The following is a 107,856-nucleotide window of genomic DNA, read 5'->3' as shown; positions in this document are numbered from 1 at the left end:
ATTATTCGTTATTTATGGCTTAGGGTTGGGGGTGGGGGGTGGGGGGTTTGATTTTCAACCAATTAAGGCATAACCTAATAACCTCTCCCCGAAAGTGGGTATTTTTAAAAAAATCCCCCCCCCCCCCGGTTTATATTGACAGGCCTTCCCCTGCGAAATTGCGTACAGCCTAGCCGCGTGCAAAATAAACCAAAATCCAGTGCAAGGTCATTTGTGACCATTTGTGATCGTACCGGTATGGAGGCACTCGGCAAGGAAAGCGGTTTTGCAGCGCCGGTATTATTGTAGGTCCAGAGAAGATCCGATTAAAGCAAGAAATCAGTTTGACGTAGTCTCTCCATATCCGCCTGACTCCTATATGTGACGTTGGCAAGCTGGAACAATCTCTAGTTTTGCTGTTTGAGGATTTCTATATACGTACGCACTACAATACTGTATTAAAACTACAACTGACCCCAGCAAATTACAATGCTACTCAGCGTCATGTTTTCTTGGCTTTTCAAACTAATGCATCAGTCAATTGAAACCCCGGCCCCCCGACCCCCAGGACTTAGCAGGGAATTTAACATTTACCAAGTGTTAAAAACGGCTGATTACCCCGTCCCCGGGGCCAAGACATCTGTTCAAAGCCCCACATAGCGGGGGCATCCGAACCGAATGAAGAAAAACCTCAAGACTTAGAGCACAGGTAACCAAAGCGTATTAGTTAACCTTTATTTTAACACGGTAAAATCATCAGGACTTAAAATACAAAATACTTTTTTTAATGAGAGATTGAGAGATTGTATGGATGTACTATAAGAGCTTGTATAGATTTAAAAAAAAAATAAGAAAAATATCTCTTTTTACCGTTGAAAAGTTATAATAAAACTTAAAACCTTACCTGGTGTCATTTTTTTTGTCTTTCTAGTGCTTTTATAGAAAGTTATACGTGCGGTTTTCGTCTTAACCGCCTGTTGCGTACTACGGTTAAGACGAAAACCGCACGTATGGCTTTCTGAAGCACTAAAAAGACAAAAAAAAGTGACACCAGGTAAGGTTTTAAGTTTTATTATAACTTTTCAACGATAAAAAGAGATATTTTTTTCAACTTTTTCTCAAATCCATACAAACTCTGATAGTACGCTTTGGTTACCGTATACTTAGAGCGACTTTCAGGAAAATATCTCGATTTCGTTGCAGAAGTGGAAAATCGATTTATTTCATTTATTGTCTATATATGGTAATAACTGATGTTGGAAAGAAACCTGATGTAGTTTGTTTCCTCCGAAAGCCCGTTTCTTTTGAGAAATTTGCAAAGTTAACTATTACGAACACACCTGTCGGAAGACCCATAATATCGGGGTGTGTTGGCCCTACAGAACGTATTTCAGCTTTTGTCAACCATCTACTTTAGCCGATAACACAAAAACAAACTTCGTACAAACAGACTTTATTAGCTTCACTGAGAAGATTTAACTTCCTAAAAAAGCCTTCCTTCAAGGTAACCCTCCCGCATGCGTATCTATCAGATTTTTAAGAGAAATGCTTAGTCTTATCCTTTACGAAAACTCGTTCCATTTCAATGGAAAATATTATCTTCAAACCCATCAAATTGCCACGGGCACGAAAATGGCCGTAGCTTCTGCATACATCGTCATGGCCAAAATAGAAAACGAAATACTTAGACAAAATAGCAATAAACCCATCTTTTATTGACGACATCTTTTCCGTGCTGTTTCTAAAAGAGTAACCTGAGATCATGTCCTCCCTACCTCTTTTATCCCTCTAGCTTTCGAAAAAAGAACGCCTGATTGCAGGTTACAACCTAAGAGGCGTTTCAATACACAAATTTCTATTCGTGTCACCTACCAGGCATCGCGAAAAGCTCTATCAAGGCCTTCATCATGAAATCCCGGCTGTCCTCCCCGCCTTAGGTGGTCGCGTTCGGTTAAATCACCTCTCTACGGCCCCGGTCTTCTGACAATTTGTTAAATCCACCGCCCACCGGGGCTAACGTGCCGTTAAAAGTATGTTTAATCCCGGCTTTGGACGCGTTAGATCCCCGCTAAGTACCGGGGGCCGGGGGGCCGGGGTTTCAATTGACTAATGCATAAGATCAAGTTCCCTGAAAATAGAATTCTCGAAACAGAGATCAACTTTTAAAATATGGCTGCAAAACGACTACACAACTGTTGAGACTGTTGAAATAACAGTTTCTAAAAGTTTACCCCCTTATGTCTACTGTACTTTAAAAAAACGCCCCCCTTTTTTCATTGATTTCGAAAATTTTACCCCCCCCCCCCCCCCCCACTCTAAAAACCGGCCCTCCTTAGGAATAAATAGCGAACAGTCTCTAAGTGACACCGCTTTGAATTGCAGACGCCAGTTTTCCGCGAAAGAAAAATGAGACGGCTACACGCAGACTACACACTTCAACGCATAATCAAAGCAAATTCCTTTCAGACTACTGAGACTTGTGTACAACTAACAAGTCGAGCTCAATCGATCCCGAAAACCAGAAGCGTTTGCCTTTGAGAAAGTCTTCTTTCACAGAGAATCAGTGGTGAGAAATGAAAAGCTGTTATCTAATTCTATTTGTATAAGAAGAGGCAATAATGTAGCTAAAAAGCGAAGTCGTGAAGTTCAGCACACACGTATCCAGGTCATGAACAGTTAATATTCTCTGGATATTAACAGTATCGCTATTCTTTTATAGTGTTCCTTACGAAAATACTTGAAATGTAGGACTGAGCACGTAGCGGGAGACATTTGTTTTTAAACAAGATCACGAGCCGAGTATGATTGCCGACATAATTGGACGACACGAAGTGATGCGTGAAGTCAGGTTTTTGAATACCTGCATGCAGTTAATTATGTAATAAACTACAAAATTCGAGGGCTAAAATTAGACAAAGCGAAGCTTGTTTAAGATTCATATTTTGCCAGTTCATTATTTTATCCAAGATTTCAAACAAGCACAATTAATATCGGGCAAAGCGGCAAACTCAATCGAAACTCAACCTCAGAAGCCAAATTTGACCTTTGTTCAAAATTAAAATGATAATGACATTTTCTCTCTTTAGCGTGACGCTTGTCTTTTGTTAATGCGTTATCCGTTCTCTTTGTCACGCGATGGTTAAGAAAGAAAACAAAGAAGAAATTAAAGAAGAGAGAGAAGGATGCGAAATTATACCACGACAGCAGCGGAGCCATAGACAATTTGTTATCATTTCAAGATAACGTTTCCTTTTTTTTTCCGTATAAATTAACTTGGTTCCCATTTTCTTCTTAATTTTCTTTATTTTTTTTTTAATTCATTCGTATTTTTAGGCGTTTTTTGAGCAGTTTTTATTAATTTTTTTCTAATGTACCTTATTTCATGAAATTTTCGCGACACTTTAATTTCGCGAATTTCGCGATTGCAAAAAAATCGCGAAATTAAAGTGACGTGAACAATAAGTGTCGCGAACAAGACATGACGCGAAAATTAAATGACTCACATTATGTTAGTAATCAAGAAAAAAATAAGTTTAGTTCCACTGAAGGAAAGAATTTTCAATGTGAATGGATGTTGTCGTCAATTGACTAAAGAACAATAACTTATGCACGTACAAGCACGACCAACTTGTAGACATTGCGAGAACTGCTCTGTTGATGCTATTGCCGATAACTATAGTCCCGGCCTTGTGTTTTTGTTAATTTTGACGCTTTTATTTTTTTTGATGAAGTCGTTTTTATTTAATTCAATGGCATGTTTGGTAATATTGCCAAGGAAATTTGAATTTCGCCTTACTCAAAAACGCGAAATTAAAGTGATTCAAAACACAAAATTTTCGCAAAATCGCGAAATTTAAGTGTCGCGAAATATGCGCACCTCAAAATCGCGAAATAAACGTGTCGCGAAAATTTCATGTAATAAGGTAGTCATAATTTACGCAGGGCGCCTGTTGATAGCAGTCAAGTGCTGATTGGGCAACCCTGGCTTAATAAAGTCGACTTAACTTGACTTGAAGAAAAAGCCATTGGAACAAAAAAATGAACCAACAACAAAATTAACCCACTCGCGAGTCACATAACACAGCCGAGTCTGGAATTCGAACCTGGGCCACATTAATTTTGTAGGTGACAAGTGCCCTCGCCTCTGCACCGCCCCAGGTCCCCTGCTTGAATTTCATTATTGTACCTGTCATCGCGTTCTAGCGAATAATTATTCAACGTTTAATATCTTACTTGGTTCTTAGATTCATAAAGACACAGAAGCAAACAAAACTGAAGTAGTTTGAAGAGCAATGATTTTGCCAGGGATCTTTTTGTCGTGGTTGATTGTATTTGTCTCTAGTGAAACAGGTAAGTATCGCTAGTACTGTACATTGTTACCGTGGAATGCAGGAAGGTTTGAAGTTGCATAAGTAGCAAAAACCTAAACGAAAAATACAGATGCCAGTTATCCAAAGGGTGGTACCGCACTTCTAGCGATTTTACGAGTGACACTTTAAGAAGACAATTTGGTATTTTTCTTTTTTAGGGTGTACGGTAATATATTAGATAAGTATACCAAGAGTAAAATTGAACCAAAACAAGACAAAGATCTAGACAAGACAAATCAAAATATTGAAATTAAAATTTACGCTAATCTGGATAAGCTTGTCATGCTTGAGCAGCCCGGTCGAGATCTACATATATTGAATGAATATCAACAGTATTATTTATATTGCCATTAATTATTACTACGTTTTTTTTATTCAGAAATTCTTGTCAATGAGCCACTTGACGAGGGATTGTGGCACTGGAACATCAAAACATACTCACAAGGAGCAGGGGTGAGTGTTCTTGGATGAAGTGTGTCAGTAGTCACCTGGTATCATTTGAGCTTGCACGTGATACCTTAACACCAAGCAACTGGGAATATTACAACTCCTCCTGGGCGTATATAATCTGTCTTCTAGTTGGAGAGAGGCACTGCGAGGGTTGTGTCTTGGCCAAGAGCAAGACACAATCCAGATCGCTCGATAGGAGTCCAACCTAACTACCTACTAGAAGATGGTTTTCCATGTTCTATAAGGAATTAATATGCAATCTTCGTTCACTGTCCAAAATCCACGCGCGCCATTGGTTAAAATCGATCACGTGATTTTGCTTTACCTGTCGTCAGCAAACTCCAACAGTGCGTTATTGACGATATTGCACAAAAATCGTGCATTATTGAAAATGTCTTCAGCTTCAAGGCTTGCAGAAGTGGAAGAAAAAGATATTCCTCAAATTATCAACGATTCAATACCAAAAAATGCCGATAAGAAAACAACCTGGAGTGTTTCCATTTTCAAAGGTAAACTGAAGCTGAACAATTACACTTTTGTATGCGATTGAATTGCTGGCTTGTAAAAGCGATCGACGCGCGCTGAACAAGCTTCTCGCTGATTGTATTTCATGAACGACTCCAACTAAAGAACAATTTAATGGACCATTTTAAGCTCTATTAATTTACAGCTTATTTTGGATTTCTATATTATTGATCTTAGCCTGTATAATTATGTACTTCTCGAATTCTTGTTCATTAAAAGTCTAGTTCAAAGCTCGTTAAATCGTGTTTTGCTTGCAGTGTACTCAGATTGTATATTAAAAGGGTTAGAGACTGTAAGTTCGTGTTTTGTTTACAAATACACACCCTTGCTGGCCGCACAATGAACTCGAAATTTTCAATACTGCACTCGGCTCCGCCTCGTGCAGTATTGAAAACTTCTTGTTCATTGTGCGGCCAGCGCGTGCGTGTATTTGTAAACAAAACACTCACAACAGTCTCTAACCCATAAATAATGCACGCTTGAGGTCTAGAAAAACTGCTAGTGGATGCCCAAGCCGTTAGGCGAGGGCATTTAGCTGCTTTTCTAGACCTCAAAAGTGCATTATTTTGTTATAGGACAAATGAAAACAATCTTCTAGTTGGTTTAGAATATAGCATTAAAAGAGCAGAGAACATACAAGACTCGCGGCCGCTTACGGTAGTTACAAATGCACGCAGCATCGGTGAAGTGAAAGTTTAGTTTATTATTTTCATTGGTGACTTCTTCATAAATTATCGAAGATACCATTTCATTCAGATTTCCAATTCATGACCCTTTCTCCGACTAACAAAAGATCCTGAAAAGCTGACAATGCCGCCGATCTAGCCAAAATATTTACGCATTCAAGTTTGGTCAGATTATTTCAATTTCACTCAAAACGTTTATGCGTTTCGTTTCGCAAGTTTTTCGGTAACAAAGATAATTTAAACGACAAAACAAGAGAATAGAGGCGAAGTCGCGTTCAGCGAAAAACAATTCGCACATCCGGGGTACCGGGCTTTTATAGTTTTTACTTATGTTCTATTTAACAAATAGATTCCATTTTGCCGTGCGTCTGTTCAGTTATAGATCACAGATAACGTCAAAATGTGGTATGAACAGAAAAGTGGCCCACGAGCCGCTAGGCGAGTGGGTCACTGATGTTCATACCACATTTTGACGTCTTCTGTGATCTATAACTGAACAGACCCACCGCAAAATGGAATCTATTTGTTTAATATAATAACACAAGACTTCAGCACACTTCAGTGTGAGCAATGCCGCTACCGGTGAGCTTAGTTGTTTTCATTTTACTATAAAGTTTTCGCAAACACGAAGCACTGTTAATTTGATTAAATAAACAGAAAAATGGCAAATTAAAGTCAATGAAAAAACTAACCTTTATTCCGATTTTGAAAGTTGTTCAAATCTGTAAGCATTAACTCTTTCAGTGCTAAAGTCGACTTTTGTCGACATTTGGAGGAGCAGTCAATAAACCACTTGTGACGTCATCAATTTGAAAGTCAGCAGATTTTGGTGCATTGTGGCAAAGTGCACTTTAAGCAAAGTTAAGGGAAATTCAGGATCGTAGCACCAAAAATTCAGTTTAACGGTAAAAAACCCCGTGTTGTTTGAGAAATTTAGAACTGAAAGGGTTAACCTAAGCGTTCAACCGCCATTTATTTGTTTCCCGCGGTGTCGTCCAACTGTATAACATCGGTCAAACACTTTCATACATATTTCGACAATTTCTCGAATAATTCACTGTGTTCTTCAAGCTTGTTTAGCCCAGTTAAATGCTTCAAAAGGTGAACGATGCTTGGCGTATTATTTCTCACTGTAGATTTGTAATTAAGCTGAACTTTTTTGCTTTGTAGTGGCCCCGCAAGTTTGAAAAACTTTGCCGACAACTCTGATTTGGACTATGAACTCTGATCACGCGCGCGAGTCACAACACCGCGTGACGTCATCTATGTGTCTGTACTCTAATAGATCATAAGTAAGAACCAATCAAAATGCGCGTAGAATTCAGGTTATTATATAAAAAATATATATACATATGAAATAACTCAGATACTACTTGGTCAAACCTGTCAAAAAACGTATGTACTATTGTACGGGTAAACTCCCGCTTCCCGACATGGTCGTAATATGCTCAACCACGTATAAGGACGAAGAATTAACGTTAGTTTAATGTCTTCTTTTGGCCTATCTGACTCGAAAAGCCTATGTCACTCGAAAAGCTTGTAAATCACTCACCTTATACACCATTTTAATAAGACGAGACACCATTTTGAATATTTAACTTTCCGCGAATGACGTTGTTAATGAAATATTCATCTGCGCCTCGACGTATTAAAATGAAGTATCTACCATTGTAATCAGCCGAGGTGTCATTTTGAATATTTTATTAATGACGTCATTCGCGGAAAAATAATACTTCAAAATGGCCCCTCGACTTGTTAAAATGGTGTATAAGTCGTTATTTACGGGCTTTTTTCGTGTTCTCCCAACATCCCGCGTGGTTTCATTACGCCAGTAAAGCCCTAGAAAGTGCGGTCTATTGCTTAAATAAACCCCGCTAGGATTCCATCTGGATAACACAGAGATTATTTTCTAAAATGAAATGTGACGCTCATGCAGTGACCTTGTTTAAAATGAACATGAAGCTCCAATAGTGGTGCATAAAATTCGGGCGTGCTTTGTCCGTTGAAAGTAATATTTACAGAAAAGATGTCATTCTGCTAAAAGCTATTATTCTACACTTCGCTTTTTTGTTGTATTTTTTCCCTTCTACCTTTTAAAGAGAATGAAATTATTTAAGCACCTCGTACTCGAATAAAAGGCACGGGAATGATGTCATTCTGCGATCCTTTTCAAAAATACATGTTAGCGTTTTCAAGAAATTTCTTATCTTATTTGCCGTGTGAGGAGAATTCAATAGCACACTTGCACGATGTCGTCATTTCACTATGAAACTACAGTGCGATTCAAACAACAATGGCCCTAATATATAATTAGCAGGAAAAAAAGAACTGTATGATTCGGGTAGCTGCAGTTAAATGACGCCATCATACAAATAACCTACCATTTTGTGTAACTCTTTAAAGTGAGAGGCGCGGTGACCTAGGCAATAGTTAGTGCGCCGGACTCTGGATCGAAGGGTCCGGGCTCGAGCCTTGGCCGGCGTCACTGTGTTGTGTTCTTGGGCGATGTATTTTACTCTCATAGTGCCTCTCTCCGCCCAGGTGTATGAATGGGTACCTGCGAAATAATGCTGGGAAGGGGGTGGGGTACCCTGCGATGGACAAGTATTCCATCCAGGAGAGAGTAGAGATACTCCCATTCGCTTAATGCCTCAGAAACTGGAATAAACTCCGGGAGTATGGCCCACTTGGCTCGATGCTTACCTTTTTGAACTAAGACCATTTAAAGGTTATGGAAAAACGCGAATAATGACATAAAAAAGTCACTATTTGTAAACGATTTTTGAAATTACTAATAGCATAGTCACTTTTAACTTGAAAATTGTCTTCTGTTATAGTGGATCCACCCTTCAACTGTGAAAGAGAGGTACAAAGTTTGTGATATTAGTGATAGGATCACAAAGGAACCAAAGAACTGGTTACAAACAGACTTTATTGATGTCAGGAATGCTACGCGGCTGGATATTGAAGTGCATTACAGCCTCCTTAATTGTCCTACAAATGTTTCTAGTCAATACTGCAAAACATACTTAACTCTTTATTCTTATCATGCTGATACAAAAAATTCTATTCCTGACCCAACTAAAGGGGTGTTTCAAAAAGAAACAGTCATAACGCCACCAACGTTGCCTAAGCCTGGAGAATTAGTACAAGACATATTTCGTGGTTCAGTGGTAACTAAAGCCAAAGGCATATATCTGGCATTTTTAGATAAAGGAGTCTGCATGACTTTGACTAAAGTCGTCATTAGCTACAGATACTGCACTGAAACAGGCATTACTTTGGTGACATTCCCAAGAACAGTTGCCCCAGCAAATGACTCATATCTAATCGAGCAAATAGGAAAATGTACTGATGTTAACTCAATAAACAAAGTCAAGTTATCGGGTGTATGTCTCAGTAATGGAAAATGGAACATTACAGATGACTTGGTGTGTCTTTGTAAGGCTGGTTACCAGCTTGTCAATGGAACTATCGCTCCACTGGAATGTAGAGGTTTGTTTTGATGTTAATTTTTAATATGTTTAGCGAACAAAGCACTTTGTGTTGCTCCAACGGCCGGATGATTTTCCAGTAAACAATAAAGATTGACATTTGATAGTCAAAACTGTTCAATCAATAGTTATATGTGGAACTAAGCAGAGAATCAAACCACAGTTTTGCACTCGAGCTATGCAATGTTTTAGACATTCTATTCTTGCTAAAAAAAAGAAACGAATTTGTGGCCAACATCAGTGCTGCTATAAAATAAAACTAATAAACTATGATTCAGAATTGCCATGTTAGGAACGCTGACATTCAGTTTACTCGACAAGAACATAATGCACTCAAAACGTACAGAAAATATTTCCATAAGGTGGATGGCAACAGTTTCCAGCATTTTACAGCTGTTAGACTTTCATGGGTCAGTACTACTATTCTCTATCAGCTGCTACGCTACAGTAGTGGTGTCAAACAAATGCCCAATCATTGTGGTGATTTTCTTGACATATTGGTTACCATGACAAAAGTATAACCCTTTAAAAACACCCTTCGTTTTAGCTTTAAGTGCTTATTACTCAAAAATGTGCTCTATTACCCCAATTTTTTATTTTTGAGTTAGGTTTTTGCAAAATTAAAAAAAAATCCATGAGGCGGTTGCAGCGCCACCTTAAATTCTTAAATATTTAAATAACATTGCAATTTTTGTAAAGATAATGTTGCATTGTTTATGGTTTTTCTGTTATCTAGAATGTTCGTCTGGTTCACACAAGAATACCATCGGCAATACCAAATGTCTTCCATGCCCTGCGAACTCAGCTTCTAATGCAGAGAGAACAGCTTGTACTTGTGATGAAGGATTCTACAAATTATCACATGTGGCAGACTGTAAAGGTAATGAAGAATATTTTACTTATACTAAGATTTACTTGTACCTGCTTTTAATAAAGATTTAATGTCTTTTTGTACTCAAAATTTTAATAGAGATAACTTGCGAAACTCAGGAAGTATAGGCATACAGCATTTAAAGTTCACTTTAAAGTTGTATGTTATATTATAAATTGTGCTATATGGATTTTTTTTCTTTTTTTCTTGTTTCTTTTTTTATACAGGTAACAAACATTTCATTTTATCGGTTTTCTTCAAACATTGTAACATATATAGGAATAACAGTGAGCAAACCTTTAGCGAGCAGGTGTTCTCAGAGACTGATCATTAATTTTTTAAGGCAGTGGGTGGGACAATTGCCTAAAACATGGCAGGCTTCAGCCAAACCTTAGCGCATGTCATCTTCCCCTTTTGAATTCGTCGCTCAGTATTATAAATATTAAATATATTTTAGAATAAAAATTAGCGATAAAAGTATTCTAAAATGCTTAACTAAAACAGCTTTAAATACATTTTGCCAAGCCTAAACGCGCAGCTCCCTGGTAATTTACTTTGCCCTTTTATTTAAATGTCTGAATTCACTGACCATAAACATAAAAAAATAGGTCTTGGTATTAAACCATTTTCCGGTCAACGGTCAACTTTATAAAAACACGTTACCTCGATGAGTTATACACCTGAGTCCGCGATATGGTCACGTGATATTGGTCAGCGGATACCTTGTATTGCCAGCTTTCAATTGACCATAACGTGGATACCCAGTATTAAAGAACTTAGGGTTAATCTGTTTCTGAAGTGGGCGACGTACGTACGTACGCGCCCGCGAGCTATGCCGCTAACTCAAGTTCATGGTTTTCCTTTTTCTGTGGATTTTCTATGGGAATGGGGCTCCGCTCTGCGGCCCATCGGGCCGCTGTGGAGCTCCGCTATAAAATACTTTCAGCAAATAAACCAGTTATCATTTCTTTTTTTTAGCTCTACCACAAGCTCCACTCGTTGCAACCACAACCGTTGTCGAGGCGACACACGCTGTCATCATTTGGCACCGCTCGCCAGACGATAACGGGACGCTTACATATGCCGTGGACTGCTTCAGGTGTAATTCATACAGAGACAAACACTGTTTCGCGCCGTGTGACCGACAAGTACGATATTCACCAAGAAAAGAGAACATCGCTGGCATCAACGTAACAGTCCATGGTTTATCAGCGTCCAGCTTCTTTTTGTTTAGAGTTTACTCAGTGAATGAGTTAAATCAAAAAGAGAAAGACAGGAATAACTGGAAGTTTGCTGAAGTGTATGTGGAAACAAAAGGTGAAGTAAAGCGTGAATGACAACAAAAAAAGCGTTACTTTAGCCAATTCAATTCCCGAGATCCCGGGAAAAATGTCAAAATAAAATTCGAAATTGTCTTTTGTCAAAATTAATGTTCTTATCGGCAATGGATACTGATCTTTATTCGTATATTATATCTTCTACAGCTCCAACTACTTCAATCCCGACAACTGGAGGTAATTGAAAAACTGACTGAAAGAGAATCAAAAATGTTTTCCCCGTACTTTAATGTAGGTGTTTTTGTTTTTTAAAAAAGTCAAAACCTGGTTATAAAGTCAGTCTGAGAGAGTTCGAAACAGTCAAACGCCTTTTACGCCATTCTCGTTAACTCTGAATTTTCGATCAACTCTCTCAAAATCTGTGCACAATGCGCAACACTGAGCTAAATTCCCATTCGATCTGGAATCAGTGGGATAGCCACTATGTGGAAGATGCCAATGTAAATTTCCATTTTTTGAAACACTTGACTGCACTTTTCAAAAGGTCGCTTGCTTTTTTTATCCTTGTGAAATTTGGATTGTGCCAGTTTTTTGCTTCAGTGAATTTTGATTTCTTTTGCAATATTGGGCGATGTTTCGTCGAATCTCGTTTTGAGACTGATCAAATTTATTCCATAATTATATAGCTGTCAGTAGATCCTATATTGTCAGCGCAGCTATTTTTCCTTAATTTCTGAGAACTGTCCAATTTGGGATTAAATTTGGATAGTTTCAATTAGGACTTTCAGGTAAAATGCACAAACTGTCCAATTTAAGAAAAATTGGACAGTTTTGTCTCAGCCAATCAAATCGAAGAAAACACAACATGTGATAGATATTAGCTAATTAGCACTAAGCATAGCGTCAGCCCTGTAAACTTGTTGCATTAGTCGACAATGGCGGAATTTTATAAGGCAAGTTTGCTACGTTTTTCCATTCCTTTTGAGCTTTTCAGCAATGGTAACAACAAAGAGAAATTTTCTACGTTGTCAGAAGAGGAGCTAGCTGCACTGAGAAGCAAAAACCAAGAGAAAAACACCTCCAATAGTACAAAACTTGGGTGAAAGTAAGTGCAGCGAGGCGAAGCAAGAAATCTGACAGATATTCATGGCCATGAGCTAGATGCAATTCTTTGTCGTTTTTTGCTGAAATTCGAAAAGAAAAGACGGCGATGAAGTACGAACGAGATAGTGGAAAGGAGTATGTCAGATTCAAGAAGTTGTAAAGCTCTTCGGACACTTTGTTTACGACTTTCATTGATTGATGCAGTGTTTTCACTGGCTTTGTAGCAAGCTTCGCAAACTCAGGTGAATAAATTGCACTGTTTTGTTTAAGTTTTATTTGTGAAGACAATGCTTTGAGTGAGTTGCATGTGCTGTGTTATGCCTACTATTGTTGAATGCTTTTCCTGTTGTGGACATAAGTTTATTGTTTACGCTGGATTGACTGACTACAAGCTATATAATTAATATGTAACCGGACTACATGCTTGTCCAATTTGGAAATAATTAGATTCAAAAAATTCCTCTGACAGCCAAATTGGACTCGGCCTACGGCCTCGTCCAATTTTGGCTGCCCTCGGAATTTTTTTCATCAAATTATTTCCAAATTGGACAGCATGTAGTCCAATTACGAATACAAATTTCGCAATAAAAAGATCAACATTCCATGAATTTCGTTTGAGCCACCTTTTTAAAAAGTACTATAAGTTTCCCAGTTGATCCTTTTCTGAGTGGCAGATCCTCCTGTAATTAACATTTTAGTTTGTTTAGTACGTTAAGTTCCACATGCTAAATTCGAGTTTTCTCATGCATCTGCTCAACAGAAACCAAAAATGCAACTTCGATCTACCTGAAAATCATATATGGATTTGCTGGTTTATTGGCAGTTCTGGTCACTTCCGTTGTCTTTTACATCGTTTGTAAAAGGTTAGATTTGTAGCATTGCATAAAACGTAATAGAAGAGTGTTCGTACCAACGGTTTTCACCCATTCCCCCCTTTGTAAGTTCATATAGGGTTGAGGAAAGTAAGAACTCTTTACCTTAAAATATAGGCATTATTAAACATGCCTATAAACACGACACTAAAGTATCTATCTTTGCTTCCATTCTTTTTTAGGAACCCCAAACCCTTTTAGCTTTGTTTTAATTGTTATGTGTGTAGAATTCCTTTCTCTGTGTAAGGGTTAATAATTAAAAAAGGGGTGGTTGTTGTTGTTGGTCCTTCAGGTAGCAGGGTTTCACAACAATAAATCATCCCCTGGGTCCCTTCTGTTGTGACATTCTAGAGCTTCAATACATAGTCAACTGCTAGTAACGGTTCTAAAAGAGGCTTTTCGTCAATGTTTACCAAAGCATATTTATTCACAGAGGAGGTCTGTCCTTATAAACTGTTACTTAAAGTGTAATTGTATCTATAACAAAATTCTCGGTTTTGATTGACTCTGCAAACCCCTATTTGTCGCGATCACGTGGGTGTCCAATAACAAGTATCAAATTTGAATAACTTAAAAGGATTAATCGGCAGGCTATTTAAAAATCGCGTGCGCGCTTGGCCGATGTTGAAACTACTTGTCCGATTACATTTACCATTATTTAACTCAGGCCTTCTTTTTGTAATTGAAATAGATGGGCCCATCGAAAAAAAGCAAGGGAAAAGAAAGTGCCAACAGCCAGTGGATCCGAGATCAGGGTCTACGAAGGTAATCTGAGCAAGTAAATTGTGTGTGTGTGTGTGTGTGTGTGTGTGTGTGTGTGTGTGCAGCAGAACAAGCTTTGTGGAAACAACACGAAAGGTTTGAATTCGCTTATTTATAAAAGTTAAAGACATGAATTGTTTACTCTACATGTTAGCCTCGACTCTTTGCAGGTTCAATTACAAACCAGTATTAAAGGTCCAGACTACCTTATGCGTCCTGTTGACAGCCCGGTCAAGTATTATACTGTACTTGCAGCCTTATATTAAAATGATCGTCAGATATGTCTTGTTTGGCGTCAACCATAAGTAAAACAAATGCACGATGCGTTTTTTCTCTTCTCAAACGTAAACAGGCTGTTACAACAATGGCAACCTGTTAGCACACCCGTTTACAAATTAGTCAATATCAGCCCTTTGTGACGGCTAATACTGATCAGAAACAGGACTTACGACAAACTCTTATGGCCACTTTCTTTTGGCCCGAAGTAAAGCGAAGTTAGTTATTTTGGTATTTTAAAATACCAAAAATAATATAACTTTAGAGCCCTGAACAGCTATTTACACCTCCTTTGGTCTCGTTAACTCCGCGAGGTTAATAAACAAACAGGCAAACAACAACAACAAATACCACCGTAAACGAAAAGACCCAGGCCACTAGACTAAAGTTTTAAAATTGCACTACAAAGTAACAAAATATTTAGTGCCAGGACACGAGTTGAAAATTCCAAAACTAAAAGAAATGACTCACTTGAGGGTGTTTATGTATCTAACTCTATTTATGTTATTACTATATTATTATGTTACCATTCCTAAGATATTCCAATGCTTCCCGAAGCTGAAGACCAAAATAATGATGATAACATTCTGGACTCTTTTGAACTTGACCGTGACCAGATAACAGTGGTAAGATTACTCGGGACCGGTAACTTTGGCCAAGTGTCCAAAGCAAACTACGGAAGATTGGTTGTAGCCGTCAAGTCCCTAAAAGGTATTGCTTTTATTTTGCTTTTCATTTCTTTTTTCCAATGTATAAATACTATATTAGAAACTGTGAAAGGCTTCCAAATCTTAGTTATTGGTGTTAGGTCTCATTCTTATAGGGTAATCTTTGCTTACAATATTTGACTCACAAGCATAAGCGTTCCAGTTTCTGATCGAGCATAAAAAATATCAGTTATTAATATTGAAAGAGAATGACGCGATTTACTTTCGCTGTAAATTCAGGCCTGATGTATTAAATACTTTGACGCGTATGCTAATAAGGCAAAATGTAAACATTGTCGTCATCAAAGATCATCCTATTCAACTGCTTAGTTACCTGAAAAGTATCAAAGAACTAATACGTTACAGAGCAGGCAGAAATCATTGTTTTGTCAAAATGCTTGGTTTGTAGCGTTTTTCAACTGAGTTATTGCAAAAGGTGTTTTGGGAAAATAACAATATTTAGTATGCAGCGGCAAATCGGTGTCCTTGTTTGGGGAAAAATATTCTACGTCCATAAATAGAATATATTATGTAGATTCTACCAACAATATTGTTCCCTTTCATTTCGTAGATATTAACTTATTGTCACTTCTAAATATTAATCAGGTTCGAAAATTCGAAAAAAAACATAATTTTCGACAATTCAAGAAACATGTTCATTCGTGACTCCGTTATTTAAAAATGTTATAATTCCGAAACGACGCTCTGAATTGATACCAAAACTTGAAAAAGGAATTATTTTGCCTAGAAAATAAAAAAAAAATGATGAATTTACCGGATTAACAGTTAAGATCTTGAAATTTTGATGGCGTCATATGACCAGTGTATTTTAACTTGCACGTTTGACTGCTTGAAGTTGTTCTGGCAACGAACTTTGAGGTTGCAGAGTTTAATTACCTTATTGGTAAAAACTATACAAATTATTACAAAATGTTATTTGTCAACGTTATTGGTGTACCTGTGGTATAATTTATATCTACAACTACCTATTATAGAAAATGCACAGCCGAAGGACACACAAGACATGCTCAGTGAATTAGATGTCATGAAACCTTTGCACCCTCATCCTCATGTCGTTAGACTTATTGGTTGTTGTACTAAAAAAGGTAAAAATACACCCTTTTTCATTATATTTTGTTTCGATTGCTTTGTGTTGTTTCGAAACTGTCATTGACTTTTTTAACATGGGACAACTCTTTACATTACGCTTCATTTTTAGAAAATATTACATTTCAGTTCAAGTCATTGGTTTAATTTATTAAGGATTATTTTTAATCATCCGAACATCCGAGATAGTTGGAACTAACCATTTTAACTTCTCAAATAAATGAAGAAAAAGTGCGAATAGTACATAAATTTCTATCGTTAACTTACAACCATAACAACAAGATTAGTCTCTTGTCCAATTTCCAAGTAGGTTTAGACTGGTACGTTTGCAAGTCGTTAAGAACCTCAATTTCCGAATTTTTGTGGGAAAAACTGTTACGAAGGAATGTTTAAATATCAGTTGTCATTCCGGTAATTTTCGTCTTGTTTTATTTTTATTTATTTTTTTTAAAATTCCAGATCCGTTGTTGATTGTTTTGGAGTATTTACCATATGGTGATTTGTTGGGATATCTGCGCAAGAGCAGAGGAATCGAGGACACTTACAACACAGGAGAAAAAAGACCAAACTCCAGACTCAGTGAAAAGGATCTGTTATCTTTTGCTTGGATGATTGCTGATGGAATGAACTATCTGGCAGCAATGAAGGTAAATGAAACAATGGTCAACTCTATCATCCTTTCCCTACTGGCTAGTCAAGTTAGTCTTTTTTTCCAAAGCAGCAAAGATAAAAATAATACACACGTGAAAACTGCATGAATTTTGGTACTTGAAGTATTCACGACGCCTGCTGTACTTATATTATTTTCCAGGTTGTTCATCGTGACTTAGCAGCTCGCAATGTTTTAGTAGGTGAGAACAAAGTTTGTAAAATTTCAGACTTTGGATTGGCACGTGAATTGGAGGGAGATGTTTACACAAGAAGAACTCAGGTAATTTCGAAATAGACTCAAAGCTGAAACTGCCTGCTTGCCTGCCTGCCTGCCTGCCTGCTTGCCTGCCTGCCTGCCTGCCTGCTTGCCTGCCTGCCTGCCTCCTGCCTGCCTGCTTGCCTGCCTGCCTGCCTGCCTGCCTGACGGACGGTCGGACGGTCGGACGGTCGGACGGTCGGACGGAGGAACGGACTGGCTGGCTGACTGGCTTGCTTGCTTCCATTCTTGCTTGCATTCTCGTTTGCTCCCATCTTTACTTAGTTCCTTTTTTTTCCTGCTTTCTCGCTTTCTTTCTTACCTTCTTTCTTGCTTGCCTCCTGGCTGTTTCCTTGCTTGTTTCATGGATTTCTTTCTTCCATTTTATTTGTAGTTATTATTTATTATCTTTTTTTTTTTATCGTTCTATTATGTATTTATTTATTATTTTTATACTTTTTTCATATTTTTTTGTTCATCACATTTCTTAATTTCAAGGCTCGTCTTCCAGCTAAGTGGATGCCCCCGGAATCTCTTTTCTATGGCGAATCTAGTTCTATGAGTGACATGTAAGTTGGCTCAAGATATTTCACAAATAATGTCAATTTTTATAGTCAGTAACTGAGTCTGTCCTCTTCCAAAAATCGAAAGTACTATTCCTCACAGAATGATGACGCTTGATTTTCCTTCAGCTATGTCTTGTTAGGTAGCCATTGTTAGTAACTTTATTCTGCTTGTCAAGAGAGTGGGACAAGGACGGATATCCATGACCTTCTGCACATCGGTCAGAAGCTCTTACAAATTAGCTACAGAAGACTTTTGGGATGCTACAACCCGAAACATAATTAATTTGCCCCCTCATTTAACAATATATTAAAGGAGCTACGTCACGGGGATTTCGCAGATCTTCGGTGTAAACTGCTCTGAATTACTGGTAGGCAACGTAGCCAATGTAAAACATTATCTTTGAATATCTAAACGAAGATTAAACCTAAATTTGCAAACATAAATCAAGCTTAGGCTATAAATATTTTTTTTACGACGGGCGGAAACAACTTGAAAAGTTTGCCCTCAATTTTTCAATTTGAAATCCAAAGACGCTTGATAACAGTTTCAGTGCTCTAATTATATAGCCGTCAATAAACCCTAAATTGTCAGCGCAGCTATTTTTCCTTAATTTCTGAGAACTGTCCAATTTGGGATTTAATTTGGATAGTTTCAATTAGGACTTTCAGGTAAAATGCACAAACTATCCAATTTAAGAAAAATTGGACAGTTTTGTCTCAGCCAATCAAATCGAAGAAAAAACAACATGTGACGGATATTAGCCAATAAGCACAAAGCATAGCGTCAGCCCTGTAAACTTGTCGCATTGTTAGTCAACAATGGCGGAATTTTCTAAGGCAAGTTTGCTACGTTTTTCCATTCTTTTCGAGCTTTTCAGCAAAGAGAAATTTTCTACGTTGTCAGAAGAGGAGCTAGCTACACTAAGAAGCAAAAACCAAGAGCAAAACACTTGCAATAGTACAAAACTTGGGTGAACGTAAGTGCAGCGAAGCGAAGCAAGAAATCTGTCAGATTTTCATGGCCATGAGCTAGATGCAATTCTTTGTCGTTTTTTGCTGAAATTCGAAAAGAAAAGACGGCGATGAAGTACGAACGAGATAGTGGAATGGAGTATGTCTCTTCGGACATTTTGTGTACGACTTTCATTGATTGATGCAGTGTTTTCACTCACTTTGTAGCAAGCTTCGCAAACTCAGGTGAATAAAATTGCACTGTTTTGTTTAGTTAAGTTTTATTTGTGAAGACAATGTTTTGAGTGAGTTGCATGTGCTGTGTTATGCCTACTATTATTGAATTCTTTTCCCGTTCCGGACATAGGTTTATTGTTTACGCTGGATTGACTGACTACAAGCTATATAATTAATATGTAACCGGACTACATGCTTGTCCAATTTGGAAATAATTAGATTCAAAAAATTCCTCTGACAGCCAAATTGGACTCGGCCTACGGCCTCGTCCAATTTTGGCCGCCCTCGGAATTTTTTTCATCAAATTATTTCCAAATTGGACAGCATGTAGTCCAATTGGTATACGTAATTGGACTACATGCTGTCCAATTTGGAAATAATTTGATGAAAAAAATTCCGAGGGCAGCCAAAATTGGACGAGGCCGTAGGCCGAGTCCAATTTGGCTGTCAGAGGAATTTTTTGAATCTAATTATTTCCAAATTGGACAAGCATGTAGTCTGGTTACATATTAATTATATAGCTTGTAGTCAGTCAATCCAGCATAAACAATAAACTTATGTCCAGAACGGGAAAAGCAATCAACAATAGTAGGCATAACACAGCACATGCAACTCTTTCAAAGCATTGTCTTCACAAATCAAACTTAAACAAAAGAGTGCAATTTTATTCACCTGAGTTTGCGAAGCTTGCTACAAAGTGAGTGAAAACACTGCATCAATCAATGAAAGTCGCAAACAAACTGTCCGAAGAGCGTAACAACTTCTTGAATCTGACAAACTCCTTTCCACTATCTCGGTCGCTTTTCATCACCGTCTTTTCTTTTCGAATTTCAGCAAAAAAATGACAAAGAATTGCATCTAGCTCATGGCTATGAATATCTGACAGATTTCTTGCTTCGCTTCGCTGCACTTACGTTCACCCAAGTTTTGTACTATTTGAGGTGTTTTGCCCTTGGTTTTTGCTTCTTAGTGTAGCTAGCTCCTCTTCTGACAACGTAGAAAATTTCTCTTTGTTGTTACTATTGCTGAAAAGCTAAAAAAGAATGGAAAAACGTAGCAAACTTGCCTCTGAATTCCTCCATTGTCGACTAAAATAACAATGCGACAAGTTTACAGGGCTGACGCTATGCTTTGTGCTAATTGGCTAATAACCGTCACATGTTGTTTTTTCTTCGATTTGATTGGCTGAGACAAAACTGTCCAATTTTTCTTAAATTGGACAGTTTGTGCATTTTACCTGAAAGTCCTAACTGAAACTATCCAAATTTAATTCCAAATTGGACAATTCTCAGAAATTAAGAAAAAATAGCTGCGCTGACAATATAGGATTTACTGGCAGCTATATAATTACGTATACTAATATAGCAATAATTGTTAATAAAAATGGACCATTATCTTTAGGCATATAAATTTTGGTTTTTTAAAAAATCGGTTAAAATCTATGACAAACCCCTCTAACGTCGTGACAATTCGTTCAAAACCCCCTCAAAATAGTAGTGGAAGGATCGGAATTACTTTATTATTTTCATGTTTCACTTGAGCAAAACAGGAAGTGTATTTCCCAAACATTTTGTCTTTAATTGAAGGTCCTAGACCTTCGGGACTATCGCGTCACATGGATCGCTTCAATTTTTTTAGCCTGACAATCGAAACAATAGTGGAGGAGTGTAAGCGATTTAATGGCAACCACTCTTAGGCGATAGTGACGACCTACATGTAAATCTATCGCACAATGCACTACATTGTCTGAGTTAATCTTTCTGCAGAGGCCGCTACTTTGTTTTAAGACCCCTGCCAAAATGATGTCATGGTACAAAAGCTAATAATATGGGTGAAACGTCGCGACTGTTCAGTCCACTGCAAATGTTTTTGACACGATCTGAACGATTATAAGGAATCGGCCTTAATGCGTGAGGCAACTTGTTGTACTTGTTTATGGCAGAGAAAGACAGTGAGTTAAGTTAAATGACGTCTCAATATCTGTCTTCAACAGATGGTCCTACGGTATTGTCATGTGGGAGGTGTTTACTATCGGTATGTAAAATGCTTTCACTGAGATATACATCCCTTTTTCTTTTTGGAAATTTTATGAAACCAAATGCATTGCAAAGCTGGTACTATGGCAAAAGGGCAGAGTAGTATTTTTCTTGGTCAACATCATAGTTACATTTTTCTGCGCCAAGTATATCCTCACTCTTCTAGTATAAACATTTGCCAAAAAAAATTATTTGCCCTTTATATTTTGCCATTGTGCCAGCCAAGTAATCAATTTGGTTTCAATGGATCTAGCTAACACTTAAAGTAACGTGTGGAGGTGCGCTTCCTAAACAAGAAGCTAATAGAGATCCGCCAACGTACAATTGCACGTCAAAAGGTTAAATTCTTGGTTGAGTTGTCTTTGTTTTCAAACTGATTGTTTTTTGGAACTTTTATGATATAAAATAGGTCAATGAATCTTACTCCACTTTTCTACAGGTTGAAACATATTTCTTATGGATAGAGTCGTCAAGGGGACTAGATGTCCTCTGTGAAGAAGCTTAAAGACACCAACAGTTACTGTGAATTGTGATAGCTTAAATGAGTTTTAGTAAGCCTTATACTTTGCATCGGCAAACCCAACGCAAAAATCGCAGTTGATCGTGAATTGCTGTCAAGTTTCTTTTCACCCTTACAGGTGAGTCACCTTATCCTGGATTTAAACATCGAGAAGTCGCTGGCCTGCTCCAGACAGGGTACCGCATGCCAAGACCAAGACACATCTCTGAAGAACTGTAAGTAGTTTAGATAAAAATGTATACTGGGGGCTCCGCCCCGAGGTCTAAACCGAGTGTAAACGTAGTAAGACTTTTTATGATTGTTTTTCAGGTATTCCATTATGTCTGAGTGCTGGGAAGAGCAGCCCCACAAGAGGCCAACATTTCAGTGGCTATGCTCTGCAGTCAGAAGACTTCTGGATGACAAACAGGTTTGTAAAGCATGGACCTTATTTCCAATGGTATTTTAAAGTAGTTAGCATTCGTGTCCACCTACGCTGTTGTTCGCGTTCTAAAGCCGGATTTACACGAGCAATTTTTATGTGACATATATATTTGATCGTGTAGATGACACAACAATTATTTGTAAGCAGTTCAAAGTTTAGTGCGCCAGTAATGACCTTGGACAGCAGAGATACGCACAGAGATAAGCGTAGACAGTGCTCATTTAGAGTTTGAGTTTCCCCAGTGACACTGTGTTTCGTTGTTGTCTAAACCAAGTCCCAGTTGTTCAAAGGGTGGATAACGCTATCCACCGGATAAATCACTATCCAGTGGATAGCAAAGTATGTTTTGCAAGCACTTATCCACTGGGTAGCGATTTATCCGGTGGATAGCGTTATTCAGCTTTTGAACAACTGGACCCACAGTTTTAATCCACATTTCTTAACCCGTGAACAGTATTGGTAAAGAAATACGCAAGATTTCGCATTGTTACATTTATTGTTTTCTTATTTTATCTGCAGATGTATGTTAACTTGGGAGAGTATGATGATCAGGATTACGTTAACTTCGATATGATAAATGATCAGGAGTGATAGAGGATCGCGAGTGAACAAGCTGAAACGAAGACCTTTTCCTGAAAACCGGCCAGTCTAGACTTCATAGTCAAGTAGCTGTGCTTATATCCAACACAAATGAAGCAATATAACTTATATCGTAGAAATGCCTGTTGCCAGTTCAGTTGCTAGGTAACAGCTTTGGCTCTTCCAGGTTGTTGATGTGATGACCTTAAATATTTTGTTATCTTTATTATTTTCCATGACAGTATATTCATTGTCATAGCGTATGAGGGGAAATTTTTGTTTGCAGTATCTGAATTCTCTGCTTGACATAGTTTCATGGAACATTGTAAACCTTGCATCTTAACCAATGTGTAAAACTATGAAAAATGAACAACATTGTCAAATACCCCGATTCAGGAAAAAAAACCGGAAGTACCTCACTAGCTAAACAATATAATTAATTTATTAGCGTGTGGGGCGTTTCGAGTGGGAAAAACCATTCCCTTCACAAGTTAGCCGCGAATCTTGGTTCTTATAAGTTTAAAAGTATAAGTAAAATGTTTAGAAGACTAGAGAATAAATTAACAGCTTAGCAGTAAGATTTTATTGTCGACTTCTTTGGAATCGAGTATATTTTATAGTCCCTCATCATCAGCAAAACCGTTCTCTGGTAACTTACAATATGGTTCACCAGAACTTTTGAGAAACAAATTTTGGTTTGAGAGACCCTTTTCATTTGAAAGAAGATCCTGAGAGTATGAAGCAGAGAGCTATGCGCGGCTTGCCAATCTAGAAAAGTATTTGACTCGTGAATACAACTGACCATTGCAATCTCACGCTGATAAACCAATAAACGTAATTTAAACAAAATGTGTTCGGAGAGAAACATTAACTTCCCAATTCCTGTTTTACAATAAAAATCAACAGGAAGAAGATTAAATGAGGACTTTACTAAAGTACAAATTTTAATTCGCCCCCAAAAATCTTGTAAGATGACAAAATTAAGTCCTTAAAGTACATGGGACTTTTAATTTGCTGTTAGTTGTCTTTGCAATACCGTATGGCAAATGTATAAACTGTAGATTAGAACAGGGGTGTGAGAAAATATCATTTATCAACAACAAAGGGCACGTATTTGCTTATTGAATTAAATTTTTATGTCAATTATGTTCGAGTGAATTTGCAATTATTTTGTGTTAGTATTTTTGTGTGGCGAATAGTTTTTAGATTGAAATGTAAAATTTACTCTGAAGCGGCTGTTCGCTTCTATCAAATCACCGTCTAGCTTTAAGGGCGCGAGTGTGCTACGAAGTGGCCCAAAGGGTTTTTGATTTAGGGACTTTCAAAACATTGTTATGAAAACTAACATACTTTAAAGTATAAAGTAACTTTTAGGTGTATTGCAGATAATTCAACAAAAGGTTCAAATGGCGTTTTCCGTTTTCAAATATTTGTTTTACTTCTGGGGTAATTTAAGGCTAAAAAGCATTGTAAAAATATTCAAATTAGCTATATAGGGGACTACCACTAGTAATGCTGTCATAGAGCCAATTTTGTCTCAATTACAAAAATTAAATTATCTTGGTCAATTTACTCCAGAGACCAGTGAAACTTGGCAGACTCAAAGTTCTACAAGTAACTCACAACAGTTATAATAAAATTAAATTATTACTACTCACTCTTTTCCAGTCCCCACCAATCTGTTTCAATATTTTAGCGATTCTAAGTTCAGAAAAATGAAACCCGGTCAAAACATCTACCTAACCCTTTTATATGCTTGCCAGATCATGCATATGAGGCATCACTGGCAAATATTGAAATGGAATGCTAAAATTGGCCAGGAACGCTTTTAGTATCGAGGGGTTGGAAACCAGTTTGTTGGCATGGTAACAAAATAATTAAGCTCATATTGTGAAATTCAAGTTAGTAGTTCGTATAGTGTGATCGTCAAGGTGAAAGTAGTTCTAGGAAGAACTGTTGTTGGTGACTGACGTTTCGATAACCTGATCATGAGTGAGTCAGAGTCAAGAGAAAAGCTGTTGCTAGTCGATGATGTTATAAGTTTGGTCTGTCGAAGTTGATTGGACAGTTTAGCCTTGATGTCATTCGGTTTGCGGTTTGTCGGTTCTGTTAAGGTCGTAAATAGGTCGTTTGTAAGGTGTCCATAGGTGCTGTTATAACAATTCGTAACAAGCGTTTCCCCAAACCCAAAACAACATTAGCAACTAAAATTAGAAAATCACTACGGCAAGCGGTAGTAGGGTTGCTGGAAGTAATTTTCTCAAAACGTGAGGCAGTGTGCTTGTCAGTCGGTCGCGTCTAGTCGTAGCTTGAAATCTGCCTTCGAATACTTATTTTATAACTGATTTCTCCAAATTTCCGATTTCTCCATTTATCAGGACAACTCGGATTAATATTAATCCGCGGATTATAATAATAATAGATTATAATATGATTATTATAATCCAGTAATAGATTATTATAATCCTGTAATAGATTATTATAATCCAGTAATATATTATTATAATCCAGTAATAGATTAAGGCACGGCAAAAAATTGGAGGGATTAGATTATTATTAATATTATAATCCGGATTAATATTAATCTCTATTATGATCCTGATTAATTTTTTTTTGAATGTTCGGAAAAAAGATATGTCTATTTGACTATCTGACGACAAACACACTGCAGACTTACAACACAGGACTGTCAAAACAGAAGTCACTAATCACATCCGTCACGTCACGACTCCTACGTTCGTGACATTTGTACTTTTGCCGTTCTATGTTAGTTCGGTCTTTCGACCTTATTTGCTTCTGACTTCTTTCTGAGGGTACTGTTTTTATTTGGAGGCATTATGTATTGAATAGAGCCGTAAGATTGTGGCCAAGGAAGTGTCTAGAGGTCATTAGTCCGCGCTGCGTGGTTTCCGTTTACAAGTAGAGTTGAACGGACACCTCTAAATCTGTACTCTGCCACATGTTGTGCTAGTTTAGTTTGCTTTGGCTCAATTCTATTTGCAAGATATGCTTTAGGCTCTCAAATTGTTCGCCCTTGAAGTAAAAGATATGAAATGTTACGTGAAAATGTAAACTACTTGCATTTTATTGACGCCGGGCCCGGTATTTTAATCAATATTGTTGCAAGATGTATTGTCTTATCACGGGTTATCTTGGTCCGGCTTCGCCAGAGACTGGTTCAACTTTACTATGAAAAAGCTGAAAGTTGGTTTCAGAGAGACACTGTGTGTTGTAAAGGCTATGCTTCTTGCATTATTTTGATCGAGCGCTCTGTCTTTTTTAGCTCGATGTTTAGGATTTTTTACCGCCCTCGTTCGTAGCGTTGCGTTGGCACGCGTTGGCACCACATGATTCAAATATAGATTTGAAATCTTTCACGCGCAAGTCTGTTGACTATTTTGCGTTTTGTATATGCCAGTATATGGTTCAGTTCGGAAGCTTTGGACTAGGATTGAGTTGTTGAGATTTATTATTAAGATTACTATTAATCCGATTAATATTAATCTTACATAAGATTAATATTAATCCTAATGGATTAAGGCACGGCTCAAACCTCAGTAATAGATTATAATAATCTATTACTGGATTATAATAATCTATAACTGGATTATAATAATCTATTACTGGATTATAATAATCATTAGGATTAATATTAATCCGATTAATATTAATCCGAGTTGTCCTGATTTATACACCTAGGTGTAGAGAGGCAATGCGAGAGTAAAGTGTATTGGCCAAGAACACAACACAGCGTCCAAGTCAACCCGGGCCGTTCGACTCAGAGTCGAGCTCGCTAACCATTTGGCCATTACGCATCCCCTCCTTCATTTTTTGAGAAAGGACTCTTAATTTCCTTCACTGTTTTATTATTATGTCTCAGCATGGTAAAGAGGTAAAATATCGGGTGACTTGCCATTACTGCTGATACTGCGTGACTTCCAAGTTGGCAATTATCATAAGCTCCCTTTTCAGCCAGAAACTTAAACGTGTTATCAAAGCACGATTCTTTCACAAGGAAACCAGTGGTAAGTTTTCGTTGGTGCCCTTTAGCTTTAATATTTAGTTTCTATCTCATTTTTTTTGTGTAGAATGTCCTATATTCTTACTAAATTTCGCGCGTACTTAACGAAAACCTGGAAAACCCCTTGGAAGTTGTATTTCGTAACAATTAATTTTCGCGATTCACGGAGGAATGTGAACAAAAGTGTATTAATTTTTGCTATCTCCAAAACCTTAATTAAAGTCATTTTTGAGATGATTATACATCAAAGAACAAGGAAATACTGAAAGAATACAAACGCCTGGTTAAATATCTAACTACAAAAAACCTACAAATGGAAAAATTCGATGTATTGTTTACGTATCGCTTACGTATCGTTTACGTATCGTTTATTGATCTTTATTGATCGTTTATGTATCGTTTTCTTGATTAATATGGTATTAAATTTTTTTGCCGGTATTACTTTTTGCGATATCTATCAAGAACGCGCGAAAATAAGTAAGAATAAGGTAGTAATTCTGGGTTTCGGGTTGGTTAATTTAACGATATTTTTTTAACGCTATAAAAAAAAAAACTGAACGTATAAAAGCTTAAGCGAACTCGTGAAGTCTATTAGCACACACACGCATCCATAATGTATATCAGTACTGTTCTCACGATATAAACTGTATCGCGATTGTCTTTTATACATAATGCTCTCTACTCGAATCTTTATATAAACTTAAAAATAACAATATCTCCCAAAACTAAGGCCGCCACAAGCGTATACTTTTCTTCAATAGTCGAAGTCTTCTCGTAAATGCATGCAAAAGATGAATTTCTTGCAAATACTGAAACAGCTTAACCACGTGTACGCGTGATCTGACGTCATATATTATTTCTGTATACCCTGAAAGACAGATATTTTTGGTGAGACAACAAACGCATGGGAACCCTTCACAAAGGAGATTATGCAACGAATGTCTTAGAAGAAGATTCTATCTTATGCAATCCATACAGTGACCGCCTTTACATAACCTCAGACTGAAAATGAAATTCTTAGCTTTAGCTTTTTACTATGGAAGCAAAACTGTCGTTTGCGTTCAAAGTAAAATTGTGTGCTAGCCTCAATTAAGTATACAGCTATTTCAATAAACGTTGTCGGGTCAAAGCTAAAACCTAAAAGGCAATACCATATGGCGTTTGGGGTATTTACTTCAAATTTACATATGAGCTTCATTAAATGCACAAATTTGTATTTCGCACGTGAAGAATTCACGATTTTGTTTTTCATTTTAGGAAGCCTTTCTGTAGCTTTACTTTTACTGTCCCTTGGTTCTGAGTTTTCAAAATTCTTCTTTAATTCAGTGTGGCTAAAAGCACCTTGTTTCACATGTTTGAAGAAAAGAAAACGTGCAAATTCGCGTTTGTGATGTCACTATATATTTTAGTATTTAGCACGTATAGTTACTCTCTTCTTCTACCCATACTGCCTTTCAGTCTTGTTTCAAGCACCTTATTTCACATGTTTGAAGAAAATAAAACGTGCAAATTCGCGTTTGTGATGTCACTATATATTTTAGTATTCAGCACGTATAGTTACTCTCTTCTTCTACCCATACTGCCTTTCAGTCTTGTCTTTACGCTTTGATCCGGACAACGTTAACTGAAATAGCTGTATATGTTATGAAAGCGTATTGAAAATAGATTTCAACTGCATGATTTTCTTTATAAAATTTTTACAATTGGCGCTTTTAATGTTTCTTCAAGTTTACAAAGTCAAAATATTAAGCAAGATAAGAAAAATCTAAGAAACCGTGTTTTAGGCCAATAATTTTATATAGATCAAATTCCACATAAATGTTTAGGAGATCACGTACATGTTTTCTCAAATAAACCTAATGCTGCGGAACGTCATAATTGCAAACAAAATGCTGACGTTGTCATTATGGTCTATATGACTGATCAAAATAAAATCAAAAGTCTACATAAGTTCTTATATTCAATAGGCTTCCATAAACTTTATACTGTATTGGGGTTAGCATTGATGGTTTGCGCACAATTTCACTTGAAAAGTTAATGCCAATTTTCCTCCCGTGATACCTTAACTTTTAACTTACATTTCATCGAATATCATTATGGGTGATGTGTTTACCATCGAAGCCAATCGCGCTCGTCTAATGAACGCGTGACAAGCGCTGGCAGTGCGTAGCTACTGACAGTCGATTTACACACGAAACGTCATGTGCCCCCGGGAGGTACTTGGGTCAATCTTTGTTGGCTATGTGCCGCTGGCCGCTCAGAACCCCTACCCCATTACAGTCATATTCTATGGTCAATTATAGACCCCATCTTAGTCACTTTTGGGTAAATGTAATTTTCACAACCCCAAATTAGTCACTTTCTGGGAGCCGTTTGTCAAATATTAAACAACAGCAATAAATACGTTAACGTTTTTTCGGCGTATATTTCCGTTTATAAATCACAACTTGCCAGAATTTTCTTACTCTCAAAATAACGCAAAAGTGTGACCCCATTCTAGTCAGTCCAGTCGTTAAAATGCGACCCCATCCAGCGGCACATCCCCATTAGCCCATTTATATGAAGTGCCCCCCCCCCCCGGGCATGTGTCATGGGTCATGTGTAGGTACGTGTAGGGACGAAATCACAATATGTGTACACATGAAAAATGAAGCTGGAACTTAAATTACCAAAAATCCACTGTTCCCTGCATTGAACCTGTCATCACGTTAAGGCTGTTACGGGAATATTCAGTGTTTCACTTTTTTCTCAGATTCGCAAGGACACATCAGCAAACGACTCTGAAGTGGTTTCAAGAGCAATGATCTTACCAGGGTTCTTTTTGTCGTGGTTGATTGTATTTGTTTCTGGTGAAACAGGTAAGCAGCGCTATAGTACAATGTTACCCCTCATCTACTTGCTGTACTAATGTATTGCGAGGATATGTTGCGTAAATAATAATAAAAAAATAATTTTTTTTCAGGTATTCGACATAAATCTTTGCAATCGGAGATTGAGCAGTACGGACTGAAAATCATCTTTAACACGAATTTTTATTAAAATGTTAAGTAATTAAGTGATTTAAAAAATTTAATTAAAGTAATCAAAGTCAAGGTAGGCTTGAACAACAGAAGCCGAACACCGAAGATGACACGACCGTACCGCTGGCACATTACTTCGGATTCTGTAGCATAAAGCGACAAGGGTTATTGTTATTCCTTCTCCCTCCTGGATGCGATGTTCTTCCATCGCGGACGTATACGTACCTGGGGTCGTACCTCCCAGTGTTTAATTTCCCGGTATCTACATATCAGTTGATCGGAGTGGAGAGAGGACTAGGAACGCAAAACAGGTACTCCAGCTCCGGATCTGGACCGCCCGTCCGATTAACACTAACCCAGGATTAAGACTGGATTGAGGGTTTAATTACTTTTGTAAAAAATTGATTTAATTGACTGGTTTATGTCAAAACTGGAAAAGTGCTCCCAAAGTTAAAAAAACTGGAATCAAAATTTTACGCTAACCCTTGTTTGCTTACGCAAACCTTGGATTTTTCTTGCTTAAACAACCCGAATAAAAACATTGATAGGTTTATTAATAAAGCCATACATTTTCATGGTTTTCTTTAGAAATTCTTGTCAATATGCCGCCTGACGAGGGACTGTGGTACTGGAATATCAAAACAGACTCACAAGGAGCAGGGGTGTGTAAACAATTGCCTTGTATTGATTGAGCTTAATCGAGTTGTGATGACTAGCTATAGGAATATTGCTACTCCTCCTGGTAGTATTTATACTGTCTCCTAATTGTGTCTGGGCTTGAAGCCAGATGGCCCAAAATTCGAGCTTGCGTTGTTCGTCAAGTGTAGAGTTTACAGAAAAGGTGTCATTTTGCCCACAGTTAACAATATCACTTTAGAATCCGTATATAAGTACGGGCACGCGATTGATGACATTCTTCTTTTTTTGCAAACCAGTTGAGTTTTTCAAGAAAATTCATTTTTGCGGAGCAAGGGAATTTAATAGCACAATTGCACGATGACGTCACTTGATTACGAAGCAGTAGGATTAAAATAACAATGGCCTTATTTACAAGGGTAAAAAGAAAAAATAAATAAATGATTCTGGCAGTTGCCTTCAAATGATGCCATCATGCAAATCGCCTGCCGTTCTGTGTAGCTTGTTAAACAAACACCATTTTAAGGTTGTGAAAAGACATAAATAATGACTCACATTAGTCACTATAAGGTGCAAAAATTTGAAATCACTAATAGCATACTTTTCACTTGAAATTTTTCTTCTGTTTTAGTGGATCCACCTTTCAACTGTGAAAAAGAGATACAAAGTTTGTGATATTAGTGATGCAATCACAAGGGAACCAAAAAACTGGTTACAAACTGACTATATTGATGTCAGGCATGTAAAGCGGCTGGATATTGAAGTGCATTACAAGCTCCGTAGCTGTCCAACAAATGCGAGTCCATACTGCAAAACATACTTAAATCTCTATTCTTATCATACTGATACTATAAATCCTATTCCTGACCCAACTAAAGGGGGATTTCAATACGAAACAGTCATTTGGCCACCAACGTTGCCGAAACCTGGAGAGTCAGTAGAACATATATTTCGTGGCTCACTAATAACTGAAACCAAAGGTATATTTCTGGCATTCTTAGACCAAGGAGCCTGTGTGACAATAACTAAAGTCGTCATTAGCTATAAATACTGCCCTGAGACGGGCACTACCTTGGTGACATTCCCAAGAACAGCTGCCCCAGCAAACGACTCAGATCTAATCGAACAAATTGGAAAATGTACTGATGTTAACTCAATAAACAAAGCCGAGTTATCGAGTGTGTGTCTTAGTAATGGTGAATGGAACATTACAGATGACTTGATGTGTCTTTGTAAAGCTGGTTACGAGCTCGTTAATGGATCTTTGGCTCCCCTGGAATGCAAAGGTTAGTTGTACTGTTTGTTTTTAATATGTGTTGTGAATTAGCCAATTTGTGTGGCTCCCTGCGACCAGTTGATTTTCCTAGTGGACAAAAATAGTAGTTTTGTCGCCATCCTATGCACGCGAGCAGCAAAATGTTTTAGACAGTCCGTTTTTGGCATAAAAGTAACGGATTTGTGGCGTTAATCAGTGCTGGTATATCATAAAACTAAGACGAAGCGGATAATTGCGTTCAAAAGAGTTTTCTTTTCGGAGACTGGGCTGGAACAATCGAGCCGAGCTTCGATGACTTGTTGTTAGCTATTTTTTATTCTACAAATAAAGAAAAAAGCGACGAGAATTTCGGTGTCTGAAGAAAGAGAGGATGAATAATTAAAAAGTGTCTAAGGATGCTTTGGATCAATCTGGTTAGCCTTTTGCAAACCTTCTTACGTCACAGCGCTGTAATGCGCGCGCTAAACGTAGCCACGTTTTAGTGCGACGTTCCAAGAAGACCAATTCCCTATCCGACAAGACCAAAGAAAGCTTTTCTGGGTAGCAATAAGAGATTATATTATCTTTTTTAATTGGAGGGACATATGTTGGGTAAACAATTGTAATTAGCATTAGGACCCCGGGGGGGGGGGGGGGGAGACCCAAAAAAGTTTAGTATGGTGAGGCTTCGCCGCGAGCTCTTACCCCTTACCCTTTTATATACCATTTTGCCAGAAATTATACCCCTTTCGTATACATTTTAATGAAAAAAGGTACCCCTTTCACATACCTGAAAGTCATGGTATAGACTTAAAACATGACGTTTTCTTGTCATTTTCAAGTAGCGCATAATAAATTGAAATAATACTGCCATAAATTGCATCTGTTCGAAACATTTTAATTAAAGGCCCTTTCAAAAACCTAAATGATAGATTCCCATACCCTTTCGTATACCTAAACTTGTGAAATCCTTACCCTTTTATATACCTGAAGCCTGAAAAAAAGGTACCCCTTTCGGGCGGAGCCTCCCCCCCCCCCCGTATAAGCCATTATAGGGAGTAACCCCCCACCCCGGGACTAGGACTAAAGACTTTTTGGTCTTCAGCTCATGACTATTTGTCTGAGAAAAATAACTCATCCACAGTTAAATGCGACAAGATAACACACAAAACATCTAATGGACATTAACTTGTGCACCTTCAAGAGAAAGACTACCGACCGCAACTGCTACCAATTGCAAATACTTGGCGGGAAATCGGGCACACAGGGCTGATAACTACAAGAGTCTTTCGTCCTGAGTTGAACTGCATTTCCAATCATTGCCAATGGCTAAAAAGTACAGGGGTGATACTTTGGCAATGAGACGCTGCTAATTAAGTTTCACTGACAGACTTCGAAACGATACGGAATTTCATGTAATTGATAAGAAGCCGTCACAAATAGACAAAAATAATTAACTTTTAGATTTTTTAAACAAAGGATGAAGAATTCGTAATTATTTGCATAAATGTTTCCTTCGTTTTTTTTTTTTGCCGAACTAGGCTGCATCAACAAATTAAACAAACTGAAAAACATGGTTTTATTCACTCTGAATATCCAATACAACACAATCGCTTATGCAGTGTACACTGCGTATGCTTTTCTTAAACAACATGGCAATTTTGGTAAAGATAAGACAGATAATGCTGCATTGTTGATGGTTTGTCCTTTATCTAGAATGTTCATATGATTCATACAAGCCTACCACCAGTAATACCAAGTGTCTTAAATGTCCTGCGAACTCAGCTCCTAATGCAGAGAGAACAGCTTGTACTTGTGATGAAGGATTCTACAAAACATCAGATTTGGCAGACTGCAAAGGTAATGAAGAGTACTTTACTTATACTCACCTTTACTTGTACCCATTTAAGGTAACGATTTAATGCCTTTTTGTATTCTATTTTTTTTAAATAAAATAAAATTTTATCCTTTGGTTTAAAACATTAAAAAATTTAACCCTTTAATTCCCAAGTTTCTTTGACTTTCTAAAGGTTTTTTTTTCTTGGCTTAGACATATTGTAGAACTTCGTGATTGCATATAAGAAGTTCAAGTAAAAATGTGTGCTGTTTCGAAACACCGAGGGCTCAAATTTTATTGTGACGTCAGTAGTCGACAGTTGCTTCCTTCGTAGGCGAGCTGTTGGGCTTGGATTTGGCATGTTTTATATTTATAAGTGATTTTTCGAGTCATTTTTCACTGCAGAAGCCCCCAGGCTGGTATCATTAAGCTAGAATGGTGGGTAGAGGCCAGCGTCTGAAAGAGACCAGAGGTGAGAGATGATTTTGTCTTGATTGGAACGCTAAAAATATTTGAATCGAAAAATGGCGGTTCATGAGTAAAGTTGTCTCTCTGCCCGTTTTGTGGGTGGATTCCGAGACCTGCCAAGGCAATTTGGACGAGTTCTGACTTCAAAAGAATGCAATCGGTGCAACATTTTGCCGGCAGGATTGGGTGGCTCGACACTTATAAAAAATATATGGAATAGAGGTAGGTAGCCTTTCATGCCGCCGCCATGACTGTTTTTCCCAGGCATCCCTTTCGGTCACCAGTGAGGAAATTACAGGTTTGCAACATAGCTCTAATCCAATAGTAATTGCTGAGTCTGCTGAATGATTGATGGGAAATTTCCTTGGTGAACGGAAAGGAAAAGGGTTGAAGTTTGCTGCAAATGTATATTTTTGAAATCAGAATTATATTTTCATTAAAAAAAATGGAGGCAAAGATGTGTGTTTTTTGCTGTAGTCCTGTTAGGTAGAAAACGGGCATTTTCGGATTTGCTGCTGAACAAACAACCATATTCAACGGAAATCAAGACTTGTAGTCAGTTAGTTAGCTTTAAAAGCTATGAAAGTTATCACTTTGCCATTATAAGCAATCATTACTATCATGTGTCCAGATATGTGAAGGCTAGAGATTTTTTAATCACTGCTGGTGTTTTTCGTACAGATATGTACGATTGGGACTTAAAGGGTTAAACAAGAAATATTTTGAGGATCTCAGAAATATAAGCATACAACATATAAAGTTCACTTTTCAGTTGTACGATGAATATGTTGTGTGCTGTATGGATTTACTTAGTTTAATTTCTATTTGTTTTTTACAAATAATTAACATTTCATTAAATTTGTTGTATTCAAACATCGTAACGTACAGACAAGAACAAGAGCAAGCAAATCTTCAGTGAACGGGCGTTCTCAAAGACGCACCGTTTGACCTTTTTTTTAGGAAGTAGGTTTGGCAACTCGTCTCCGGATAGGATCAACGCCTTATCGTGATGGGGCAGTTTGCTTGTCTCAATAACCTCTAAAGCTAGGTCAGCTGTCACTCCTCTAGGGCCATTCATGCCGAGCGGGTCAAAGGGTATACCATACAAAGAGTGAAGATATGGTCCTTTAGTTAGGGGTAGAGATAATGACCCCCCCCCCCCCCCCCCATTATAAAAAAACTAGTTGTTACAGAAACCAGAAGCGTTGACGAAAATTCAACACTAACTAGGGGTTTCGCTGCTGGGGCTATAATGACGTTCTTGGGACAAGACCAGAGAGGACTCCAAAGGCCAATAGGGTCAAAAGTAGCCACCAGGCGACAGACGAGGATCGGATGTTGAAACGTGAGGACCATGGTGGTCTAAAGACGGGCAGGGCAAGTAGCCGAGGAGATAGTGGAATATGGAAATTAAGTGCTGGTAGAAATGGATCGGACCAGCAACACTGTAGACAGGTACTTAGGGTAGCAAAGGAATGGTCGTCATCCCGTTTCACGCAAAATTCAGGAATCACGTGTCTTTTTAGCTATTTTCACGCGTCGCGGTCTAATTTGCGCCCTATCTTCACGCATCACGGTCCAATTTTTGCCCTTTTCACGTTTCACGCATAAACCCTTTGCTACCCTCTTAGGAGAGAATTATTGTGGAAGGTCGAAGGGCGAGAGTAAGACTAAAGACTTATGTAGCCAAAGCGGTGGCCCGGTACATAGAGTGTTGGCGCGAAGAGAAATGATGTTATGATGTGGGTTGGGCAATTACCGAAAACATTGCAGACTTTAACCCTTGGTGCATACCCCCTTCCCCTTCCACGTTCTTCGTTCAGTCTTAAAAGTAAATATATTATCAGCATATGAATCAGTTATTATTTCTTTCTTAGCGCTACCACAAGCTCCACTAGAGGCAACCAAGGACGTTGTTGAGGCTACATATGTTGTCGTCAGTTGGCACCGCTCGCTAGATGATAATGGCATGCTTACATATGCTGTGGACTGCTTCAGGTGTAAATCAAACTCAGGCAATTACTGCTACGAGCCTTGTGACCGACAAGTACGATATTCACCAAGAAAGGAGAACATCACTGGTGTTAAAGTAACAGTGAACGGTTTATCATCGTCCAGCTTCTATATTTTCAGAATTTACTCTGTGAGTGAGTTGAATCAACTGGAAAGTGACAGGGATAAATGGAAGTATGCCCAAGTTTTTGTGAAAACAAAAGGTATTTAAGTTTAAATTATTCTTTTGAGTGAATTAAATCAACAAGAGAAATACAAGAATAACTGAAAGTTTGCTAGAGTGTTTCTGAAAACAAAAGGTGAAAAAAGGCGTGAACGACGAGATAATAGTGGAAATAACATATATCACTATGTTTATTAATATTTAACCCCTCCCAGTTATTTCCCAGGCAAAATATAATATGGGTCAGTGCCAATTTCTGAGGATCGAAGTGTTAGTACTGAAATGTTTTAATCGGGAATAATACTTATCTTTACACCTATTTTATCTCTTCTGCAGCTCCAACTTCGTCCTTTCGGACACCTGCAGGTAACTGGAAACATTGACTAAAAGAAAATCAATATTTTTTTATGATTTCTTATGTTTGTGGTCTCCTTAAAAATATCAGTAGCACAATGTTCTAATTGGCAATAAATACTGGTAATTATACGTATTTTATCTCCCGGGAATAAACAAACGTTATCATAGACTATTATTTAGTTAGAATACGATTGAAATAATCTGTTACCAAAATGTTCAAATCTGCAATGATACTAATCTTTAAACGTGTCTTATTTTTTTTTTTTTGCAGCTTCAACTACGCCCATCCCAAAAACTGAAGGTAATTGAAAAAAAAAACAGGATTGAAAGGAAATCAAAGCTTTTTGTTTCCCTGTGTTGCGGTCTTCTTAATTATAAAAATTATTAATAAGAATAAAACTGCACTGGCGAAGGTTTAAAAAATTATAGCTTCATCCACGCCATTTTTTATCAACCAGTTATGAACCCTTTAATTCCTTTGGAGAAAAATCTCGGCAAGATGAACGTAAAACTGCCGATGATTTGATGTTCTAAGGAAAGTTTCAAGAAACACTATACTATACCGTTGATAAGTAGGATGCATAAAATGCTTGCAATTCCCGACAATTGGTTTCGGCTCCATTAGATGTTATAACAATTGCAAAACATTTTAGGGGCCTCCCACGATGCCAGATGTTTTGACGTTAATATGACAGCCAAACGTACATTTGAACTAACGTTAACAAAGACTGACTTTCCGCGAATTTTGTTTACGTTACTTTAATGTACGTACTGCCTGTTGGGCAGATAATTTCTACAAGCCAGGCATTCCTGTAATCAACATTTGAATTTATTTACAACTTTCAGTTTCATATGCTTAATTCAAGTTGTCTGATTCATTTTCTCAGCAGAAATCGAAACTGAAACTTCGACGTATCTGAAAATCATATATGGATATATTGGAATATTGATAGCTTACGTCACTTCTGCTGCCTGTTATATCTTGTTCAAAAAGATAGTCTTGTAGCACCACAAGAAACGGTCATAGACGAATGTATGTACCAGCAATTTACAACAACTTTTTCTTTGTCAGTAGATATAAGTTGAAGTTAGTTTAATATAATTATTTAAAAATATTGATATTTATAAATAAGACGCGTGAGTTCTGTCCTGCAATCCGTGCCATTATTCTTTGGGACACCTATTTCAGCAATTATAACGTGAAATTCCGTTGCCAATTCTCAGAAATGGAGAACCCTCCTCCCCCCGAAACCAATGTTGCAAAACAGACGGCAACGGAAGGCATTGTTTTTTCAAGGAACACATCATTGTAATGGGGCAGGGGGGTAATTGTTGAATTTTTTCCCTGTATGAAGTGCAAAAAACGACGAGTGTCCCAAGAAAAGTGGCGTGAATTGTGGGTTATTCCTCAGTTAAAGTAGCAAGGTTTCACAACGGTGGATCATTCCGAGGGCTCATTATATTGTAAAATTCTAGAGATACAAGTCATAGAAAACAGCCATAACCGTCTTAAACAGGAAGTTTATCAATATTTCATCGTAATAAAAAAATACCAAGATGTTTTGATGGTAAAATACCACAACTTAGGTTCAAATAGTTAGTCCCACACTCCCATTCTTGGCAATCTTTGCACAATGCGCGAGACTACCAACAAAGCGCTACTTTTACTTCTTATCTACCGCAGTAGTGTCGTTATAGTAGTCAGCATTCGAGCCCACGAATGCTGCTGTCCGCGTTCTAACCCCTGACACACGAGGATAAACCCTCGTATCACCAGCGACACTGTGTTTCGTTGTTGTCAAAATCATAATTTTGCTCTATATATCATAATCCAAAAACAGTAGTGGCAAAGTAATACCCAAGTTTTCACATTTTTAATATTTTTATGATTTTAATATTTTTCTTAAAAAAGTTAAAAATAAGATTGATACCGAGGCATATATAGCATACAAAAATGGGACGTTTGCAAGTTTCAGGAAAAGATGGGAAGCAATTTTTGCTAAACTTTTATAGATACTGATTGGTATTGTTTAGCCTTGTTCTCTTTATATAGATAGATAAATATATATCTATGTGCCTATTGTGTTTGTTTGTGTTTTCGTGTGACGGTTTTCTTTTATTTTTGCTAATTCATTAGTTGTTTGCAATCAGAATCTGTAATTTACTTGTAAAAATTATTAATTATGATAAACTTGTAATATATACAGGACTGTAATTTGTATTAGTACTGGTATTGGTGTAATATTGAAAATGTAATAGTAGTATAGGTATTACACGATATTTGTAACAACATTGAAAATAAAACCGTCAAAAAAGTGCGTAGAATTTAAAAAGGAGTTTTCACATTTTTTTTTTATTGATTTTTTATATTTGTTTTATCTGCAGATGTATGTAAACTTGGGAGAGTATAATGATGAGGAGTACGTTAACTTCGATATGATAAATAACCAGGAGTGATGGAAGATCGCGAGTGGAGAAGTTACTCCATAAATATCAAGAGAGGGAGGGAAAAGAGGGGGTAAGGGAGGGAGGGGGGGGGGGGGGGCAGAATGGTGGTAAATGAACAACCGGTTTTTTTTTCTAGCTGTCTAAGCACTCTTAGTCAGCACATCTTACTTAGAATGCAAAATTATTAAAAGCACACGTTCTTCTTGCAACCCCTTTACAAAAGTAGTGTTAAAGGAGAAGTTCACTCCAGAATGGCCATTTATTTTCTTTACGCCAATAAAAAGTTTAAACAAAGATATGTTATTCACCAAAATTTCAGCCTCCAACGTACGCTTTAACCCTACGAAATCTTTACCAAAACTCGACAACTGAACGCCGCCATCTTGGAGCTGGAAATGACGTGACGTCAAAGAGCTCAGCCTGAAGTTTGGCGGGAAATTTTTTTTGTCAAAACTCCTTGCTTTTTGAGTTTTTTGGAGCGCTGTTTGAGCAAAATGGAGCTGCACAAACAGGCATTTTGACAAACAAAAGCCACTACGAAGAAACAAGGGTTTCGATTACTTAAATTTCCCCGCCGAGCTCCAGGCTGAGCTCTTTGACGTCACGCATACATTACCAGCACCAAGATGGCGGCGTTCAGTTGTCGAGTTTCGGGAAAGGTTTCGTAGGGTTAAAGCGCACGTTGGAGGCTGAAATTTTGGTGAATAACATATCTTTGTGTAAACTTTTTATTGGCGTAAAGAAAATAAATGGCCATTCTGGAGTGAACTTCTCCTTTAGTTTTAGATGCTTATCAACAGGAAGCTAATAAAGGTAAATAAACCGCCATAGCAAGGTGACGTTTCGGGAGTTAGCCCTGGGATAATGCTCGAAGCTTCAGGTTGTCCAAATTTGCTTCTCAGTTATTTTATTTTTGTTTTTTATTTTTATTGATAAACACACATATGCAGGTACATTACAATGTAATAAACCAAACAGTTACAATTTGACGGTTGTAAAGGTTATTCACTTAAGGTACGATAATTCTTGGTCTGATGGCATAAAGGTAGACCGGATTACAGTTATTAAACCATTGCACCACTTTTGACAAGAAGTCTTTAGTAAAATGACAAGCTGAAAAGGTGTGTTCTCCACAATAATTATAAATACTTATTGTCGTCTTTAATTTTTACCGAATTCGAATTCGCTTCTAAGCTGATAATCAACTTAGTGTCTCACTTTCCCGCCAATGTAGCATAACAGTTTCAGATAATAACTTTGATGCTTTACAGACGTTTCCCTTAGAGCGATGAAAAGAATTAGACTGGTTTAGTTATTCCGCTTCACACCAGAATAAAATGACGTAAACGTTTTTACCGTTGACCTGTTAGTACAACTCAAATCGATTTATCTAGAACGACATGGGCTCCACATTTGGCCACTACCGGCGGAGAAAAAACTTTAAGCAGAAGCTGTCGGTGTTAGCATTTCTGGGATGGTTTCCAAAGACAATCAATTGTTGAAAAGAAGACCTTTATTTTTCTGAAAACTGGCTAGTGTAAACGTAATAGTCAAGTTGCTGACCTTTTGCCACGGATGCTAGAGTTAGCTTATCCAGAATGTTAAATGGCCTGGTGTAATGATATTTTTATATTTTATTATTTTGCATGAATATATATTTAGTTTCTCCGTGTAACAGGGGAAATTTTAGCTCGCGCTATCAAAATGATGAAATACATAATTAAAGTTCCTGGAATATTAGAAACTCTAGATATGATTGAAGGGCAAAATGGGACCACATTGCATTTTTCCCATCGAGACTGTAAAATTACGAAAAATGCAAGACAATGTCGAATTTAAATGAATGCCACCGCGTGTTACGATGTGGGCAACAACACGAGGCGTTTGGAGACATTTTTCGCCTTGAAGTCACGTTTCTCATTCCAAGACCTGAAGGAGCCGTGTCTATTTTTGCAATTGAAAAAAGCTTAAAAGCTTGTTTCAATTGTAAACCCAAACAAGATACCGCAATCTTATCGGACAATTAATTAACAATGTGAAAACTTCGCAGCAATGTCTCCATGATGGCCGATAAGAGAAGAACTTGCTACTCGATAAGACCCAGTTCCCCATATCCCATGGTAACGAAACTCGGTATATACAATGAAGATAATGCTGGGACAGAGTTTATTGTCAAAAATAGACCAAACAATTCATTACAAAGCCTTGAGTCAGCCTTTTGTACGCCAATTTTGACTTTTCAGCCAAACAAAGGCCAAGAATTTAATTCAATCTATGGATAAGCTGTTGACCGCTTTGGATTTGAGATGTTTACTTCTTGTGAGGATCATTACAATTATGTTATAATTAACACAACAGAAACCTTGAAATTGGACTTTACCGGCTATATTTATTTAACATACGTATAAAACACCCACTCGACAGAAAAAAGGGAAATGGCTAAAAATTTCGAGCATTTGTGTCAAGATCTGAAAGAAGATTCATTCGAAACCCAAAACTGCAGGATATTGGAGACAATAAAGCGATACCGCTTCGAATTACAGACATCTGTTTTCCGCGAAAGAAATGTGAGACGGCTACACGCAGGCTACACACTTCAACGCATAATCAAAGCAACTTCCTTTCACGCATAAACTTGTGTACACTAGTCGAGCTCACTCGATCCCGAAAAGCAGAAGCGAACGACTCCGCTACTTTCACAGAGAATCAGTGGTGAGTTTTCGTCGTTTGCCTTAGCCTGAAATGAAAGCTGTTATTTAATTTTATTTCTTTTAGAAGAGGCGATACTGTAGCTGAATTGTAAGTCGTGAAGCCTCATCACACACGCACCCATGGCCTGTATCGAAGAGAAGGATTTCAGGTCTTTAACAGTTAATATTCTCAGTAAACAGTATCGCTATTCTTTAATAGTGTTGCTTACGTACTTGAAATTTAGGACTTTGTACGTAGCGGGAGACATTTGTTTTTAAACAAGATCACGAGCCGAGTATGATTGCCGACACAATTGGACGACACAAAGTCATTGTGTGAAGTCAGGTTTTTAACGCCTCGATGTTTAAAATAGACAAAGCGAAGCTTGTTTAAGACTTATTTAGTCAGTTCATTTATTTTAACCAAGCTTTTAAAACAAGCACAATTAATATCGGGCGAAGCGGCAAACTCAATCGAAACTCAACCTCAGGAGCCAAATTTGACCTTTGTTCAAAATTAAAATGATAATGATATTTTCTCTCTTTAGCGTGACGCTTGTCTTTTGTTATGCGTTATCCGATCTTTTTGTTCACGCGATGGTTAAGGAAGAAAACAAAGAAATAAGAAGAGAGACAAGGATGTGACATAGTACCAAGACAGCAGTGAAACCATAGACAATTTGTTTTCATTTCAAGATAAAGTTTTCCGTAATTACGAAGACTGTAAAACTGATCCGGCAATAAACAGAATTATTGGTTCCGATCCAACCTAATAATAATAATAATAAATAATAATAAATATATTTTTATAGCGCCTATCCAGGCCTGCTCTAGGCGCTTTACAAATGTTTAAAAATATATATACGTAGAGCATTAAAAGCTAACAAGTCTTGACTGGAGTTGGTTACTTGACCGTTACAAATATTTATATATATATATATATATATATATATATATATATATATATATATATATATATATATATATATATATATATAATAAAATCAATAAAAATTTTGTTAAAATTAGCTGAATAAATCTTAAAATTAAAAATTTGCAATAAAAGTAATAAAAAGTAAAAATCGCTAAGAGTAATAAGTTTTAAAAAGAAACGTTTTGAGTTTTGATTTAAAAGAACTTAAATTGTCACACGAGCGGATAAAAACAGGCAAACTGTTCCAAAGTTCAGGCGAGGAAACAGAAAAAGCTCGAGACCCATAGGACTTGAGGTGGAATTTGACAGGGTTGAGACGTGAAGAGTGTGATGATCGGAGGGTTCTTGAAGGTTGGTAGTACGGTTCTTGAAGGTTGGTATACCGGTTTGACTGATTTCCGGAATTTTCATGTGTCATTGAACCCGTCAAGGACTTCCCCGTCAAGTAAAAAATGCCGAGGTTTGAGGTCCAACTTTTGTTTGTTGCTCGCATTTCAAGTTAACAGCCAATTAATCCTGTAGAACAACAACGTCCTTTTGGCCTGTACAATGAATTAAATGTTCAGCTCCGCTACTTTTTCGGTCCTTTCCGTTAACATATTTTTGTTGTAACTTTGCATGATCCGGTATGATGTAACTCAAATAAACAACTTAAGAGGATATAGAACGAGGAATATTTACGAATTCGATGGAATTACCCTGCGCCAGAATCAGTGTAAAAACCTCTACGAAGGAATTTCATTCAGCTTTCAAAGTGAACAACGCGCCAACGGTGCTGCCATCTTTTCACACAATCGCTTCGTTTAGGTCAAAGTGAAATGTCCAGATAATGTTTTTCAACTTAAAAATAATTCTTTAAAGTTTCTCCTACAATAACCGAGTCGAGAGTTTACCAAAAACATTTACAGTAAAATCCCGATTTGTCGACCTCCAGGGGAAACGTAATATCAATAACAAAATTTAACCTACGGTATCCATGAAACACGGAAGAGCTCTTACGTAAGTACATCGAAGATCAAATTAGAATTCGGAGTGTTGGTTTATGTTTATGGAGGAAAAAACGGAGAACCCGGAAAAAAAAAACCATCGGAACAAGAACGAGAACCAACAACACACTCAACCCACATATGAGTCCTATCAGGCCGGGTCGGAGATTCAAAAACGGGGTACATTGGTGGGAGGCAAGTGCCCTCGCCACTGCACTACCCTTGCACCCCTACTTTTGTTTCTTTATTTGTTCCTACATTATACCTGTCATCGTGTTAAAGCAAATATTCAAAGTTTAATGTTTTCCTTTTTTCTCTGATTTACAAAGACACAAGAAAACGAAACTGAAGTGGTCATGATTCAAGAGCAATGATCTTACCAGGGATCTTTTTGTCGTGGTTGGTTGTATCTGTTTCTGGTGATACAGGTAATTAGCGCTAATACTGTTTAATGTTACTATGTGAATACAGGAGGGTTTGAAGTTGCATAAATGGCAATAAACCAAATTCTTATATTTATATACAGTAAAATCCCTCCAGGGGAGACGAAAATTACTCGAGAAATCAGGAGGCTAGTGAAATGGATGGGTTGCTCGTCCATCACAGAGTTATTTAACAGCGTTTAATTTTCCGGTATCTATTTATTAACCGGGGTGGAGAGAGGCCCAAGAACACAACACAGTGACCTCGGCTAGGGCTAGAACCCGGACCGCTAGTTTGATTTACACTAAACCAGGATTAAGAGCGGATGGAGGTTTAAAGGCATGTATAAAAGTACCTTTTATTACTTGTGTTTAGTGGAGTTTGAGATTAGTCGATGCCAAAACTGAAAAGCAAAAGCTAAAAACAGAGGTCCTCCCTGAGAGGTAAAAAAATACAGAAATTAAAATTCACGCTAATGCTGGACTAGCTTTATCATGCTTGAACAGCCCGGTCCAGATATAGATCTATTGAATTAACAATGACAGTATTATCAATATTGCCATAAATTGTCACATTTTTCTTTAGAAATTCTTGTCAATATGCCACCTGTTGATGGACTGTGGTACTGGAATATCCAAACAGACTCACAAGGTGCAGGGGTGAGTGTTACCGAACATAGTGTTCAGTAATCGCCTAGTATCGTTTGAGCGTATACGGGATACCTTAGAGAGGCTCGATGTTGTTTTTTTTTAGCCGAAGTGTGGTTGTTTTGAAAATGTAAATTATCTAGGAAGCCAATGTTCGATTTTTGCCAAAATACACCATAATGATCAAATATGACCAAATTTCAATTTTTTACCCGTTACTTAGTCACAACTGTTACCATAGCAACGACTGGCGTTTTCTTTTGTTCTCAAGCAAGCTTGATTTTCTCGAAATACGATGACTCTATTGCGCACGCTCCACATTCCAGAGACAAAAAACGGCTCTTGCAAGTAGTAGAATCTTGTTGAAAATTTCAGCCAAAATTATTGTTACAGCTTTATCTCGTGTAAAGCCCCAATAAAGTCAAAATCAGCAAGGTAGTTCTTCTAAATGAATATTTTATTTTAAAATGTTCAACAACTAAATAATTAAAAAAGTCATTCGACCGTTACACAGCAGCCCATGGGGAATTGAATGTCTGCGTTTTATGCAAATTTAGATCGTGTCACATAATTGTAATCAGCGCTGTTTTTGGACGGTTGTCTGTTGTTAAACATCGTTATACATTAAACATGCTTATTTGAGTGAAGAAAAATTGCTCCGAGACTGTTGATGTCGTCTCCAAACAGAAACACTGTACATCCGGAAACAGCACATATTACGATTTCGTGCACAATCTTTGATTTGCATAAAGCACAGACATTCAATTCCCCAGAGGCCAGGACAACCATCCCGACGCACATTCAAATTTTGGCGCGTTGCAGATCGACCAATCAGAGTTGTTTTCATTGTTAAAACGAACTTCAAATGAGAATAGGCTCTGTTCCAGGGTTGCCCAGAGCTCTTCTCGCCGTCAGTCATGCGCAAAAGAGAAGTGAAATTGGGTCGAGAATGTCCAAGATCGTGACGTTGCACGCACGCGCAGTGCGTTTTTCAGCGGTGTTGCCGGGGCTAGAACCCAGATCGCTCGATCGGAGTTCAACCTTAAAATGAAGTGTGATGCTTATGCTGTGACCTTGTTTCAAATGCACATGAAGCTCCAATAGTAACGCATAAATTTGGGCGTGTATTGTTCGTCGAAAGTACAATTTACAGAAAAGATGTCATTCTGACAACAGGTATTATTCTACTCACCGCTTTTCTTGTTGTATTCTTCCCATCTACCTTTTAAAGCGAATGAAATTGTTTAAGCACCTCGTACTAGAATAAAAGGCACGGGAATGGTGTCACTCTGCGATCATTTAAAAAAAAACAACATATAATTTGTTTTCTGGCCAAAAAAATAAGCATTTTAAAAAAAAATGCTCATTTTTTTTGCAGAGCAAGGAGAATCTAATCGTACACTTGCACGATGTCGTCATTTGGTTATGAAACTACAGTGGGATTCAAATAAAAATGGCCCTATTTAGTAGGGTGATAATTTTGGTAGTTGCAGTCAAATGATGTTGTTATGTAAATCGCCTGATACCATTTTGTGTAACGTGTTGAACAAGACTATTTACGGTTATGAACTATGGTTATGGACTATAGACTACTTAAAGGTTACAAAAAGACACACATGATGACTAGCATAACTCACTATTAGGGGCAAAAATTTGAAATCGCTAATAGCATGGTTACTGTTAATAACTGCAATATTGTCTTCTGTTATAGTGGATCCACCCTTCCATACTAAAAAAGAGGTACTACAAAGTTTGTGATATTAGTGATGGAATCACAAGGGAACCAAGCAACTGGTTACAAACAAACTTTATTGATACCAGGAATGCTACGCGACTGGATATTGAAGTCACCTACAACCTCCTTAACTGTCCTACAAATGCTACTAGTCGATACTGCAAAACATACTTAACTCTCTATTCTTATCATGCCGATATCAAACATCCAATTCCTGACCCAAGAAAAGGGGTGTTTCAGAAAGAAACTGTTATAACACCAGCAACGCTGCCTAAGCCTGGAGAGTCAGTAAAAGAAATATTTCGTAGTTCAGTGGTAACTAAAGCCAAAGGCATATATCTGGCATTCTTAGATCAAGGAGTCTGTATAAATATGACTAAAGTCGTCATTAGCTATAAATACTGCCCTGAGACGAGCAGTACCTTAGTAACATTCCCAAGAACAGTTGCCCCAGCAAATGACTCAGACCTGATAAAACAAGTAGGAAAATGTACTGATGTTAACTCAATTAATAAAGTCAAGTTGTCAAGTGTGTGTCTCAGCAATGGGAAATGGAAAATTACAGATGACATGGCGTGTCTTTGTAAAGCTGGTTACCAGCTTGTCAATGGAACCTTTGCTGCCCTGGAATGTAAAGGTTAGTTGTACTGTTAATTTTTGATATGTTTTGTGAAGTAACCACTTTGTGTTGCTTCCTTCGACCTGGTGATGGCAATTTTGACGCCATTCCGCGCACGAAAGCTGTAAAATGTTTTAGACAGTCAGTTTTGGCTTAAGGTTATTCCACGGAATTAGAACTTGAACGGAGATGTTTGCCAAAAATTACCTATCTGTTGTTTATGTAATAGAAACTTAAATTTTGAAATTAAAATTGGGGGTGCCCATGCTCGAGCACCTTGTTTACACATAATAAATCTTTATAAATCCTTATGATTTTAGTCACGATTGCTTGCTTCCGACGGTTATGTCTTATTTATTCTACAGAAAAAAGTTATTACTCAATTAAAAACAACAAAAAAACAATTATATAGGTCGCCGTACTCGTTTACGAGAAAATGACGAATTTACCTCTCTGGCGAGGTCCAGCCGCCATGTTTTGGTGCGCGCGCACTTATTACGCGTGAACGTATGTGCAGTAGGGATGTGCAATGCAATACTGGGGCATAACCTTAAAAGTAACGAATTTAATTTGTGGCCAACATCAGTGCTGGTATATCATAAAACTTAGAAGAAGCGGCTTATTGCGTTCAAAAGTGATTTTTTTTCGGAGACAGGGCTGGGCCAATCCTGAATGGATGACTTGTTGTTAGCTATCTTTTATTCTACCAATGAAAAGACAACGACGAGAATGTTTTTCTTCCGGCGTCTGAAGAAAGCGAGGATGAAGAAAGCGAGCATTCTTCGGATCAATCTAGTTAGCCTTTTGTCGACCTTCTTACGTCACAGCGCTGTAACATGATCGCTTTGAGCGCGCACTAAATGTGACCACGTTTAGTCCGAGAAGGGCAGAAAAGCTCTTCTGGGTAGCAATAAGAGATTATTAAATTTTCTTTATTAATTAGGAGGATATACCTCGAAAAAAAGATTGTAATAAGCACTAGGACTAAAAACTTTTTGGTCTTCAGCTTGGCCAGTTGTTAACTCATCCACAACTATTGTGACAAGATAATAGACAAATCTTCTAGTGAATATCACCTTTTGCACCTTCAAGAAAAAGAATGCCGACCACAACTGTTACCGATTGCAAACATTGGCGGGGGTTACTGCAAGCGTTTTTCGTCCTTAGCTGAACTGCATTTACAATCACGGCAAATGCAAAAAAGTATAGGGATGATTATTTGGCGATGACCCGCTGCTAATTCAGCTTTATTGACAGTTTTTAGAACTATACGGTATTCAAACTGAATAATACTTAAATAACATGGTAATTTGGGTAAAGATTAGACAGATAATACTGCTTCATGTATGGTTTGTCCTTTATCTAGGATGTTTATATAATTCATGCAAAAGTACTACCAGCAATACCAAATGTCTTCAATGTCCTGTTAGATAGAACAGAATAGCTTGTTCATGTGACAGACGAATTTACGAAACATCAAATTCGACAGACTGCAAAAGTGATGAAGAAGACTTATTGTGTAAATTAGGTAATGCTGCATTGTTGACGTTTTCATCATAATCTAGATTGTCCAAGTGGTTCATACAAGAGTACCATCGGCAATACCAAATGTCTTCAATGTCCTGCGAACTTTGCTTCTAATGCACAGAGAACGGCTTGTATTTGTGATAAAGGATTCTACAAAACATCAGATTTAGCAGACTGCAAAGGTAATGAAGAGTACCTGTACCTACTTTAGGAAACGATTGAATGCCCTTTTGTATTTTAAATTTAAAAATTATAAAACTTTATCGTTGGTTTAAAACATTCCAAAATTTAAAAAGTGAAATAAACTTGCGGTACTCAATATTATAGGCATACCACATATAAAGTTTGTGTGCCATATAGATTTACTAAGTTTTTATCTGTAATTGTTTTCAAACATTGTAACATATATAGGAATAACAGCAAGCAAACATTCAGCAAAAGGGCGTTCTCAAAGATGGACCATTTAATTTTTTCCAGGGCAATGGGCTGGGTACCTAAAACACAGCAGGCTTCAACCCAGCCCTAGCGCATTTCCCCCTCCCCTTTTACATTATTTTTATTGTATTGTACCGTACCGTATCGTATCGTATTGTAATGTAATGTAATGTATTGTTCTGTACTGTACTGTACTGCACTGCACTGCACTGCACTGCACTGCACTGCACTGTACTGTACTGTACTGTACTGTACTGTACTGTACTGTACTGTACTGTACTGTACTGTACTGTACTGTACTGTACTGTACTGTACTGTACTGTACTGTACTGTACTGTACTGTACTGTATTTTATACCATGCCATAGAAAATACAGCCAATCAGAATACAGGAAAGCCGTTGTATATTCGACGGTATTCAACCCAACCTTCCCATCGTGCGCTGCGATCTTATTCTCGATGAAATTTAGTGAGCGTATTTTCTATGGCATGGTATAAAATAGTTACACAACACTTTCTCGTGGTGTACTATGGAATATCCCACTTGTCACTTGTATTTTCTTCGCATACACACTCGCCTAAAGGCTCGTGTGTATACCGAGAAAATACAAGTGACTCGTGGGATATTCCATAGTATACCACTCGAAAGCGTTGCATAACTAGTATGTATTGTATTGTATTGTTGTATTGCTAAGAATTAAAAGTATACATATGTCAGCAAAATATTCAGTTATCATTTCTTTTTAGCTCTACCACAAGCTCCTTTCGAGGCAAACACTCACGATGTCAAGGCGACATCCGTTATCATCAGTTGGCACCGCTCACCAGACGATAATGGAAAGCTTACATACTCCGTGGACTGCTTTAGGTGCCAGTCAAACAAAGACAAACACTGTTACGACCCGTGTGACCGAGAAGTACGATATTTTCCAAGAAAAGAGAACATCGCTGGCGTCATCGTAACAGTGAATGGTTTATCAGCCTCCAGCTTCTTTTTGTTTAGAATTTACTCTGTGAATGAGTTAAATCGACAAGAGAAAGATAGGAATAACTGGAATTTTGCTAAAGTGTTTGTGGAAACAAAAGGTGAAGTAAAGCGTAATAAGTAATAAAGTAATACTTTTGTTCAGCTAATGGGTTAAGGTAACGCTAAGGAGATAATGTTTAACCTAAAGTTATACAGCTGTTTCGAGAGAGGTTGTCCTTAATTTAACGTACGTGCAATTCAAATATGGGTAGCGGTAGTTTACCTATGATTTATCAAGGCTTACCGTATTTCGTTTTACCTTGATAAGGGAGGCAACCACATAACTACATTCCTTTGTCGGTTAAATCAACGAACGGACAACTACAATTTCCCATAAAACCTTTCGAATTAACGCCTATGCTTTTACGCCTTTGATGGACAACTTTCAATTCGCGAAATACTTCCCTGGTTGACAAATTTTTCGAGTAGGCTCACGTTTGGGGCATACGCCCAAGAGAACGAGTCGGCGTGTCACGCAAGTGGTGAGACAAAATAGGGAGCCTTTCCTTTCCTATTCATTTACATACCGTAAACGGCAAAAATGGGATAAGGGCATAAAATCTCACCGGAAACACGATACTTGTCAGGAACGTTAACAGCAGCTAGCTAACATAAGAAGCCAAGGGATCAAGCGAGCTTTCCGTTAGCTCTCGTAATATTTGCTGTAACTATCAAGGTTTTTTTCCAGCGTTGACCTCACTTAGCAATCATTTCCTGAATAAGAGTTCAAATATCAAGGTCACATTGCAGGGAAACTATCCCTCTCCTTTTGCAGTTTGCTAAATGCAATCACGAAAGTTTAAAAACAGAACATTTTCCAAGTTATATCCCATGCAAAATATTGGCAAAATCTTAGGAAGAAATTCACCTATCTCAATTCCTACACTTAAACATCCTGAACAGAAACATACGTCATCATAACCTGCTATTCCTTTAGTCGGAATACTAGTTAAAAATCAGTTAGCAAAATGTTGTAATTTGCAATAAATACTGATATTTACAGGTATTTTATCTCCCGGGGATAAACATACCTTATCATAGCGTGCTATTTGGTTAGAATATGAGTGAGATATCGGCAATGATACTAATCTTTATACGTATTTTATCTCTTTTGCAGCTTTAACTACGTCCATCCCGAAAACGGAAGGTAATTGAAAAAAATGATTGAAAGAAAAACATAGCTTTTTGTACTCCTGTGTCGGTGGTCTCGTTACAAGTAATCAACAATAACAAAGTTTTAAAAAGTAGTAATAAGAAAAAAAACTTCACCAGCGACAGTTTGAAACATTATAACACCTTCCATGCCATTAACTATCAATCCATACATTCCATTAAAAAAAATTCTGCGAGATAAACGTAAAACAGCCGAGGATTTGATAAGGATCACTTACTTTTTGTATCGTCGAGAAATTTCGGTTGTGTGAATTTTCGCCGCAGCAAATTTTCGTCTCTCTTTGCAAAGTCAGGCGATATTTTGACGAATCTTCGTTTTAAGTGATAGTCCGCGACTCAATTTAGATGAAATATTCGATTTCCTTCAAAATTTCTCCACCAAACAAGGTTGATATAAGGTAGAAGAAAACACATTTCTTTGGTTCTCGTTCTTGATAATACTCGAGATTTTGAGGCTTAAATTATCGATGCCCGAAATGCACAAAACATCCTGAACAGAAACATACGTCATCATAACCTGCTATTCCTTTAGTCGGAATACTAGTTAAAAATCAGTTAGCAAAATGTTGTAATTTGCAATAAATACTGATATTTACAGGTATTTTATCTCCCGGGGATAAACATACCTTATCATAGCCTGCTATTTGGTTAGAATATGAGTGAGATATCGGCAATGATACTAATCTTTATACGTATTTTATCTCTTTTGCAGCTTTAACTACGTACGCGTCCATCCCGAAAACGGAAGGTAATTGAAAAAAATGATTGAAAGAAAAACATAGCTTTTTGTACTCCTGTGTCGGTGGTCTCGTTACAAGTAATCAACAATAACAAAGTTTTAAAAAGTAGTAATAAGAAAAAAAAACTTCACCAGCGACAGTTTGAAACATTATAACACCTTCCATGCCATTAACTATCAATCCATACATTCCATTAAAAAAAATCCTGCGAGATAAACGTAAAACAGCCGAGGATTTGATAAGGATCACTTACTTTTTGTATCGTCGAGAAATTTCGGTTTTGTGAATTTTCGCCGCAGCAAATTTTCGTCTCTCTTTGCAAAGTCAGGCGATATTTTGACGAATCTTCGTTTTAAGTGATATTCCGCGACTCAATTTGGATGAAATATTCGATTTCCTTCAAAATTTCTCCACCAAACAAGGTTGATATAAGGTAGAAGAAAACACATTTCTTTGGTTCTCGTTCTTGATAATAACGCGTTCCAAACTAAAATGTGGCATTCCAATTTTGATAAATTTAGAGAGAATGACGTAAATACTCTGAAAATTACTCATTTTTACTAGTAAAATTTAAACCTAAGTCGGAAAATGGTTTTTGTGCGTTGCAGAAACTCGAGTTTCTTTTGAAAAAAGTCAAAAACCGGCCAAAAATGATTTGTGCAATTTTCGCGGAAAAGCAAAATTACCACTTTATTTAAAGTAATATTTTCATCATTTGCCCTGAATCCAAATATTACGCTAAAATTAAGAAGAAAGACAACTGTGTTTGCTCGGAAGTACAAAATTCTTCCGAGTGGATTTCTTTATTACAAATAAGTCCTCACTAAAACTTTCAGAAATTCTGAAAACGATCAAGTCCTCACTAAATCTTTCAGAAATTCTGAAAACGAACAAGTCCTCACTAAAATTTTCAGAAATTCTGAGAACGATACAACTGACACTAAAATTTTCAGAAATTCTGAATACGATAAATCTCTCACTAAAACTTTCATAAATTCTGAAAACGATACAGCTCTCACTAAAACTTTCAGAAATTCTGAAAAACGATTCAGCTCTCACTAAAACTTTCAGAAATTCTGAAAACGATACAGCTCTCACTAAAACTTTCAGAAATTCTGAAAAACGATACAGCTCTCACTAAAACTTTCAGAAATTCTGAAAACGATACAGCTCTCAGTAAAACTTTCAGAAATTCTGAAAAACGATACAGCTCTCACTAAAACTTTCAGAAATTCTGAAAACGATACAGCTCTCAGTAAAACTTTCAGAAATTCTGAAAACGATACAGCTCTCACTAAAACTTTCAGAAATTCTGAAAACGATACAGCTCCCACTAAAACTTTCAGAAATTCTGAATACGATAAAGCTCACACTAAAACTCTCAGAAATTCTGAACACAATAAAGCCGTCCCTAAAACAGAACTTTTAGAAATTCTGAACACCCTTAAGCCCTCATTAAAAAAATATATTAATTCTAAGATAAATTTGGATGACCCTTAAGATCTCAATGTCCCTAATGACCCCAAAAAGAGTTCAAAAATTCTAATCTTTCTAATAATCTAAATCGAAAGTTCAAACATTCTGAGAAAATTTTTTTAAATTCAACCTTCTTTTACTGTAAGGAGAATAAGATATCTTGATCTTTCAACAAAACCTACAAGCCTTGTCCCTTTTGACATAGTCCAACTTATTTATATTCTGTGCATAAGAACAGTATTTTAAAACAATGAGCTTGTGGCAGCTACATGTACATGTACTTTACACAGTCATGCATGTCAAAGCATATTCAAAATAAACCTATACATGTGCACATTTAAATTATTATCATTTATTGTAAGGTCACAAACCACTATAATGAAGATGGCATGCTAATCCTCAGTTAACTGAAATCAAGACTATTAACAATACAAGTCTTGGGGAGGTCATCAACCGAGTGTCCAGCTCCTTGGGTCATTCTGTAGACTTGACTTTCCCTTTCCAATAACTCAGCTTCACTTCCTTACTCTTTCACAACAGAAAAGGTTTACAGCCACTGACTTTTCATCTTAATATTCTCCAGATGAACAATTACAGTTTCAATAGGATTTCATGTTGCTGTGGTGGCCTACACATCTAAACCTGAATTAAAGAGGCATGCTGTAGTTATTTGCATGTCACAAATAAAAAATAGTAGTAGTTACAAATGACTGGGTTTATTTAGATGTGAACTTAAACTTATTTTTGTTCTAATTCATTTTCATAAATCAGAGCTAAAAAAAAGCTTGAGACAGAAATACCATAAGTCATTTATTACACATGAATTCTATTTTGAGCATGGATATACATTTATGCTCAGTAATAACAGAAAAGAAATAAAAATGAAAACTAAAACCATAAGCAAATCATCACTAAGAGAAAAAAACATTGAAACCCCTAGTGAAAATGCAAATACAAATGAAAATCGCTGAGCCATCTGAGTTTCCATACACAACAGTGTTGACTGAAGGCGCGTTTACACGATAGAGAAAATTGGGTATGGACCCGTCAAAAACTTGGTCCGGACCTGACCATTTTTGTAGAGAAACAGTCAAATCAAAACGGGGCCTATGGCCTATGGCCCTGTTTTGATTTGACTGTTTCTCTACAAAAATCGTCAGGTCCGGACCAATTTTTTGACGGGTCCGTACCCAATTTTCTCTATCGTGTAAACGCACCTTGAAATACATTTTTTTTAAAGTTATTTAAAATTTAGCCTGTGTACAGCCATCTCGCTCTGCAAACAAAAAATCGCGGAACGGACATCTGTGTTATGGCGTTCTTAATTGTGTTCGGCTGTGGGCGATTTTCCTGGAATGTGTGGAAAATGATCTGATTGGCACTTACAAAAACCATTCATAATTTATGTGGGTGATAGCTTGTCGCATTCCAAATTATTTCAGCCTACGGCGAGCATTCAATCTGTACAGCCTTTTGCCTCTCACTTGTTTGTGAAGGGCAAAATTAGACTTGCCACAAGTCGACCTCACGAGTTTTCACAGTAAATAAGCGAGCGAAGCGAGCCTTTTAGGGCGCAAAGCGGCTGTGCGAGTGACGAAGTCGCCATCGGTTGACTTGTCTCGCTTGAAGGGTTTCCAGCTCCGGTTGGAGCAGACACAAAAACATCTCTCCCAGAAAGGTAAACTTCTATTGTTTTTCTCTGGTAGTCAAGCAAACTTGAATAACTGATGGCCTTGAGAGCATCATCTATTCTTTCGAAATTGACCCTATGTTGAAGGTTTGACCGCAAGTCACATCTCACTGCGCTTAATCCCTTGTGATTGACTCTTCTGTCCTAAGGGCTGCTCTGATTGGCCTACGCTCAGCGACCCGTTTTTGGGTCGCTAAAAGTGACGCGATTCAAGTATGAAAAGTCATTCGTCCCAGCGCGCCATTATAAACAAGACAAAGGACTTTATTGAAAGTCTAGGGCAAAATATGCAGTACAATGTATCATTTAAAGCCAGGACAAGTTGGAAAGAGCAATAGTTTTGTGAAGACTGTGGTCTACATGTAGAACATTTCTGCACTGTAGTTTGAAACCCTTTGTAAGGGCCTATTTACATGGACGTGGGGCACCCCAGGTAGTTGAGGTAACCCGCCTAGGTGGGGTAACCTGCCTGACCATATAAACTCTCATTTTTACTTGATCGCGTTTACATGATAGGTGGGGTCGGTCCTCCTAGCCGGGGTCGTGTTTTGCAAGGTAAACGTTTCAACGTGAGGTAAACTGCCTACCCAGGGACGACTCATCAGGTTAATCTGAAAGTGCGGTAAATGCAAACTACACAAGATATGGCTGCCTACGGCTTTATCTACGGCTGCAAACCCGGCGAGATTTTCCTATAGCTTTATCTGCCTCAATGTGTGGAACGGCAGTGCGAAAAGATGCTTGAAGAATTAAAAGTAAAAGTGAAGCATCAAGCGTAGGCCCGAGCGAGTCTCATGCTTCGACTATAAACAACAATGACTTCGACAACTGCTTCGACTTCTAATACTTTGCCTAGTCAAATAATCGGTCGAAAGCACAAGATGAGAGAAATCAACCGTAAATATAAAAGATTACGAAACAAAATGCGATTTCAATGGAATTTTTTCGAGGCCAATCTGGCTTGCTCTTTACAAAAAAAAGTCATTGTATTGCCTTCGATTTTCCCAAAAACGAATTCGGCTCTGAAGTTCAGTTATCGAGCCTATGAAACCACTAAAACGAACGAGAGAAAATAATATACAAAGTCATTTTGTCTGTTTACGTGCTAACCTCGTGTAAATGTCATCCCGGGATCCCGAGGTGATAAGACTGCATGTAAATGCGAGCTAATTTTCGACCACGGCTGGGCCGGTTTCCTTTACCTACCCTGGGTCCCCCACCTCCATGTAAACAGGCCCTAAATGTGCCACATAGTCTTTTGTTAGTGCTGTTTGTTTTGGCTCATTTCGATTTGAAAATGTTTGGTTTGGAAGGACAAGCTCTGGAATTTATCCGTGAAGGCAAATGATTACTTGGATTTAATAATTGTGATACCGCGATGTATTGTATGAATGACACTATCTTTGTCTGGTTTGCCTGGCTTCGCCAAAATTTTTTGTACCTTTACTTCGAGAACGAAAAAGGTTGGTTTTAGAGATTTTTTGCTGTAAACATTTTGCTCCTTGGATTTTATCAATCTAGTGCTTTGTGTTTGAGCTCGATGATGTTTTTTATGTGTTATATTTGGAACCGCATGATTCAAATCCAGTCAACCAGACACACAGATTTATGTAAAATTTAAATTAATGACGATTTAAATTTATGGACGCCATAACACAGACTTTCCCTTTGCGATTTTTTGGAGCGGAGTGGGGCAACTGTACACAGACTAAGAGTCTTTATAAAGAAACATTTAAATGCACATGTAGCCATGGCATGTTCAGTACTGTCATCCAGCAGAAAAGGGCTTATGTTCAGGGGGAGGGGAGGAGCTTATAACCAGATATGTACTTGTATAACCAGGGTGGCTTACTGTACATTAAAAACCCATGAGTAAGAACCTACTCCACGTTAGCCTAAGCAGATTCTTATCTAAATGGCAATTAACACAAATTTGGGATATTCAGGTTCTAAATAGGTTATTGTTTTCTGAAAAAAAATTACATTGATGCATATAGAACTTTTAGTGGTATTCAGAAATTTGCATACCACATACCGGTAATTGCTTACGGTATGTAAATACTGTATAAAGCTCTTATCATTCAGAATATGACATTGCAGTGTATAATATACAACTGTACATGCAAAGTAATGCTTTGTCCAAAATTAATTCCAAAATGCATGTTTCCAAATTTGACGCTTAATAGGTTATTATAAAAATGGTGTATAATTTGCAATTGTTATCCTAACAGGCTGTTATACAGCGAATGTTAGGTTCTTATTCACAGGTTTTTACTGTATAGACAGAATTTTACAGTATGAGCTCATACCAAAGGCAGACAATCCACTGTGTTTGAGGCCGCGTGACATGGACATCACTCATAGGCATCATTATTTGTGAACTTTTGTGATTTTATGAGGTTTTATTCCTTGCTAGCCATCACCGCCCCCAACAAAAGCACATAAGAGAAAGAGACAGTATCTTTCTCTTACTTATGTTGGGGGCGGTGACAGCTAGCGAGGAATTAACGGCCTTAAAACCTCATAAAATCACAAAAGTTCACAAAACGATAAAAGGTAAGTGAACTATATTTATCTGGCTTACAGCAGATCAACGTTTGTGATTGAAAGATGCAAAATTCAGTATTTTATGGAGCATTTCTTACAATGACTCAAGCAGAGATCGATCAAGTACAGTGAACGTGTGAGATCAAATAAATGTAGTGGGTACTGTGATGCTTTAATAATGCACTTTACGCGGCCTCAAATACAGAGGATTGTCTGCGTGCCTGTGCTCATACATGTACATTGCCTCTTACTCAATACAGCAATCTATATCTCTGAATCGGTGAATTCCAACATAGCTAATCGATATTTAAAAATCAATAAACTAGTTCAAGAGTTCAATGAATTTAAAAGCTTGAATACACATAGCCATCAACTGATAACATTGCATGCATTATATCGATCTCTCTGTCCTTTCGGTTGATACCTGTCGTTTCGTCAACAAGTACCGTGTAGTTTCGCAAAAGGGCAGTTTCAAGGAGCGTTAGGTAACACTAGGGCGATTTCAAAATATCTGGCAATTTCATATGTGCCGAGAGGCTTGCCGAAAGCTAAAGGAACGAGGAATTAGAGATTACAGGCACTTATAGGTTGGCGAAAAGACCAGTAACAAAAAATACATTTTCTACTCACCTATATGCATTGTGATTAAGAAGAGACTTCTATCCCTCATATTTTCGAAAACTTAAGCATGTACACTGAGCAATAGATACGTAATTCCTTCGCCATAATTGCAGAAATCTTTGCCATCCGTAACTCATCCGTAACAGTTTGATCCGCCCCCTAAATCAAAAGCCCTCTGGGCTTAGTGTCTCGTGTCACTTTTCAGAGTTTATTTAAAAAAGAGATCGCTTTTCACGTCTATTTATTGCTTGCAAAGATATCGAAAATTGAAAAGCGTGTATGTAACATAAAAAGTAAAATTCAAAGTACACTTCAGCATCTGGCCGTTGAACAGTTATAGGACTCCAATAACAGCAGAAAAAGATGACAGACAGATACTTAGCTGTCGAAAAACGCTGTATTGCACTTTGGTTCACTAAGCATTCATTCTACTGTATACTTAACCTATGACTTCCATGTGCTTTCTTCACGCTGTATGAAGTATCGCTTTGGGTGCATGTTTATTCGTGACCGCTTAGCTTAGCCTGTTGTGTGATAATGACAAGCGAGTGGTGATGATTTTGTTAATTCTTATAACCTCTTCTCCTGATTTAGTATTGATATTGTGAGGAGAAATTTGATTTTGGTCACTCTTGAGCCGGTCTTAATGTTTTTGTAACGCCAAAGCTACAACGCAGCAGCTGATGAACGTGTAAATTACAGTCATTTTCTTCGCAATTTTCTGCCGATCCGCGCTTAGACTCTGGCCTGCTTATTGGATGAAATCTACTGAATGAAATGTTCTGCTAGGTTCTGCTAATTAGGAAACATTCGATCTTGCTTGACACGTGATTCCGTGCGTACGTACGCAATAAACAATGTAGTAGTGTTTAACTCGCGCAAAATCGTTATCAAATCTCACTTTTAAAGGGAGACTTTAACGTCTACACAGAGCTACGCTGTTTGATAACTGGTCATAACTTTTAAATGGCTGGGTATTCAATCGACTAACGATTCAAACCTTTTGTTCAAACAACATGTGCTATGTGTGCAAGATTAACTTTGACATTCAATCCCGAACCGCCAACTAATTGCTTAGATTACAATCCCTCTTTAACCCCGATACAATCTATTCCCGCGGCTAAATTTAAAAACTGTTGTCTACACAAGGATAAGAACAATGCTTACAGATCGAACAACTGATATTTACATCGTCCTCCCTTTCGGCGACATTTTTACCATTAGGTATACTAGTTACGTAGATATGAAAGCTATATCTGCTATATTCCACGACGGTAATCTCTATAAATACAGTTGGAGCAGTAAATATCCTGTTGAAACCTGCACCATTTTCCTACGCTTGGTAAGCAGAAATGATTTTCAACTACTTTCCAAAACTCACAAGATAAAATAATAGATATCAAATGAAAGCACGCTATTCTTTAAATTGCCATTGGCAAAGGAAAGCTGTTATTCTGATACATCTTACAATTGCACTAATTAAAACTTTACAAGCGTCCACAAGACAAGACACTCCAAAGAGATTTTAGAGCTTCATTCATCCATTAAGAAAAGTTAAAAACTGCTTTTCTCGCTCAATTTAAGTTGCAGTATACAGCAGCGTTATATGCACAACAATGGAAACTCTACAGGCAGGTCCATCTACTGACTTGTTGATCGGACACTTCTGCTTTTCAGATCCGTTCTAAAACTCAACAATATAATTTCTGTCTTTCGGTTAGTATTTTGTATTATGCGTTTGTAATAGCCTGGTGTATTTCATTCTTCTTCTACGTGTTTTCTGCTTGAGTTACAATTGATTTTCATTGATTTTCATTACAATCTTGTCGCAAAGGTTAGAATGTTATTTAAAGAACGTAAAACGTGTCTGTATTTTTTTTTGATAACTGCTGGCTGCAGCTCAAATATATCCAAAATTGAAAAGCGTACAGCTAATTTAAAGGAAAAAAATGCGTCACATGTACGTGTATTCCTCTTAAGAGCTTCATTCATGCACTGAAAAGGCTGTTGTTGTCGTCTATAAAAGTTGTGTTCATTGTAGCGTGGAATTCACAGCAGGATATATGAAGCTACATGTAGTGCCACTTGACTCAGGTCAATCTTCGGGTCAAAAAAATACAAAACAATGTATGTTTTACGCTTTAGATTTACGAAATTTCTGCTCTTCAATCCTAAGAAAACTCATTAAATATAATTTACCTCTTTCGGTCATACATTGAGTTCTACCTTTATTTCAGAGCCGAGTGTAAACGAGGCTTTGCAAATCGAAAATGTAAATGTTTCTCTCGATGAATAAGAACCGCCTGAGAAAAGAAAGGCAAAAAAGTACGACTCCAGACTGGCAGAGTTCTTTTATTCAAATGTGGGAAAAAAGTATGGAACAGCACAACGCAAGATTTGAACGGTCGGCTGAAATGTTCCGTGACGCCCAGAGCCGGCAAATGGACTGAAACAAACGCCACAGTTGTCATTTTTAAAGATTTGACATCAAAATAATTGTCTTTATCTAATCGTTTATCTTCTGTTATTAAATTGTTGTTATTCGTGCCACAAAGGTCACCCCTTTCAAAACACATCTTGTGCAAAAGTCACGTCGCAATCATAGTCTTTTTTTTAGGATGTTCGTTTTTTGTTCAACCTTTTTCAATTCTCCAACGAACTTTCAACATGCCAAATGCTCGTTCCACTACAGATCGTAGCGCACCGAACTTTAGGTTTTAAACTTTTTCTGCTTCTGAGTCAGGCGTCCTCTGTCCTGTTAGGGTTTCACTAGTCAGTTCGTTAGCGGATAGGCACTGTTGCCAGCTAAAAAGGGCCTTATTTCCATTTTTATTGCCTGTTGGACCACTAAAAATTTGCTCGTTTGCTGCAAGTTCAGAAAAAAAAACATCATTTCTTTTTAGCGTGCTTGTATTTTTACAAGCCCTTTACAATAAATACTCCTAACCTACTGTTTAATAAACCAGCGCGTTAGTTGCGACCTTTGTAAAGAAACATTAGTTCTTTGATATGAAATTCCGGCGGCCTCAGATCAATAAGGAAATGTTGACATGGCGGGAAAATTCCGCGGCCTCACAAAGCAAATGTTGACATGGCGGGAAAAATATTGACATGGCGGGAAAATTCGGCGGCCTCAGAAAGCAAACACGCATGGAATGCACCTTTCCCCCCTGTAGAATTATCTCGTGTCGTTATGACAACGTCATACGACACGAGACAAAAACGGTCATTCTTGAGTCTGCAGTTGAATTCTCTAGCGGATTTCTCTGGCTTAACCAATCATGGTACTCTAATCCTCCCACGTGACTATCGAATTCGTTGAGTCGTTTCGTTTTCGCCCGCTCGATTTGAATTATTCTGCTGCTCGTTCAACACGGTTTGTTTACAAAACTGTAAAGCGTTTCTTATAGTATTAATCACGTTTAGGATAACAGATAATGCTTTATAAATCTTGTGTGAAATGGAAATAGTGAACAGAAGCTTGGGATTCTTGGAGCCGATCAAAGTCCTTGTGCTTTGAAGTGTCAGTAGAACACCATGTCAGTCTTGGTCGTTTACAAACGTGTTTTGGTGAGTAAAGCTTTTATATGTACATCTTCTTAAAACCAACCAGAGCTTTAAGCTTAGGTTTAGTCTTTCACGTAACTGGCGGCAGAGGCAATCACTTCATTCACACAAACTACATTGCTCAAATATTCGACCATTGTATTATCCGCCATTTTGTCGCACAAATAGTCGAAACGATTGCAGAAATTTGAAAATACCCCATCACTTCATTTACATGCGTCGGAACGCTTTGAGAACGAGGTATAACTCAATAAGCACTTTTCCCGAGGAGCGATTGCAGAATAGGGAAGATATCTGTTTACAGACATTGTCTTTGTTTTTTAAATGTCCAACAAGTTGAACAAAAGAACTCTTTGTTTCGCTAGTCAATATTTTTCTTGTTGGCACATAAATAACATTATTATACATTAGAATTACTTTGAAACATGTGATTGGTCGAGAGCAATCAGACAATATACAGTAGCATGTGAACTTGACATGATAACCCAATATCTGCAGCAGATATTGGGTTATTATGTTGTGTTCCAAGTCCGCTCACATGTAGTTTCCAAGCCCCTCATCCCTGCAATGTTAGCGCTGTCAAACTTTTGAAAGTATGACTGAGCGAATCGCCTTCATTTCCAATGAGGAATTGAAAGTTTTGATCGAGAACAAAGATTCTAAAAACACTAAAAAAACAGCAAAAACAAGTGTAAAAAATCTGAATGGTTATTTGAGGGAGAAGAACCTGGAGGAACCACATTATGTTAGTGCTTATTTTGAATTAAAGCCATTTTGCATCAGATAAAAGTCTTCGTTTGCAAATTGTTTTAAAACGTACAATAAAACAATTATTAAATTCGGTTTTCACATGATATCATGAATTAACACAGATCTCGGTTTTGATAATTCACGATATCATGTCAACCTCATCCAATAATTGCTTGCCGGTAATACATGTAGGTGATGACAACGATATCTTTGCTATACCCCGCCTCTTCATTTACATGTGTAGGAACGATTAGGGCCTGTTTTCATGGAGGGAGGGTGCCCTGGCTAACAGAGTTACCCGGCTAGAAGGGATGAAACATAGCCCCCCTTTACATACAAAATTCACAGCCCTTCAGTTCTACTCGCGCCTTATGGTTTTTGAATTACAGTACATGTAGGATATTATTCCTACAAAAATTTCGAATTTTGATTTAATAATAAGCTGTTGCCGAAAGAAATATTTACCAGCCTACAGATATTAAAAAGAATTTGATGTAATTTCGGTTAAAGAGCACTGTTTTGGTCAAGAATTTATACATTTTATGCCGTAAACTTCAAAATTAATTTAATTTTAGAACACATGCAAAGACTTATCCCCAGCAAGCCGTGATAGCCCAGGCATAACGGTTTACATGGCAAAAGGCTATCCCGCATAAAAGGGTGCCCTGGGCAAGCAGGCCGAGTGCCCCGGTAAGGCGTTAGGTGGGTTTCCTGTCTAGCATGTAAATGCTTCAATGGATTTTTTACAGAAACTTATGAAAAGTTGGCTCGCCTACATGTATAGTAGCTCTTTTAGCCTGGCACGCGACTTCGATGCAAACAGGCCCTAATAATTCTTTAATACTACATGTTAATTACCTAAAGCTACATGTAAATGTGGAATTCATTTGCTTTTTATATTTTTTCAGGTTAAAGTAACACAAGAAAACACAGAAAAAGTACAAGCAACAGTTTTATATTACTGCAGCAGTTTTGCATCTATTCAGAAAACAGCAAGGAGCTAAGTCTGATTTTAAACAACTATAAATTCATACATGTATGCCAATCAAAGGTATCAGTTTAGGCATGTTAGAATTGAACCTGGGGCATTTGTGACAGTGTTATTCTCGTAATATATGACTTGTAAAAAAAACTTTCTAACAAGTCTGCATTTCAATATCTGTGAGTATGCCTAGAGTGTACAAAGCCTTCCTATAAAAATTCTGAGTTTGTCTCTAGTCAGTGATTCCATACTATTTTTACAAAGCACTTGGGGATTCTGGATCATTCCAAGATATGTAAAAACCTGCAAGTAAAAACCTAAAATTTGAAAACAGGTTCTTACTTTCTAAAGTTGATTAAAATGTTTGCTTTTGGGAAAAATAAGTTAAGGTAGGACAAGGCTTTACTGTACATGTATATAATGTCATGTTGTGAATGATTAGTGCTTCATTTTTACAGAAACACTTGTCAGATATGAAAATTTAATACACAAATAATAGGAGGAATATCACCCTTAAATTAATATTCTATAAGCAACAATGAAATTTAACCTGCTAGAACCTAAATAGCTTAAATTTGTGTTCACTACCATTTATGTAAGAACCTGTTTAGGCTAACCTGGAAAAAACTAGGTTCTTACTCACAGTTTTTTACTGTATTCCTAGGATTTTCTTTTTTGGTTGAGGAGCAGGGAATGGACTTTTAGAAATTCTAAGCCAGAGAGAACAATAGTAGATTGTGGAAGCTCAGCATGAAATTTTGAATTTGGAATCTGCCATTCACATTTCTTTGATGAAATTTGGCAATAAAATTCATGGTAATAAAAAGTGATCCCCCATTTGAATGAATATTTTCATACATGTTATACAGGTCATGTACAAACTGTAGATAAACAAACTCCATTTGATGTTAAAATATGCAGTGACATTTGTTTTGTGAAGCAAACAATCTTTTCTAAGTGAAGTTTGAAGAAAAATGTGCCCTCTTATGAAAGGCTGATGTCCAAGATTACAGTAATATCAGTGCATGTTGCAACTCGAAAAATGGTTTTATACCTATATTTGGTCAAGGAAACATTATTTATTAGGGATAGTCAGGGAGTTTTGTGAGGTAATGTCTGTTCATCTTTTGGGTTTATTTACCAGTACATTTTACATGCATTTCACAGTTTACATAGTAATATTATTACCTGTAGCTAGGACACTAGGTTACAATACATGCAATTCTCCAGCACTAAAACAGCCTGTTTGCAGGCTTCCTTGTAGAAATAAAATTGTGTACATGTATAGGCCAAAAGGGTGAAGGAATAGAGCTGAACATGGTCTCGGGGGAAAGATTATTTGTCCTATACTGAAGAATTCTGGTTATAAGCCCCTTTGCCTAAAAGCTTCCTTGATATAGACCCAACCTGGAACTTCCAGAAAGGAAAGAATAAATCCGGCTATAAGACTAAGGATACAAATAAGCCCCTTTGCTTAAAAGCTTCCTTGTTATAGACCCAACCTGGAACTTCCAGAAAGGAAAGAATAAATCCGGCTATAAGACTAAGGATACAAGCCCCCAGTGACAGTGCTGAACAGAGCTAAATGTTGCTTTATTTTCACTTTATGACTTCAAAACATAACTCATGAACTTTGTCGTGGATCATTTGAAATGTTACAAAAACCTATATTTTTTATTTCACCTAATCAACCAGAAACCATAAGCCTCGCAATTTGTAAGCCCACCCAAGACTCCTTACGAATTGAGTATGCCCAGGGCTTACAACCAGAATTTTACAGTACCTTATTAGGAAGCCTGTCCATAGACAAAATGTACAATATAGGTGGCATTTTGTTTAAATGTGTGCAGCAAAAATAAAAACTTTTGAAATATTATTTATGTGCCTATAGAAATCATTGCTTACAATGGGTTATTCGACTTCTACAAGCCTGTTCTTTTATTTGAAGGGTTGGGTTGAGGTGAATATTATTTATCTTTAGATCTCCTCCTGGCTTCACAAAATTTAAATTTAATTTTGGGGGCATCAGAATTTTTGAAACTTTTTTGAGGTCCTCAAGGGTGTCAGAAATTCTGTAACAGAATGTATGAATTTTTTAGTGAGTTATTGAGGAGTGTTACAAATTCTGAAAGCTAAAGTTTTTTTCAGAATTTCTGAATTTTTTAGTGAGGTCTTCAGGAGTGTTAAAAATTCTGAAAGCTTAAAATTTTTTCAGAAATTCTAAATTTTTCAGTGAGCTTTTGAGGAGTGTCAAACATTCTGAAAGTTTAAGTCTTTTTCAGAATTTCTGATTTTTTTGGTGAGTTCTTGAGGAGTCAAAAATTCAGAATTTCTGAATTTTTAGTGAGCTCTTGAGGAGAGTCAAAAATTTTGAAGGCCTAAGTATTTTTCAGAATTTCTGAAATTTTTTAGTGAGCTCTTGAGGGGTGTCAAAAATTCTCAAGAAGTTATTGAGGTCTTGAGAGGTACAAAAGGTAACGTGGCAATTTGTCGGAATAGGGAAAAAGTTATGTCTTAAAACCCTGTACTTGACGGAATGGCAATTTTCCTCAGTGCAATAAGGCCATATTGTTCGGAATAACAAATTATTTCAGCAGGTTATGGTAACTTTGAGCGGAATTTTTCTAAATTGGAACGCCACATTTTAGTTTGGAACGCGTTTAATACTCGAGATTTTGAGGCTTAAATTATCGATGCCCGAAATGCACAAAACATCCTGAACAGAAACATACGTCATCATAACCTGCTATTCCTTTCGTCGGAATACTAGTTAAAAATCAGTTAGCAAAATGTTGTAATTTGCAATAAATACTGATATTTACAGGTATTTTATCTCCCGGGGATAAACATACCTTATCATAGCCTGCTATTTGGTTAGAATATGAGTGAGATATCGGCAATGATACTAATCTTTATACGTATTTTATCTCTTTTGCAGCTTTAACTACGTACGCGTCCATCCCGAAAACGGAAGGTAATTGAAAAAAATGATTGAAAGAAAAACATAGCTTTTCGTACTCCTGTGTCGGTGGTCTTGTTACAAGTAATCAACAATAACAAAGTTTCAAAAAGTAGTAATAAGAAAAAAAAACTTCACCAGCGACAGTTTGAAACATTATAACACCTTCCATGCCATTAACTATCAATCCATACATTCCATTAAAAAAATCCTGCGAGATAAACGTAAAACAGCCGAGGATTTGATAAGGATCACTTACTTTTTGTATCGTCGAGAAATTTCGGTTGTGTGAATTTTCGCCGCAGCAAATTTTCGTCTCTCTTTGCATAGTCAGGCGATATTTCGACGAATCTTCGTTTTAAGTGATAGTCCGCGACTCAATTTGGATGAAATATTCGATTTCCTTCAAAATTTCTCCACCAAACAAGGTTGATATAAGGTAGAAGAAAACAATCCGTGTACCTTAGTGCCAACCGATTTTTAATTACGTAGGAAAATAAAATTCAAATGTATTTTCGTTTTACTTCCGCGCTGTAAAAATGGAAAATGGAAGTCCTATTTTCAAAATCCGTTTATTTTTTAACCCATGAAAAATGACATCCGACTTTGATTTTCGTTTTTAAATGTTCCTTTATACATGGAGGAATACGAAATTCGAATTTACTTTATGATTTTTGTTTTTCGTTTCTCTATATCTAAAAAAAACGGATTTGAATTTTCCGTTTCTTTTCTAGTTTTCGGATGAAATTTGGAAAACAAACTGGATTTATTTAATATTCGTTTTTCGTTTTTCCTTTTCGGCCGAAAGCATTGAAACTGACAATCTTTGTTTTGGCGGGAATATTTAAGAAACAAAATGTCGGCGTTAGAAGCTGTTCTTGATGAAGACTTTGTCCGCCGGTTTCTTATCGAACAGAAACATACTTTTGAAGAGCTTGTCACTAATCACCGAGGAATCAGAAAAAAGAATGCCGGTCGCGGATGGAGTGCTCGACATCGCAGTTCGAGCCGCCGTAACAAAGGAAAGATTGTGTTCCAAATTTAGAATAACAGTCATGAATACTTGTATGGGTATAACAAAGCGAAAACAAAGCGACGAAGCTGTTCACGGCGCACAGAAAATTTTTGCAACACAAAAAGGTAAACTGTCATAAGAGGAAGTAAATTGTAGTTAAGCCCACATTAGTATTTATGAAAGTTTGGAACAGCACCGCCAAAACAAAAATTGTCAGTTTCAATGCGTTTGGCCGAAAAGGAAAAACGAAGAACAAATTTGAAAAGATTGTTTTCCAAATTACATAAGAAAACAAAAAACAAAAAACGAAAATTCAAATCCGTTTTTTTAAGAGCTAAAAAAAACGAAAAACGAAAAGCATGAAGTGAATTCGAATTCCGTTTTCCTCCAGGCAAAGAAAATTGAAAAGCGAAAAGGAAAGTCGGATGTCGTTTTTCATGGAGAAAAAAAAAACGGATTTTGAAAATAGGACTTAAATTCCATTTTTACAGCTCGGAAGAAAAACGAAAAACGAAAATACATTTGAATTTTATTTTCCTACGTAATTGAAAATCGGTTGGCACTAAGGTACACGGATTCATAGTACTTGATACAAGTGGTAAAACAAAATCAAATCATTGCAAATTTTTAAAATGATAGTCTTTTAGACAAGACAATGTCCACGCCATTTGCGAGTAGCGGACGAAGGGCCGTAGTGAAATCAAAATTTTTAAAAATTCTGACTTACTACGAGAAAGTTTTCTATTTTTCTGAAAGGTACAAAGATAGTTTTTAAAAACCATGAAATATTATTTAGTGGCACCCCAGAATTTGAAGAGATATAGACGGAGTAAAGTTCTAGAAATCTGGTAAACAGCCGAACTCAAATGTCACTAGCACAATTCCAAATTTGATCAATTTCGACTTCGGCTGACTTATCCACAAACGTAAATAGCCTGTTATCATAAAAAGGAGAATATTTTAAGTCTAACCTTAAAACTGCCATCGCTCTTCTTTTACGGAATCATTTCCATGGCATTACTTTTGAGATTATTCCCACTTTTCGGCCACGCTTTTTGTTATGTCCGGCATAGTTCGAATTCCTCTCGCTTGGATTGCTGCCATACTCCGCATAAATACTGTCTGTTTCCGAAGTGGTCCGTGGAACGAGTGAAGGTAATGGTCACAACATTCTTCTGGTTGACGAATACAACAGCAGCATCAAAAGGAAGAAAGAAAATCGTCTTGTTTTAAAATTCAGCCGCCATGTTGGTTTCAAAGTACTGCCGCTGACTGCAACAGCAAATTGTGCTGAGCAAAATTATCAATGGAAAAAATGGATAATCGATGAAGTAATCGAGGAAAAAATGGCGTTACAGTGTGGGCCAAGATAGAGGTGAAAAAGATGTTTTATTTTTAAAATTCTATACGTGAATGTCTCCACGACATCAGTAATCATCTTCCTATGTGTCACTTGTCACACTTTTCTGAAATGTGAGGACGAGTACCAGACGAGAGGACGGCTGACATTTCAAACTATTGTCACTTTATTCGCGCCCCGGGTGGCCTGTTTGTTCTAGAAGGGAGTATGGGAAAGCAGGAAGATGGTGTCCGATAAACACATTAATGTAGGTTTACCGTAATGGTTTGATTTAGCGTTATCCTTCCAATAACCGCCCCCTCCCCCCCTCCCCCCACCCCGCATTCTAAGATCATTACAGCGCCTTTAAATAGATCATCTTTCTTTAATAGCTAACATCGGAATTAATTGCATGTTACGGAAATAAGTCCATGACCGAAAACTAATACAACGGCATAAGGAGAGAATAGGCCGAGCGTTTTTCTACTGTTGATTCAGTGCAATCAGATGGCTCAACGCGTGGTAGAAATAGCAACCCGCCGCCTTCAGATTTGAGCCAAGGATGGGCTCTTTCAAAACCATGTGCTGCGACCCGTTATTCTTCAAGGTTAAGGCATAATTGAATGCAAAGTTTGAACTTGGTGAAAAAACTGGTGAAGACGGACCCCAATCAGGTCTTTTAGAGACACGAAAAACGCCCGAGATGAAGAGAATAACCGTCGCTTTTCTAGAGAGGAGTGGCTCAGTAAGGCCTATTATTCCCATCTAACAACCGCGAAAAGGAAAGGAGAGCAACCAAATGACCCTACAGAACTTCAGTACATTCTTGCTGAAGAAGAGGAAAACAGGAGGCAACAAGTTATTAACAGCATAATTGAAGAGATTGGTCCGTTTGCCATCTGATTTGCTACGACGTGTTTGATCTTTGCGAATACCATAAGTGCAGTTTAATGTGCAGGTGTTAAAAGCTATGCTAAAGGTCTTTGGCATTTCATTTAATCAAAGAACAGGAAGAAGGATTTAGAAGAACGTTAGTGCATTTGTTCAGCAGTGTTTTGAATAAGACCTCGTTTTATTTGAAATGATATAACACATGCACATTTTGGGTGTAAATATATATGTAATACTTTATCAGGGTGAACGTCATTTTCGTAAGCTTATGGTCTAAGTCACATAAGTTTGTTGTGTTTCAGTGTCTACAAAAGCAGATTAGGGAGCGTCCATACCAGGGGGACTCGCATAAAAAAGGGGCGGGGATGATTGTCGTCTCGCTAGGGGTGTAGATTTCGGGTTTTTGTCCTCGCTTTGGGAGTTCCAGACAATACTCCGAATCTTTTAGCGGAAATTGTCTCATTTAGAGCAACTTTAATGTTTCGATTTAACGCCCGGCGCTTTTTTACTTTTGGCAACTCAAGGGAGGGCGCTTATTCGAGACAAGGCGCTTAATTAATTTTTGAGAAGCAACAGAATGTTCATAATTAAGATAACTAACAATTACATGAAACTGTAATGTTCAGTGACATTTTTTGTAATGCGTTATTGCGTATGTCAGCTTTTAAAGGAAGATGAAACACGTTTGATACGTACTCTGAAGGTGCTGTTATGACATTAGAATAGGGGCATTTTTTGACAAAAACACATTCAGAATGGGGCAATTGGGTTATTGGACGGAGGGCGCTAAATCGAATCAGTACGGTATACCTAAATCAATGTCAGGCCCGTATCCAGCACTTTGCATGCGGAGGTGCGCATTAGCGCCTCCTGCGCGAGAACATAGGAGGGTTGGGGGTATCCGCCCCCGGAAAATTTAAAAAAATGGGTTATCTTAGACAAGTCGCGCGTTTTGGAGACAGTTCATTAGGAAACAAGGCAGGTAAAACTTAACGTAGCAACGACAATAATTCTGATACATTTTTAAATTCAAAACGGATATATTTTTAAAAACATACAGCTCCCAGCAAAATCACTTTCTTCCGTGCCTGGAATTTTACGGACAAAATTGTCCATGGATTGACATGATCTTGCTCCTTTCTCTTTTTCTCGTTTTGTTCTCTTCGGCCCATTTTATTACGGATTCTTCGAGAAACTACATTTCAATACAGAGTACCTTATTCCGAGCCTAGCAAGTAACCAGTCTCCTCTCTTTTAGGTAACACCTGAGAATATTAATAGCACTTCGAACGGTTCGACAATGAAGGACATTAGGTAGAATGTATCTTTGAAATTAACCTAGAACCACAAAATGAGGGGGGGGGTGGTGGTGCGGACGCACCCGTCGTACCGCCACCCCCCCCCCCCCCTCCCAACGGGACTGATTATGTGTATATCGGATATTATCTACCTGCTTTTCCATACTCCCTTCGAGAACAAACAGACCACCCGGGCGAGTATCAGGCTTATCTCAATAACATTCTCGCGTGATAATAGATAGAAATGTCAGCCGTCCTCTCGTCTGGTGTTCGTCCTCAAATTTCAGAAAAGCATGACAAGTGACACATAGGGAGGTGATTACTGATGTCGTGGAGACATTCGCGTAAAGAATTTCTTAAAAAATCTTCACCTCTATTTGGCCCACACTACAACGCCATTTTTCCATCGACTTCTTCATCGATTATCCATTTTTAAGTCGTGAATGCAATGAACGACTTATTGCGGTCTGCTGGAGAAATTCAATTAAATTTGTGTAAACTCCCTTGGTAGCCTGGCAATTTTATATTAAGTTTAAATTAAGTTCAAAATGGCGGATGAACGTGGACAAGGGCTGGTTTCACGAGTTGTAATGCGAACTTGTGGATGTACATCAGGAGAATACGAATATTTTTTCCTTTCTGGAAGGAATTTTTCTAGTGAGGCTACTGCTCGAATCTACATTTACACACAATGCAACGGAAAGGATGGCCAAGGAAGCAAGAAACTTGCACGCCGATCAATAGCTTATTGTGAAAGCCGGTCCGCGGATATGAAATTATCTTTCATTGAAATGCAATCAAATAGTTGGTAAGTAATAAATCACCCTAAATAAGGCTGTATTTTCCGCTACAAATTAGTCTCACTCAGCAAGATTAAACTGATGCGTTTCGAAACAATTAGAGATATCTATAGTTGGCTTGCATTGTCTTTCGGTCGATCATTCATTTGCACGTTCGTCAAGTTTTTGTATCTAGTAATATTTTATATTCGTTGTCACACTCTCGTTAACGAAGTTCCCAAGTACATCTATCTCGTGACTTAAACTTAAATCAAAATTTCCTCTGGCATTCGTAGCTCATTAGGTAGCAAGCCTTATGTGAATGATAAATTTGCTCTGCTTTTGAAGGCAAAACTACATTTGTAAACACAGTATTATGCATCAGTTCCTTACAATTATTTTCTCTTCATACACATGGTCTGTCAAAAAAGGGACATATTAGTTCAACTGTGGTAATTGTAGTTCTCCAGGGGTGTGTCATTGCACTCAGGTAATTGTTTGCTTTGTCAACATCCACTGAGTGCTATGGGGGTAGACATTCAAAGAAATTTAACATTAATTCAAAGGGTGAGAGTACTATTGTTAGCGGCTATTAATTTTAGCGATTTTTTTCTGAGCAAGATTTAGCGACTATTTAATATAGGGATTTTCCAAAAACTTCAAAAACTAGTAATATCGTGTAAACCAGCTTATACTGGCCGGTGATGAACATGTGGCTAAGATGAATTCAAAATAAATTTTCAGTAAAAGAAAAAAACTACCTTATCTTGACATTGAATGCACATAAATTGCATTGCCTAAAAGAACAAAGTTACCAGTATCCATTTTTGTGTTCCATTAGGGTGGGAAGGGGGTACCGGGGAGGTACTTGAAATTTGACCAAGACAAATTTTAGCAAGTATTTAATTTAGCGATTTTCGCCCAAAACTCACTAAAATCGCTAAAATGTAATAGCCACTAATATAACAATAGTAACCTTAAGGTCGATTTCTGTACATGTCCTATGCCTCCTCCCCCCCCCCCCCAAATAAATGCATGCAGTCATCTCAGCCGAAAAGAAACCTGGTTGCATGCCATGCTGATAAATAACAAATTGCTTACACTTACATGGTTTGTTGTACGTGTTGTCCTACAGATATATTTTAACAAGGCACATAGACTTTGGAATTAATTTACAGATTCGCCAAAACAATATCCTGCCGAATACAGCACATCACTGAACTCTGCATGGGGCTAGGCTGTCAAGAGGTGTGGGTTGGAATGAACATCCTGCAGTAACTTGTATGAAACACATGATCAGAAAAAGAATTTTATTTCAAATTTACTCTCATTTCACAAACAGTGAATACTGCTCTATATAAATTGACTTTTAGCAGACTGTACAGCTTGAAAAAAAAAATATTTGGAAGTTATTGTTATTGACTGCTGAAAACAAAGAGTAAAAGATAAACAAGCTTTAAGGTTCAGATCCTTTAATCCAACATGGCCACCAAATCTATGCAGGATGGCTGGCAATGTATAGAGATTATTTAAAAACGAATTAATAAGGCTGATTAAAATGCATTGATGATTTTCGTGGCATGTAAAGGGATAAAGTAAACTTTTTGGTTGCAAGTAAAGATACCAGAAAAGGAAATAAGCAGCAGTTTTCATTTGTTACATGTATCAGGCCTCTAAATTGATAATAAATTATGTTGACTTTACTGTTTCCTGCCAATTGCAATTCTAAGAAGTCACATGTATGAGGCATCTGTTAGTTTCTTTTAATTATTTGCCTTCTGTCACAGTGTCTGCCATTCTTTAACAGAGAAAAATGTATGTCGAATAATACCACTGTCCTGTATAAAATGGCTGAGTTACCTGGTTATTAATTAAAGAACCCTTTAGCAAATGTGAAACAGTTTGGTGAAAAAAAATTCCCTAGCTTCTTTCCATTACCAGCTTCGCAGCATCTTAAGGTACCTCATATCTTGTTACCACTATACGTGTCTCTCTCAGCATTAATTATTTTAAGCTCTGAAACAATCTTCACTTCTTAGCTGCTTAGCTAGAAGGCCTCGATGGACTACTGGATGGTTAGTTTTCAGTTAGAATATGGGGTTATTTATCACTTACCAGCTAGAATTTTAAGAGGGCGTCTTTCTTAGAAACACCCACACAATTTCGCGTAAAAATAATTTTGCCTGAAACTCTGTCAACTGAAAGACTTTACCGAGGTAAGAACTAAAACAGATTTGGTTTGATTTGAAATGATATTCTGGCCGCGTTAGAAGCCATAAAATATTTTACCTTGTCAGCCCCCGTCACAACGTCTCGAAAATTGAAAAATAGGCACTTTTCGTAACACTGTAAAATATTTCTTTCGCATCATCTAGCCGCAAATTTTATATCAACTTGCTCATAAACCTTTCTAGTTTTCCAAGAAAGTCACAATTTGCGTCTCAATTCTCCTGAAAAGGCAAAATGGTGCGTAATATGACCACTACTAATCGCCTTCGAGCGAAGACTGTAAATTGGCTTCGATTTAGAGGCTATTTTTTAAATTTTTGGACCAACCTAATACTTCTAGCCTATACAGCCGACTAGAGTAGTCGTTAATCTGCAAATATGTGCAAAATCCCATGTACGTTTTCAATATTTCAAAAGTTGTGACCGTTTTTATCAGCACATGTACCAGCATTTTCGATTTTTTCGCCAATATTGAAATCGAACTCTCTCGAGCAGATTTTGACACACATGCAGCCTACCTGCTTCTCATCTCGGTTTATGTCCAACGTTAGACGGTTAACAATCCCCAGATTGCTAAATCCCATAATAACTCCAGCAAATTGGTAGGTATTGCCTTCAAAACTTGAGCACCACGGCATCTATCGAGTCCCTTGTTGGCGAGCGAAAGCCTGAATCCAAGGCTACATTTTGCACTAAATAGCCCATTGAACACCGTTTCAGAGCCGTTTTTCTTCAAGAATCAGTCAAAAGATACTCCGAGACTGGTATTCAGAGAACATAGCCGCGATTTGAGGTCTGTATTCCGAAGAAACATCACCATTTACAGCGTACATCTCGACAATATCGATAATGTGATGCTGCTTCCGCAGAGGTCCGCATAAATGGGGAGACCGCTGATCGCTTGTGCCAACAAGGCAATGTCACTATAATTTTTTTAAATCAAAATTTGGAAAGCATGAAAGCATGCGCAATTTCGAGTTTTAAATAAATCAATCCTATAAATAAATATATTTTAAAAGCGAAGCCTCGAGCCAAACGGCCCATACTGTCACAGCTTATCCCGGTTTCGATAGCATTAAGCGGCTAAGAATTTTTCTACTCCCTCCTAGATGGAACGCTAGTCCATGGCAGTCCCACCCCAGAATTATTTCGCCGGTAACCATTTATACACCCGGGTGGGTAGAGGCGCTATGAGAGAAAATGACTTGCTAAAGAACACAATACAGCAACCCTGGCCAGGGATCGAACCGCGGACGGAATTTCGGAGTTCACTCCACACAAGACCTAAGATGGCCGCCAGAAGGCTGTCACGTTTTCTTAAAAAAATCCTCATCTTGCCATTTTTAATACCCTGAACACTTGAGCGTTGAGGTTTTGCGGGAAGAGTTTAGTTTGAATGTTTACTTTTTCGTGAGGGTGATCGGATTTGTAGCAGAATTTAATGCCAGATCACATGTCTGTGCTCTTCAAATTTGCGTGAAACAATTTGACGGATAACTAGAGTACAGAATAATGTACAGATCTGAGACTTGGACAAGTAACGGTAGTTTATATAGCAGTTTTCTACAACCTGTAATATATTTTTTTTTACTTAATAGTTTTGGTTTTATTTTGGCGGCGTGACAGTGAAAACCACTTATAGGATGTAGTATTCTTAGCCTGCCTGCCTTTTGATGAGAGGGATGAGAGGACTTAACGTAATAAAAGCACAGCTATGTCAAGGCATGGAGCCAAGACTACTCAACGACTGTCTGTTACTCTTACGGGATGTTTAACATGGTTTAGTCAGAAGCACATTTACATTCACGAATCATATCCGTCCCCTTGTCTATCAGAAGTTGCTTTTTTTCTTTTGATTTTACATGAATCTCAAAGTGGCTACAGATGGCTTTCAGCATGACCACATTGAATTTTTGAAGCGTGTTGCTGTGGTAACGTTCACAGAGGTCATACGTGTCGTAGCAGATGGGATGCGAGACGTTGATTTCTCTATTAACCTCGTCTACCAGAACTTGTCTGTCGGAATTTTCCTGGAGGCATTGGATATCTTCCTCGTCATCGGGTGACATTCCGACCACACCCTGATACTCCTGGTCCTTGCCTTCCCGCAAGTTGCATACCCAACTTTTTACGAAACAGTCGAGAAGAAACGAGGTTTATACGAAGCACTAACATAGGCTTTCAAATGAAGTGAAAAATTCTTATATAAGAATCTATCATATGAGCTCATACAGCACGTTAAAAGAAATAGCTGTCTCTACCATTTCGACGGCCGAAGACCATACAATCCATGTCATTGTTGACTACAGAGTTGGAACATGCCCATTAAATGCTAATAAGTGCGATGGCAAGTAAAAATTTAGGCCAAGTAAAAAAAAAAACAAATGTTTCTCGTTCCGATTTCTATAAAAAAAGAGAGCGGCCGGGCGCATTTTTTTAATTTTTAATTATTTATTATTTTGTTGCATTCCATACCTGTGTTGTTCGAATATGTGAATATTGATGTAAAAGTAGTAAACTTGATTTAAGTGTCAATCGCTCTAGCGTTTTAAACACCTATTGTTGACACTAATTTTTTTTCCTCCATCGTCAAATTCTCCAGGCCAGAAGCGAACTTCCAAAATAAATCCTGCAAGGTAATTGACCTATCCAGTACGGACCTAGTGTAACAAGGATTTAAAGTTTTGGGCCTTAGTTTGTATTAAACGCAGACAAAAGCCATGTCTTACTCCGTACAAAGTGAAAGTAAACATTGTTGGTTTTTGTTCGTTCTAACTTTTCCAAAAATAAAAAAGAGAGGCGGCCCCAAAAAATGAAGCGGGCGGGGACGAGAAACACTTAATTGGCCATACTGACACGTTGTCGCCCCATCACATGCTGCGGAGATAAGTTTTCAATCAGCGCAACGCACTGAATGATCGTTCTGCAGAACACGATGTAGCAGGTATCACTCACGGATATGAAGAACGTAAGGAAACTCTGAAAACTTATCAAATAGATCATTCTCTTGCATTTCTGAAACAGACATGTAGCCATATCCGCGCACACGACGAAAACTCGCGCACATTTTCGGCTCGGCTTCCAGAATGTCTCCGTCGATTTTATAAAATTTAGTAACGCAGAGAAGCTTTCTATATCAGGTGTTTAACTGTGACAGATATTTGCAGTACAGTGCCCAACAGTAAAAAAAAATACAAACATGTATATCAACAAATGATCCCCTTAAAATAGAAAATATCTATCTCTTCGAAAAAAAAAACTTCTTTAAAAACTGGCTTTGCCCAAATTTCTCTTGCTGCCCAAAAAATCTGAGTTGCCCAAAATTTGAGGGGGCTGCAGCCCCCCCCCCCCTCCCTGCCCCCCCGGCCTGTACGCCTATGGGGAAGGGTCCGCCTTTCGCCAAGTTCTTTCTCCTAGTGTAAACCGTGCCGTAAGGTATTCTTTAACCTTCTGCGAAATTCTAAAGTTGCTCCTCGGTTTGCTTAGGACCCATCCTGTTTGTATAGGATTGATTTATTTAAAACTCGAAATTGCGCATGCTTTCCAAATTTTGATTTAAAAAAATTATAGTGACATTGCCTTGTTGGCACAAGCGATCAGCGGTCTCCCCATTTATGCGGACCTCTGCGGAAGCAGCATCACACAGTATCGATATTGTCGAGATGTACGCTGTAAATGGTGATGTTTCTTCGGAATACAGACCTCAAATCGCGGCTATGTTCTCTGAATACCAGTCTCGGAGTGTCTTTTGACTGATTCTTGAAGAAAAACGGCTCTGAAACGGTGTTCAATGGGCTATTTAGTGCGAAATGTAGCCTTGGATTCAGGCTTTCGCTCGCCAACAAGGGACTCGATAGATGCCGTGGTACTCAAGTTTTGAAGGCAATACCTACCAATTTGCTGGAGTTATTATAGGATTTAGCAATCTGGGGATTGTTAACCGTATAACGTTGGACATAAACCGAGATGAGAAGCAGGTAGGCTGCATGTGTGTCAAAATCTGCTTGAGAGAGTTCGATTTCAATATAGGCGAAAAAATCGAAAATGCTGGTACATGTGCTGATAAAAACGGTCACAACTTTTGAAATATTGAAAACGTACATGGGATTTTGCACATATTTGCAGAATAACGACTACTCTAGTCGGCTGTATAGGCTAGAAGTATTAGGTTGGTCCCAAAATTTAAAAAATAGCCTCTAAATCGAAGCCAATTTACAGTCTTCGCTCGAAGGCGATTAGTAGTGGTCATATTACGCTCCATTTTGCCTTTTCAGGAGAATTGAGAGGGAAATTGTGACTTTCTTGGAAAACTAAAAAGGTTTATGAGCAAGTTGATATAAAATTTGCGGCTAGATGATGCGAAAGAAATATTTTACAGTGTTACGAAAAGTGCCTATTTTTCAATTTTCGAGACGTTGTGACGGGGGCTGACAAGGTAAAATATTTTATGGCTTCTAACGCGGCCAGAATATCATTTCAAATCAAACCAAATCTGTTTTAGTTCTTACCTCGGTAAAGTCTTTCAGTTGACAGAGTTTCAGGCAAAATTATTTTTTACGCGAAATTGAGTGGGTGTTTCTAAGAAATACGCCCTCTTAAACATGACTCAACTATGACGTACGTTTAACAGATTTCATAGACAATTACAAAATTTGTCGTTTGTCAGCAGACATTTAAAATTTATTTTGGCTAATTCTGGGCTATCAGTTTATAATATACCACATTCACGACTTTGCTCATAGAGCCTTTGATTTCCATTGATATATTTGCTCAGCACAATTTTTTGATGCGGTCAGCGGCAGTACTTTGAAACCAACATGGCGGCTGGTTTTTAAAACAAACTTGCTCGATTTTCTTCCATCCTTTTGATGCTGCTGTTGTAATCGCCAACCAGAAAAATGTTGAGACGATTACCTTCACTCGTTCCACGGACCACTTCGGAAAAATACAGTATTTATGTGGAGTATGGCAGCAATCCAAGCAAGAGGATTCGAACTATGCCGGACATAACAAAAAGCGTGGCCGAAAAGTGGAAATAATCTCAAAAGTAATGCCATGGAAATGATTCCGTAAAAGAAGAGCGATGGCAATTTTAAGGTAAGACTTAAACTGAATATTCTCCTTTTTATGATAACAGGCTATTTACGTTTGTGGATAAGTCAGCCGAAGTCGAAATTGATAAAATTTGGAATTGTGCTAGTGACATTTGAGTTCGGCTTTTTACCGGATTTCTAGAACTTTACTCCGTCTATATCTCCTCAAATTCTGGGGTGCCACTTAATATTAGTTCATGGTTTTTAAAAACTTTCTTTGCACCTTTCAGAAAAATAGAAAACTTTCTCAGAGTAAGAGACTATCATTTTAAAAAATTGCAATGATTTGATTTTGTTTTACCACATGTATTAAGTACTCTGGTATATCTATTACTGGTGTTATTCTTGTATTCGTTCGTTAAATATACGCTTGTCGGCAAGCATTTAATTTGGGCTAATTTCGGCTTGCTGAAGGGTATCGATAACTTTAGCCTTAAAATCTCGAGTATTATCAAGAACGAGAACCAAAGAAATGTGTTTTCTTCTACCTTATATCAACCTTGTTTGGTGGAGAAACGTTGAAGGAAATCGAACATTTCATCCAAATTGAGCGGTCGATCCTTACGCGGACTGGGATGTCGACCAAAAATATGGAATAACAAGGACTGACATTCCGCGAATTTCGTTTGCATTACTTAACTGTACTGTATATTGCGCAGATGATCTATTTCTAAATGCCAGGCCCTCCTGTAATTGACATTTTAATTCATTACGTAAGTTTAGTTCCACATACTAAATACAAGTTGTCTTTTATGCTCAACAGCACCCAAAAGTGCAACTTCGTTCGCTTTTGTAGTGATTGTATCGCTTGTGTCAGCGCTTACACTTTTGATCACTACTTGTACTACATAGTGAGTATTGTACCAGCGTTTCGCAACACTTCCTTTTTTAGTAGACATAAGCTCAAAGACAGTGTTAAACATTTTTTAAAATGTTGATATTCATAAATACGACACCTGTGTGCTGTCGTTGTCCATTCCTTCAAGAGGCAGAGTTTAAGATGGTTTCCGCTGGACATTCGATCAATACAGGCAAAAATAAAGTTACCAAAGAGATCTCATAGCATGGTAACAGTTTCATCACAGCTAACAAAAACCTACCAAAACTTTAGCTCTCAAGCTGACCCCGCCAGAGAAAAATGGAATTAAAATTATCTACATTTCAGTTAAAATGGACGTTTCGCTCCAGTTTTTTAAAAAAATGGCGCGCGTTTTAAACATTTTTTTACGAGGTGTGTCTTTAATTTTCTCGAGAACGCTTTAGAATTTTATTACGGGGACACTAAGTCAAATGAAGTTCAGTGAGATGTTTCAAGTAGTATATAAAATGTTACCGAACTATAAGTAGATTTTTGGCACTTAATTTTTGCACTCATTGCTCGAACTTTCAGCGGAATCCACCTTAACAACAAAGGTTCATTCCCAGGGTTTAATATGTTGTGAAATCCTAGAGCTTCAATACATAGAAAACAGTCAATCATAGTCCTTATGAGGGAGTTCCTCATTGTTTCATCCGGCTTAATCATTTAACAAATCATCTTGATTTACGGAGGACATCTATCAACCGTAGTTTAAAGTGAACATTTATACTGTGGTATGTTCAATGTTGCTTTTCAGTATCTTTATGATTAAAGAAAGACGCCGTCGACACAACAAAAGGTCAAATAAAGTGCCAACAACTGATGATCTCGAGCTGATGGTCTTGAAAGGTAATCAGGGATCTTAGCAAGCCGTCTTCAGATCCTTTTTTCCACAAAAAAGAAGCTTATTTCGTGGTAACATAACTAGTGACCCGAAGCATTACAATATTACACCAATACAAAATTCGGTACTATAGGCTGCAAATACTATTGAAGACTTGCAAAATCAACGAATTTTGCACTAAGAGTAAAATCATATCTTTTCGAAGATCAAGTTCGGAAGATATTTACTTTTAAGTAAAAGTTTTCTAAAAGTCTTGATTTCGCCTATTCATAAGAGTTGAAGACAAGAACTGTCTTTTCCATAGGTTATTATGTTTTTTTCCACATGCTTGATTTTTCAATTACTAGCCAGGATTTGGGGTTCAGGCTACTTTTATCTTTAGTTCTATTAATTGACAGCTCATTCAAATATTATCTGGAATCCCAAAATATTAACCCCCAGACGTAAAAGCAAATTCATAACTCCACCATCGTACAAGGGGGTGGGGGCGGGGGGGGGGGGGTGGGTTGGAACACCTCCCCAAGGTTTTCGTTCTATTAGAGCGCAGTGAAATTATCTTGCACTGAGTAGAATGCCCGTAGCTTACTCTGCAAGATGACATAATTTCTGTTGGCTTCACGTGACGTCAATAGAGCCGCCATCGTGGATCCACCATCGTGGATTTAAAAGAAAACGAAAATTGATGCAAAATCAAGCTAAAAAGCTTTTGGAATGTTTGAGTAAACAAATGGTATATGTGAATCAAGAATTACCAATGAATAAATTTGCAATTACATAACACGCTGTTATCAGCTTGGATGTTGGCTGGAGATAAAGAAGGCGGAACCAAATTCGCTCGAAATAGTAAATGAAAGATAAAGAAATGGTATGTAGGTAATTTTCTTGTAAAACAAAACAAAAAATACGACCAGATAAACAGATTCAAGTTACTATTGAATTGCACGAAACTATTTACGTAAAGCAATGGCCAGCAAATGTTCCCAACTCGGCAAAGAAGGAAAAAAAAACCTAAAACAACTTCTTTAAGTAATGCTAATTCACTTTTATTTAAATCGGCGTAAAAGCAATTTAAATAATTATAATAGCGATAAACTTTGCGAACTTGGGCGCGTGTAATAGCCGACTTCTAAAACAGAAGACACAGGTAAGGGCAAGGAAGAGAAAGAAAAAGGTTTGGGCATTTGTTTAACTTTTGTCTATTCTCAATGTTCAGTGGCTAACACCACACTAAACAAGACAGGTCTGATTATCATATTAACCCTCACTCCTACGTACAGGGGGGGGGAGGGGGGGTGGATGCCACTCCCCGTGAGGTTTTTACGAAATTTTAAAAACAGGATTTACTCTACAACGCTGAAACTTTCAGTAGCTGTTCATTCATCCCAGAATTAATTTCGACATGTTAACAATTGGTTCACGATATATTAAGTTGCCATGGAAAAGCAGGTTTTAACAAAAATCGTCATTTTAAACGTTTTTCTTTATTTATACATTGTTTTAAATAGAATAGTACCATTGCTTGTACGTCCGAGGGTTAATATTTTTGGATGTTAGATAATATTTTAGAACACATTTACGTGAGGGCCTAAACGTTTATGTGGAATTTGATTTAAATATATTGGTCTAAAAAACTGTGACTCAGATTTTTCTTTTCTTTTTTTTTTATGAATTTTTAATTTTGAAGAAACCCTATAAACGCGATTTTAAAGTTTAAAAATTTATAAAAATAAATGGTGCAAGAAAAAAAAATCCCAGACACGCTTTTTTAGACCAAGATATTTAGATTAAATTCCACATAAAAGTTTAGGCTTTCACGTACATGTGTTCTCAAATGAACCTAATGTTGCGCAACATCATAATTGCAAACAAAATGCTGACGTTGCTTATTATGGTCTATTTGGTCAAAAAAAAAGCTTTGTAAACTAATAAATACTTTATTGGGTTACCACTGATGGTTTTCACACAATTTCACTTGGAACGCAAACGCCAGTTTTCCTTCCCCAATACCTTAATACACTCTCTTAATAGTTCCCTGTCAAGCTAGGTAAAGGCTTCTGTATGTTTACTTAATTCTGATATGTACAATTAAACATTGTTATGTTCAATATTTAGATACGCGCTCAAGGAAAATGTCATTGAGCTCACAGAACAGTTTCGACGGAGATCACAACGAGCCAAACACATGTGAAACTACCAAAAGCTCTCCTTTAAAAGACCTATTAAAGAACAAGAAAACTCAACTTCCTTCGTACACTTATTCTGGGATCGTCCGTGATATCGAAACTGGAATCCGCAAGTATTATCGACCTGTAGCGGTGGACGAAGCTTATGAAACGGATACATTTCACGCGAGTGTAACGCAAACAAACAGCGTAGGACGAGGTCTGAGGTATGAAGTGGAGGCGAAACAGAAAGCAGGAATGCTCCTTGGAGACGTTGTGGAGCCAGTGGCCGTTATAACCAATCTACAACAGCATTCGACTTTACCCTTGCCCAATATTTTTACAAATGTACTGAACACCCAAGATGTGATAACTGGTACAGGAAATGACCTGATAGACGTTTCGAATGAAAGTCAACCGACTTCTGTATTGGCAACCAATGCAGACATCGCCAGAATGATTACAGTCAGTTCAGATGAAAAGCGGAGACAAGTGTGTGGTTTTTCAGGTGAAAATGCGTGATATGAATTTGTAAGCTTATTTATAGAAACAACCTCTCTTTGTTTGTACTCAATTCCTTGGGTAGTAGGAGTTTGTTTAGAGGATTATGCCTCCTAAATACAACGCTCTTTCGCGGGAAAAACAGACCTTGGCAAAGGCTATTGAAATCCAGAAAGTAAATTGGGTTACCTCGCGCCTTTTATAAATAATTAAGCATTCCACTGGACAAAAATGTGGCTCGGCATTGTTTCTACAAGACGGAAACATATATTTCCTTACACCTTTCCTTAGAATTCGCCCTTTAAAATTTAAAAGAAACAACAATAATAATAATCTTTAGTAGAAACTCAGCCGTGTTCTATTGAAAATCCTCGATTCTGATTGGTTATCTTGCTGTTTTCTATTCGCTGGTAGAAAACGATCACGCATCCGTTGCTCATTTAAAGAAACGCCCAACTAGCGTGGGCGTTTCATCAGTAGAAACCAGAATCTTCTCTGTCCATCCGCATCTTAAAAGTGTAATAGACCCTGGGAACGGGGTTGTACAATTCTTGCTTTGAGCAAAGCAGCAGGTGTTTTGATATATTCAGACCTATTCGATATATTCAGACGTATTAACTGTAGTTTAGTTTCAAGTTACAATTTATTCCTCATCAAGCGACTAGCCCATTAGTTTTTTTTCGCTGGAAACTTGATACTTAAAATTTTCGACTCGAGATCCGAGATTTGTTTGCCTCTCGAAATTTTCGAATTTCGAGAGGCGAGGATCGAGACACACTGACTTACTTTTGAGTGGACTTACTATTGCGCTGTAGTGTATAACAAACTTTAATCGCGCGTTTTAGTGTAAAAAGGGAAAAAATGCTGTATGAATTGTTAAAACTATTATAAAACTGTGCAGTGAGCGAGCTGCGGATTCGAAGCAGCTTAGCTTATTTTATTTCTTTCAAAGGTGAAACCGATGCGCAGCAGATAGCAGGAATGCGCCAGAGTGAAGAGGAAGCTGTGAAGCGAATGGCCAGTTCATCCCATACACCCAATCCAAGAGAGCTTTTCTCTTCATCCATGTCAAATATCCCAACTGATCCGCTATCCAGCCCAGAGGAGATAAATGGTTTAGAAAACCGTCTGACAAATGCTACGATTTTGAACCCACCTACATTGGCATTGACATCATCTGTAGACGTCAATAGTATCACTTCAGTCAGTTTAGATGGTAAGTGGAGACGGAAGTGTGTTTTTTTTTTTTCAGGTTCTTATAATGGCGCGTCTTAACAGCTTGTATTATTTACCCCTCGGACGTGCAAGAAGATTTAGTCTTTCAGTAGGTGTTCATTAGAAATTTGTGTGATATTTGACGATGTAATATTTCATCCCATTTAAGTAACCTCGACCAAGCTTGCCCACCTGGATACCCACACTGATTGGTCAGTTAATCTATTACCGTTTATAATTTGCATAAAGGCACGCTTTATTCCATTCAAGCCATTCCTTACATACACTTGAGCAAACAATAAGTTATTACTGTCTGCCGTATATTACGTATATGAGAAAAAACCCAACCCAAAAGATACCATCTCGTGGGCCATGTATTGTAGACATGCGGAAGACATCCCGCAGTGGTTGCTGTTTACGGAGTAGTCAAAGAGGAAGGAAAGAGTTATAAAATATCTTGCAGAGAAGCCTTTGGTTGAGTCAACAAGACGTTTATACACTGTATAAACCTGTCCGGAGGCGTTAAAAACGGTGTTGCATAATTTCAGGCGAAACTTTATGATCTTTAAATCCTCAGCCCCCCAGCCAAGAACTGGTAAAAGCCTATAAGCCAATTCCATCCTCTGGTCCAAAACCGACTACACTACAAACGGTTTAAGGTATCAGATTATTGAATCGCGTGTTTCAATTCAGAAATTCTCCAGAGACAATCACATCAATTTTCCTTCTCCCTCATTACGTTCGTACGAAGGAAAATCATTTTACTTTCCTAGAAACGCCTTTGATTTGGTGTTAATCTTTCATGAGCGCAGAAATTCGCAATTCTGAGCAACGTACCCATAGATTGCTCTGTATTTTTTTAAAACGTTTCTGTGGTTAAATAATTCCACCGCTCGAATATTGAACTTGGCAAAAAAAAAACTCTAAAAGCGGTGTCAATATTGCTCAAGATGTGTTAGCAGACGAAAACCTTAAAAGCAGTCGCTAAGCAAGGGAAAAAGTTCACAAACATGCCCTGACTTGTAACGCTTATGTCATTCGTTAGGCTAGGGGTATAGCCGGGTATTGCCACTGTGCTAAAAACACCTTCAGCGTTCACGTATTAAAATTTTTTTTTTATATCCATTCTTAATAATAAAAATTGTCTCGCTTCACACATTGTCAATAAGTGCGTTGGAATTCAGCCAGAATTTGGGTATAAGAAAAATATTAATCGCGGCTGGAATTAGTCAACCATGAAATGTCACACAAGGTATTTTTTTAAGGAGGCTCGATGTAGTTTTTTTTAGCCTAAGGGTGGTTGTTTTGAAAATTAAAATTATCTAGGAAGCCAATGTTCGATTTTTGCCAAAATACACCATAATGATCAAATATGACCAAATTTTAATTTTTTACTCGTCACTTTGTCACAAAGGTTACCATAGCAACCATTGACGTTTTCTTTTGTTCTCAAACAAGCTTGGTTTTCTCGAAATCTAGACTGACACTTGGTATTCATTTTTTGATATGTTCAAGTACAGTAGATTTACTACCTGTGCTCAAAATTTTAGGAAAATCTGTAAGAGCGTTTTAGAGTAAATCAAGAATGAAGTTTTTGGTATTTTCTTATAATTTCTTACAATCGGCAGTCGATATATTTTAACAAATTAAAGCAAAAAGTATTTCGCTTTTAGTTAATGGTCTTTGATGGTGTAAGTATTTATATTTCAGTGAGAGAAACTGTGCTCAAATAATACGCAACAATTTTAAGGTGCCTATTTTATATTAAAACGGTGTTTTTCTGAAAATTTCATTCTTGATTTACTTGAAAACGCTCTTACAGATTTTTCTAAAATTTCGTCAACAGTTAGTCAATCTACTAAACTTTAACATATCAAAAAATAAACACCAAGTGTCAGTCTAGATTTCGAGAAAATCAAGCTTGTTTGAGAACAAAAGAAAACGTCAATCGTTGCTATGGTAACCGTTGTGACTAACTGACGGGTAAAAAATTAAAATTTGGTCACATTTGATCATTATGGTGTATTTTGGCAAAAATCGAACATTGGCTTCCTAAGTAATTTTAATTTTCAAAACAACCACCCTTAGTCTAAAAAAACTACATCGAGCCTCCTTAACATCATGTTTGCCAGTCGCGAGTAAGAACCTACTTTTTCCAGGTTAGCCTAAACCGGTTCTTACTACTGTTCAGGTTTTTTATTGGTTTTTATTTTCTGAAGAACATTTTCATTGATGCTTTAGAATCAAGGTTTATTATCAATTTAAAATAATTAGCAGTCTTTAACAATGCAATCTCGTTCCCAGAGCCTTTGTTCCCCTTGATCAGCCGACGGGAAACTCAACGGCTTTGGGATAATCCAATACCGGATCCAGGAAATCCTGGTTTCGGTTAAATTGTGCCCGTGCGCCGGCGATTGTAGTGAAACAAACAAGATTTCAACAGCCAGACAGATTCGGTGTCACAAGATAAGATTTTATTTGCCACTTTTACTTTTTGGCAGGACATTCAGACTGACCCAAAGGTCCCGATCACTGACCAGAATGATCGCGGCCTCTGGGGAGGAGATTGACAACAAAGGCATAGTATTTAACTATCCGCAATAGTGGAAGTTCCTTTGCATATACGAACAGGTGAAGCTCATAAATTTGCTTTTATGTTCGTTTTAGAAGAGAAACGTGGAAAAGAAAACAGTATGGTAGCATCAAAGGGAAACAAAGAAAGCATCGAAGCTGTTGGAATCGTTAATTATGAGGGAGGGGCAGTGGATGCAGAAGAAGTTCAACTAAATTGTCCTTATGGTGCCATAAGCAAAACAGATGGTCCTGTGACCATCAAAATAACTTTAGAGAAACCTTCCACGCATTGTGATATGTTAGTCAAAAATGGGCTTGAAAATATTGTCAAGTTCATTGCACCTGTCATCAATTTGCAACCAAACGGTCAAAGTTTTAAGAAACCTGTTGTGGTGACAACCAAGTTAACGATTAACGAAGACGTTTCCTCAAGCGACGTTCTCGTATTGCATGGCACACAAGCTAGAGATGGAAAGATCGTCTGGGAGGATATCACTCATGAATCAAAAATTGATTTAGAAAAGAAGGTCCTGAAAGTTAAAATCGATGGATTTTCTCGAATAGCGGCTCTTTTGAGACTAACTTCGATATTTACCAAAGATATCATTACCAGACTGAACCTTACAGGATTCAATTACACCTTGTCAGTGCTTTTTAAAGATAGCCAGCCACATTCGCCCTTTGGCGAACTTGCCCTTGTATTCATGAGTCGTGATGTCTACCATGAGAAGTGTTATAGAGAACATCCTTCGTCTGCTTTTATGCAGCTCAAAGGCATTGGATTTGAAGAACTGTGTGTCATTGATAGACTAGAGAGCAAACGCATTTATAACAATGAAACCCTGAAGGTTTCTGTTTCTCTTGAGAAAGACTACATTCTAAGTGACGGAAAGCCGGAGTGCGTTGATTTCACTGTAGACTCTTCTATGTGGTGGAGCACTGGGCATGCCATTCAGCGGCCACTAAAAGGTGCCGATGGTGTCAGAATCCTGTGCGGAAAAATAGTCGTTGAAGGCCAGCACGGACATTTCCTTGAGAACACCTTTTGTGAATTAGGTGAGCATTTTGTTATAACTCATTGTTGCATAAGTTGTAGAAAAATGTTAATCGCTCGTTTGTCTACTACTCACTATACTAACGGTTTTGTTTTTCAGTAATGCTTGAGAAAAGTCTCACTTTTCATTTATATTTAAGGGCTTATTACAGTATCTCGTTGCCAAGTTTGGCACTTCCGGTATTCTCGCGTTTCAAATCTGCTTAGTGGCAAAATTTTACATAAGATTAGTTTTTTAGCCTAGAATCGTTTTCCAATCACAGAAACTTGTTCTGCAGGAAACGTGAACTACGTGAACGCGAAGAAAACGTTTGTTTCATGCACTTAACGAACCAAGTTGTCAGATTTCTGGGTGGTGGTGGTGGTGGGGAGGGGGGGGGGGGGGGGGGGCTGTGCGATGTCGTCTCGCTTTGGTCTGGAGGGTACTGGAGACAACTGTAAGCCGACTTCTTAGAATATATTGATTTCAATAATATCTCTTTCAAGTTGTTTAATTCTTGCGAAAATAAATCTGGTGTAGATAACAAGGGCTTTGCACGATCTAACATAGCTTTTAAAAGTGACCATAACTGCTGTCAAACTGACTTTGGTAGTTCGTCTTTCTTCCATAAACACACGTCATTGTCATCGATTTGTGTAAGGTCACTTCAGTTAATGACAAGTCATCAGGGATTAATTATTCATTAATTGACAGAAGTTTCAACTTGTCATCTTGCCACTTTACCGGAGCGTAATTGAACGATGTAGTTTCGGACAGGATCGGTCACATCATAAGACGTTTTTTTCTGTGCCTTGAGGAAGTCGTACAGGTGGGCTAGTCGAGAGCCCTTCGGACAGATTGAGTCAACTGTTTCTTTTAGAAGAATTTTGCGAGCGACCAATTCCAGATGCTTTTCTTTCTCAAATAGCGGATGATGTAATGGCATGACCTTTACGTTATTACACAGGCTCACAATATGACACCACCGGGTACAATAAAGCAGTTTAGTAGAAACTCAGCTGTGTTCTATTGGAAATCCGCGAATCTGATTGGTTCTCCCACTGTTTTCTATTCGCCGATAGAAAACAGTGGCGCCCGCGCGTAGCTCTTTAAACGGTAAATTTTCTTGATTATTGTCTTCAAAGTGCACAATATTGTAGGTTTTGGACTTCAATCCTTTAGAGTTTCTACTAAAACAATTAGACTACTCGCCCTCGTTTTCTATGAGCGATGGTCAACTCGGCTGCGCCTCGTTGACTATTTGCTCATAGAAAACGAGGGCGAGTAGTCTAATTGTTAAATATGGTACGATATAATGGCATTACCGAAACGTTGAAACGACATATCGGATACGATAAAATAGCACACCAGAAAGTTTTTAGTATCACCGGGTACGTCATAATGCGCCACGCAATACGATCTGTTACATATTTGTCCAGTATCCCCGTCAATAAGGTCCCAGCGCCTTGCGCGAGAGGATTCACGCTTTCGGCGATTTGCGCGTTGCGAGAAGTCCTTTAAGAGAAAGACGTGTGTTTGTAATCTCCAAGCTAGAAAAATATTCTTCGCGCAGGCAGGAATCAAATCTGACAATCTGCTGATTGTGTTTGGCTACTTTTGTTACAGATAGTTTTGAATACGTGAGGCGATTGCTACGAGTAAAGGGATCCACTTTAAATCTTGTCCCCGTTGCCCAAAAGCTTGGATTGCCTGAAGAAGCAATACGCCAAGCCACTAGGTTTTGGCAGAATGATGAATACCAACTGAATATAATTCTCCAACACTGGTCGAAAAGACAAGACGACCACGACATGGAGGATCCCGCTAGGCTGAGAAACACTCTTCAGGGACTTACGCCAGGAGGTTAGTCACCGTTGTAAACAACTGAAACAATGTGGTCAGTTTTCTCTCAACTTGTATTCAACGTTTATTGCCCTAAGCTTATAAACCGCTTATTAAACAGAACGCACTAAATAATAATTATCTAAGGTTATACACTGTGCAGGACTAATGTTCTATAAACGTACTTGGTAACAAACATCACGCCAGGCTAAGGATTTTTACTACAATCACCATAGAAAGTAATTTCACAATGGTTTGTTCCCAAAATGTTTTTTACTGTACAACGAGTCTGTTTAAGTGGCTCCAGTGTATTTTATTTAAGATTCGGAACAAAACAAATATTTACGAGCCTAGGCAGAAATATGTTTATGCAAGTGGGTTAAAGAAAGGGATGACGTAAGTAAGGAAAAATTTTCGCTCACTGCCACAGCTCACGCAAACCATGTGACTCATGTAAACCTCGGACTTGAGTCATCGGATGAAGCTAAACGGAGAAATCCAACGGGATGGCTCTAGTCTTCTCTTTGGGCGTATTTATTTGCAACATACACGTATAGCAGTCGAAATTACCAGTTCAAAAAATTCCAACGGGCAAATGCGAAGATTCTGAACAAAATAAATCTGTCTTGATTTACTAAAAGGTGGCTACAGTCTGGCTGTTAAGAAAAAAATGAATGGGGTTGAGAATTTTTTTTTTAAGGACATGGGAGATGATTTGGCTTACTTTCAATGGAAATGATGTGCTTTCAATTTTATACTTATGGCTTTTATCCCTTCTACCTATCCACCCCCCCCCCCCCCCTTCCATTTACTTTTGGTTAGTTTACCCAGGCTCCAACTCGCCATATCTACCGAACTTTGTATTCTAATGGCGCGCGCTGACTTGTTGAACAGAGGTGATCTAGTTTTATATTTTTGCTGTCTATAGGAAGTTTGCCGGAGGACATCATTAAGTCCTATGAAGGTGCAAGGCTAACGATTTGCAAGTTTTGCGTCGGCTGTTATTGTACCTTAGAACAAAGCTTTAACGGGTTGAACTCTTGACTCGGTACAGTTTTGCTAGGTACAAATAACGTTGTGCTTGCTTTAGACGGCAAAGGTCTAGAGCCACATCAACTAGGACTCGGAACTAGGCTTTAGGGCTGTCTTGAAGGCGGTCATGGCGATATTCGGCTTGAAATCTTCCTTGGCTGGAGACTTTGTAATGTCCGGAGGTATTGCTTCCCTTTTTAACGATTTTTTCCACATCCGGGGTATTACATTGTGAATAAGATGGAAAGGTTGCAAAGAGCGCAGCTGATGGTCGAAAGGAAATCACTTCAAACCCTTATGTGAGTAGAATTCTCTTCATTTGATGATTATTTTGCCGTTTGGCTGAGCTAGCAATCAGAGCGCCCTGTGATTCGATAGTGAGCAGCAATTCGATATGCGGGGTTTCCGGCCGTGAATTGACATGAACTATGACCGAATGGTCTCGCTGAGTCATGATTTATTTAGTTATTTTAATCCCGAATTCCTTGAAAATGAAGCGATCGTCGATGTAAAATGCTTTCTGATAGTTCATTTTAGACCATGCATGGATTTAGAAAGCTTCAGTCCATCTCTCGCTCTGGCGCTTTAAAAATTTGTTTTCATTTGATGTTATTTCATGTTGTAAACAAGTTAATTAAATTGGTAGAATTCATGATTTGAACAAAATGCCGTAAATGCAGTCGTTTTGGTTCATAAAGAGATTTTTTAGAGTAATTCACGTTGAACATGAGCTATAACTAGTCAATTCATTCAAAGCTCCTTGCAAAAATATGTCTTTAAAACCAGAGCTGTGTCAAAATCTTTAGAGCATAAGTAGAAATTTATCCAGGCATGTGGAGTAAAGCAAAAGATGCCGTTTTGAGGCCGGAACTCCAGCTCACGCACAACGCGTGACTCACGCAAACCTCCGACTTGTTTGTTACTCCAGAATTCCTTTCTAAACATTTCAGTTTTATTGAGCGGCACCGTACCTTTCTAGCCAAATAGGTGTTGTAACCGCCCGGTTTTAAGCTGTTTTAAAGCTTCTTGTTCATGTTGATAAATTAGAGCTTACGAAACCATAGCAAGATCGCTTAGGGCGAAGTAAAAAAAAAAATGTCGTTCTCGTCCCCGCCCACGATTTGTTTATTTTAACATTCCATAAGCATTCTGGGCTGATTTTGCATCAATTTCCGGTATGTTGAAATCCAAGATGGCGGATCCAAAATGAAGGCTCTAATGACGTCACGTGATGTCATATTACTTCACAGCCAATCAAAATTATGCTATCTTGTAGAGTAAGCTACGGGCTTTCTTCTGAGAGCAAAATAATTTTGCTACGCCTTAATAAAGCGAAAACTCCGGGCAGGGGTTCCATCCACCCTCCCCCCCCCGTCCCCTACGTCCGAGGGTTAAGTTTTGAGATATCTTTTATCAATAATTTTTATTTTTTATTCAGTTAAATAATCTGCCTTTTATGCAGTACTGTCCAACAAAACTGTAAATCTCCTCAAAGTTTCGGGGCAAAAAATAGAAAATATTTCGTGCAGAATGTAATTTGATTAAGCCAATATTTCACGTTTATAAATACTTCAAGCAGTTGAATGAAAAACCGTTTTGTTTTCATCAGTTAGAACCACTTTTAAATAGTTAATACATGAAGGTATTAACGATGGAGGAGATAACAAATAACAAAAAGAGCGCCCACCCGCTTTCTTTTTTAATAGGAATCCGGACGAGGAACGTTTTTTCATTTACTTGGCCAATAGAGACAGACAAGATACATCATTCTTGTTTGGCCTCGTTCTTTTTTGCGTTTTTATGGACCGAGACAAGGTCCCATAAACTCGAAAAATAAATAAAGAACTTGGCCAATATCCAGCCACATCTTATGTGCCGAGCGTTAGGTTTTTTGTTTATTGTCGTATTTCTTTTAAATATTAAATTTGTTACGTTTCTTTTTGTTTTCTGGACTAAAAGTCTCATTTTTATGACGACATTTGGGTTAATTGTACTCCTTTCGTTTGCATATCTATTTACTGCATCGACGAAAGCGTTACAATTGTTATCTGAAGTTTTTAAATGTGGAAATTGCATTAGGGTTTTCCGATTTAGCGGAAGATCCGCGGAAGTGGAATATGCCCATTTCAACAGAAATCAATTTCTGGACGTGAAAATCATTTAACCGACTTTAAATGATTAGTAAAATGAGTTGTTTATACCCTTTATATGACGATTTCTTCAGTACAAACTTTTGAGCCATGATAACGTGCTCTTTACAAATACATCAGTACAGCGCTCAAATCAGTTTATTTCATTCTAACTTGTAAATTATAAACGTTTCTGCTCAACAAAGAATTCGAGCAAGGAATATTCAGGGGCACCCAACGGAATATTTCGTTAAAATATCTGTTCGGAAGACGATTTGAGATCTAGAATTTTCGGAACATTCATTGTAAATTTTTTTGCTTGCCTGCCTTTCCTAGGACTTTCGAATATCTAAAAAATGGTATAATTATTCATTTTTAACGGATTTTTACTCTAAAAAGGTCACCTAGAATTTTCGGGAGCCCTTCTCTGGCTGGAATTTTTTCGAAAAGGTAAGTTTTGATCCCTATAACTTTCGGATCACTAGACTTTCAGCTAGGAAATCCGAACAGATAAAAAAAATTTTAGGGGATAAAAATATGCCTATATCTACCGTTTAAATACTAAAATACGTTCAACGGTGCTATCTTTAAGTGGGTTTGAACTATATTCTCGATGGGTGCCCCTGAATATTTCTTTCAACTGAAACAAGACAAACAAGATTTCCATGGCCAGTTCCCTGACTGGAGCGTCTCAACGTGGTTTAACGTCAAACGTCTTTTTACCGTCTACTGTCGAAAAATAAATCAATTTTTTAGTTGTCAAAACTGAGGTACCATTTTAGCAGCTCCTCTCGGTTTTGTTTGTAACATTTTAAAAACCAGTGACTCTTGTCATCTTGAGGGTTGCCAAACACAAGGTTAGTGAGAAATGCACGAGCCTGGGCGTTTTGTAGTTCGGAAAACCCTGACGATCAGCACAAGGAAGCACGAGCTTTTAACACGCATTTGATTACTCAACCGGGCATAATAAATGAAATTTTCACGATTACCGCTAGAACGGTTTTTGCGAGGCAACAAGTTTTCGTGTTTTTCACACGTTGTTGATCAAGTTAGCCTCGATTTGCATTGGCGTCCTTTTTAAAGGTCACGTCTGTTTGGTGCACATTCGAGCGAGGATGACAAAAATAAATAAATAAATAAATAAATAAATAAATAAATAGTAAATAAATAGTTGCGTTAGGTAATGCTTAATCACCACGTACACAATCGCCGTATTTAAAGATCCCTTTGCTTAGTTTCGGGGCATTTCGAAAGAGATACGCAAGCCGGGAAGTCCGCGCGACCTCCCACCTCAGACAGGCTGTCGGCTGTACCTCCCCTTCGGCGACGTAATACACAGCTATAGTGCTTTCTCACCCAGTCGCTCATTGCCTCGGCCACAATCTTTTCCCATGTCTTATCCACGCCGGACAATGAGCGGCATAATTAATGAGTGAGAATGGAAAACTATCGTCGTTGAACGGATGCCTTATGACGGAAATAATAATAATAATTATCCGGTTTTGGCAGCGTAAACTGAGGTTTCCTTACCCGTACGGTCCAAGCCGAGACGTGCACAGTACATTAAGTTCAAAGAGAAGATGGCTCCTGTTCTTCTTTTTAAAATCATATCTCAGCATCGGGCGAAACGATGTACTCGTATCGGGATGCGTGCGCGGTTCAAACTATTCACCCTCATAGAAAATCCAGCTGATGTCCCGGATAGTCTTTGCTTACGATGTCGATACTAGTTTGTTCCGAATAAAGGACATTCGACTAAAGGCCGTTATATCAAACAATTTTGTATAATTTAATATAAATGCAGTCTGACCAACTTATTACTACTACGCATCGTTACAAAACAAAAGTACTGAGTGACTTTGAGTTAAAAACAAAGTTATCAAAATTGAGTTCAATTCACAGATTCATTTAGCGCGGAAAATAGGTGCGAAATTCCGCGAAATTCCGCTAAATCGGAAAACCCTATTGGGAAGTGTATCAGCCCTTCATTGAAATTATTCCTTAATCGATTTGTAGTGACTCTGTCTCAGTAGATACTAAACTCGATGACAGTTCAACTGTCTCATGTAATCGGTGACAGGCTATCGAAAATCGTTCCTATTGATGTGTTAACTACAACCCAGTCAAAAATGTTGGGAAGGTGACTCAGTTTGCGCTATCCCTCCCCTTCATTCAATTTTGAAGTATACCAAGAGACTTAAATCACACCATATTGTTTGTTAAGACATTCGCGCTTGTAAAGACATTCGTGAAAAGGTGTGTGATATTCGTTTATCTCAATCATAACTTCCTCTGATTCACGCTTCAAAATATTCATGTTTTATGCTGATGGAACTGATGAAAAGTACTCTTCGACACCTTCAGCGGGCTATTAGAAGATCGACATTGTTTTATATTTGTTAATTTGGAAATTAAAGAGCTGGCTCTTACCTCTTCAAATATTTCCTGATTCGTAATGTTAATTAATTGATGTCAAATGATATTCTAACCATTCCGAGCTGTTCTTGTACACCAACTTTTTCTGATCATTTTCCTTGTCATTAAAGATTGCGAAGTTGATGAAAGAGGAAAAATGCACATCAACCACTTGAGAGAATTGGCGTTTGAAATCCAAGGCTTAAATCACGAGGATCCTCATTTGATGGAATACTTCACCAATCAAATAAGAACTCTCTGTGACTCCATTTTAAAAGATTGTTGTATTGAAATGGATGCAGAAGTCTCTGTAACAAATTATCCACAGTATCTCTCCTTCCATCGACGAGTCACCCAAGATGTTGCCTTGAAGTTGGAGAAGATTTGCTCGCTTTCATCGAGATCCATCAACGAAGATTTCCTCTCCACTGTCCCCTTCCTTATTCAAATAATCAAAGAAACCTTCCGCATGGAGAAGCCTTTAATCATTCAAAATGGATTGAAAGGACTTCCTAAAGAAACTGTCGACCAACATGAGTCTAAAGTTCTGGATGCATTTAAGAATAAAGATATTTTGAGTCTGGTGTCTGAAGTGTGTGAAATTCTTGCGAATTTGTGTCTTCATAATTGTGGCAAGAAATCAACCGAAGAGATTGAATGCTGGAATGAAAGTTTGGGGATTTGGTTTCTCTTGGAATTCTTACAGCATTTTTTCCAAAGCCGCCAAGAAAAGAAATTGTACAAGAGATTACAACTCCTTTCACGTTCCCTGAAAAGAATATCTTCACATATCCGCGACTTTAAAGAGATTGAAATGCGTTACTTTTACAATGTTGCGCTTAATCTGATCAAGTTTGCAACGTTTGATCCATCCAAACTAGTAAGATTTGAAATGACTTATGAAGCTAATTGTCCAATGAGCTATAGCGAGGCGATAAAGTACGACAGGCCACATGATACCTTTTCTCAGCAGTTCGAGTTCAGAAAAGAGTCTGAAGATGAGCTACAGCTTGGAGTAATTGCACACGTTCACCTAGATGGGCGAATTCGAAAGGTTGGAGCGTTTGAATCGGTGATCATGCTGCCTCCAACTAGCGAGGAAGAACTTGCCACTTGTCCGATAGCTGCGCTGCCTGTTACAGTCAAAAAAGAACGTACAGATTCAGGAAGTCTACGTGTTGTTCTTTCCTCGACACGTAGAAAGAACATCACAAATGCATTGAGTTTGCTCCAAAGAGATATGGGTAATGACATTTTGGGCGAAGGACAGGCAGAGATCACAGAGTCTCCCCTGACGGTGCGTTGCTTTGTTGAAGTTGTGGGAGTGGTTAGGCTGAGGCTGCTGTACAAATGGGGGTCAGAAGCAATTTCTGTCGACAGCAAAGATTTTGTGGCTATTGACGAGTCATCTGCTGCAGATGCCCACATGTCAGCCTCAGGTAGGAAAAATTGGAAGGTACTTATATGTCTGTTTCCCCGTTTAAAGTTTTTTTTTTCGATCTTAAGTCGTGTAATAGAGCATTTATTTGGGGCGGGCTATTCCTCTGACCCCATTTGATCAAAAGGTGGATAACACTATCTACTGGATAAATCACTATCCGGTGGATAGTGCAGTATGTTTTGTTAAGACTTATCCACTGGATAGCGATTTTATCCAGTGGATAGCGTTATTCACCCTTTGAACAACTGGGCCCTGGTTTGGTATAATATTGAAACCAATACCGGTATTCACCTAAGGTGATGGTAAATAGCGCAAAAGGAATTTTATTTGTTTTCCATTCACATCCATTACGGTGAATAATTGTTAATATAAACTAAATTCGATTTTTTTTAAATACGGTTTTGTAATGACGACTGGTTAGAAAATAATTAAATTCCGTATTGCGTGTAGTCGCCAAGCGACGAAGCCTCATTAGTCAAGTTGAACATATTTTCTTCTCACACGCGTACACTGTATAACACCAGTCGTTGAAAATCAAAGTAAAGATGATGTATTGATGCAACTGGTCAGTCAGTTTTTTGGTCAAAATAGAGAAAAAAAATGAAAATCAATTTGAGCGGTTCAGTGATATAAAGAAATTCCTGCTGGGAATGAAGTGTTGTATACATGTACGAATACTTGAATGCGAACGCTTTTTGTTGTCAAAGCAAGTTATTTTAATCCGGAGTTTTTTCAACAATGAATTCCCTATCGGTTTCAGTAATTTTGTTAATACATTCTATGATCTCTCGCTCTATCTAATTACTGTACAGCTGTTACAGATGCAAGTTGTCCGTTCGAAGCTGAACTAGCTGCTCTTTCAAGTGCAAGCCTTCCATGTGACAAAAATGGAAACTTTGTCATGGATCCCTCGGCAATGGAGTTGATACAGAGACACGCACGTCAACAATGTGGCCGCTTAGGTAAGAAATTTAAGCTTACAGACGATATATAGAGATTACTTCACAGAAAGCGCAACGTACGGATTTTTATTCACGAGTTACAAAACTCTGGAAAAAGCAACAGTGTTAGTTTACCAAAGTTTTGCAACGAGTGAACTCCGTACGGCGAGGTTTATTTGTTTATTGTATATTTGTCTGGATTTATCAAAACCAGGCTAATGAAATTTTTTCACCGTTTTAGGCCAAATCGCCGTAAACGATTTTTTTTTCCTCGACAGAAACTCTCCAAAACTCGACGATATAAAAATAAAAGGAAATGTCGGTCTCTTTGTCTCTTCTGCGCTCTCTTCTCTACTGTTCAGCGCTGTTGTTCATTTTTTTTCCCTTTCTTGTTGCAATTCAAGCCAATTCGTGCAGCAACGTATATGTTCAAGAACACTGACGTCTCTTTTCATTGACCAGGTTTTGATAAATCCGGATATATACATATTTTGGTGTCACTGATCCTTCAGTTCTGCCTCTTACATAACACAAAACAAAAAGGGACAACGCGATTAAAATCAGTTCTTTATGAACACTGTATTCAGCTGACCTCCTCCTCCAGCCGACGGCTTTAGTAAATAACCGGCACGCATACATGCATGCACAGGCGATGACGCTTTACAATGATCCCAGAAATTGCATTTTTCTTATTCATTTTTAAATTTTTATTTGCCTTGACTACAAAACGAACCTCCAATACATTACAAACCTACAGTATGATAAGATAAATACATTAAATCGTTATGAACTTCGTCATTTAGCAACAGAAAGGCCCAGGATTGATTTCCACACCTAGTCGATACTGAGGATTGTGTGACATTTCCGTATTGAAATGGTCTGAAATGTAATGAAGTCAACACCGCTTACTAGAATCACTTACATGCATTTATGCAACTTATCAAACAAAACATTTTAGATCAGCTAAATCAGCAATAAGGTAGTTCTTTCTGAACTCTGGCTTCTCGTACAAATAGGAATACGGATACCGTCACTGTGTTATTTTTAATGGCTTGAGATAAATACCCGAATAAATATTATCAAAAGCAGTAAAAGGAAGATGGCGAGTCGGGAAGGGAAAAGAAGGAAAATTAACTTAAAGTTAAATATTATCGACAACAATGCACGTCAACGCAAACAATGATTTCAGATAGCTCACCTTTGCAATCTAATCAAGATACTGCTGCCATCGGTCTCCCTTATGGAAAGGTTTCAAAAGTTATGACACTAACCGGCCTTCACTCGTCAAATTCAACATCAGTCAACTTAGTCTGCCATCACGTATGCCGACGTATGCTTCTATGATTCTTTCTGCTTACTTTGTCCAGGACAGATACAAATTATCTTGCTTTAAAGCATCATTCCAAAAGGTTGTTCTCATGAATATCCTGCTTTTGACCAGACTTGAAATAAACACGGGCAAATTTCAATACTCAGCGACCAACGGTTCTCACCCCCCGGGGCGAACATTAATAAAAATATTATGTTGTCGAGTTGCACAAGATAAACTCAGCTTTTTTTATTTATTTTTGAGGCCTTTTAGGGGATAAAAAAGTTTTCTGGAATGAGTTTTGTAATTGCGCTAGGCCACCCCTAGTCACTTCGTCTCCTATAAAGATGGAAAATTAAAAATCCGGCAGGGGACACAATTGAACATTTGTTGTGCGAAAGATGAATTCGAAATGCTGCAGTTCGAATTCAGAAACTCTACATTCTACATTACCTTGAAGTAAGTAGTGGGACGTCTGTATCCTGAACATTCCAAAAGGTAAACTACCTGCTTCAAAATGTATGCATGTAAGCAATAATAGTTCATGAAAGCTTCTCACATGTTGGATTAAAAGATAAGCTTTATTACTGAAAACACATTCTGCTTTTCACTATCTTCAATGGAAATGTAGATTTTTGAGTGCAATTACACTTTGTTGATTTAAAATAAATGCGTTAATTTCTTGTTCATAAATCAAATGTAAGCTTATGTTTTAATTGACTTCAACACTGCCTACATTTATTATTGGTTATGTACTTTCAAATTTTACTCTCATATTGTAATGGGGTCTTGTGACCAAATTTTTCCAGGGTAGGAAAGTCAAGAAAAAATAGTCATTGAACTTTCAAGAAAGCCCAAGCTTGGCCATGCTTACCACGGCGCTTTTCCAGGCCGCAATTCCTTGGCAATCTTGGCAAAGAGGGGCATAGCCGCGAAAGCCAGGCTATTTACTTAACCATGGTGTTCCCAACAGTGCATGAATATTCTTACGAAGTCCGCGGACGCGTTGTAAGTTTTGAAGAAAGTCTTGTCTTCGCTTTCACAATCGACAGTTCGTTTGTCTTCACTCCGTCTTTAAAGCATGATTTTTATCATTACCGTATTCTTAGGGGTTTTTTTGTAGCGCGTTTCTGTCGGCTTGCTTTTCCATAAACTGCCCTATGTGCCACACAGGCATGATGGGTAGTAAGTAAGTAAGCTTTCCCATAAAGTTCTTTATACACAAAGTTTCGTATAAAAACAAAACGTGTAGTCATGTTCTCAAAAACAATACATAAACTGCCGTCGAGAGCAAACTTGCAGCTTTTTGTTTTCTCAACCTCCTTAAGGACCATTCCAGTTCGAAACCATTTGATTGATCGAGTCGTTCTTTTCTAGATGCTGATTTTTTTTTTATATTTTTCACAAGTGAAGACAGCTGTACGTAAGGAGATTGGACGTATCGCTTTTTGACTCGACACATATGAAAATATCAGCAAAAATATAATTCTGGTTGCAAGGTTTATTGTCTAAGATTCTCGCTTTGTATACAATATAATGATTAAAAAGTATAAATCGTCACGTATAAATTTGAATCTTTAAAAAAGTAGTAACCACCACTTATCAAAAGCAGAGATTAAATTATAGAACATGTCATTAAACAGCCAAAAAAACATGTGTCGATCTATGAACAACCAAGCAACAAAGATAAATCTATGGAATGCCGTTTTACCTTTTGACGTGTATAATAAAAATCAATGCAAGTCGTGGATGATTTAAGACTGGTAGGTCCTGTGGAAGTCCCAGATGTTTCCTAGCTTTACCGTTCGTCAATTAGCACAATAACTCTTACATTTGAAAGTCATCGAAATTTGTTTGTTTTTTTACGACCATGACAAGCTAGTCATTGGAAAACCTCTTTAAATCACGTTCCAGAACCTGAGCAATACACCCGGCCACAGAAAGACCTGTTGTTTTCTTTCATTGATCCTATTTCGTCATAATCCTTTCACAGAGCTTCATTTACACCAAACTTTCCAGAAAGGCCATGTCTGCGTGACAGGGGAGAACACTAGTCTTCACATGGAAATGCCGAACACTGCTCAAAGGTTAGTTGTTATCGTTGGACAAAGCCATCCCTTTCTTGAGACCAAGCATGCGCTGAAATAAAATGTCTGATGTAAGAGCAACTTTTATCTGTTGTTAAGAGTTGTAGGGCGTCTCGTTTTTCAATCAATTATAATTATCTTCCCTCGTCTGGTCTCGTCTGTTTGGATCGGTCGTCAACATTTTCTTGTAGTGGTATACTTTAATGTTTAGATGACAATCCGATCATGCTCGAACAGTTACCGATTCTAATCACCCTATCAACTTGCGCCGTGGTCCAAACCTTTACCCTTCTTATTTCATATACCATTATTTTCGACAGAAAAGATAAGCTTTTATAAGCTTTTATACGCTTTTTTTTTTTCTTCTCTTTTTTTTTTTTTTTTTTTTTTTTCCCTTTTCTTCATACTCAATCTGGGTCTGAAACATCACTGCAAGCTGATATTACTATATTAGTAATGTACTCGTCATCCTCTGGCTACCCGATCCCCCTTCAAACTGATATCGTAAGTTATGGTTTAATTGATATTTTTGATATTTTTAGCTTCCTGCAAGAGGGGCTCTGTGCTCCTTCCCAAAAGAGTATAACTGCAGGACCAAGTTCAAATGAAGCAGTTGTTTCTGAACAAGAAAAGAACAAGTCATCTGATATGGAAGAAATAGAATTGTAAGATAAGATTCTATTGAGGCTGAATAATTTACATCAATTCTGTCCATCAAGAGTCTAACATTTTCGATACACCATAGTCGACATAAATGAGTTAAAATGGATATGCTGCTTTCTAGATCTGTAGTTCAGAGAAATGCACAATTGTATAAAAATTAACAGTAATATCAAGTAAGTTTGATTTTGTAATGCGCATTTTTAAATGCGCATTACAAAATCAAAAGTTCACTGTGAAAAAACGTTTTGGATGTCTTATATCTGAGAAATGCTCATGGAGCTCATGAATGAATTTTTCAAATAGAATAGCCTGAATACGTTTTATATCATGAAGAATAGTAATTTTACAGCATGGACATGAAACTTGACAAAAACTGACACGATTTCTCAAACCTTAACGAGGAACGAAAATTGGTTTAACAAAACGCGAGTTCGAACAATCGACTGAGTGGAGCAAATTCATGGGAAACGACTTTTGCCTCGGGTTATTGGAAGGTTTGAGAAATCGAGGGCTCAAAAGTCGGGATTCCAATTATAAGTCAAATTCTTTGGCTTGCATACAAGTTAATAGCTTAACAAGCAAGAAGGAAAGGCTTTTCGGTTTCTAATCTTATTACTCTAAAAACAGCTATATCAAGTCAGGTTAGTCGTGTATAGTACATACTAGTTACGCAACGCTTTCGAGTGGTATACTATGGAATATCCCACGAGTCACTTGTATTTTCTCGGTATACACACGAGCCTTTAGGCGAGTGTGTATACCAAGAAAATACAAGTGACAAGTGCGATATTCCATAGTATACCACGAGAAAGTGTTGCGTAACTATTTTATACCATGCCATAGAAAATACGCTTACAGCCTGTACTAAATTTCGTCCGGAGAATACAATCGCAGCGCACGATGGGAAGGTTGAGTTGAATACCGTCGAATATACAACGGCTTTCCTGTATTCTGATTGGCTGTATTTTCTATGTCATGGTATAAAGTTCAATATAATAATAATGAGACGTAAAATGTAAGCACATTTTTAACAAGGTTGAAACGTTTCATGTTTTACAGGGTAGGTTGAACGCAAATTGTAGTAGTATTTTTTACAATACAATTCAGTATAAGAAATGGCCTCTGATTTAAAGTACTATTATGATTAAATTCGCATCTGTCCTATCTAAGCCGTTATAAAACATAAAAAAAGTAGTCTTTATGAGAAGAAAAGCGCCGTTTATTGTTTTTAAATCTCTTTTCTTTCCAGAGATAATCCAGTTTTTAAATTATGTTTATTAGCAAAATGATGACGTCATAAAGTGAACCAAATTTTGACCAAATACGAAGAAGAGATATCGCAACCATTTTGTAAATGATTTGTCTAATTCTTTGTAGTAACATTCTATTAGTTGTGTTCCACAAAATTAGCTTAACAATTTTGTTACAATCGCAACTTACTGGGCTCCAGACCTCCCATGCTAAAGGCATTTTTGGCCAATTTTGGCCTTCTATTTTGATATTTGCCAATAATGTCTCATGTGCATGATCTGGCAAGCATATAAATGGGTAAGGTAGAGGTCTTCGCCTGGTTTTATTTATCCGAGCTGAAAATTGTTAAGATATTGGAAACAGATTGGTGGCGGTTTTACGAAAATTCTACGTCGAAGTAAGCAAGAACGATGGAAACCTGTACTCGAAAACATCGCTTTGTGTCATCAGATTTTGCTTCAATAGACACTTCAAGCAAGTGCTAAATATCGACATTATAAAGGACAAGAAATTTAATGAAGGTAACCGAGTTTTTGAAGTTTAAATCAAATTTAAAAGCGAACGTTGTTGTGTATTTGTGTACTTTGCCTACTGCCAAAACCCTATTAAATTCATTTTGTGCATTTGGAGCTCTGGAAATATTTTGAATGAATAATAAAACAATTATTGAATTCGGCTTTCGTATGATATGAAGAATTATGCAGATCTCGGAGGGTGTTATCCGCCTCAGCCTTCGGCTTCGGCGGATAACACCCTCCTCGATCTGCATAATTCTTCATAACGTACTTAGCCTCATCCAATAATTGCTAAATATTTCTCGATCATCATTCCAGCTACGAATAAGCACATTTCCCATCTAGGCTTAATGCATGACATGAAACAAACAATAGGATCCATAGCCGCAAGATTAACTTGTGGATTATTGTATAGGCAATATATATAATTCGCGCAAGTGGATTTCGGGAGTTTGTCACAATATTAGGTTTCACGGAAAGAGAAACTGCTGCTTGACTGTGTTGTTTTTAGAGAAACTGTTAAGTACCGTTTTGCTTCTCTAAAGGAATCGCCAGAAGAAGACAAATATAGTGATAATACTAAAGGTTGGTGATGATATTTAATATACAATCTTCGTTCACTGTCCAAAATCCACGCACGCAATTGGTTAAAATAGATCACGTGATTTTGCTTTACCTGTCGTCAGCATACTCCGACGGTGCAGTATTGACAATAATGCACAAAAATCGTGCATTATTGAAAATGTCTTCATCTTCAAGGCTTGTAGAAGTGGAAAAAAAAAATTATTCCTCAAATTATCAACGATCCAATACCAAACAAAATCGAAGAGGATAACAACTTGAAGCGCTTTCATGTTCAAAGGTAAACTGCAGCTCAATAAATACATTTTTGTGTGCGATTGACTTGCTTGTAGTTGCTTGATTGTGAAAGCCATCGACTCGCTTTGAATAAGCTTCTCGCTGACTGTATTTATGAACGACCACAGCCGATGAACGATTTTATGAACCATTTTAGGATTTATTTCTGTACGGCTTATTTGTGATTATTATATTATTGATGTAATCCCGTGTAATTAAACTTATGTACTACCACACTTCTTATTTTTAAAAATTAAGCTTATTGTTTGAAGTTCGATAAGTCGATGATCGCTTGCAGTGTACTCAGGTTGTATATTAAAAGCGTTAGAGTCTGTCCGTTCGTGTTTTGTTGACAAATACACGCACTTGCTGGCCTCACAATGAACTCGAAATTTTCAATACTGCACGAGGCTACGCCTCGTGCAGTATTGAAAATTTCGAGTTCATTGTGAGGCCAGCAAGTGCGTGTATTTGTCAACAAAACACGAACGGACAGACTCTAACCCATAAATATCGAACGAGACTTTACCATTGTTCTAAGTCATTAGGTATTCTAGATATCTGAAACCTAGTTTATAATAATAAAGTTTTTGCCATCGCAAGAATGACTGCATTCAACTCATGTTCCACTAAGCAAACCAATGTATATATATCTTAAAAGGAAGTCGCAAAAAGTCGCGCAAATCTCGCTGATGTATTTCCAAGTTACTTCCTAAGAGCAAGAGATGAATAAGACGGGTTTGGTTATTCCGCTTCCGACCCAGAATAAAGTGTTAACCTGTTAATACAAAGTCAAATCGATTGCCCTGTCGTTCAACAAGGGACCCTTTGCAGAACCCTGACACGTGACGTTGTCAGTCAAAAAATGTCCGAAGCATACAATGGATAGGAAAAAAAATAACACAGGGAGAGGGTGCTGAAATAAGTAAGAATGCCAATTTTGATGCCGCTGATCTATATGTTAAAGTCAGCCCAAGGAATCCCAGAAATCTTAACACCGAAAGCTAATGTTCGGTTTCCCTGGAGTGGGAAATAGACCATATCATTATTGCTGCGTGGGAGGGAGGATCGGAAATATTGAAAAGAAGACCTTTTTCGGGAAACTGGCTAGCCTAAACTTAATAGTCACGTAGCTGTGCTTGAATATTAACGTCCAACACGAATGGACCAATATTACTGTTTAGTATACATTCAAACAGTGTATAACGTTTTTGGCGCGCACTGATTGGCTATTCAAACTCCGAATATCCTTTACCATTCACCTCCGAGCAACTCGCGCGCGAAAACTGTACTCGTCAAGTTAATAAACTAGTCAAAAATCATCCTTTCGTGTTATATTTTCTCACTGTTTGAGTCAGGTATATACTAAAACAACTTCGCGGCGAGGTAAATATCCACCACTAGCCACCGACACTGAGGTGAATAGTTGTTAATTATACCATGTCATAGAAAATACAGGAAAGCCGTTATATATTCGACGGTTTTCAAGCCAACCTTCCCATCGTGCGCTGCGATCTTATTCTCGACGCAATTTAGTAACCGTATTTTCTATGGCATGGTATAAAATAATTACACAACACTTTCTAGTGGTATGCTATGAATGAGTGGTATGTATTTTCTTGGTATACACGCTCGGCTAAAGGCTCGAACGCGTGTGTATACCGAGAAAATACAAGTGACTCGCGGGATATTCCATATTATTAAAAACTAGCAATGGTATATTGAAATTCCTGCGTTTTGATTGGTTAACAGGTAATGGTATAGGAGCTCATATACCATTGACCACAAATATGGCAGCTGAAACGCGTCAGAGAAAACTGCTGGGGTTTAAAATATTGCAATTCTTTGGGCGTTTTTAATAAAACAATTATTCGACTCGCGCTTGTTGAATATGAGATTGTTATAGCCAACTCGATGCTACGCGCCTCGTTGACTATCTACTTAATAATTATTTCACGCGTACGAGCGCGCGTTGGATATGAGATGGTAGGCCATAACGATCTCATATCGAACAAGCGCGAGTGGATTAATTGTTTTATTAAAAACGCCCAAAGAATGGCAATATTTGAGCTCAGCTATTTTCGTTGACGTGTATCGGCAACCAAACTTGTGGTCAATGGTAAACATTTATTTCTAAGCTTAATTTTTAGTGGTACTGTTAAGGTATTTGTATAGTTATTTTTTATCTGTATTAGTTGAGACTCAGTCACGTTCTATTGGAAATGCGCGAATCTGATTGGTTCTCCCATTGTTTCCTATTTGCGGGTAGAACACGATCATGCGTCTTTATTTGCTTTGTTGTTGTTGTCGTTGATGTTGTTTTTTTACTTACTAGAGTTAAATGATAAAATTGTATCCTACGAAAAGTGAAAGTAACATAGGTAATGTTTTTGTTGTCGTTGTTTTTGTTTACGCCGTTAGTTAACGTCTCGCTCCAATGTTTTAAATGTGAACTTTACTAGTGGTACAATGTCAACAGATATTTACAAGAAACATTTTCGTCATCAAACAAATGTTGACTAGATGAATCGAAGATGAATCTATCAAATGCTTTTAAATGCTTTGTAGAGTCAGCATTTTTAAGTATTCAGTGGCTTTCTGAACTGTCACGGTGCCTTTATCAAGTGATGATAATCAGGGTTGATTGTCACGCGAACTCAGATGACAGGAATCACATGACAAGATGTCTCGGAACAAGGGTGGAAGTTCGGCGATGATTGTTGCTCTTGTGGTGTCGGTAAGTTCCGTGAGTCAGATGTTGATAGCCGTTTCGTCAACAATAGTTAAACATGACATAGTGAATATATGATAAACATATATGTGAACAGCGGATTAATGATGAAATGAATGATGTTATCCTTGCAGTGTGTAAGAAAGTTAAGCAATTGCATTTTTTAGCCAGAAAGAAAATTCAAGGATACAACTGGATTTGAACCCATGACATCCGCGATGCCGGTGCGTTGCTCTACCAACTGAGCTATGAGGCCTTGATACGTTGGGTTCAGGTCAGTTGTAGGTTCCAATGTCCCGCATGTGGAGTAGATAACACAGTGAATGTTTGATTTGATTTTTTCTGACATGCGTTGACGTTTAAT

General features: G+C 37.7%; 5 protein-coding genes and 1 long non-coding RNA gene across 7 annotated transcripts; 5 read left to right on the top strand and 1 right to left on the bottom strand.

Moving 5' to 3' along the window:
- The first annotated feature begins 2,391 nt into the window (after window positions 1-2,391).
- LOC144658127 (proto-oncogene tyrosine-protein kinase receptor Ret-like) lies at window positions 2,392-23,846 on the top strand. 2 transcript variants are annotated; one of them, XM_078518466.1, is made up of 18 exons: window positions 2,392-2,545; window positions 4,224-4,329; window positions 4,729-4,802; window positions 8,848-9,505; window positions 10,241-10,384; window positions 11,354-11,692; window positions 11,860-11,889; window positions 13,517-13,619; window positions 14,320-14,393; window positions 15,204-15,377; window positions 16,369-16,479; window positions 16,940-17,127; window positions 17,292-17,411; window positions 17,886-17,956; window positions 21,135-21,175; window positions 21,816-21,912; window positions 22,007-22,106; window positions 22,641-23,846. In XM_078518466.1, the coding sequence occupies exons 2-18, from the start codon at window positions 4,272-4,274 to the stop codon at window positions 22,710-22,712; spliced, it is 2,454 nt and encodes an 817-aa protein (XP_078374592.1). In that variant the 5' UTR covers window positions 2,392-2,545; window positions 4,224-4,271; the 3' UTR covers window positions 22,713-23,846. The 2 variants fall into 2 exon arrangements, with proteins under 2 accessions (XP_078374592.1, XP_078374593.1); XM_078518467.1 differs by lacking the exons at window positions 10,241-10,384; window positions 11,354-11,692; window positions 11,860-11,889.
- A 6,497-nt stretch (window positions 23,847-30,343) lies between these two features.
- LOC144657983 (ephrin type-A receptor 4-like) lies at window positions 30,344-34,647 on the top strand. Its single transcript, XM_078518316.1, has 4 exons — window positions 30,344-30,403; window positions 31,009-31,663; window positions 33,349-33,492; window positions 34,619-34,647. Exons 1-4 carry the CDS (start codon window positions 30,344-30,346, stop codon window positions 34,645-34,647), a joined length of 888 nt encoding a protein of 295 aa, XP_078374442.1.
- Window positions 34,648-35,637: 990 nt separating this feature from the next.
- On the top strand, window positions 35,638-38,774 carry LOC144658365 (uncharacterized). The gene is made up of 4 exons (XM_078518790.1): window positions 35,638-36,153; window positions 36,450-36,479; window positions 36,742-36,771; window positions 37,361-38,774. Exons 1-4 carry the CDS (start codon window positions 35,907-35,909, stop codon window positions 37,474-37,476), a joined length of 423 nt encoding a protein of 140 aa, XP_078374916.1. The 5' UTR covers window positions 35,638-35,906; the 3' UTR covers window positions 37,477-38,774.
- A 2,791-nt stretch (window positions 38,775-41,565) lies between these two features.
- On the top strand, window positions 41,566-51,869 carry LOC144657982 (ephrin type-B receptor 3-like). Its single transcript, XM_078518314.1, has 8 exons — window positions 41,566-41,630; window positions 43,858-43,956; window positions 44,537-44,610; window positions 46,310-46,970; window positions 48,518-48,661; window positions 49,661-49,999; window positions 51,058-51,087; window positions 51,826-51,869. The coding sequence occupies exons 2-8, from the start codon at window positions 43,899-43,901 to the stop codon at window positions 51,867-51,869; spliced, it is 1,350 nt and encodes a 449-aa protein (XP_078374440.1). The 5' UTR covers window positions 41,566-41,630; window positions 43,858-43,898.
- Window positions 51,870-52,614: 745 nt separating this feature from the next.
- LOC144658415 (uncharacterized) lies at window positions 52,615-58,321 on the bottom strand. The gene is made up of 2 exons (XR_013571707.1): window positions 58,197-58,321; window positions 52,615-53,971 (listed from the first exon to the last, which is right to left on the bottom strand). It is a non-coding gene; the product is annotated as an uncharacterized LOC144658415 (long non-coding RNA).
- Window positions 58,322-80,394: 22,073 nt separating this feature from the next.
- Window positions 80,395-102,331, top strand: LOC144658097 (uncharacterized). Its single transcript, XM_078518422.1, has 9 exons — window positions 80,395-80,797; window positions 82,905-83,462; window positions 84,408-84,671; window positions 87,338-88,300; window positions 89,905-90,141; window positions 95,828-97,135; window positions 97,950-98,099; window positions 101,381-101,474; window positions 102,017-102,331. Exons 1-9 carry the CDS (start codon window positions 80,692-80,694, stop codon window positions 102,141-102,143), a joined length of 3,807 nt encoding a protein of 1,268 aa, XP_078374548.1. The 5' UTR covers window positions 80,395-80,691; the 3' UTR covers window positions 102,144-102,331.
- The last annotated feature ends 5,525 nt before the right edge of the window (window positions 102,332-107,856 follow it).

The sequence above is a fragment of the Oculina patagonica genome, chromosome 6, assembly GCF_052425735.1.
Source record: "Oculina patagonica isolate OP01 chromosome 6, crgOcupat, whole genome shotgun sequence".
In the NCBI taxonomy this organism is placed as follows: Eukaryota; Metazoa; Cnidaria; class Anthozoa; order Scleractinia; family Oculinidae; genus Oculina; species Oculina patagonica.
Note: the sequence above shows the minus strand (reverse complement) of the source record. Positions and strands in the feature narration are given on the sequence as shown.

What these genes read in the sequence shown, in the direction of transcription:
- LOC144658127 (XM_078518466.1), top strand. Translation starts at nt 4,272, where the DNA reads ATGATTTTGCCAGGGATCTTTTTGTCGTGGTTGATTGTATTTGTCTCT. An exon ending in TTTTACATCGTTTGTAAAAG is followed by an intron (nt 13,620 to 14,319) that starts GTTAGATTTGTA and finishes TAATTGAAATAG; the next exon opens with ATGGGCCCATCGAAAAAAAG. An exon ending in TTTACACAAGAAGAACTCAG is followed by an intron (nt 17,412 to 17,885) that starts GTAATTTCGAAA and finishes CTTAATTTCAAG; the next exon opens with GCTCGTCTTCCAGCTAAGTG.
- LOC144657983 (XM_078518316.1), top strand. Translation starts at nt 30,344, where the DNA reads ATGCCGCCTGACGAGGGACTGTGGTACTGGAATATCAAAACAGACTCA. An exon ending in GGCTCCCCTGGAATGCAAAG is followed by an intron (nt 31,664 to 33,348) that starts GTTAGTTGTACT and finishes TCCTTTATCTAG; the next exon opens with AATGTTCATATGATTCATAC. An exon ending in AGATTTGGCAGACTGCAAAG is followed by an intron (nt 33,493 to 34,618) that starts GTAATGAAGAGT and finishes TTTTTCGTACAG; the next exon opens with ATATGTACGATTGGGACTTA.
- LOC144658365 (XM_078518790.1), top strand. Translation starts at nt 35,907, where the DNA reads ATGCTTACATATGCTGTGGACTGCTTCAGGTGTAAATCAAACTCAGGC. An exon ending in AGTTTTTGTGAAAACAAAAG is followed by an intron (nt 36,154 to 36,449) that starts GTATTTAAGTTT and finishes TCTCTTCTGCAG; the next exon opens with CTCCAACTTCGTCCTTTCGG. An exon ending in GCCCATCCCAAAAACTGAAG is followed by an intron (nt 36,772 to 37,360) that starts GTAATTGAAAAA and finishes TTTTCTCAGCAG; the next exon opens with AAATCGAAACTGAAACTTCG.
- LOC144657982 (XM_078518314.1), top strand. Translation starts at nt 43,899, where the DNA reads ATGATCTTACCAGGGATCTTTTTGTCGTGGTTGGTTGTATCTGTTTCT. An exon ending in ATCTGTTTCTGGTGATACAG is followed by an intron (nt 43,957 to 44,536) that starts GTAATTAGCGCT and finishes ATTTTTCTTTAG; the next exon opens with AAATTCTTGTCAATATGCCA. An exon ending in AGTGTTTGTGGAAACAAAAG is followed by an intron (nt 50,000 to 51,057) that starts GTGAAGTAAAGC and finishes TCTCTTTTGCAG; the next exon opens with CTTTAACTACGTCCATCCCG.
- LOC144658097 (XM_078518422.1), top strand. Translation starts at nt 80,692, where the DNA reads ATGTTGCTTTTCAGTATCTTTATGATTAAAGAAAGACGCCGTCGACAC. An exon ending in GAACACCTTTTGTGAATTAG is followed by an intron (nt 88,301 to 89,904) that starts GTGAGCATTTTG and finishes CTTTTGTTACAG; the next exon opens with ATAGTTTTGAATACGTGAGG. An exon ending in TCAACAATGTGGCCGCTTAG is followed by an intron (nt 98,100 to 101,380) that starts GTAAGAAATTTA and finishes ATCCTTTCACAG; the next exon opens with AGCTTCATTTACACCAAACT.